Source organism: Copidosoma floridanum, unplaced genomic scaffold (assembly GCF_036245765.1).
Source record: "Copidosoma floridanum isolate Cflo_tuat_1 unplaced genomic scaffold, Cflo_Japanese_pri ptg000021l, whole genome shotgun sequence".
Classification (NCBI taxonomy): domain Eukaryota; kingdom Metazoa; phylum Arthropoda; class Insecta; order Hymenoptera; family Encyrtidae; genus Copidosoma; species Copidosoma floridanum.
This window is the reverse complement of record NW_028321898.1, coordinates 17,430,017-17,574,195: the sequence shown is the minus strand read 5'-3', so window position 1 is coordinate 17,574,195 and position 144,179 is coordinate 17,430,017. Positions and strand designations below refer to the sequence as shown.

General features: G+C 32.1%; 1 protein-coding gene across 1 annotated transcript; it reads left to right on the top strand.

The window, feature by feature from the left end:
* The first annotated feature begins 66,620 nt into the window (after positions 1-66,620).
* On the top strand, positions 66,621-67,918 carry LOC149374155 (uncharacterized). The gene is made up of 2 exons (XM_089594665.1): positions 66,621-67,267; positions 67,392-67,918. Exons 1-2 carry the CDS (start codon positions 66,632-66,634, stop codon positions 67,791-67,793), a joined length of 1,038 nt encoding a protein of 345 aa, XP_089450791.1. The 5' UTR covers positions 66,621-66,631; the 3' UTR covers positions 67,794-67,918.
* Positions 67,919-144,179: the final 76,261 nt, after the last annotated feature.

The window sequence follows — 144,179 nt, the reverse complement described above, 5'->3', positions numbered from 1 at the left end:
ATTTTAATATTTATCAAAACCGCAATAACTAAACAATTATGAACTATATATTATGGAACTATACAACGTGAAAAATATAAAAACTGGCCAATACAAGACTGTGCCCTTTCATTGAATCTTCCAAAACGACTTCCTATACTGCCTACGCTATACATATATATGTATAACGTCATACTCACATTCATCTCATATTTATAATATTCTTTAAAAACATACTAGTACAAGACAATGAATTTCCTTTCAGAACGTTCATCACACATAGGTTTTTTTGACAGATATTATTGAAACATCAAAAGTATACTCAAAATACTATAAGAAATACCCAAAAAAAAAATTGCAGATCATTTAACTGTACCCTCTTTTACATGTACAATTTTAAAAATTTGCAATTTAACATGTAACCTTATAAAAAAATCACGTAAAATTGTACTTTTAAGATCCGTGTAAACCCTCCCAATTCTTAATTTACGTAAAACTTCTTTTATAGATAAACCTGTTTCATTTTCAAGTAGGTCTAGAATTTTTTTTTTTTTTTAATAACACAGAAAAGAAGGAGTTAGATATGCGTAAAAACATAAATGTAAGTACATCCATATAAAAAAATCATTTCACCGTTGCTGCCTACGTTTGCGCTCCTCCTAACTCTCTAAATGCGGAAAAAGAAAACGCAATAAAAATCAATTGTTGTATTGATACAGTACCAAAATTTTTTTTTTCTACAAAAATCATGAAAAAATGTGAACAGCTGTACAAACAATTTATTATTTATTTAAAAAAAAAAACAAATTAATAATAACTGAATAAATGTTTATTAATACATATGAAAGCTGCTCTGCTAATACATTGTTACGTAAGAAAGATATTGGTAAGGAGGTGCTTCGCGAGAATAATCAACACTTATTACTTCAAGGACCTTTATTCAAATCGTAATGTATTTACAAAATTTTTTGAAAAAAACGTGTAACAAGAAAATATATTTCTTTAAATAAATTATTTAGTTAATGTATAATTAAATCAAAAGTAAGTAAAATTTTCGTAAAAAATAAGTCACGAAAATGTTACTCTGTTAAAACTGTTTTTTTCTTTTCTTTTTTTTTTTTTTTTATTTAGAATTGGTTAAAAGTAAATGTCAGTAAATGTCAAAATGTGTGTTGTAGTGTGAAAGGACTCCTTTCAAAGGAGGAGGTTGTGTGGTATGGTGGCATTGAATAATGTAGGAGGACCCAACACAATGACAGCAATGATTTATATGGGATGAAAAAGCACCGACTAATGATTAAATTGACTGCATATTTTACGCTTTTTGTATCGTCATAAGATGCTGAATTTATTTAGAAATTATAAGATATCTACGGACTACGTGGATTTAATATCAGAGGCTTTCTCCCAGGTTTTATTTAATCAACACAGTGGGTGCTGGTGCATATCATTTTATCTTCTTTATGTAAATGCTTGAAACTTGGAGTGAATAGGATACCTGAAAACTCTGCAATGAGTATTAGGATCCGAAAGGGTCACATGACTTCTGCAACGTATTATATAGCCAATCGGGAGAAAAAAATAAGACAGGCCCTACGGGGTAGATCATTAATTATTTTTTTACACTTTTAACAATTGTAATATAATATAAGCCTTTAAATAATATGATTTTAAGAAGACAATGATACCTTAGCTTTGTAAGCGCTAACGCACTATTAACCTTACCAAAATTTTGTTTGTTTACCTATATTTCGATAGTCACGTGACCATTTGGGATCTAAATTTTTGGTATACGTGGAATATAAATACTATACTACTAAACACAGACAAAAAGTTTACTATAATAGACAATGTAAAAATTGCAGTGTATTGTGAAAACAGTCTCTTTGTAATTCATTAATACATAAGTACGACACTAACAAAGGATATTATACATTGAATAAAAAATCCGAAATTTAAGGTACTAGAAAAAATACGTATGATAGTCTTAGATTTTTTATCAAGTTAGAGTTTTTTTTTGAAGAAACAAACATTTTTTTTTTTTTATTTAAAAGAAAAAAAAGGGGTGCATTTACGTTTTTTTAATTTCTTGAAAATACTACACCAGAATATTAAGACAATTTAACGTTGAGCCTGGTAACGTTCGCTTGATATTTCATTGACAAAATAGAGGCGTAAGCAACTTTGAAAAAAAAACAATAAAAACGTTTGATTTACAAAGTTGATATAATGTAAAACAATGAATTTTTAATGTTGAAATTTGTTTGTTTTTGCTTACATTCGTTAAGTATTAATTAATTACATTTTTTTACAGATTCAACAGCTATTTCAAGCCCTGCATCAAAGGGATGTTGAAATTAAAGAGTTGACAACATCGTTACGACAAGTATTAGCTTCTAAGGATATGTTGAACATAAAAGTCAAGTTTCTAAATTCATGCATTGAAAGTTATAATGAAAAGGTAAAATTAATTTTTTTAAACGGAAAAATTATTTTAAATTATTAATTATTACTGTTTATGAATGCTTAAGTTAGAAAATACGATAAGTTATCGAACAGGCTTAATTGTTAAGCTTACACAAACAAGGCAGAACGTTAAAAAATTGGAGAAATTAAAAAATCACAATACACAGATTTGGGTTACTTCAAAAATCGAATTGAAAATCTCAAAGGATAAATAAAAAATTATTATTTTTCTTTGGAATAATATTAGTTGCTCATTAACTACAGTAACGTAGAACAAAAATTAGGATAAAAAAAACAGTTTCAATTAAAAAAATTCCAGCCAAGCATTAAGGTAAAATTGGTGATGTATGGTGGAGAAAAATTACATGTGGCATCACTACCGCCCCACAAACTATGACCGGCTTTTTTGCTGACATACAAGTCTTCAGTAAGACTTTCGAATTCAGTATGATTAGATACGTCTTGATTGCTAACAAAATATTTACTCGGAACATTGCTTTTTTCAAATAGTAAACACTGTTTTTTAAAATAAGTGCGCAATTCTTCAATCTCTCAGGTGTGCTTTCCCTCTTATTCTGATTTTAATTTTTGTATCTGTTCATTTGCTTCCTTAATATTTTTTAGCAATGGCTAAAATATTTTTTTCAGTTTGTCAGTTTTTTGGGCTTAGACTGCACACAAAATTTTTAATGAGAATTTTTTGCTACTTCTCAGTTATTAATAAAAAAAATTTTTAAAGTATCACCTACCAAGTGACAAATTTATCATACTATTATCTTCTTTGGGCCATGGTAGTTCTACTTTCGAACTAGTTTAGAGTTGCTGAGAGTAACGAAGACCATTAAACAAAAGTTCATTAGAAATAATGTATGTTGCAAATTTAAAAAAAATTTACACTAACTTTTATCTTATTATAAAAATTTATTTGTTAGCACTGGTTTCAGCCACAATTTTGTTTAATATTACTTTCGTATTTTTTGTTTATCTTCAAAACTAGGTTATTGATTAACTTACAGTGCTTTTATTTTAAATATACTTTGAAAATTGTTATCTGTTTCTCTTTAGCTATTTTTTATTTTTCCTTTGAGATATTCAATACAAGCTTCGAGATTTATGTTACCACTGGGAGATTTGATGATTTTGAGCTCTTAGACGAACTCCTCTTAATTCATCCTACGAGTCAAGAAGATTTCATCCAACTGTACATATTATTATCGTTACAAACTAAATGCGCTTAAAACACACTTTTGGCTAATAAAATATACATTCATAAAAACAGGTAACCAATTTGGAAGATAAATTACTTGAGGCCAAATCGAAATTCGCCGAATCCGAAAAGAAACTAGAAATGTCCTCTGAAAAAATTGATGGACTGCGCCTGGTTATCCAGGATTTGATGGCAAATGCTCAAACCCAAGCTGAGAGAGAGCAGACCCTCAACCGTCACGTTCAGGAGTTGGAGGTGGTCGTTATCGCGCGGACGACAGAGAAAGAAGAGCTTATCAAAGCTAGTGAAAAAAATAATCACGCAATAAGTCACTTGCAAGCTCAGCTTGATAATAAAATTCAGGAAATTGAAGCACTGAATTTATACAGCTCAAGCACCAGCCAGCAAACCGAGGTTCCTCCACCCAAACAGATAAACATGACGCTTCTAAGCAATCATCAAAAAAAACCACTTGACAAACTCCTTGGGCTTGGAAAAAGTTTGTCAAAGTATTTTCAAGTTGAGGATAAGATGATTAAGAAGGTCAAAGATTTGGAGGAGAAAAAGAACGAACTGTTACTCCAGCAAGAATATCTCTTAGAGTCAACATCAAAGCAGCAATTGCAGATCGAAAGCTTGCGGACAAAACTGGAACAGAAGAGGTGGAACGAGCCAGATGCCTATAGACAAACTATTTTGAGACTGAGCTCTCAAATATCTGAACTCAGTAACAAAAGAGAATTTGATAAGCAGGTTTTATATTACCAGAACGTTGAGGTATGATACATTCAAAATTTATAGTTTTTGAGAAAATTGTAAAATTTAGGTTTGCATGATAAAAATAAGTAACAAATAAATATAATCAGAACAATAATATATGATTTTACTTAATTTTTTTCAGCTGAACGAAATAAAAGCTCGACTGGAGCGTGTAGGTTCTACTCTTGCTGGTAAAGAAACTAAGCTATTAAAAGTTTCCCAATCGAAAAATGAGGCGATGGGAAAATTAAGAGACGAAATATCAGTTTTGACTTCATTGCTTAGTGAAAAAGACAATGAAATTTTTTGCCAGCAAGAGCATCTCAAGGAAAAAGAAAATATAATACAAATAATGACAGATGACTCTTAAATTTTACATAGTTCGTTAGTAATGATACACGCAAAAATCAAGGAGTCAGGGAATGTTCTAGACCTCCGTGAAAAACTAAAGCACGAGTGTAGGAAAAACGCCAAGCTATCAGAGATGATCACGATGTTGAAGACTGATTTAAAGATGAACACTTTGAGGCCACGTAACATATAGGACGAATAGACCTTAAGATCAGCAGCTTAAAACTACTACTTTTTTACCACCGGTATTAAGTACATTGTGGGTGCACTCTATTTGCAACGTTTGCTCTTACATTGTTTTAATATTTAAAAACAATTAAGAAAAAAGTTCTGCAGATTTGTATGGTTATCACACAAAAAAATTAGATATTAATACAGCGTTACTATCTCAGGCCCAAAATGTATATGTTTACAATAGCAGACATCAAATAGTTGGCGTTGTTACGTTTTGTATTACGATATATAAGTATTTTATTTTAACAAAAATAGAAAAACTTATTTGATTCAAAAATAAATATTGTGGTGCTGGTCTGTTAACTGATATTTAGCAAATCCTTCTGTCTAGTTTTTCGATTTAGGTAAAAGTACATACGTATGTATAAGCATTTCTTTATGTATCGAAATCCACATCCAAGAAAAGAATTGTTTAAAATCATATAAAAAACACCCGTTACTGTTTATTCCTAGGCTAAAACTTCAGAAATACAATAGAACCCCTTAACCACTAGAAATTAAGCTAGATAATTTCTCTACATTAGACCTATAATATTGATTCATCTATATGTATCTGTCATCCTCGAAAAAGAAAAAATCTTATTCTATAGGCAAAATTGTATTCCTAAGAAATTTAGCACCTGAAAAAAAGTTTTTTTTTGCGCTACAGCAATTTTTAAGGTTTTTTACAGATATCTCGGTACTATGACTGCACAAATTAAAATATAGGTTACTAAAATCCTCTTAAATAAGGATGAATCATTTGAGCCCTCGAGCGTTACGCTATGTTAATATTTTATAATTTTTGTGTGCTAACCTCACAAGTCTGCATTAATGAGTCATTTAATTTTTTTATATTAAAAACATAGTATATTAGATACTTAATAAATTCTATGTTGTACTATAAAAGACTTCAGCAAAACAAACTAGTGCATTTGTTACGTCTGTAAATTTATTACTGTTAAGAATGCATGCTTTTTTTGTCTATTTTAAGTAAAGTAAGCTTTTTTCTGAATATGTACTGCCCTAGTTTTATCTAAACACCAAGCCACTAACTTAAGAATTTCTATATAAAGGATTGTGGTAACGCTGATAAGTAGAATAGCGTCCTTTGCTAAAAAGCGAACACAAATACTATTACTTGATTACCGTGTAATAATTGCTCAGCAATCACGTAAATGTAATGCGTTAGTTTCTATAGAATCTTGATAGATATCTCAGCTGTCTATTACGTGACTATAACGCAATTTTTTAAAATTATTTTAGTGTTAGAGATTCTACAGTTATGTATATAATAAACAAAATATTTTATGAAAAAAAATGTAATATGTATCTAAGAACATAAAACGTATAATGATTAAGAAATTATTGTAAAGTTATTAACAATATTTATCTAAAAATTGAAATAGTTAGAAAATGTATCATTGTAAATATTCAATACCTTTGATATCTTCTATGGTATGAATCAACGTTTGTATTATATATAATTCGAATTTATGTTGTAACTTACTACTAGTTATAAATTTTTGAGTAAATACAATACGTTGTACCTTAGATAAGAATTTTGCTTTTTTATTTTAATAATATCTTCTAAGCATAACAAATGCAAGAAAATATCAAAGCATGTGATATTTGAGTAAATTGTTGGTACATTCTTGATATTATAACGCTATGAAGCAGTATAAAAAAACCTACCGTAAATTGATATGAAACTACTGAAAGGCCTTTAAAAATTTCAATCTCGAGATTAAATAGAGAATTAAAATTTTCTAGCAATTGTTGATTTTGGCTTCAGAACTTGGTTCTTTTAATTCGAACTTATTCTCAAAACACAAAAAATTAAATGTTTTGAAAAGTATGAAACTTTTTTTATTCTTGTTAGTTTATTTTGTAAAATTCTTTGTAGAAGATTTACAGATACTCACTGACAATCGTTAACAACTATTAATCTTAAACAGATATTTCGTGTAACGTAGTTTTATATATATTTTAAAGAGCTAATAACAAATAATAAAAGTGCAGGAAACAACTGCTTCTATAAGTATTTTGGTAGTGCATACTGCATCATTACACGGTAATATCATAAAAACAAGATTTTGTTCTTGACTAGAGATTAAATAAAGAAAAAAAATTTCTAGCGGATTCCAATTTTGTTTTTATAATCAAGTTTTTTTATTTAACTGAAATCTACAAACACAAAACATAAAATGTTTTCAAAAGTATTCAACATATCTCATACTTGTTAATTAGTTTTGTCACATCGTGAAATTGTTTGTACAAAATTTATAGTTACATAGTGACGATAGTTGACAACCACTAATCTCAAACAGTTTTTGTGTAACACAGTTGTATAAAATTCTTTATAAAAAACTGATTATAAATATTACTAGTACAAAAAACAGTCACTCTTATAAGTATTGTAGTAGTATATACTATAACATTATACTGTAATATTATAAATACACGATTGCGGACATGACTGCAATATTAAAAGTAAAAAAAATATTTCTCATGCTTTTAATTTATTTGTCAAAACAGTTCTAATTTGGGTTTTAAAAAATTTACGTATCATCGCAAATAGCGATTTTCTAAAATTACTGGAGTTTTTTAAGCAGAAAGTAGTGTATTTATTTAGACATGTTTTGGAAATAATCATAGTATAAACCTAGAACGATAATACCCATTATTAACATCTATATGCGTCAAAATTTATCTATTCTTTTACACCCTTTGCTAGTTGGAAAGCTATTGTAATAGAACGCACTATAATTATTTAACTGTTTGTTCTGCTTTCTATTCTGCTGTGATCATATGAGGAAGAGAAAACTTTAGGTACGTACATGAATACTCATATATGCAACAACGTTACACAATAAAAAACATCTCCATCAATATTTTTAGATTTCTTAGGAATATGAATAGTTAAGTAAGTATGATACGTACAATTGATACTGTCATGTTAAGTAATAAACTTTTCTGAACTACTAATGATATTTTTTATGAACTTTAGTGTGAACAGTTGTAATCTTCAACTTGTTCCTTTCATTTGATACATTAATCCGATGTCAATGCGGGGTATTATTTTATACTGTTATGGTATAACTGATCAGTTTGACAACTATCATTTAGACTAAGTATTTGACCAAGTTTAAAAATAAAAATTAATGGTTTCTGGTACGTGACAACTTTTATTAATATACATTTACAAATTTTTATTTCATATTATAGCCATTGTTACGTAGGGAAGATATTGGTAAGGAGTGCTTTGCGAGAATGATCAACACTTATTACTTCAAGGACTTTTATCCAAGATACCGTAATCATAGGCAAGGTAGCACGTATGTTTCCCTCGAAGGCTAGTCGTGTACTCCCCTAATAGACTTTCTCCTTGCTCGCGCTTTCCTTCCCTTGGCCCTAGGACTCCTCGTTACGAGATTTGAGGAGAGAGAGCGTCGAGTCTCACCTATACTATCGTACGTTACACCATAATATAAAAAATAAAGAAAAACTAACCACTCTGACTAGCTTAAAACGTCTTACAAATATTAGAAAAACGTTGATTCTGAAACTTTCAGTACTGTTATATTATTTCAATATTCGTAAATGGCTTATTACTTACGATTGTTAATTAATAATGTTATTACGAATAATTTTAAACAAAATTTTTTTTCTAGAATAGTATTTCTTAAGTTTTCGAGGAAAAAGAATTTTTTTTTTTATTCCTTACATTTTTGTATTCAATAGTGCCACCCTTATGCCATGGCATGGTTGGTGTAGCCAGTACACCTCTGAGTGCTTCTTTACTCGAGCGAGAAGTTATACTTTTATAGCAGATAATGTATGAATAAAAATACACTTTTTATAAAAAGATATTTTTAATAAACTTGAACCACAAGTATCATACTTCCAAGGATAATTGCATCACATTTAATACGTTAAAGTATGGTTTGAATAAGTACTCTTAAGTTAAACAGTTAAAAAAATATATTATGTAGGTAAGAAAAGTATAATGTAAAACCATGATAAGACATTTTCCAGGCTGGCCAGTACGAGGCTACACGCTGCCATCCAATTGTTTATTTTTTCGAAACAACTTGATTTCCTACACTGACAAAATTTTAAACGTTACGATATCGTCGGTCACATACATTTACACATATTCATTCTCAGTCATCCATACATAAGAACTATAATGTATACTTAAAAAAAGTTTATCTTAAATAGGGCAGGGTATTATACGCCAGTGGTAGTAGTTTAACTCAAAAAATTATTTTGTTTACGAGTTTAAAAATTTTGGAAGTATAAAACGTGATCAAAATCATATTCACAGAACCATAAAGCTAAAAGTAGCCTTACTTTTGATTAGTATCATCAGAAATGAATCAGACCTCATGGCCCTCGAGGCTTAAAATGAAATTTTTTTTTGGTCTAATACAACTCAAAAACAATAGAAATAATTGCGATTCAATACCCAGAATATTTCTATACGTTTTTTGGACAAACAAAGGTCTTAATACTTGGATATTATTTCCTGACACAATTCCTAAGGGGTATTTAAGCCGTTAGTGGCCGCCAGACTTGAAAAATACAACCTTATATCGTCACATATATACGAGCGAACTATTAAATGAACCAAAAATTTTGTATACGGACTGAAAAATTTTGTAGTGCATGACTGTGTCTTATTCAAGTATAAGTGCTTTTGTTTCATCTTTTAGAACGTCGGGGCTTCTAGAATATTGCTTGGTGAGTATTCTTACATCATCATCAGGTCTGTGCAACAAACTCAATATAATTATTAGCTTGTAGGCGTTTTTTTGTTAAAAATCAATCGGTAAGTGGAATGATACTGTATATACAATCAGGCGTGTTGCGTATTGCTCTACGTTAACTGATTATTAAAGAAATAATTGTATCCTTCAATCTATGGTCCCTTTAATCAGTTAGCCATTGTATCGGTTTTTATACTTAAACTTGTTTATTTACATTCTTAAAAATTATTTTGATGGGGCGTACACTTACTTTTAGCTATATAAAACATTTTTACTATAAATTGACGGTCTATTTCAATAAAATTAAAAATGCATTTCGAGGTCATTAAAACTTTAGATTTTTTTGTTGCACTGAATGGGACAAGATAGCAACACGAGATTTATCAGAATAGATTAGGATCTTATCACTTCTAATCTACTTAACAAGAATATGTAACATAATTATTGATATCATACATTTTCAAATGTGTGCCAATTATATTATCGATACACTCATGAGGTTTGAGAATTGCCACGAGGAATTAATTGAGGCGAACGTATGCTCCTATAGTATCGTGTGTAAGGGTCTGCTGCAGTTACTGCAGGATTTTCCGCCTAAAAAAGATTACGTTTAAAAAACTTTAAAAAAATTTTTTTTGTTTATGTTCAGGGAAAGTTTTTTTCAAATTTTATCTTCAGACATAGCAAAGCTTGGTCAGAACTTTAAACGCAAGTTTAAAAAAAGTTTCTACAAACCTTATAAAAATTTTTTTTCTAAATTAAATGAATTTTTCCTTGCTTTTCGTCAATTAAAGTAAATTTATCTGAAATAAAACTTTTAAAAATTTTATATAAAGTTCAAATATAGTTTTATCAAAGCTCATACTAAAATGTAACTCGAAAAAAAGTTTAAAAAAACTTTATTGAAAGTTTAAACGGAATTTCAATGAACTAAATAAAAACTTCAAAATGATGCTAAAATGAGTATATCATAAAATAAAAGTAGTATTCTTTTATATCTCCTTATTCTATTCCATTTTCAGATCATTAAACTTTGTTATTAAGTACAATTTGTGTTCAATATTCAAACAAAAACATACATATCTGACATTTTTAATTTAAACAGCAATCATTTCGGGAGTTCTTTAAAAACTAAAAATATATAGAACACAATCATCTTGTTCGTAATAATAGAAAGCTTTTTTAACAACGCGTTTAATTTCTTACAACAGCATAACTTTAACATTCTTTTGTACAATTTTCGCAATTAGAAAAACGTAGGCATTCACAGGTAAGTATTAAATTATCTAGTAATTCGTAATTATAAGTATAATTAACAATAAATATAAAACAAGAAGAAAATGTTTTTTTGAAGCATATGCATCAGTTTTAAAATATATATTCTAGAACTCAATAATCTGTTAAACATATAACATTTATTGTTATCAAACTGGATATTTTTCCTACTTAGGGAATTAAATACGTCCTCGGAAACAGCTTTATTAACTTTACTTACCACGTACATCTCATGGCCAATTTTTTTAAATTTACGTTTATGTGTACCTCTCTTTTCAATACTTTTGTAATAATAATAAACATCAGTTTCGTCTTCCAACAGTTTATTTATCATTTCTGTAGAATTGAGATGTGTAATAATAGAAGAGCAACTTTGAAGTTCAGGACTGTTCGAATTATGAACGTACCTTTTTAAAATTCCAGTCAAATTCTTAAAAAGGAAAGAGTTCATGACCTAGAGAGGACCAAATTTTTCTACTTCATTAGCTAAGTGAAATAACAAATTCACATTTCACGCCATGCTCTTTGGTTCGTACAAGTTTCCAAATTATCTTACAAATTCTGATAACAAATTTTTTGTATCATTTATTATTTTTTGGCTTGTACTAGATGCATTTAACAGACTGATTTCGAAAACTAATAAAATGAAATGTTGAAATTTTTTTTCGACATTATCCTTTTTAACAGAGGTAGACTATACGCTAGTAAGAATAATTTTAATTCTAATGCTTTCCAGTATTTATAATCATTTGTTTGTTTAGGAGTTTTTCGAATTAACTAAGGCATTTAAATGGCTTTTATCCTTATATTAATCATGCCACTATAAACATATAGGGAAAAGGGATGCGTGCAACTTGTCTCATCGAACTAGTAAAACATTAGTTTATTCATGATCTCTTATAACACGCAATGCATCTCCTCGATTGCCGTTGATTCAACATATTTTTTGACGAGTAAGTCTAACGGAGAAGAGTCTTTTAGTATAGATACAACATTTCCCGATTCGTGAGCTAGTTTTGCAAGTATTTTTGTTTCCTCTGTAGTCCTACAATTAAAGTTTTCAACAAATGAGTACGTCTGCACATTTTCAGCATTTACAGTTTCAATTTTACAGTTTTTACAGTTTTTACAGTCATTTTTAACAATGTATTGAGTTCCAGCGTAAAAATAATTTTGCATACAAAAAACTTTTAAAAAAGTTTAGTTTGATAAAAGTTTTTACAAAGGTTTTTGACGCATCATTTCAGAACTTTTTTAAAACTATTCTTCTACTATAGAAAAACTTCTTGTAAACTTTAATGTAACTTTCATTTCACTTTAAAAAAATTCATATTATTTAACCGAAGTACAAAAAAAAATTCAAGTTTTATACTATTTTTGTACATGTTTATCTTACATTTTAAAAATCTTCTTTAAAAGTTATTAAAAAGCTCATTGAAATTTTAATAATATTTTTTAGAAATTTAATTTTCGTTTTTAAAACATTTTTAAAAGTTTTTATCAAGTTTCCGTATTTTTGTTTTTCAATGGCATAAATAATGTGTAAACTTTTGTGCATTATGTATCCTTTATTATTATTTACACTTTGGAATTAACAAAAAAATTGTATTTTTGAGGTAAAAAAAGTCAGTTCTTACAAACAAATATTATTAAACAGTAAGATAAGTATAGTAACTTCAAGAAAATAAGTAAATTATGAGATAAGTATATAATCTCACGCTCTCTCTCTTTCTCTCTCTCTCTCTCTCTCTCTCTCTCTCTATGAATGTTTCAATTTTTTGTTTTTTTTTGGCATTGCTTTCTTTAAACGTTCTCTTCTTTGTCTTGATGCTTGATTTGTCCTTTTTTTTATTAGCTATTGACTAGTCTCCTTTTTTAAATTCTTCTAAATATCTAAGTTTTAACTTAGTTCCACGTCTTCCTAATTCTTCCTCTTATGATTCAATCGTACTACAATTCAAATCTTCTATTTCTTCTACTACCGTTATCTCCTCATTATTTCGCTCTCTAATGTCTTTAACTGTTGATTTGCTTTTATTTCTTCTTTTATCATGATTTATTATGCCTTTTTTGGTTTGAGACAGTTTTTCATCTTTTTTATCTGCCGTTCTTAATTGTGCGCAATAAGCTGTTAAACATTCCCTATATTTAAATTTTGAAAAATGAAAAATCCTTTTTTTTTGTGTTCCTTACAACAAATTTTGCAAGAAATTATGAAATTTTTGTATTTAATTATTACTATTATTAATTTTATGTTCACTTAAAAATTATTTACCATAAACTTTATCGTAAACCTCAGTTGGTATTGGCGTCCAACTATTTTTTCCGGTAGGAGACATTTTTTTCAGCTCGTCCTCGCCTATAATTTCTTTCATTAATATTTTAACCATTTTACTTGGTTTTTTTTTATAAGAATTTTTTAAATCATCCAATTTTCACTGAGATAATTTGAAATAAGACTAATCAGTCAAAGGAATCTGAAAATAAGCTTTTATTTAATAAAATAAGAAAATAAAAAATTAAATAAATAAATAGAAGTTAATGTAACATTTGATACATAGTTTACTATTTACTAAAATTTTGTCTGGCTTTTGTTTATTTTCTGTATCATTGTAGTCATCTGTATCTTTTTTAATGTTTTTTTGCTGCAAACGTGTTTTATAAAATATTTATTAGTTTAAATATGTTTATTTTTTTTTAATAACAGTTAATTAATACAATTTTACTTTAATGTTTACGTTTCTTATTATATCTACTATTAAAAGCAATTTTTCGACGTCTTCATTAGTAACTGAAAAATCATTTATGTTAAAAAATGTAATGCAACTAATAACTTAAAAAGTACGTATTATTTACTCGTTAAAAGTTAGGTACACTTGTCTCTCTCTCTCTCGGTTAATAACTTTATTTAAGGTGCTTGAATGAAGTTGCTGTAGGTGTTCATTTGGTCGCATGCTTCGTATATAAACAAAAGATGAATTTCATTTTTATCAAATTAAAGTAATTAATAGTTGTACAAATAAAAAAATACCTTTGTATGCATGCCATTGCCTCGTTTCTTTCACGATGACTAGTTTTTCCTCTTTTCCCGTCGCAATCATTATCACTATTCGTATCATCATCATCACTTTCATTGGATTTATTGTTATCATCTTCACTTACACTACCATCGTTAGTATTTTCGTCGTTTTCACTGTCATTTTCTGAAGATTCATAAACCACTTTTTGTTCCATTAGTTTTTTATTTTCTGCATTCTCAACTTTATTTTGAGTAAGTTTTGCTTTTCTCTGTTCTTTTCTGTCGTCCTTTTTTCGTTCCAAAAGAAGAGTCGTATTAAACGAGACTTCGTGTTGGGAAAGCACTTCACCATCAACCGTGACCGCGTAGGAGTCCGGCAATTTTTTATCGGCTAAACAAGATTAATTTATAGATTAATTAAAAATAAAAATTACAGCGATTTCCTGAAATTCATGTTCAACTCGACTTTCATGCTTAATTACTCACGAGATTTACTGACCGTTTTATTAAAAATTGTTTTAATTTTTATTAAACATAAATAATTATTTTTAAATTATTACGTCTACAAATAAGAATTAAATTCATTAACCAAACATATTGTATGTGTATACTTACAACTTTCTTTTAATACACGACATGAATAATAAGAATCGCCCCACTTAGCCTTCCCTTCACGAACGTCTTTCGCAGAAATCGTACTAATCTCTTTCGTTTTTAATCACCGCACGAAAGCAAACATAGACATTTTTCAAAACTTGATGTTTTGAAAAGTATTTACGATCTCAAAACGAGGTTATATGATAGCAGAAATAAAAATTACAGATTCGTGTAGGAGTTGAATTCAATTGTTTTACAATTGAAGCTCTGTATCCAACTTCGTAAAACAAAACTCGTTTTGGGTTCGTTTTCTAATTGTCAATACGTTTTCTTTATCGTAATATACATATGTATAAAAATACACGTATGATTATGGGTTTCAATAATTAGTGGACGCTTATCAGATACCGATTCGATGTGGATCAACAGTTTATTATTACATTGACAGCTACTGATTTTTTTTTTTATTTTTTTTTACTTAAGATGAATTATAATGAGACTGTTGAATGATTTATTAAAGACTGAATCAGTGTGCTGAAGATTGTAAGTATTCAAAATTAAATAAAATTTAAACTGAAATATTTAATGGAAAATATTAAATAACATTTCTTTAATATTCAATACAATCAATGAATTCATATTTTCAAGTCTTCGAGTATGAAAAAGACTAATTCGTATACGAGACGAAAACGTTCCTTATCTGAATATTCACGGAGCAGGAGATATTGTTTTTTAAACCGATGATTAAACGAAATTGAGAATGTCGCAAGCAGTAGTTCTACAAAAAGTGACAGCAGTACTTCTCCGAGTGGTATTATTTTATAACTGTCAATACGAACTTTTATATATTTGTATATTTTATTATTTTTATGAGTAATTTCAGACGAACTTGATTAATGTGATAGTAGAAGTGATGATAATAATCAACATCGAATAGAAAAAAAAAGAGTTAGGGAGAGTAATGAGATGGAAACTCGGACTATTCACGAAAGAAGTTACATCGAATCATCTTTTCAAAATAATTGATTTTACTATAGTTATTTTTCTTTACTATTGTAACTTTATTTGATTTTTTTGTTTTTTGTTTCTTGATGCATAATATTAAATTGTATAGCTTGTGTGGAAGACTTTATCGATAAGGAAGTAAGGGTGGCTGAAAGAAATGTGTGTGACAGTAAAAGAAAGGGGAATTAATAGTCAAAAGAATCATAAGTAAATTAAGAAGGAAAAGGATCGAGCAATCCAACAAAAAGAAAGTTTATATACATTTTTTTCTCTTTAAATAAATACTTATACATCCAGATACTTAACAAACGATACAAAAATGAAAAATTAATTTTAAATAAACTCTTTTTTTGTGAGGGTGCTGATCCTTATAAATAAGAAAATATCCTTTGAAATTTCACCATTTTCTGTATTCAAAAAGTGAGAAATTTTTATATCAGGAACACCACTAAAACAAATTTTCTTTTACTCCAGGGATCTTAAGTAATAAAAAAAAGTCATAAACATGGATTTGCAGCACACTTTTTTTTTTCTTGACTCTTGGATATATTTATAATTATAAATTCGATACAGTAACATATTATGACATTCGATTTTACATTCTCCTACTTATTCAAATTATCAACGAGGGTAAACTATAGTAAGAGAATCGCGCTTTCTTAAAAAATGAAATTTCATCTCGAACTCTAACTCATGGCCAACCGTCCACAAGAGAACTAATTTTGTCCTCTTGTTCCGTTACTCCCCTCTTTTTCGAGCTAAAAATAAGTTTGGTGAAAGGAAAAAGGCGCCCCCGCCCGGCCCTTATTTGACTGGTCGTGACACGGCCTTCCACGGCTACTCTCTTCGTGTAAGAGTAGTCTTCGAGATTAAAATCTTTATTAAAAAATTAGTAGGTAAACGTATTACAATTATTAATTCGCAACAGAGACAAAATATGAGTAATTTTTAAAATTAACACACTTTACACAAAAAGATAAAATGTGTTTAGACTATTATCCACTTGATGGTAAAGAGATTTTTGAAAGCAAATATAAATAATTTTAAATTTTTTTTTGTTTATACTAATATGTAGAGTTAAAACATCAAAGGTATTTAAGTAATAAAGGAAAAATATTTGTTAAACTGTTACGTTAGCTAAGGATAAATTTGTTTCAGGGTATCGTGTTAGAAATTATTGATGTCTCAACTTATACAGATCATAAACCATTTTTCTTTTTTTTTCATCACTTTTTAATTCAAATAGGTTGGGAAAATATTACGTTTCATTAACTTTATTTTTTTGGTAGTTTAAAAAAAAATCATCGATAGCCTTCTGTTTATCTCTTTTCATACGTTTTCTTGATTCTGACTTTATTTCAAGATGGATTTGATATTGTTGTTTATTATTTACTTCATCCTCTTCCAACATATTTATAAAACTTTCGCATGTATCACATCTAAAAAACATTTGTTATTATTTTTTTTTCCATGTATATATGGGTCATTCTACTAAAAATGGTATATTTTATGTCCCAGTCGATTACAAAGTCGTTAAGGAGATATCGATCTGGAATTTTTTTTAATTAGTCAAAAGATGTTCACTGCTGAAGGTACAACAGAATTCAAACCATGAAAGAGTATTACTTTAGTTTGAGATGCAAAAAAGGGGCTAAATAAGCGTTAGGGGCTCATGTCTCATTTGAAAATTTGCAGTTTTGACATTTCCTGTAATCTAAACACAGAGTTTTTAATTTTTTCACGGTATAGGATCATAAAGTTACTAGCGCTAAAAAAATTTTGACGCATTTGAAACTGCCAAAAAAAATTTTATTCAAGAGTTGCATGCCGTTACAGTTGCGGGTTGCGGGACCGAAATCTTATAAATTAAAATTTTCAACTGAAAACACTCTCACAATCGCAGGCAATTGAAAATCGGAATTCCAATTAGGGCGCCTTATGTTCTACAAATGTCAAGGATGTTACAGAAATTTTTCTCGATTTTTCCATTTCAATAAGCCAGTTCTACGGGCTCGCGAATTTGAAGATTCTGTCTCTTCAAAATAATAATTAAAAGAGCCCGTAACGCTAAGGAATGATGTGTATCTTTTTGAAGCGTTCGATTATCGACTCGGAAGGTGGCGGGTTAAAATTAATCTGATTTTTATATTATGGAAGTGCAGTGGCAAAGCTCAATTAGTGTTTGGTGCGTTACAATCTCGATTTTTCGACGATTTTATAGAAGCCCGTAACGCTCCTTTGTTTGCTAAGAGCCCATAACGCTATCCCGTAATGATAAAAAACGCACCGTATTTTCACTGAATGTTAACTTAGCGGCTGAAATAGTGTAGTATATAATAGTATGGACACAGTACATTGTACAAGTGCAACAATAAAGTTAAATTTTCAGTCTGAGTGGTATACTCATGATGTGATTTTAAAATGAGTTTTCAAACTCGTAACGCTCCCTTTTTTGAACTAATCGCATCATACCTTTGTGCAGCGTTTTATTATCGACTTGGATAGTGTAGTATATAATAGAGAAGGGGCTCAGCACATCGTACAAGTGCAAGGATATGGTTAAAATAAATTGTTTACTGTGAGTGGTACAATCATGATCTTAAGACGTTTTTTCCAAGTCGTAATGCTCCTTTTTCTCATGGATAAACTAAGAAAATCGTCGTAATTAATTTTCTGGGGCAAATTTAGCAGGGCCTAAAAAATTTTAGCTTATTTTGGTCATGGACGATACAAAAAATTTTTTTAGAAAAATTAAAAGCCCGTTTTAAGTGTTTGTTCATTCCGGCCCTCGAAATATTCCATTTTCAGTAGAATGACATATATTTTGTAATCTTTATGAAAACCTACAATACTTCATATCATTGATTGACTATTTATAAGAGCGTATTACATGATATTTAACAAATGAACCTGATTTCGAAACGGTAATTATAATAAACATTAATTATTATAAGTGCTTAGAAAAACATTTTCGAAGTTTCTTAAAAACACTTAACATCAAAGCAAATTATATCTGCAAAAACAAAAGTATGATGCATAATCTCATTTCAAATATACAATCCTTGGCGATTGGAAACCCAACGATTTTTTAGTGTTATCGATGAATAAAATATTCTCTTAGGCAAGTAAGCATCGGCGATCAGAAACCGAACAGTTTTTTTTGTATTATTGATGAATAAAATGTTTTCTAAGGCAAGTAAGAATCGTCGATTCGAAACCCAACAGTTTTTTTTATTATTTATTAATAGAACGTGCCTTTAGGTAAGCAAGCCTTATCATGAACATAATGAAGCTTGAAGCAAATCAATTAACATAAAGTCATTAGAGTATAATTATAAACTATTCAGTCAGTTTGGAAAATTTTTTTCTTTATTCTTCAAATGAGTGCTTTGTGAACAAATGGTTTATATTTCACAGTGACTTAAAATTTTTGATTAACACCCAGTAAACTGTTAAGAAATTATATACTTGCCTCTTTCGATATGTAAATTTTAGTAGAAATAACTTCAAATTTAAAATAACACCTGTATACGTGATGATAAGCTAAAAATTAAATCTTTTGTCTCTCAAAAACTATTACCTGAAATTTTGCAAAATCTCATTTTTTTTAATTGGAATTGGAATTGTAGCTTTTTTTCATAACAATGATTTTTCGAGAAATTATTGCTGCTCTTTTGACTGCTGCAGGTTAGTGGCTCAATTTTTTTTTTTTTCATGATTAAATACGTACTTTTGTATTTCTTTCTGTAATGAAAATGATTTTACTGCCATAAACTGTATGGTTATGACATATTTTCCTTTTACAGCCCTCTTCTATAATGTGACTAATGCTGTATTGTATAAATTTACTAATACAACTTTCTATTTCTTAAGTCATCAGAGCTCAAGAGTTGGCTTCGTTTGGACAGTTTCCTTTTCACGTATTTGTCTACATACATAACGGCATCAACTTTGAATTTTCCTGTGACGGTGTTCTTGTTGCGGACTCTTATGCCATTGCAGCAGCTCATTGTTTATACTACCATGATGGACAGTCTAATTCTTACCAATCGAATAGTCTATGAATATTTGCTGGTAGTACTTCACTCGATCAGAAAAATGCCTGTGTGTTTCTTGTCAAAACTTACTTTTTCCATCCTAATTACAATGAACAGTAAGTAATTTATTTTCAGTCCAGGGCATGACTTTTTTTAACTTAAATCGTAACCTAAAATAATAATAAAAACTTTTTCAGTACTGATCAAAATGACATTGCTATTATACAATTAAAACAAAGAATTAAACCCACTGATTTTGTTAGTATTGTTAATCTTCCCGATTCTGACAAAATTTTTAATACCAGTTGGACTATGACGTTAGTTGGCCTCAGATACATTGCTTACGGTAATCGCGAGGGATTAGTATTTCGTCAAGTCACATTAATGGATGAGGAATGGTGTAATGCATACGGACATCTCTTTTGCCTCCCTTATGTGAGTGACTCAATGAATATTTCCCATTTTTATTTTGCAAAGTATAAGTTGGAAACTTACATAAAATGTCTTTCAGGATGTCCGGCCTTATCAATGGGATATTTTACTGCAAAGTGATGGTACTAAAACTGTGTTAGCTGGACTTATTAGCAAGGATAATCGTTTTGCCACCAATATATTTCCCTTTTCTAATTGGATAAAATGTACAATTGACAATTGCTCAACCATGAACAAATCAGGTAAAAGTAAGTATGATTTCTATAACAAGTATCTATAGTATTGTTATAATACATAATTAGTTGGTCTGTTATGGAAATTATAATAATTATTATCATAGTAAAATAATGATATTAAAAAATCGTTTTATTATATGTTATGATGAATACGTAGCTCATGAAAGTAGTAACCAAGAAGTATTCTTTAACAATCAATTTCCACACTTTGTACTTGTCAAAGTTTTTATTGCCAGTGGATCAAGATTTTGGTGTTCTGGAGCACTTGTTAAAGAAATATTTGTCGTGACAAAAGCTCACTGCTTATTTTGCTTCAATTCAACACTACAGAATATTATAGCTGGCGGAATCTCTCAAAATAACGAAGAAGATGTTCAAAAAATCTGTGTTTTATATACTTTTATCCACCCAAATTACGTGTTTGAGTAGGTCATTTGTGTTATAAAGAATGTGACTTTTACTATACGACAGTTTATTTCAAAGAAATAATGTTTTAGTCGCGACGAACAGGACATAGCCGTCTTGTTATTAGAAGATAAAGTAGTTATCAACGAATATGTACAGATAGTCAATCTGCCTAGATTCATTGAAACTGTCGACAGCAATGAAAATATAACTCTAATGGGCTTCCGACGTCAACCTTCTGGTGGTCCTAGAGTAAAAGCTTATGACATTCAAGTTACAGAAAATAGTGTTTGTGATAGGAAATATAACAAAACTTTTCAAAGTAGTAGTAGTTCATCACGTGGATCTATATTTTGTCTTGCTGAATTTGAAAACAAAACGGTAAGAATTACACGCATGAATCATAATGCCTTCATGAAAAAAATTAATAAGTATCTAGCATTGATTTTGAAAAAGGTCCTCCTTATTTTTGGTTGAATATGGTAATTTTAAAATTTTTAATCATTGTTACCACATAAAAAGTTCATTTAATATTCTTACACACACCATATTTTGTTAATTTGTGACTTTCTTCATTTTTGCTTCTTAAGGGAGTAGTATACTTCATATAAGTATTTTGCACGCTCTCAGAACTGTTCTATCTGTTGATAGAGGTATTAAAAAAAAAATAAGAAATATTTATTGTTGTACGGGTAGTTTATTATACGTTTAGTCTAAAACTTAATGAGCGACTTTGTTGGCTGAGAAGAAAATTGCATTTTCTAAAAGTATAGTACATTGTACTTGACATTGTTGCATTAATAAGTCTGTTAAAAATTTTTGAAAATCCAAATTTCAAATAGAAAAATATGATACAAAGAAAAGTTTAAAAGCAGTTCAACTACAGTTATGTTGTATCAATTCTGAATCTGAATTAAGCAAATAAATAAATAAAATTATTGCTACAAAGGGCGCAAAGTGCGACATGGCTTTCAAGACCAAAATGTTTTTCCGCCCTCGGGTGCAAAGTGATTAGCAGGCCTGAAATGTGCTTACGGGCACAAAGTACGACTCAGTGAAAACGGTACAAAAACTATCATACTTTATTCTGGCATCATGCCTATTACATAAGAATTATAAGATGGGATCTTTTTCAAACTTTAAATGTCGGTTAAATTTCTATTAAAACAATGAATGAAACACAAATCTTCTTTACTACATTTGCTCGAGATAATATATTCACAGTCTCCGTTGATTATTTTAAGGTTCAACATGGCGACATTTTTATTCAAAATAATAGTGGCCAGGTTACGCTGTTTGGACTTGCCACTAAGAACAAAATGTTTAACACACGGTTAACATCCCATGACGTCGATTGGTTTAAAAGTGTAATTAATAACAAAACAATTGTAGACTTCCGAATACAAGGTAGGTGCTTCTTAAGCGTTAGTTTTTGAAGGTTTTTCAAATACTAAAGTTAAGCCGTAAGTCATGATTGACAGTTAATATGTTTTATTAGAGAAAAACTTAGAAATTATTGAGTTGATTGATAGTTAAGACCTGCCATAACAAGATTTTTGTGGTTAGAGTTTGATAAGGGGCTTCTTTTTTTATCAATTCGGTAAATTATGATACATCTTATGGTAGTTAGTCATTCGGAGCAGGTGTGCGCACTTTCGTACAAAATAATTTTTCAGGGTCAGTAGATGAGGACTTAGAACGTCGCATTACGCCTAAGTTTTAGCATATCAACCCAGTTTCAGATAAAAATTTTTTAATCCAGCCTAAATAGGTGTATAAATTAATTATTTATATTTCAGTAGAAGCACCTCAAATGCGCACATTTGACCCTAATTGCGATTAAGTTTGCGCATTTATGCAGGTAAGTGTGCGCACTTTGCGTAAGTATGCGCAGTGCCTTTATTACATTGTTACATTGTTATTGTTTGTGAATTACTTTGAAATCACTTATAAATAACCTTACTTAGGTGAATACTGCATAAAAAAAATGAAATAATGATGCAAAACCTAATTTTAAAAGTAACTTAAAATCTGAGGTTAGATCATCGACTTATTACTAGAATCACATAAAATGAGTATAATTGGCATTTTATCTCGACCTGCCATTTTACAGCATACTCGTCAGGCAGACGTCGTAGATTTGTTATAGTCAATCAAAAAAATTTTCTATTTATATCCTAGCAGTGACTTACAAATTCTGCTTCTTGTTCTTCATCGAAAGTTGGGGTCCATCGACCCATTGATACTGCAGCTAAACCACATTTAGGCCTCTTCCGCGGTTAAGATTCACTGATACCTACTGCACTTTCAGTACCTCTTTTACTCCTTCTATGCATCATCAGTTGCTTAGCAATTTGTTGTTCAGTAATTACGTACACGATCAGGTTCTTTTTTTATGTAATTGCGTGACATTGTGAAGGAAAGCTGAAAAAATATAGACGCCATCAATTAACCACCGTCGATTGAGTTCTTTACCACATATTCATTAATTCTCAACAAATGGTATTTACGGTAACAAGTGTGCGTACGTCCACACTTACCCCCAGAGGTCTTCTTTTAAAGAAATACTTACAACTTTTCGAAAATATAATCTAACCTCAAAAATTTTGTATGAAAGAATTATATTTGCCTGGATAGCGCAGCTGAAAAAAAAGTGACACACTTTTCCGTGACTTAAACAATTATCGATGAAACCTCTGATTTTTTTCTTTCCATGAAAAAAGGCAACGACACCTAGACCGGGTTTTTCTTGCATAAACTAATGTTCCGTAATAGTAGGAGTAACTTGCATCCGAAAATGGCCTTACTCCTCTCCCCCCTATGAGATAAAGCGAGTGTGCACACTTACCCCGAATGACTCTATCACACATTATCTGTAACAAATGGATAGGTATTTATTAGATAAGGGGAAAAAATACAAATCCTAAAAAATAGGTAAACATTACCAAGAAATGAAAGTTAATTCTTTCATAATGCAAAAAACGGTTTACTATTACGATGACTTTGTCATAAAATATTGTTTGCTACGTTAACAAAATCTAATAGCTTTGTATACACGTTTTTATGGACGTTTATTCCGCACTCAGCTATAATAATAAAGTTCACACATAATATTCATTTAACTAGGGTAAGCACTAAAACTGTGTGGCCTGGTGCTTGTGACATACGTTGCCAATTGCCAAAAATACTCACAAAATTATAATGTGTTTATTTAGTTAGTTCGGCTCAACCAGGGTTCATTCTGATGAATAAGCGCTTTCCGTACTACGTAGTAATAAAAACTTTGCCAAGTAGTGGTCACTTGGAGGCTTGTCATGGTGCACTACTCAAAGACAATTTGGTCTTGGCAAATGCTCGATGTTTTCGTTAGGTAATAGTGTCTGCATCGTATCATAATAATAATGATGCCGGTTTTCGTTTGTACTTTAAGGGTGGCAAGCAAATAGTTGACGTCAAAAATGTGTATTTTCACAGCAGCACCAACTCACGGTAAATCCTTTATTTATAGTTAAATGTACCGCATAATTGTTGCGTAATAAAAAAAAAACCTCATATTACAATGACCGCTTGAATAGCATAGCTATTGTGAGATTAAATGAAAAAGTAAATATCCATGAATACATAGATCTTGATGACTCAGGTATTGTCAATGAAATGTCTAGTATTACAGTTATCAGCAATACGCTTGAGGACGGATACTACGTACAAAAATCTTGCAAAGCTCGAGTTATGGAACTTAATGAATGTTAGAGGCAGTCACTGATAATTTTTCCCGAGGCTGGTGCAGAGTATGACTCTTTTTTTTGTATAACCGTTGACAAAAAACTCTATTCTTCAGTAAGTGTTCAGTTTCACGTAATAACATTAGTTATGTCGGTCACATTGACATTAGATCATTTAAATTCTGTAGGTGACACAGGGGGGCATTTTTGTGCAAGAATATAGTAACAGGACTGTGCTGATTGGATTAATTTTTATTTCCTCCCTTACACATTCTATGATGTATACACAGTCACCAAAATTAATTACTATTTGGATTGGATTCATGCCACGATGGGCAGCAGTTTGATGTAAGTGGACTTTAATTCATAAAAGTAATTGAGAACTTAAAAAAATGTTTCAGCTTAATATATTCGTTCATTAAGAAAAAAATCAAATCTAAGGTCCTGACACTATCTTAATTAGAATTATTTAAACCGCAATACTAGAAATAAAGAAGTTTTCAACAGTTTTTAAAGGTAAAATTGAAAATAACCAATAGAACTGTGATTAATGAATTCCATTAAAATATTTTGTTACGTATTGCATCTTTTTTTAAATGCAAAGTTTCACTGAAGCCACCGTCAGGCTCTCCTATTGATCGTTACCATATTTGTTTTATCAAACTTTCTGCTTTCAAACACTTAATATTTTACTGTACATGTTGTTACTTTAAAAAAATGTACTTTATCACTACTCATCTTGCTTTTCATGCAATCAGGACCACAAAAGACTTATAAAGTATTCCAATGGAAAGAGCAATTTTTTTTCAATTGATACGTTGTTATTATCCCTACCGAAAATCAGTTGAAAAAAAAAATAATAATTTTAGCCTTCGTTAGATACCAAAATGAAGTTGTATTGGTAAATTTGTGCTTGGGTTTGAAACATAATTTTTTTGCTAATTGTGCAATGCCATGTGTCACAGGCACGAATAAAATTTCATACTTAAGGCACGTTAATATTCTAGTTATTTAGCAAATAAAATGATAAACGAAAGGCTTTTCTCGCTTTCCGTTTTTTTTTATGAAGAAACTGAAAACCTTATGTTATAAGTATTCGACCTTTGTATTTTGTAACGGTATGATTCGCCTAATTTCAGTTAGTTCATCTTATGAATTATGTTTTTAATATTACAATACTAAAATTCTATTTAACAAAATTAATGTATAAAAATTTTAGGAAAGATAATCTCGGAGTTACAAGAGTCTTAACTCAGTCTTTAACAAAAGGTTTACATACCCAGTAAAGGAGCGGTAAAGATAAATATGGAGGTAAAACAGAATCACCACTCTTCACACATATTCATAAAAAGTGTTTCTTATATCATCCACTCGGTCATGTAGTGACTCTTAGAAGCAATATGAGTAGCAATGAAATAGTGCAAGTCAGTTACGTTTCATTATAATTAAAAAGAGACACAATTTTCGTTTTCTTTCTTACCCTTTTGTTTGCATTACAATGTTTAATTTGGACATTAAAGAAATCTGAGTAATAATAGACAAATCTTGTTAAATATTTACGCTTGTGTCATATATACAAAGTTCCATGAAATCTTGACTTCTTTCTAATGAAGAATCGTTTTTTTTTTTTTTTTTTTTTTTGAACTGTGGTGGATCGAGAAGATATTACGTTCCATGCACTCTGTGTAGCCATATACAGCCACTTTCAAAAGTTTTTTTTTAATACATACATAATGAAAAAATTTCTGAAAGAATTAGATCTCACCAGAGGTTCTCTAAGAAATAGTATGATTTTTTTTTCTTCATTTGTTGGATCAGAATTTTTTTTTAAATTACAAAGAGTATTTATCCATGTATAAACTTGTTCTACTACAAAATATAAAATAAACCAACAATTTTATGATATCCTTACTACTTATGTCACACAGTCTTGTAAAGTTACGAAATGATTATAAAAGAATGAATCTTGTGTGGCGAATGACAAACCTGCATTAAAATACGTTCATGCCAGATCAAGTATCTTCAACTTTTTATCCCATTCTCCAATTCAACTATTTCTAAGATAAGTAAATAATCTGTACAGATGTAAAATTTGTTAAAATATAGTGATGAATTTTTATATACTTCAGTGTTTGTGTTTACTTATGAGGTTTGACAGTTAACCCGCATCATAACGACTTTGAAGTTGAAAACCTCACATCAAGAAAATGCTTAGAAAATATGCCTGATCAAATAATATAAAGGTAGTGATTCATAATTAGATGAAAATATACGTCAAGTGTAATGTATATTTGTTAGTTGTATTAATGTAGGAAAGAAATATATTATGTGCTGTTCCGAAGATAAAATTTAATCACACGCCGAATGATTTTTTTTGTCGTATACGTGACATTGTGGAACCATAACTTCAAAGCTTAAACCTAATTCTTAATAAATTTTAAGACAAATTCTTTGTTATTTCTATTAAATAAATTTTTTAAAGTTCAAAGAAAATCAATTAGAACATCGTCATTATGATATAATTATAAACTAATCAGTAAGATTGGAGATTTTTCTTTCTTTTTTCTTTAAGTGATTGCTTTAGGAACGAACTGTACATATTATTATTTAAGAGCTACTTCAAATTTTTGTTTGGCATTTAGTAAATTCTGTAGAAATATTTCGCTTTTCTTATTTTTTTTTTTTTGGTATATAACTGTTTCTGGCAGTATACATTGACATATATATTGTGTGAAACGCGGAAAGTTAATTGAAAAATAGATTTCCAACGTTGAGCACTATTTGGTAATGAATGTGGTACATCTAGCACTTGAAAACAGCAGTTATTTAATTTAAAGTTCTTCGTTACAAAAAATTTCGTATGTTTGTTATATATATATTATAGTGTAAGTCTACGTAGTATATGTACATATAGTCTTATCATTGACTAGTCTAAATATCCAAATATCTTTATTTTATCAAGTTATATATTAATTTATTCCTAGGAGTTGGTACTTTTTCCTTATGCCTACATAATTCTTATAATTTTGTAGCTGCTCTTTTTGATAACTGCAGGTAAGTGTATGATTTGTTTTGTTCCATAATGCGTAAATGCGTACAACAATTAACTGCCTTCGGTATTAACAAAATCGGTAATAATACTTCAATTATTTTAAACAGTTATCCTATTCATGAGAACTGATATTTAACCAGTTTACTAATAGTACTATATATTTAAGTTGCTAGAGCTCCAGAATCAGCTTCGTAAGGGCAGTTTCTTTTTCATGTTTGTGTCTATGTACCTACGAGCAGCATCTACAAATTTTCGTGTAAAGGTGCACTTGTTGCTGACTGATTCGTGATTGCAGCATCTCACTGTTTACACTTCTATGATGGGAACTCCAAGCCGTTTAGATCTATTGCAAAACGGATATTCGCTGGGAGCATTTCGTTTATTCAGCGTATAACCCAAATGATCTTTGATGGCTGGATTTTAATAAAAAATGAGTACAGTTTCCCAGCGCTAGTGGCAATAATATTGCTGTTTTACGATTAGAAAAACGAGTCAGTCTTACACAATTTGTTAGTTTTGTGAATCTTCCCAATTATGACCAAATATTTTATACTGGTTGGACTATGATATGAGTTAGTTTTAGGTACGTTGCTGACGGTGATCGCAAATAATGAATCTCTCGCTAAGTGAAAGTAATAGTGAGCGAATGGTGAGGGGTAAAGAAAACGCTTTTTGGAAATAAAACAGATTATCCGTCTTATTAATACTTTCATTCACTCAAAATATGTGTTCAAATAAGTCATTTTCTTTTCACAAGAAATGGGAGTTTTATCATACAAAAAATTTTAAAATAACAAAGACTTTTAATACTGAATCTTGTTATTTAAAGAGAAAGTAGATATTAATGAATATTTACAAATAGTAAATCTACCTGAATTTTTCAAAACTGTGGACAGCAATGGAAGTAATGGGCTACCGACGTCAATTGTCTGGTAGTCTTCGAGTAAAAGCTAATAACGTTTAAGTTACAGAAAATAGTGTTTGTGACCAAAAATAAAATAAAATTCATCTATCTGCTTATTTATTACTTAAATCCAGTTTTTGTCTTGCTAAGTTTGATATTTTGGTTCGCTGAAATGCTTATATCGCATGATATACGAAATATTCATTAATATTTCTGGCGTTATCTTTTATTTTTTTGTTAAAAACTCATTTAGCATTTTTATTATTATAAAACGTAGTTGCGCTTGAACAATTTTTTCGTATTTACAGCACACTATTGCGTTAATCGACGTTAGTCTGTCACGAAATTTTTTAGGATAATATTTTAAGAGTTCTACGTTATAAGAAATAAGTTCTAAAATTTGTTTAAGTGAAGTTAATTAGTATTATTGTTATGATTTTGACTGTAGTTTTTTTTTCTTTTTTCTAACTTAATTTGCATACATCGTATTAGCATATTGTCCGATCGACCATGTATCGTAGATTGAAGTCCGTATCTGTACTGTACATTTTATCTATTTTTTCTTTTTTTTTTAAAAGATTGAGGTAACTTTATTTAACTCTAACTCACGATAGTATTTTTTTATTTCAAAACACTGGTTTGTGCTTATGTATAAATAACAATCTATAAATATTTACGTATACGTTTTTAATTGATTTAAAGTACAGCGTGACATTTTTTTCAAAAAAAAATTTTGGCCAGATCACGCTATTTTGACTTTTTACTAAGAACAAAATCTTAAACACTCGGTTACTATCCTTTGAGGTGGATTGGATTAAAAGAGTTATCAATAACGAGACAGCCTTGGAAAAACGAAAACTAGGTTAGTATCTACCAAGTATGAATTTTGAAATAAATCTTAAAATCAAATATCAAATGACAAGCAATCTTTCGTAACAACTTTTCAATTAAAATCAGTGATTATCAAGAATGGATGTCAGCATTGATTAACGATACTGGATTTTCACGAAAAAAGTTTTTCCGTACCGATAATTTTTCAAACTGAGATCTTATGTTTATCTAGTTACTTAATTGAGCTCATTCAGAGTTTACTCTAGTAAGCGATAAGTTCTAGTTCTACGTACTTACCAAGTACAAGTGTTGACAGCTTGTACCCATATATGTCATGGTGTACTGTTCAAGGAAAAGTACGTTTTGACAGGTGCTTATTGTTTATATTGGTTGAAAACTTATGTATCTTAGTACAACATGAATGCTGGCTTTCGTTTGTCTGTAAGCGGTAGCGAGAAAATAATTTACATTGACAATGCTTTTACACCCGCAGCAACTTTGTCTCGGCGTGAAAACTTTATTTAGATTTGAATGCAAAGTGACATTGTGGCGTAAATTGAAGCCATTATATTTTTTAGTGATCACCTAAATAACATAGCTCTTGTAAGACTTAAAAAACAAGTAAATATCCATAAATACATAGATCTTGATTATTTGGCTATTATCAATGAAAATATGTATATTACAGTTGTCAGCAATGATCTTAAATACAGCTACTACATACAAACATTTTTCAAAGCTTAAGTTATGGAATATCACGAATGTAGAAAGAGATTAGTGATTTTCTGGCCCCTGGTACTAAGTATGACTTTATTTTGTCATTGTTGACAAAACCTACTCTACTTTGGTAGGTTTTCATTTTTTATAAATAATAGTACTTATGTTGGCAGCATTAATTCACAATCAATTAAATTTTGTAGATGACTGTGGGGACTATTATTGTTTGCGAAGATTGTAACAAGACTGTATTGATTAATTCTATAAATTTTCTTTCTTAAATACACTATAATGTATATGTAATATATAAAGCAGAAGCGCTAAAACCATTGTAATTGCTAACCGCGAAAACTACAAAACCGATTTTGTTGAAATTTCGCATACTGATTCATAATACTTTTTAAATGGTTTTAGTATGGTTTTTATCTTAAAAAAATTTAATAAGAATAGCAATAAATGAGCTCAAAAATTTGCAACAATATGCCAGCTTTTCACTTTAGTTCAGTAAAATCCGCTAGGTAACGTCGACATAAAATCGAAGCTACCTGCAACATAATTAAATAAGTGTGGTTATAAAACGCTGGAGCGTCTTCATAGTGTTGTAGTCGGGTTTCGGCAATTCAACAAGCTGTACAGAGAATGCCAATAATAGTCTTGCAGCTGGGTATCCCGGTTACGGACGACACTCTTCTCTAAAGGGGAAGGGATCTAGGTGTCCCTTCACCCTAAATCTCAACGAGTGCGATCAAAAAAAGAATTTATTCTAACCGATACCGTCTCTTCCACAATACCAGGAGACACATATGTAGCCAAAGCGCAATCTGGTTCAACTCATCAGAGTTGTGAGGAAGTCCCACCATCCCACCTGGTGTAGTTAGAGAATTTGTGGCTACAAATGTAAGCAAGGGAAAACAGCTCTAAAGAGCACGGGAAGCCTCAACGGCTAACTTTTTGGCTGTCGCGTTCCCAATGCGCTTACCCACATGTTTCCGTCTAACGATGAGCGGTTGGTTATCCGGGGAACGACCCGAGACGAGATATTCTTTGGTCAGCGGCGTACCTCCCTCCATCACAGTCTTCGTATATCGAGACTCCCAGGATAAGAATCAAGCAACCGTAGCCAGATCTTTATCATCAGGAATAAGAATAGCCTGGAAGTTTCACCACCGGCGCTTTTTAGGGCCATTATAAGTATTGACGTTTCCTACTCAACCATCAATTTCATCGGTTTTTTTTAGGATCCACCTAAGTGTAAACTACCTTGCCAACAAATACATTTTTATTACCATTTCCGGAAGCGATTCGTCGACTAAAAGACTATATTAACTAAAGACGGGCACTATTAAACCAAGTCAGCCATTCACTAGCAGACGTCACTTGCGGAGTTGTTCTTCGCAAAGCTGGAAAACCCAGTGACCGACGACCCTATACTACCCTCCTGACTTTAAGCATTCAACTAGGAATTATTGAACCCCCCCAAAGTCTGCGTTGGGCAAACCTATGAGAGCTATGTAGAAAAAAAAAACTTGAGCCAACGGGACAGCCTCCACTGGACAAGTATCACTAACCAATCTCCCCATCTAAGATCATCAAAACAACTGAATCTGCAAATAAAAAAGGTGCTTTAGACTTAGACAATAACGTCTTTGACGTTATACCGGGAGACGTTAAGAAAGAGCACTACAACTAGCCCCAAAACTTCGGACTTTGTAATTTTTCTCCTAATCAGTCTGGGTTTTCAACAGCAAGCCAGAAAAGATTACCCTAAGGTATCCAGGTCACAATTGCTGTTAACTGCAGTCAAAAAAAAATTAACTTAAAAAGCTCACCGGTCTTTTTTAGGGCCATTGGACGTCGAACTACGTTGCCAACAAATATATTAGAACTTAACAAAGTTGACAGAAAACACTCTTTAGGGGTCACAAAAATTTTAAGCATGCCAAAAGTCGCTAGAGGGTGAATCAGAAGAAAAACTTCAAGTGTATCTAATAAGTACAATTTTACTTAGGCGTCAAGAAACTGACGCAAAAAATTTATCGAGATTAAAACAGCAGCGTCAAAATTGACAACTAAAGAGTCCATTACGTGAGAGATCAGCTTTTCATTGTACCCTCACAGCAATCTCGGAAATCTTTAAAGATCCTACTTTAGATTTTTTAATAAGTAGAAAATTAATTTGTGTTTTTGAAGCAATAAAATTGTAGGGTTTAAGGTCCAGGACTTTGTTGTCCTGGTAAGAAAGTTGTGAGATATGAGAAAAAAAATTTTTTTTTAATATAAATTTTTGGGGGGTTTAAAATCATAACAGATTTAAAAAATAGCCGTTTTCGTGAATTACACGGGAGGAACTATAAATCAACGGCTTCTTATGGCCACCGATTATTTTATGGCATAAAGAACTCACGGGAATTTTCAGCATAATAATTTTTTTGAATTCTTACATCTCATTATTTAACCAAATAAACGATATGGATTCCCAAAAAATATGTTTTTAATAAGAAGATTTTTGTTCTGAGATGTATCAGAAATATGTGTGAAATTTCTAACTGAAAATGTTTGACATTACATGTCAACACACTGCGGTGTTTTATTTAGTAAGTCTCGGGCGAAGCCGAGACGGGGGGCTGCTAGTGTATATATAATAACCAAAGTATATTACAATTTGAATTGAATGAATTCTAAGATAAGAAGCAGTGTAAGGCACGATTCCGATTTCTGCGGCGCCGTGATCTGAGTGTGGTTTCTTATATGTGTTGATTCCAGGAATACAGAAAAAATAATTAAAAAATTCCTGCTTACCTCTTTTTCAAGGTATCGAACTCGAAAGTCATAAAAATCATATTTCGTATAAAATCTATTTCAGGGTTATTTCTTGCTAATTTGATAGTAAGAAATATGACAAAAATATTTTAAAAATTTCTACCGATGTACTATTTGACTTTGCCTTATTTAAAATATGTATATTTTATTTAAAATTATTCTTGTATTTTGTCCTACGAAGTACCGACAGTAGAGTAGCCAACCACGTATGAGTGGGATTATTAAATAAAAGTTTATAAATATAGTTAGTAATCAAATAAAAGTTTCACCCAAAAAAACTCATGAAATATTATTAAAGATGATAAAGGTTAGTTTTTTACAGGTGAAAATGCTATTCAGATCCAATCAAAAAGACTATTACACACTACAGCCTTATATGATACTCAACGAATAAGATACATTAAATCATAATAAAACAAGTTTAAGACCTCTATTATTTTTGCTTGGCTCTCCATGCTTTGTTGAATGTGGAGGCCTTGGACCGCGTACTAAAGGGACATCAGTTTTTGTAGTAGATTCTGTAACAAGGATATTTAGTAATTTTTATATTACCAACGTATTAGATTAAATTATCTTTATATCTTACTAGCTGAAACTCCAGAGGGAATAAAGTTTCAAAGAGGCTCTAATGCCAACATTGTTTGCACTATTAGACTAAGTAAATAACAATAATTAAAATATTATGTAAAAGAACTTCACAAGATTTAAAAATTTTCTGATAATTCTGTGTTGTTTATTTACATGGTAACTGTAACTTACATTTATTTTTCTTTTTAATACACGTACTAATTCCATTTATGAAAAAAGGTATGAAAAAAAAATTTACCTTCCTGGAAATTGCCGAATTATAAAAAATATAATCTTTTATACCAATAAACAAAAAGGACCAACAAAGTTATATAAACGTTATCGTAATCTGTTCATCAAAATGCACACGTTTTCAAGGCTTATGTGCATGGGTTCTGCACATCTGCAGGAAAAATCTGCTATAGCTATGGCCAACTTAAAATTGAATATGTTTGTAAAATTAATTCGTCAAATTTGATAAATCAGAAAAAATTAATTTAAACCAATTACTCATTCCTCCTATAACACGTTTTAAAGTCTTAAGCATTTTCAATGAATAAAAATCAAAAAGTACAAAAGTAGATATTTTTAAACTATTTTCATCGTATTTTTTACTAGTAAATCATCAAAAAATAACCCTAATATCGCATTTATACGGAATATGATTTTTTCGACTTTCGAGTTCAATATCTCGAAAAGGAGATGAGTGGAAGTTTTTTTATTATTTTTTCTGTGTCCCTGTCATCAACATTTACAAGAAACCAATAATGATATTATCGTTAAGCTTATTTTCCATAAATTATTTTCAACTGGGACTTTAAATTTTTTTAAATATCTGAAAACAATAGCTTTATGGTGTACGCTAAGGTAATGAATGCCTTAAAATTTAATTTAAACAAATGTACTTTCTGAAAAAGACATGATCTATTGCATACCAAGGCTGTTACTGGATTTTACTTTAAATGTTTGACGAAGAGTTACATTGTTTTAATAATTCTAAAAATAGATAAATTTTTATGTGATTACAAATTAATGTATGTAAAAGATTTAGAAAATCTAGTAAATAAAAATTAAAAGACTTCTTTTGGTTATCGGTAAAGGAGAATAAGGAAACAAGTACTAGTGAGTTCTGCTTGTTAGTGTAAGAATTTTTCAAAGCAATATAAATAATAATACATAATAATCAATAAAGAGCAGTATAAAAATCAACGAATAGTCTTGATATAAGCACTTATTGTTTAGTGATTTTTATTGGATAACAATTCTGCTAAAGTTTTTTCATGATTTAGAGGTAAAGCAAGATAAAAAATGTGATATTTTCGTCGAGAAATTTTATAAAGCGTATAATCGAATTCTTTGCCGTATACGTTTATGTATGTATACGCGTGATAGTAGTAGGGTATAATTAATGAGTTTTGATTAATATACACCGAATAGATTCTAAGAAAAAATTTTGTCATTTTTGTTGGAGCAACTTAATAAGTCAATTAAAATAAAGTTATTAACGTACAATTATAAACTAACTGGTAGTTTTACGAAATTTTTTTCCTTTGCTCTTCCTAGTCATTGATTTGGGAACGAACAGTATACATTTCATACAGCTACTTGAAACTTCTGTTTAACGTCTAGTAAACGGTTTAGGGATTATTCACTTGCTTTCTTGGTACATAAATTTTAAAAGTAATATATATTGGTATATATCTCAAATCCATTGTAAAAAAGTTGATATATCAATAAATTTCTTGCATTTTTAGTATAATATCTGTATACATGATAATTATCTAAATATCGAGTCTTTTATACTTTATTACGCATAATTTCAAAAACTCTTTATATTTTTTTTAAAAACAACTTAATTCAGTTTCAGTAAATAGTTAATATGTTTTTTGCAAAAGCTATTGCTGCTCTTTTGATGACTGAAGGTTAGTGTCTTACATATTTTTTCTATTATGCGTAAATACATACATTTACATTCCTTTTTATAGTAAAAATAACGTATTGTAATGCTGTATTATTTTGAACAGTTGTCTCCTGTAAAATAACTTAAGCTTAATACTATAAGTTTCCCAATAACACTTTCAATTTATCAAGTCATCAGAGCTCAAGAGTTGGCTTCGTTTGAACAGTTTCCTTTTTACGTATTTGTCTACGTACATAACGGCATCAACTTCGACTTTCCCTGTAACGGTGTACTTGTTGCGGACTCTTTTGCCATTGCAGTAGCTCATTGTTATACTACCATGATGGACAGTCTAATTCTCACCAATCGAATAGTCTAAGCATATTTGCTGGTAGTACTTCACTCGATCAGAAAAACGCCCAGATGTTTTTTGTCAAAACTTACTTTATTTATTCTAGTTATGATAAAAAGTAAAAAATTTATCGTCAGTCAGGAGCGTAATTATAGTTTATTTAAATCAAAATTTAAAATAATAAAATTTTTTCAGTACTGGTGAAAATGACATTGCCTTAATACAATTAAAACGAGGAGTTAGACGAACCGAGGTCGTTAATATAGTAAATCTTCCTGATACTGACCAAATTGATAATACCATTTGAACTATGACGTTAATTGGCCTCAGATACATCGCTAACGGTAATCGCGAAGGATTAGCATTTCGTCAAGTCAAATTAATGGATTACAGATGGTGTGAGGCACCTGAACATCTTTTTTGTCTTGCAGATCTGAGCGAATCAATGAATACTGTGGGTACCTTTATTTTGCAAATTTTAAGTTGAAAATTTACATGAAATATTCTTTCAGGATGCCCAGCCCTACAAATGGGATATTCTACTTCAAAGCGATGGTACCAAAACTGTGTTAGCTGGACTTATTAGTAAGGATGGTCGTTTTGCTACCAATATTTTCTATTTTCTTGATTGGATAAAAGATTCTTCAACTACTATGCAACTGGAATCAAATCAGAAAAAAGTAAGTTTTTAATTAGTCATGATCTTGTCAACCTTTAATTCTATGATAAGTATTTATTATCTTTTGTTGTTCGATTATAAAAATTAAATGATAAAAAACGTAATAACATTATAACAAAAAAATTATTAAACGTAATAATCAATAAATAGCTGATAAAAAAAAACCCCCAAAAAGTATTCTTTAAAAATCCATTTCCATACTTAGTACTTGTCGAAGTTTTTAATGCCAGTGGATCAAGATTTTGGTGTTCTGGAGCACTTGTTAAGGAAATGTTTGTCGTGACAAGTGCTTACTACTAATTTCGCTTCAATTCAACCCTACAGAATATTATAGTTGGCGGAATTTTTCAGGATGATGAAGGAGATGTCCAGAAAATCCATGTTTTATATACTTTTATTCACCCTAATTACGGGTTTGAGTAAGTCATTTTCTTTTTATAAGAAATGTTACTATCAAGATACACTATTTTATTGCAAAATAACAAAGTTTCAGTCCCAATAAACACGATATAGCCATCTTGCTATTGGGAGAGGAGGTAGTCATCAATAAATATGTACAGATAGTTAATCTGCCTAAATTCGACGAAACTGTTAACAGCAATGGGAATATAACTCTAATGGGCTTCTGACGTCAATTTTCTGGTAGTCCTAGAGTAAAAGCTTATGACGTTCTAGTAACAGAAAATAGTGTTTGGGATCAAAAATATAACAAAACTTTTTAAATTAGTAGTTCATTACGTGGATCTATATTTTGTCATGCTGAATTTGAAAACGAAACGGTAAAAATTAAATGCATGAATCGTAACGCCTTAAAGAGAAAAAATAATGTGTAGGTTTAAGTTTGAAATTGCTCCTCTTGATTTTTAAAGTGAAAAAGTAACCATCCCTTGTTTTTAATAGCTGCCACATTCAAATCCCGTTGGATTTTTTTTTAAGGTGGCCCAAGCAATTTGTGCATTTTATGCTGAATACGCTTGAGATCACAGTGTCCTTATTACACAGGGAGCCTAAGATAAGATTATTGGCACCAAATTATGGTGATTTGTGAATCTTTATATTTTACCTTCTTGAAAGAGTAGTAATCTTCATATTTGTATTTAGTGCACTCTCAGAGAATTTTCATAACTTTTGATAAAAAAGTATTTTTGAAAATTAAAAAACATTAATCATTATTTACGTAGTTTACTTGACATTTTGTTGAAAACTCAATAAGCGACTTCGTTAACTGAAAAAAAAATTGCATCCTTTATGAGAACATTCCTTTGTACTTGACATTGTTGCTGTAATCAACGTCTGGTTATCAAAATTTGTTCAGAATTTTTGTAAATTAAAGTCTTAGATCGAAACATTATTTATAGAAAATTCTTGTAGCAGTTTTACTCCAATCATCTAGTACTAAGGTAAATTCAGGTAATTTGGGACACGAAAAATGTTTAAGGTAACTCAGGACAGCGTCGAAAACAGTGTTAAACAAATTATTAAATTATTATTTTTAACGAAAAATTTCTCTTTATTCTACTAGACTCTTTATAAGAAAAACAACTAAAAATGTATGAGGTTAAGTAATAAATCAACAAAAATTAATTATTCTTATGTGGTGATCAAATCATAAGTGTCCCACTTTACCATAAAAGTTAAATCACTTTAGCTTTAACGAGACAGAATTGAGTACGTACTTTTTTTCGAATAATTTTATTAATATGAACTTTTTTTCGTACTTTCTAATGTTACTTGAGTTAGAAATATCACAAACATTAAAGTTTGGTAGAATTGTCAATCCAAGTTATGTATAATACGAAGAATTTAAATTATAACTTCAAATTTTTCGTGCGTGATTGTCGTCCATGCGGTGGCGAAGAAAATATGGATTTGTTACATAGAAACTAATTAAAAAAATTGAATCTCACATTTTTCGACTACCTATGTCTAAAATTTCGATTCAGAACGTGACAATACATAACGTTAATGAGGATGCACTCTTTCCATTTCAAACAACTTTTATCAGTTTGTAGGCTAAAATAAGCTCTAGTTCTTATTGTTTCGTCTATAAATAGTTAATTTATCTAGAAATAATTACTGCAATAGCAATATGGACTGGATTACATGTAATTATATTAGTAATTGGGCGTTTGTCTAGAATTAGCTCAATCGTTGTCCCGAATTACTTTGATACAACATAAGTGTGTCCCGTTACAGCTGAATTAGACATAAGTTTAAAAACTTTATTTTTTAACACCTACAAACGAACAAATTAATAATTTTTTTTTAATTGATAGAAAAAAATGTGCGCTAACGGTTGAAAACGATTTTACGTACTATTGTGATATAGTTTTTGAAAAACCATGAATGATAATTTCACACCATTAAAAGTGTCCCGATATACCCGATACACCTGATATTACCTTATTTCTAAATCTAAAATTAACAAGTAAATGAATAATAGTATATTACGTTACGAGGCCGTAAAGTGGCTGATGTACGGCCGCGTAGAGTGTGTCATATATTTTTTACTGAAGGCACAACAGAATTCAGATCATGAAAAACTTTGCCTTAGTTTAACATACAAAAAGGGGGCTACATTATCATTACGGGCTCTCGTCTTACTTACTCAAAAATTTACACTTTTGACGATGCCTAGAAGCAAAATACGGATTTTTAAATTTTTCTACGGCGAGAAATTATAAAGTTATTAATCAAGATATTTTTACTCTTATTAAAGAACATAAAGAAAAAAAAAAAGACAAATTGTATCTAAAACTTGCATGGGGCTTAAATTGCAGAACCGAAATCTGACAAATTTAGTATTTTAACGGAAAATGCTCTCACAAATGCCCGCAGTTCAATTTCAGGATTCCAATTAGGACGCTGTATATTCTACAAAGGTCGAGATTGTTGCAAGAATTTTTTCCGTTTTTTCCACTCCAATACGCTAGTTCTACAGGCTCGCGAATTCGTAAATTCAATCGTCCCAAAATAAAAAATAAGAGCCCGTGTAACTAAGAAATGCCTCATATCTTTTCGAAGTGTTCGATTATCAACTCAGAATATTGTACGTGATTTAGGGGTAAATGACCCAATTACTGTGCACTGAAATTTTTTACTGTGTTAAATTTCTCATTTTTCGATGTAAATGGAATTAATTTTACTGTATCTTTATCTGCAGCATCTTATGCGATTAAAACGGCGAAGGTTTTTCTGTCATATTACTTAAATAATTGTTTAAGTAGGTTGACTACCTTAAGCAAATGACAGTCAGTTTTCAACTAAAATTTGTGCAGAGCTTTAATAATGTACAAAAAATATTTATGCTAAGTTTCAACAACTCTGGATGCTTATGAAACAAAATTTTAATGAAACAAATTTTGTTAATTTTACATGCGTTCTTATGGGAGATCACCAAGAGCCACTCTTATAATCAAAAAATTTAATTCAATTAACAGTCAGATTTGGACAAAACCGTAGTCAACAGTAAATTAACATCTTTCTTTTCATTATGTAAAACAATCACGTCGTATCCTTGTAAAAATAGTTATTAATAAATAATCTGGAGTGTTTATACAACTCAATGTTAAATTAAGGGACATGCGCACGCATTTCTTACCTAGAAAGGACACAAAGTCGGACTCTTTTTCGAACCCCTCTACAAAGGTTATCAACTTCCTTAAGTGCTGATATCGCTTGCGTGTATTAATGTGCATGGCTATAAAACCAGCACCAGTCGCTGCGCCCCAAATACTGCGAGGGTGTTTTCCATAAGGTTTTCTTGCTGAAGCCCCAGACTCAATTGCTGTGCACCAACTACTACGCACGACTGCACTCGACGACGACGACGACGATGACGACGACGACAATAAATGGATAAGACACAAATGTAAAAATGGATATTATACTTTCTGCAACAATTATTAGAGCACTGTTGTAAATTGGCTTGTTGGCTTTATCGAAATCATCACTGCTACCATCGTCGTCTGACTTGTCACTACCGCTATCCGATGAATTATCTGCACAACTACTTTCTTCAGTAGATTCATCTTCAATATCTACTTCATCAGATTCGTCTTCGTGAGAGCTCTCTTCCGTACTACTGTCAGATTGACTAAGTTAATGAGTTACATCATCATTTAAATTAAAAATTGTATCATTCAACATCAGAGAGTCTTCATTGTTTATTCTATTTTGTGGTGCATCTGTAACTTTGGAATTTGTTGTTATTATAATTTTTTTTTATTTTTAGTAATGATTCAAATTTAATATGAGGAAATTTTTTTTAATTTTATGTCACTTAAAATTTTTTTAACCAGTAAGAGAAATTCTTAAGCTTATTAGGGGGAAAGGATAGAAAGAGAAATAGAGAAAAAGAGAGAGACATTTTTTTGCAGAAAATAATAATTAATTACTGAAAACAATACTTTTTAGCTAAAAAAAATACAACTTAAAAAAAAAAATTCTTAAACAACCTATGCTCAAAAGTATTTGTATAACTTTCAAATCATGACTTGACTAATAATAAATTTTACAAATTAAACGTGTGCTTTGCAACATTGCTTATTCAAAGTAAACTTGTCTATTTGTTGTAAGGTTTGAAGAAAAATAATGACCTTAGTCAAATGTTTAAGTATATATGCGTTATTTCAATATATATTTTGATACTTAAACATATTTACAACGGAAATTATAGAATGACATATATATTATTCACCATTTGAATGTTTGATTATAAAGGAGTTGAGTAAAATAATTTAGAAACTACTTTTTTAGTACAGTAAATTAAATAGAAGATAAAAACACGCATTACAATACTTAATGCGTAAAACATGGGTTTTAAATTGAACCTTCAATTTTATTTTCTACTTCTTGTTTGAGAAAATCCGTGCCCTACATGCAAGATGTCGTATTCTACGTACATGAAGCCGCTTCCATATCTATAATTATTTTTATATTTTGCATAAGAAAAAAGAATTACTTATGAATGACGCAATATGATTTCGATAAAGATATAATTTTGGAAGCAAGCTGATCTGTAACATTGTTACTTTATGATTACAAGGCTATGTAAGAATAGTAAAGTTGTACTGTACAGCTGACAAGCTATAAATCTTCCATAACTTATAATCAGGTCTAAAAAGTACTTTTTGTTTTTAGGAGACTGCACGAACTGCAGACTAGCTATAGTTTTAATTTTTTAATGTATGTATGGGAAAGTAATTCGTAATTTTTTTTAACTTTTAATAAAAATTTATAAAATGTCGAATACCTCCAATTTATAAAAATTAAATAGTATAGAACAAAAATACTTTGAAATGAAAAAAAGTTATTGTAATTTATGAATTTAAATTTTTTACAGGATAAAAACATTTTAATAAACATTTATTTACATACAGATGAATAATTCGTGGGGTTTTTAAAATTCGTAAAGCAGCAAGCATCTTCTTAGTACGCTACAGTCAATCATTTTAATTGGTAAGGGCTTGAGTAGATTTGTGTTTAAATTACGCGCGGACTTAAGTGGAATAACAAGCACTGGAAGTGGAGGACTCATCGACTTACCCAACTCCACTCACTCAAACCTATCCGGCAAGTCTGACCCGCGCTTTAGTCAGTCTAGTGTAGTTACGCCCGTCAAAGTTTTAACGTTGTTCTCAACCACTAAATAGAGAGTTTTGTAACAGTTTTACCATTAAACTAAAAAACTAAATTGTGTTAGCAAATTGTGTAGTAACGCCAGTTAACGTTATTTTTAACCACCGAAGAAGTTTTGCAGCAGTTTTACGATACGATAAAAAAAGTGAACAGAGTAGGTACACTGACTTAAAGGACAAAGTCAAAAAGTGCTAAAAAACCGTCAGTCTTCTTGCTGCAAGAAAATGGAGCAGGGAAATAAATGCTTTAACTGCAATAACGATACAATGGTGAGTACTAAACATTACGTACTGTGTGACAATAAAATAGTGAAGACAAATGTTTGGAAAATTATCTCCGTATACATTATTTTATACTTTCGAATATTTATACAGCCAGGATGACCCAAGAGTCTCTGACTAATATCGCCCCGTAATATCGATCCGTAAAACTAATACAGAATATGATTCGTTGTTGTTGTAAAGTATAAATTTTCAATAAATCGCGACAGTTCGCAGCTTACTTCCTTAAAAAGCTAGCTAGTTACCTCTTACTAGACCTCTGACTTGACCCCCTTGTGTAGTCTCCCAAAACTGCCAACATGTTTTGCTTTAATTACTAACAATACTCCTATATATTTTAAGTAATAATCAAACACTTCTTATGTTATAAACAGCATACACTAAGTTTCACGGTTAAAGCTGACTATCTGTTTGCACGAATATAAGGGAAAAAGAGAAAAGGGGGAGGGAAAAGTGATGAAAAAGCCTTACGGTAAAATGATGGAGTGTAAAATCGTTTGATCATTATGAAATAACGTAGTAAATTTTACAATAATAAAAAATCCTCCAAGTGGCAGCAGTAGAAAAATGCATTCATGTTTGACGCATGCAGTACTGTTTTTAAAAGTAAGCAAGGCCTGCATAAAAAATAGGATGTATTGTATCTCAAATAACACGTACAAAAATACAACTATATAATAACATTTAATGCAAATGTTCACCGAGTGTTCATAGTTTTTACAAAAAAGCTTGTAGCTGTACAGAAACTTCATAAAGATTCTACATTCAGTATATTTATTATTTTTTATACATCAAAAAATGTTGACGTGGTTTCCGCCTTTGTTAAGGAAATTTACGATGGCAAAAGAAACGCAAGTTGGAACTTTTTAATTATCGACATGATAAAAACACAAAAGTCATTATTTTCTCATCAAAATTCGTCATGCATGGCTAATTAACGAGGCGTTACATTTCAAAAGTCTCTACATGGATCAACTTAATGTATTACAGATAATACATATCGTTTCGAAAGTTTAAGTAATCTTTATTAAGTATGAATTCCTATATCAACTTGCTTTTAAGGACATTATTTTTAAGAAACTCCTGTAACAATAATTAGTTTTTTAGTTTAAACTTGCCATCTTTGTTTTTATAGTTAGTAAATGCATAATTTGGCTTAATTTGCATATAAAAAAATTAGTATGGATCGGTCAACAATAATCAGCCATGTATACATATATATACATACATATATATATACATATTTATATATATATTCATGTACGAGCGGGTGGTAGCTCAGTCGGCTAAGTCATGGATTGGCACGCAGGAGACCGTGGTCCAATTTTCGGTCAGTGCGACTTTTCGGGCAAGTATCTCTCTGATTTTTTTTCACGTGAGCTTTTTGACCATGCAATGCTCCTCAAGAAGAGTTTAAAGGCAGCCTCCTAGCAGCAAAATTGCCTAATTTTTCCCTACTCCCCTCCTTTAATGAGAGGCCTTCCATCCCTTTTCTTGTCTCTCTCCCAAGTGCTAAGTGCTCATAGTAGAGCCCTCATTAAAGGAGCTGGACGTAGAGTACTATAATATAAATATATATATATATATATATATATATATATATATATATATATATATATATATATCCCTATATTATATACTTATTTGTGACGGACATTCCACATATCCCCCCCACAGATCCCTCACAGGGACCTCCCACAAATAAGCTGAAATTCAACCGTTTTCATCGCTAATTTGACATTTTCTAACTTTTTTCTTAGACCCCTACAGCCCCTCCACAGCCTCCGCCCGTAGCCCCCCACACAATTTTGCCTGTCCTTCCATAGACCCCCCCCCAGGCCCCCACACCATTTTTCATACATCATGTCATATATACACTGAAAATGAAATAGTGTACCTGCTCAACTAGAGGTAGGGCAGATGTTACCTCGCTCACACTAAAGCAGAAGAGGCTCAAGACTAGTGCTGTTGCTGCGCGAGACTTGGGCAGCAGCTGCACAAGTCGTATGGTGTACGTGTTAAGCAAACTGCATGGTGCAGCAGCAACGCTAGTCATGGGGTATTTCAAGAAAGCTACATAACAATATAAGGTAAAGTACCCTCTATTCGGACACATAATTTTAGGTAATCCACTATTTATAACTTCACAAAGAAATTAGCTGTTTTTACGAAAAAGACGGTTGACATATAGATAATAAAGTAATTTTTCTGTCACTTGAAAATAAAAAGTTCTTTGTGACCGTGTGATCATTGTTTAAAATAGTTATAAAGATTCAGTCTCAAAACCCCTATATTTGGACAATGCATTTCTAAATAGTCCGAATATAGGTCCCGTTACGACGTAGGGACCATAATCCGGACAGTCGTGAACATTGAGAAAATGAGGTTATGTAATAATCGCTGCTGTCCGGATATAGGTCTGTACAAAACTTTTGTCCGAATATAGGGTACTTTACCTTACGCATTAAGAAAAATCGGTATAAATTCATAACACGCTTACGCATAAAAGTATAGTGCGTGGTGTAACGCACAATTTAACAGATAATTGATTGATCAGCCTAGATGAATAACAAGGTTCACGCTCTGATTGCACTGCTCACAAGAGACAAGAAGCATCTGATGCATAGAAGGCATGAGTAGCAGACACCTTAAGATGCGAGTGCCACTGACGTACAAATCTGGAATGTGAGCTCCCCTGACTTGTGCGACTGCTGCACAAGTGACTGAGATAAAAAGTATTAGGGTATTTTGTGTGATTTTTGCACGTGCTGTGGCGGATAATGCACAATTTCATTTTCAGTGTACTTGTTGAATGATGAAACATTTATAAGTGACTTTTAATTGATTACCATAAATATTACCGATTCATCTATAAAAATCATCAAGTAAAGTCAATAAATGATGCAAAATCTATTTCCAGAAAATGTTTTCTATTTGTGTATTTTTTTGCCTTTCTACTTGAATTAATATATTCTTTTTATCTTTGCATCTTGATAAAGCCACATATAATTGACCATGAGAATATAAGGGTTTTTTTAAATACAAACCTACATTGTCGAAACTTTGACCTTGGGATTTCTTTATTGTCATAGCAAATGCCACAATAATTGGAAATTGTTAACGATAAAAAGTCTAAAGTTATTCTTGGAATGAAGACGCTATTTTCAATTTTTTCTCAAGTTATTATTTCTCCTCCTATATTTTCCTGTTATAATATTGTGATTCGTAAACGTGTTTCATTACAGAGTCCATCTGATATACTTAAATTTCTAAGTAACATCACAATTGTACTAATTTTTAGATTTAATTTATAAGGAAGAAATCCTTAACGAATATTGTTCAACATTTCCAGCGGAAAATGTAAATAAATACTATCTTCTGATTTATTAACCCCTTTATAAATTGCGTTATTTATACAAGAGTGTGTTTAAATTCCTCCAGTTAATTTTTTAAGAATTTAATTATTCAAATAAGAGGTGTACTCGTTATGCGATGTAAGTATAACACTATTCATCGAACAACTGTAGATATTAGGAAATATTTGAGAACATACATCATTTGAGATCTAATTTTTAGGAATGTTAGAAGTTTTTATTTACCCTTCCCCAATTTTTAATAATAATTTTAAAAATTTTTAATCGTTAGAACAAATATTGATTTATAATTTTAAAATTTGAAGTGAGTTCCATAAAAATGAAGATTTAATAGTTTATTTCAGTATGATTTTTCTATTACCATTTTTTATTACTGAAAGAATCTGATGAAAATCACCTCCTAAGATAAATAATTTATTTCCAAAATATTTTTCAGTATTCCATGAATCTCTTAACGTTCTTTCTACTATTTCCAATGCTCTTTTTGGAATTATTAAAGCCTCATCCCAAATAATTAAATCAACTTCTCTTACTTTTTTTTTATCTGACTCAAATTCTAAAAGTGCACTATCTATATTATTAAGATCTAAAAGAGGTCTAAAAGTTCTATGACTGGTCATCCCCTTTAAAAGCAAAATTAATGCTATGCCAGTCCATGCCATTGACATGATTTTTTTATTTTGACAAATAAAAAAATTAATAAACAATTTATATAAATAAGTTTTTCCTGACCCTCCGGGACCATCTATAAAGAAAATATTATTTTTTTGATCGCAAATAATATGAAATATATTTTTCTGGTCATTATTCAAACTGTTATACATCGAGTTAAACATTTCTTTACTGAAACGTATTTCATTATCTATATCTTCTTTTTTACCCTCCATTTTTTTGGTGTAGCTAAATTAAAGCATCCACATAATTTATCTTCTGATTCTAAAATTTGGTTAATATGTAAAAGAGCTTAATTATCTTTATTATTAGGCAAACCCTTCGTAAAAAATTCTTTGTATTTATTCCATATTCTGTTACCGTGAACATTTTGTGAAATTAAAAACCAAGAAAAAAATTGATGTAATTAATATGGAAACATAACAGCAATTGCTTCTTTAAAAATATCGATTGTTTTATCATTGCCTATTAAACCCATTGCAATTGCAGTATCTTTAAAAGTTTCATAAGTTATTCCTTTATACAAGCTCGAAAAAAAATATATTTCATGATCTTTTAAAAATACAATGTTTAATCGACCAATTGCAATATTTTTTATGATATTTTCCTTTAAGATTAATTTTAAGTTTAAAATTACTATTTAAATTTCCATATGTTTGAATATCGTTGTTCGTGAAATGAACTATAACGTGAACATGTAATAAATCTGAGAAGCTGTTAATTTCAATACTTGTACCATAATTCCCATTGTTTGTTGGCTTTGCACTAGCATTCAAATATTCTCTACTTATTGTTGGCTGAGGATAGCATGATAATAGTTCTCAAACTGGCAAGACTAAATACTTTTTAACTGTCGGTAGAGAAAAAGCAGAATTGTAATAAAGCGAGTTGTTGATTAGTCCTTAAATACGGGAACGGATAAACAAATTATTAATTAAGTTCAACTTTTAGTTATTTATCCACAAGTGTAGCAGTCCAAGACCAACAATTCTCAAGTGTTGATAAAGACAAATAGTAGAAAATTATTCAAAGAAAGAAAAATAAACCTCAGGCATAAAGTAGAAGTAGTGGATAAAACGTGAAAACTTTTGACAATACTTATGTGGCAGGAAATTTCTGAAGCTATACTAAATTTTACAACAGATAAATAATCGTTTTAACACTTTTTTTTCTTAAAATATTAAGAAATTAGAAAAAAAATTTTCAAACTGTATAAAAACAATAATTGATTTTTATTACGTTTTACTCTTCCACGATTCTTCCGTCGTTATTGAGGTGACTTTTTAACTTAAGGACGTTTATCGGATAGTTAACGGGAAAAAATTTTGAAGAGGGCAGGGGAGTGCAAATACACTTATGCAGCAACGCTGGAAATTATTTTTCTTACGTAAATTTACTTACATTTTTATGCACACTTCAACCATTTTTTCTTGTATAATGAAAAGAATAAACAGCTTGTAGATCAATTTAAAAATTTATCAGTTTTACGTAAAAGCAATCTCTTAAACAATTTGCATTTAAAATTCCTATACAGTTTTCAAAGTTCTCTACAGATCATACTAATCCAATTACCCGTGATTTTTCCCTAAGGTTGCATGTAGAATTGCGATTTACAAAAAAATGAAAATAAAAAATAAAATAATTTCAGGTATTAAATATAGCCTAGAAAAAAATGTGGATTAGGAGTTAAGCTTAAGTGACAGATGAGAGCGTGACGTCAGAGGTGTAGGCTACCCTACATATTGTTTATATTGTATTGTGACGTAATGTATTGTTATTAATTGTTCATTTATTGAACATTGAAATGTTTATTAAAACTATACCCAATTAACATATGGGTATACTCATTCCAACGATAATCACACTACCTTTGTACACAATATTATTTTACAGAAGGTATAGTTGTTATGATAATTGTATTGTCAGCCATATAATATTATAAAAGTATAACTTTATATTTCAATACTTGAGTAAAGAATTCTTGAGCGTATCAGGGGAAAAAAGATAGAAAGAAAAATAGAGAAAAAGAGAGAGACATTATTTTTCAGAAGGTAATTATTAAATACTAAATACAATACTTTTTAGCTACAAAAAATACGACTTAAGAAAAAAAATTTTTAAACAACTTGGCTCAAAAGTATTTGTATAACTTTCAAATTATGACTTGAGTAATTAAAAATTTTACAAATTAAACGTGTGCTTTGCAACATTGCCTATTTAAAGTAAACTTGTCTATTTGTTGTAAGATTTAAAGAAAAATAATGACCTTAGTCAAATGTTTAAGTATAGATGCGTTATTTCAATATATATTTTAATACTTAAACATATTTACAACGGAAATTATAAAATGACATATATGTTATTCACCATTTAAATGTTTGATTATAAAAGAGATGAGTAAAACAATTTAGATACTACTTTTTTAGTACAGTAAATTAAATAGAAAATAAAAACACGCATAACAATACTTAAAGCGTAAAACATGGGTTTTAAATTGAACCTTCAATTTTATTTTTTACTTCTTGTTTGGGAAAATCTGTGCCCTACATGCAAGATGTCGTATTCTACGTACATAAAGCCGCTTCTTTATCTATAATTATTTTTATATTTTGCATAATAAAAAAGAATTACTTATGAATGACGCAATATGATTTCGATAAAGATATAATTTTGGAAGCAAGCTGATCTGTAACATTGTTACTTCATGATTACAAGGCCATGTAAGAATAGTAAGGTTGTACTGTACAGCTGACTGGCTATAAATCTTCCATAACTTGTAATCAGGTCTGAAAGGTACTTTTTGTTTTTAGGAGACTGCACATACTGCAGACTAGCTATAGTTTTAATTTTTTAATGTATGTATGGAAAAGTAATTCGTAATTTTTTTTTAACTTTTAATAAGAATTTATAAAATGTCGAATACCTCCAATTTATAAAAATTGAATAGTATAGAACAAAAATACTTCGAAACGAAAAAAAGTTATTGTAATTTATGAATTTAAATTTTTCACAGAATAAAAACATTTTAATAAACATTTATTTACATGCAGATGAGTAGTCCGTGGGGTTTTTTAAATTCGTGAAGCAGCAAGTATCTTCTTAGTACGCTACAGTCAATCATTTTAACTGGTAAAGGCTTGAGTAGATTTGTGTTTAAATTACGCGCGGACTTAAGTGGAATAACAAGCACTGGTAGTGGGGGACTCATCGAATCACCCAACTCCACTCACTCGAACCTATCCGGCAATTCTGACCCGCGCTTTAGTCAGTCTAGTGTAGTTACGCCCGTCAAAGTTTTAACTTTGTTCTCAACAACTAAATAGAAAGTTTTGTAACAGTTTAACCATTAAACTAAAAAACTAAATTGTGTTAGCGAATTGTGTAGTAACGCCAGTTAACGTTATTTTTAACCACCGAAAAAGTTTTGAAACAGTTTTACTATACGATAAAAAAAGTGAACAGAGTAGGTACTCTGACTTAAAGGACAAAGTTAAAAAGTGCTAAAAATTTGTCAGTCTTATTGCTGCAAGAAAATAAAGCAGGGAAATAAATGCTTTAAATGCAATAACGATACAATGGTGAGTACTAAACATAACGTACTGTATGACAATAGAATAGTGAAGACAAATGTTTGGAAAATTATCTCTGTAAACGTTATTTTATACTTTCAAATACTTATACAGCCAGGATGACCCAAGAGTCTCTGACTAATATCGCCCCGTTATATCGATCCGTAAAACTAATACAGAATATGATTCGTTGTTGCAGTAAAGTATAAAATTCAAATAAATTGCAACAGTTTGCAGCTTACTTTCTTAAAAAGCTAACTAGTTACCTCTTACTAGTCCTCTGACTTGACCCCCTTGTGTAGTCTTCCAAAACTGCCAACATTTTTTGCTTTAATTACTAACAATACTCCCATATATTTCAACTAATAATCAAACACTTTTTATGTTATAAACAGCATACACTAAGTCTGACGGATAAAGCTGACTATCTGTTTGCACGAATATAAGGAAAAAAGAGAAAAGGGGGAGGAAAAAGTAATGAAAAAGCATAACGGTAAAATGATGGAGTGTAAAATCGTTTGATTATTTTGAAATAACGTAGTTAATTCTACAATAATAAAAATTACTTCAAGTGGCTGCAGTAGGAGAATGCATTTATGTATGACGCATGCAGATCTGTTTTTAAAAGTAAGTAAAGCCTGCATAAAAAATAGGATGTATTGCATCTAAAATTACACGTCCAAAAATACAACTATATAATAACATTTAATGAAAATGTTCACCGAGTGTTATAATTTTTACAAAAAAGCTTGTAGCTGCACAGAAATTTCATAAATATCCTACATTCAGTATAATAATTATTTTTTATACATACAAAAAATGTTGACGTGGTTACCGCCTTTGTTAAGAAAATTCACGATCGCAAAAGGAACGCAAGTTGGAATTTTTCGATTATCGACATGATAAAAACACAATAGTCATTATTTTCTCATCCAAATTCGTCATGCATGGCTAATTAGCGAGGCGTTACATTTTAAAAGTCTCTACATAGATAAACCTAATGTATTATTGATAATACATATCGTTTCGAAAGTTTAAGCTACCTTCGTTACGCCTACGTTTCTATATGTACTTGCTTTTAAGTATATTATTTTCAAAAAAATCGTGAAATAACGATTTTTTGGTTGAAGCTTTCCATCTTTGTTTTTATAGTCAATAACTGTATAATTCGGCTGTGTTTGCATGTAAGAAAATTTGTATTAATCGGTAAACTATTACCACCTGACGTATATATTTATTTACATTAGATTCATAGAGTTATACATTTAGCTCTATCCTGGAGACATTAATTAGGGTACTGAGCACTTGGAAATGGAATAGAGAAAAAGTTGGAGTAATAGGAGTTGACTAACACTCACAACTTAACGGTGTATTGTCTGAGTACTGACACAATTTATATAATTATGAACACTAGAACTAACTCCTGCACACCCTCTAATGACATTGACGAAGCGTAAGAAAAATATTTTATTGACCCTTAAAAATCCATGGCTGAGGCAAAACGACGAGACGCGAACTATCACGCATCTAAATTCTTACTTGAAAATCAGAAATTTATCAGAAAAAAAAGTTATTTTAAAAACTTATGTAATTTGATCTCTTGATTACAATGAAAATAATTTAAAAAATTTTCGAAATGTAAGTCAATGTTTAAATCGCGTTTTGAGTTTTATTTTGCCCGATTCTTAGTAGCGGTAAAAACTACAGTAAGAAAAAAAAATTCTAGTGAACTCGCATGGAATTTTGTCAGTTTTAACTATTTGAACAAGCACAATGAAAAAAAAAATTTGCACGAACGATTTTACACTTAACTGTAAAGGTAAGTGAGACAAAGACAAGGTCCAAGTCAACCACGTAAGTGCAAGAGTACCCCCTAGTTTTCCTACTATTTCACCGTGAGTAGAAGCAAAGAAGTAAGAACCATATTATTTAGAACTATGTAAGTGTTTGTATCTAAGTGTGGCTGATACACAGTTGGATACGCAAACGACTTTTACGTGGTGGTCATGCACTCACTTACTTAATCCACTGAAATATTATATATTGGTCAATTATTTCATAAGTCTATAGTAGCTCTTATTAATTACTAATAAACTTATAAAAATATACATTGTATGTAGGTAAACTATTATTTAAGATCCTTGTGCATTATATATGTATTTTTTTTTTTTTTCTATATTAAAGTGCCTTACGTCCTGCCCCTCTTATAAGGGCACTACTATAGGCACTTAGCACTTTAGAGGAGGAAGGGAAGAGGGTTGGGAGGCCTCCCATTGCTGGGAGGGGGGTAGGTGAAAATTAAGCAATTATGCTGCGAGGAGGTCGCCTAAACCCTCCTCAAGGAGCATTGCGTGGTGAAAAAGCACATGTGAAAGACACAGAGGTACTTGCCCGAAAGTCGCACTGGCCGGGAATCGAACCATGGTCACCCGCGTGTCAATCCACGACCTAGCCGACTGAGCCACCGCGCGCTTATTATATATGTATATATGGCAAAGATAACAATAACTTTTTGCTCAATACAACCGACTCTGCAAAAAAGGTTGCTTTACTTTTGTCATCTAAAACTCGTTTATCACTGGAACTAAACTACTTGACAATGTCGTAAATAAAAGTGTTGTCAATCTTTTTCGCTGGTAAATTAGCATTTGTACTAAAACTTACGGAAACAATGTGTTCGTGGACAACAATTATTATTCTCTTTTAAATGTGTTGTTTGTACAAAGTTTAAAGTTTTGCAGAAGATTGAGTCGATTTTTCCCAACCCGCAATTCTGCGCAAAGTGTCAAAATCAACTTATTTCTTTTGCCGCTGACGTCGATGCATGTCGCATTGAGTATATTGTTTAAGAAGCCCTGTCAAAATTTCATATTATTCAATGCGTTACTTTTAAAAAAATTTACATTTTAGATTAGGCAGACTAAAAACTGTTTAAGGATTAGATGTAATTTTTTTCTTAATTCACAACGGGTTGTATTAGATTTTGGCCTAATTTGTCTCTCATGTACTATAGTACTGAGCAATTCAATTCTTAGAATCAAAGAAAATTTCTTTATCCTCATTCTGTTAAATATTTTCTTTTAATTGAAACATATTTAGTCGATAAAAAAAAAAAACATTTCATACAATTTAATGAGAAATTCGTCATTAAAAAAAGGAAATTTAAGATTAATAAAATATTATTTTTAATTTACTTATACTTTTTTACTCATAAGAAAATACTTAATAAAATAAGGGTAAAGTAATTTTCCTTGACTCTAAGAATTGGGTTGCTCAGTGATAGGTAAAGGGCTACTCTAATTTTAGATTCTAACAGCTTGATAATTTGTTAGTTAAATAATTTCTTAATACTTGTATCCTTAAAGCTTTACACAAGTGTAAGCATGAATCTGTACTCATATATGCTGTGTTATCATACTCGCAATCTATGTTATTATTTTTCCCATTCTTGTAGTATGCATGACAACACCAAACAAAATTTATTACTCTACACTATTATGATATACGCTCAAATCACTGGTTTATTCGGTCAATTCACTTTTAATAACCTTTTTTTTAATTTATTGAAAAATTTTTTTATAAGGCTTTACGCATTTTGGCGATCTTAGCATGGGAAAATTTTTCTGACTCGACGGCGCCACCTGACATAGGCGCATAGCGAATATATCGCGGAAAAGATCTCATTCTAGCTGAAACGCGATTTTTCTTAATACTTGTACTATTGTATTCATTGATTTTTAACTTTCAATTAGGACTTTAGATGATATACAGACAAATTTAAAACAAAGATGAGGTCAGTCACATAAGGAGCCACGGAGTATAAAGCCATTTGACTGAAGTCTTTGTGCTACAGATGTTTGTGTTTAACTTTGTAAGACCTTCAAAAATCCAAAGCTCATAAATATCGTCTCCTTCAGCCATTCTCATTAATTCTCTATATTGACTTTTTGTTTTCAATGTTTTACTTCACTTTCTAATCTTATCTTTATCAGATTTTCTGATTCTTAACTTATTAATTATGCATTGCATGCATTATTTGCAGTAATTAAACAGCCCTATCAGCTTATTAAACATAAGCTTGTTAATAAACATCAGCTTATTAATAAATATTTAAGTTTTCAAAACTTTTTTACTATTATCATCCATTCTTTTTTGTGTATAATATTGTGTGGATTTACTTAAAATACATTTACATCCGTATCTGACAGCACTATTTATTAGTTATTTATTATCAACTAGATGAAAATTGCTAATGAATGCTCAAAATAGCGACAGTCACTAACTATGTATTACTTGTATACATGTATATTTATAGTTAACCAATTAGGATCCTCGAATGCATGTTATATATGGCTGCCATATAATAGCTCATGCCAGCCAGTTATCAATTTCTAAATGAAATAAAAATCATGGAGGTTACAGTGGCTGAGGGGGCTCCAGCGAGCACTGGTACTAATCCAAAAATCATTGTGTAAGTTGGTATCACTGCTGCAGGTATATGTGCGATTACTATCATGTATGAATATATAGAGATCAAGAGGTCGTCTATAAGACAGAAAAAGGTGTTTCGTCCTGAGAGCACACCAGGATTCATCAGTAAGGCTGATGACGTGCTGCCTGCCTTAGACACAGAAGAGGTGTGGGTTTAGTCTAACTCGTTCGTGCTTATATATGAATCGTGCGGGAATTTCACCGCTTGACGGAAGCGAACTATTAGGGGCTTGGCAACTTGGCGAGTAAAGCCTGAAGCGCGAGAGATGTGAGACGCCACAAATATGTATGTTATATACAACCGAAAAAACTGTAAGCTAAAACAATTGGAACACAACAAACTGAAAAATACTTTACGGAATATCTCGGATTTTTCAGGGTTACCTATATCTTATAAGGTACTGCTTAAAAGCTGATATTTTTTTTTACAAAACAGTTACTACCGTAATGTGTATCTCCTACATTATGGTTAGAAAATTAAGATATATTTATATTGATCCATAAGAGGTTACTATTAAAATAGTTTATAAAAACACTGCTGGATTCAGTGATTTTTATACATCAGTTTAACTACCTACGACCTCTTTACTCCTTTGCTGGGACTTCTTTAAGAGGTAGAATGCTTACCTTTCGTCTGGAATTGTCAAGTTCAAGACCCTGCTCCATCATTTTTCCGTGGGTACCTCTAAGATTTTTCCGTATGCTCCAAACGCTGTGGAGCTCCTTGTCAATATAGTACTACCGTACTATCTAACAGTAAATGAAACGGTGCCTGGCTCTGCGGTGTAAAGCGTAATATGCTGTCAGAGCAGTAAGAATCAACGGTGTCTCGTTACATTAATTTCTAAATATACAGATTCAATACGGCATACCGATGTCAAAGTAAATGAGCCAAGGCTAACCACAGAGACGATGACAAAAAAAATATAAACGGCTAAGTTAAATAAAGTACAAGAAAGTTTATGCTATTCTGAGTAGATTAGAAAAATTCATCATGACCATAAATTTTCATATGAGGCAAAATTATGCTAATACGTATAGAAAAACTACAAAGAGCTTTGATTCCTAAGTAGTTACAGCACCGTAGATAGAGGAACTCGTGAAATTGTGCTTTCGAATCCTACCGGAAGTTATCGAGATTTTTTCTCACGTTTTTTGATGTAATAAATACCCCGGATGCACGAATCTGAACTTTTGATTAATTGCCCAGAGCATTCAGTCATGACTCAAAACTTTTATGATACTATTTATATAACTGCAAAAGAGCTAACAAACGTAAAAAAAAATCATTAAAAACATCATTTCCTTAATGTTGAACTGGAAAGACTAGACCAACTTTATTTTTGTATTTAAATTTTTTTTCTTCTCGAAAATGTTCTAGTCGAGCGCTCAAAACTTCAGACTTGTCAAAATTCCGGAAAACTACTTATGCAAATTTAAAGAACGAATAATAGGTTTTTCAGTCTAGAATGTCTAGACCTCTGAGGGTCATCTTCTTAATTAAAAGCCAAACACACGCACAGGCAGCTTGTCAGGTGTAAGCACTAACGGTATTCTACAGAGTAGTAAGTACAGCGAGTTAAATAGTTTACTTGAAAGAACCCTTCTATTCAACTTGATAATTTCTGAACTACAATAACTGCACCCTGTAAATAGTACCCAATAGGATGAATGACCGATTAGTTTGAGGGAAACTTAACAAGAGATTTGCATGAAAAATTCGCATTTTTATGGAAAGGAGGGTAGTTGGGAAAAAATGGACAAGAGAGGTAGTGATTGATGGATAACCACTCCTATAGAATGACATCTAGCGCTCTCACCCGTGGCAAAAGTTGGAGACTCAGGGGGAAGTCGATGGCATCAATCCAAGTAGTTCATAGATATCTTTGAATACATTTAAAGTTAAATATTTTATAGTAAGACGTTAAGCGTAAAAGTTTACAGAAATATTTGATTGTAAGTTCCCTAGCATATCCTATTCTATGTAATCCTAGTAAATTCTAGTAAATAATCCTAAGTATCCTATGAAAATGAAGACATGCGTCTTTATATCATAGTCGTTAAAGGTATGAAAAGCATATAATATGCATAAACTAGTGAGGCTAAGCCTTCTGCGCGCTCCACGTGACAATCTCTTATTAATAAATTATGATTACTCTCATAGGTTTTGAGGTAGGAGGCTAAAGGTTTCAAATTACGAAAACAAAATTTTCATAATCTAAAAACACTTATTGGTAAGTTTATCTTAAGAATAACATAAAAAGATATTATAATCAATCAGCTATAGTTGGTCTGTGATTGACAATCAAGTACGATTTATAATAAATGTAAAGGAAAAACGATTATTCAACGTAATAAAAACCAGTAAACAGTGGAAGCTTAGGTACTCAAGTAAAAAGTTACACTTCTATACAATTATATGGCTGATAATATAATTATAAATATGAATATACCGCCTATGAAACGATATTGTGTACGAAAGTAGTGCAATTATCGTGGGAATAAGTGCACCTACGATAGTGGGGTGTGGTTTTAATGAATATTTTAATATTTATCAAAACCGCAATAACTAAACAATTATGAACTATATATTATGGAACTATTCAACATGAAAAATATAAAAACTGGCCAATACAAGACTGTGCCCTTTCATTGAATCTTCCGAAACGACTTCCTATACTGCCTACGCTATACATATATATGTATAACGTCATACTCACATTCATCTCATATTTATAATATTTTTTAAAAGCATACTAGTACAAGACAATGAATTTCCCTTCAGAACATTCATCACACATAGGTTTTTTTGACAGATATTATTGAAACATCAAAAGTATACTTAAAATACTATAAGAAATACCCAAAAAAAAAATTGCAGATCATTTAACTGTACCCTCTTTTAGATGTACAATTTTAAAAATTTGCAATTTAACATGTAACCTTATGAAAAAATCACGTAAAATTGTACTTTTAAGATCCGTGTAAACTCCCCCAATTTTAAATTTACGTAAGACTTCTTTTATAGATAAACCTGTTTCATTTTCAAGTAGGTCTAGAATTTTTTTTTTTTTTTGAATAACACAGAAAAGAAGGAGTTAAGTATGCGTAAAAACATAAATGTAAGTACATCCATATAAAAAAATCATTTCACCGTTGCTGCCTACGTTTGCGCTCCTCCTAACTCTCTAAATGCGGAAAAAGGAAACGCAATAAAAATCAATTGTTGTATTGATACAGTACCAAAATTTTTTTTTTCTACCAAAATCATGAAAAAATGTGAACAGCTGTACAAACAATTAATTATTTATTTAAAAAAAAAAACAAATTAATAATAAGTTAATAAATGTTTATTAATACATATGGAAGCTGCTCTGCTAATACATTGTTACGTAAGAAAGATATTGGTAAGGAGGTGCTTCGCGAGAATAATCAACACTTATTACTTCAAGGACCTTTATTCAAATCGTAATGTATTTACAAAATTTTTTCAAAAAAACGTGTAACAAGAAAATATATTTCTTTAAATAAATTATTTTGTTAATGTATAATTAAATTAAAAGTAAGTAAAATTTTCGTAAAAAATAAGTCACGAAAATGTTACTCTGTTAAAACTGTTTTTTTCTTTTCTTTTTTTTTTTTTTTATTTAGAATTGGTTAAAAGTAAATGTCAAAATGTGTGTTGTAGTGTGAAAGGACTTCTTTCAAAGGAGGAGGTTGTGTGGTATGGTGGCATTGAATAATGTAGGAGGACCCAACACAATGACAGCAATGATTTATATGGGATGAAAAAGCACCGACTAATGATTAAATTGACTGCATATTTTACGCTTTTTGTATCGTCATAAGATGCTGAATTTATTTAGAAATTATAAGATATCTACGGACTACGTGGATTTAATATCAGAGGCTTTCTCCCAGGTTTTATTTAATCAACACAGTGGGTGCTGGTGCATATCATTTTATCTTCTTTATGTAAATGCTTGAAACTTGGAGTGAATAGGATACCTGAAAACTCTGCAATGAGTATTAGGATCCGAAAGGGTCACATGACTTCTGCAACGTATTATATAGCCAATCGGGAGAAAAAAATAAGACAGGCCCTACGGGGTAGATCATTAATTATTTTTTTACACTTTTAACAATTGTAATATAATATAAGCCTTTAAATAATATGATTTTAAGAAGACAATGATACCTTAGCTTTGTAAGCGCTAACGCACTATTAACCTTACCAAAATTTTGTTTGTTTACCTATATATTGTCGAAAATGGAAAAGGTTTGTACAGGTTAAATGTGCGTTTCATACGTTTAATGATAAGTCTTAAGCATCAAAAGATCGATTGAAATCAGAAAAAAATAGCTAAGACATCGTTATTATATTGATAATGTATATATATATATATATATATATATATATATATATATACATATTATTAAAGGATTTGATCTTCTCAGAATTGTAAAAATTGGGATAAAAGGAATAAGTACAGAGTTTTCCCGTAAGGAGCCTAGGACAATGAGCCGAATCGGTAGATGAGCCGAATCGGACGTTCAGCCGAAAACTCGGACATTGAGCCGAACAACCAAAAGCATACGCAATGCAGCCAACTGAAGCGGGCCAAACTCAAATCGTATTAAAAATAGGTAATGTCAGCCTGCGCGCACAAACTGCAGATGGCGCGGCTGCATCTAAAAAGCTTGCCCGACAAAGTTAGCGTTTTTTTCACATCGGGGCTATCGAGTGCGTTGTCTAGGTATGTGGACTCGCCGCAGACGGTGTCTAGGTGGTGCTCCCCAGGAAGTAAAGCTTTTTTCACGTCTGAGCTATCGAGTGGGACGTCTAGGTATGTGGACCCTTCGCAGACGTTGTCTAGGAGGTGCTCCTCAGGAAGTGAAGCTTTTTTCACGTCTGGGCTATCGAGTGGGACGTCTAGGTATGTGGACTCTCCGCAGACGGTGTCTAGGCGGTGCTCCCCAGGAAGTGAAGCTTTTTTCACGTCTGGGCTATCGAGTGGGACGTCTGGGTATGTGGACCCGCCGCAGACGTTGTCTAGGAGCAGCTCCCCAGGAAGTGAAGCTTTTTTCACGTCTGGGCTATCTAGTGCGACGTCTAGGTATGTGGACTCGCCGTAGACGGTGTCTAGGTAGTGCTCTCCAGGAAGTGAAGCTTTTTTCACGTCTGGGCTATCGAGTGGGACGTCTAGGTATGTGGACTCGCTGCAGACGGTGTCTAGGTGGTGCTCCCCAGGAAGTGAAGCTTTTTTCACGTCTGGGCTATCTAGTGCGACGTCTAGGTATGTGGACTCACCGCAGACGGTGTCTAGGTGGTGCTCCCCAGGAAGTGAAGCTTTTTTCACGTCTGGGCTATCGAGTGGGACGTCTAGGTATGTGGACCCGCCGCAGACGTTGTCTAGGAGGTGCTCCCCAGGAAGTAAAGCTTTTTTCACGTCTGGGCTATCGAGTAGGACGTCTAGGTATGTGGAACCGCCGCAGACGTTGTCTAGGCAGTGCTCCCCAGGAAGTGAAGCTTTTTCACGTCTGGGCTATCGAATGGGAAGTCTAGGTATGTGGATAGTTAAGTTGTAGATCGTTAAAAAATATACACTTAGATGTATTTTAATACATGTCTGATACTCTGAAAATTGATGAAAATATTATGACGTGTCTAAAAATTATTTTGTCTAATACAATTTGTGTTTTATATGTACATATGGTGAAAAAATATTGAAGATCATGTGGTTTTACGTTTGAGAATACACAATTATATCTAAAATGTAACTATTACAGTATAAATAAAGATAATTTACAAAAACATCTAAAAGCTAATGTTATAGTGGTAATAATAAGGATTCAAAAAAATTTTTTACTCAAGAATATGATTATACTTTTTCCTCAGGCAAAATAAATGACAATTATACTTTAGATAATAATTTTTTTTTCTCCATAAATTGAGCCACTTCTTAAAAAAAATCTTTCAATTTATACTTTGACATGAAAAACAACTAATACTACTACTGGAAAAATACATATGTTTAAGCGTAAAATATTGCATTTACGTATTTTATTATTCAGATTCAAACAATGACAACAATGGTAACAGAAACGTCGCATATGTTACGTCGGCGCAACGTATTATTTGAGCCTAAGCTTTCGCTCAATAGCTCGGGATTCACACTGGGCGCGTAGGTGGGACGCGGGGTTAAAAGGGTAATTCAACTTAAAGACGCGTTACTCAAAAAAGGGTACGATTGCCTTCACGCGACTAAGATTGACTGCTGTGCAATATTCCGATGCACTTGCTCGCGGTTTTCTTTTGTCAAGAGCGGTGTATACCTCGTTCACGATCTAAAAACAGTTAACACCGTCACGAGTAAGGATATCGTATATAATTTGACCTTGACCCACTAATATCACGGTAAGCATTTGCCTTAACTCAATTGTTCGTTGTTATTCTAATAGTATTATTACCACGGAGGGCAACGGATTATCCTTGGCTAATTTGATATTACCGATGACCGAAGGATGCCAATACTGTGGCGAGTAATGGCGTTCGCGAAGAACACTTTATACTGAAGACTACTTTGTTATTACCGGTGACCGAATGGTGCCAATACTGTAGCGAGTAATGGCGTTCGCGAAGAACACTTTATACTGAAGATTGATTTGTTATTACCGGTGACCGAAGGATGCCAATACTGTGGCGAGTAATGGCGTTCGCGAAAACGAAAATACTTTACACTTCCCGGTGATCCGCGGGTGCCAATATTAAGGCGAGTAATGGTATTCGCGCAAAAGGAAACACTTGGTCAAAAGAAAGAATATGATATGTTGTCACTTACTTTTATTTGAACACGAAAGTTGTTATACAAACGTTGAACCAGCGTGAATATAAGTCGCTCTCGAGGAAGATCGAGTGGCAGTAGAGACGGACTCTGGCAACCAGTTGATCTTACGAGGGTGGTAGCGAAATTCGACAGTGTCCTCGCTTCGCAGAAGACTGGGTTGTAGCAGAGTCGGGCTCTCACTACTCAGTCTACTTCGAAGGGTATCGTCGGATTTCGCGTGCCGAATTGAAGTGGATGCTCTCTGGGCCTACGGGCCTTTTTATTGCGAGAAGCGGACCTCGGTCACGCGCTGGCTCGAAAAACGCAGGAAAACTTGCCGGGGGAAAATTTTGGAGAAAAGACAATAGCCGAAAATCTAATTGGCTAGAACTGCTCTAGTTTAGCCACTCAGAAATTGGCACATCCCACATCCGGCTTGTTCTCCTCTGTGCGTCAAGAGAAGGGAAGGTGATTCACTTACTCATGCCCTTCCTTTTTGTTTTACATCAAAAGTTTACAGAGTTTTATCATAACTTAATATTAATGTTAAGGTGTAATATTAACAAGTTTTAGCTAATAGTAGCCATTGTTCGCCCATTCAATCGAACCCAATGCAAAAAGAGCGGTGAAAATCGCTTAATATTCAGGTTTGATTGAATAAGTGTTCGGTACTTTAAAATATTAATAATAGTTTTAGTAGTAGTAAATAATTGTAATAATTGCTTGTTTTTCCGCTGTACACGTGAGCATGATCGGACTGGTAAATTATCATGAATAATTATTTAACAGTAGCGGTTTCTTTGGTTAAAACACGGACAGTAGTAGGAGTTCGTTGCGACTTATTATATTGTTAATTTACTTGAATTTACCAGTAATTTCCATTCATTGTTAGTTGAGAATGTATTTCAACATGTTAGTAACATTCCGTCAACTATGGGTTTTTCTGTTTGTCGTAAGAGAGGAAGTCGGCTCAGGGTGCCCTGGGGAATCGGGAATTCCGTTACCCGTGTTGGGGCAAGAGTGCGGACTCCCTCGCGACATCTCTGCGTCAGGAAAAGGGGGAAGTGCCATGACTTTCCCGTTGTCCTTTACATTTGAAACGGTGACAGTTTTCAACAAGATTACAATTCAGGCTATTGCAGTATATTTATAAAATTGTTGACGTGATACAAAAGGGTTGTACAGTGGACCATGAGCCTGCGAACATGAATGGTAAAAATAGGATAATTCTTTGAAGGTTACTAAAGTTGTGTACCAAATTTGTTATAGTTAATATGTAATGTAGTTGTTTGCTAGTAATGTAGTACGTACTGGTTGTTTGTAATGATTCTGGCTTGTAATAATATTTTCGCTTATTTCTATGCATTAATTCTAAGCTATCCTAATGTTCAACCTTATGTTTATCTAACATTATATCTGAATTTAATATTTCAGTTCAACTGTTCCCAGTTAAACTTTTGTATCGATGGTTGTAGAAAAGTATTTTATTTTGCATTTCCGGTCAGCGTGGGCCAGCGTGCATGTAAGTGAATCATGCATGGTCGTAGTACCTTAGCTACGAGCATTAGGTGATTCACCTCTTTGCAGATACACATTGGCCCCTGCGTTTTGTATTTTAAAATCGGCACGGAAAGATTTGAAGCAAGAGGAAAAAAAATTAATGTGGATACACCGATGTTACACATAACTTGATCAAGTAGAGAGCGAAAACGAATTACAGGAGGAACAAATCATACCAAAAGGTTTGAATACACTAATTATAATATATTAATACTATAGATGTGGTAATAGATATAAACTAGAGTTCCCTAACAGATATGTGTTTAAACTATTATATATTTAAAAAAAAAATTTTTTTTTTAACAGCAAATAAGAAATGGGAGCATTGGAAAGTGAGCACAGAAGTTCAAGACAAGGACAAAATAAGCTTGAAAACAAAAATAATCCGACTAAAATAAAGAGAATTCACTAAGTTTGCCCGCTAGGATATACTTGTTTATATAGAATGTGTAAATACTGGTTGTATATCGTTTTATTTAAGTAAAAAATTTATAATAATATAAATTATGAAAATCTCTGGCATCCATAACTATGATATTTCAAACAAATATTACAAAAGAGAAGAGTTTAGAGTGCCTTATAGTTTTGCTAAAAAAATAAGTGTATATGTTTTTGTATTGGTAAGACCTCCTAGATACCAACTTCGGTCAGTATATGTGTACCCAGGCATCACACTCGATAGCCAAGACGAAAAAAAAGCTTCACTTCCTGGGGAGCACCTCCTAGACAACGTCTGCGGCGGGTCCACATACCTAGACGTCCCACTCGATAGCCAAGACGAAAAAAAAGCTTTACTTCCTGGGGAGCACCACCTAGACACCGTCTGCGGTGGGTCCACATACCTAGACGTCCCACTCGATAGCTCAGACGTGAAAAAAGCTTCACTTCCTAGAGAGTACCTCCTAGACACCGTCTGCGGTGGGTCCACATACCTAGACGTCCCACTCGATAGCCCAGACGTAAAAAAAGCTTCACTTCCTGGGAAGCACCACCTAGACACCGTCTACGGCGAGTCCACATACCTAGACGTCGCACTAGATAGCCCAGACTTAAAAAAAGCTTTACTTCCTGGGGAGTACCTCCTAGACAACGTCTGCGGCAGGTCCACATACCTAGACGTCCTACTCGATAGCCCAGACGTAAGAAAAGCTTCACTTCCTGGGGAGCACCACCTAGACACCGTCTGCAGCGAGTCCACATACCTAGACGTCGCACTAGATAGCCCAGACTTGAAAAAAGCTTTAATTCCTGGGGAGCACCACCTAGACACCGTCTGTGGCGAGTCCACATACCTAGACGTCGCAATAGATAGCCCAGACTTGAAAAAAGCTTTAATTCCTGGGGAGTAACTCCTAGACAACGTCTGCGGCGGGTCCACATACCTAGACGTCTCACTCGATAGCCCAGACGTGAAAAAAGCTTCACTTCCTGGGGAGCACCGCATAGATACCGTCTGCGGAGAGTCCACATACCTAGACGTCGAACTAGATAGCCCAGACGTGAAAAAAGCTCCACTTCCTGGGGAGCACCTCCTAGACAACGTCTGCGGCAGGTCCACATACCTAGACGTCCCACTCGATAGCCCCGATGTGAAAAAAACGCTAACTTTGTCGGGCAAGCTTTTTAGATGCAGCCGCGCCATCTGCAGTTTGTGCGCGCAGGCTGACATTACCTATTCTTAATACAATTTGAGTTTGGCCCGCTTCAGTTGGCTGCATTGCGTATGCTTTTGGTTGTTCGGCTCAATGTCCGAGTTTTCGGCTGAACGTATAATTCGGCTCATCGTCCGATTCGGCTCATTGTCCTAGGCTCCCCGTAAGTCCTCCCTTATTTTTTCCTAAATAAGCTATATATATTTCGATAGTCACGTGACCATTTGGGATCTAAATTTTTGGTATACGTAAAATATAAATACTATACTACTAAACACAGACAAAAAGTTTACTATAATAGACAATGTAAAGATTGCAGTGTATTGTGAAAACAGTCTCTTTGTAATTCATAAATACACAAGTACGACACTAACAAAGGATATTATACATTGAATAAAAAATTCGAAATTTAACGTACTATAAAAAATACATATGATAGTCTTAGATTTTTGATCAAGTTAGAGTTTTTTTGGAAGAAACAAACATTCTTTTATTTTTAGTTAAAAGAAAAAAAAGGGGTGCATTTACGTATTTTTAATTTCTTAAAAATACTACACCAGAATATTAAGACAATTTAACGTTGAGCCTGGTAACGTCCGCTTGATATTTAATTGACAAAATAGAGGCGTAAGCAACTTTAAAAAAAAAAACAATAAAAACATTTGATTTACAAGGTTGATATAATGTATAACAATGAATTTTTAATGTTAAAATTTGTTTGTTTTTGCTCACATTTGTTTAGTATTAATAAATTACATTTTTTTACAGATTCAACAGTTATTTCAAGCCCTACATCAAAGGGATGTTGAGATTGAAGAGTTAACAACATCGTTACGACAAGTATTAGCTTCTAAGGATATGTTTAACATAAAAGTCAAGTTTCTAAATTCATGCATTGAAAGTTATAATGAAAAGGTAAAATGAATTTTTTTAAATGGAAAAATTATTTTAAATTATTAATTATTACTGTTTATAAATGCTTAAGTTAGAAAATACGATAAGTTATCGAACAGGCTTGATTGTTAAGCTTACACAAACAAGGCAGAACGTTAAAAAATTGGAGAAATTAAAAAAACACAATACACAAATTTGGGTTACTTCAAAAATCGAATTGAAAATCTCAAAGGATAAATAAAAAATTATTATTTTTCTTTGGAATAATATTAGTTGCTCAATAACTACAGTAACGTAGAACAAAAATTAGGATAAAAAAAACAGTTTAAAGTAAAAAAATTCCAGCCAAGCATTAAGTTAAAATTGGTGATGTATGGTGGAGAAAAATTACATGTGGCATCACTACCGCCCCACAAACTATGACCGGCTTTTTTGCTGACATACAAGTCTTCAGTGAGACTTTCGATTTCAGTATGATTAGATACGTCTTGATTGCTAACCAAATATTTACTCGGAACATTGCTTTTTTCAAATAGTAAACACTGTTTTTTAAAATAAGTGCGCAATTCTTCAATCTCTCAGGTGTGCTTTCCCTCTTATTCTGATTTTAATTTTTGTATCTGTTCATTTGCTTCCTTAATATTTTTTAGCAATGGCTAAAATATTTTTTTCAGTTTGTCAGATTCTTGGGCTTAGACTGCACACAAAATTTTTAATGAGAATTCTTTGCAACTTCTCAGTGATTAATAAAAAAAATTCTAAAAGTATCACCTACCAAGTAACAAATTTATCATACTATTATCTTTTTTGGGCCAGGGTAGTTCTACTTTCAAACTAGTTTAGAGTTGCTGAGAGTAACGAAGACCATTAAACAAAAGTTCATTAGAAATAATGTATGTTGCAAATTTAAAAAAAATTTACACTAACTTTTATCTTATTATGAAAATTTATTTGTTAGCACTGGTTTCAGCCACAATTTTGTTTAATATTACTTTCGTATTTTTTGTTTATCTTCAAAACTAGGTTTTTGATTAACTTACAGTGCTTTTATTTTAAATATACTTTAAAAATTGTTATCTGTTTCTCTTTAGCTATTTTTTATTTTTCCTTTGAGATATTCAATACAAGCTTCGAGATTTATGTTACCACTGGGAGATTTGATGATCTTGAGCTCTTAGACGAACTCCTCTTAATTCATCCTACGAGTCAAGAAGATTTCATCCAACTGTACATATTATTATCGTTACAAACTAAACGCGCTTAAAACACACTTTTGGCTAATAAAATATACATTCATAAAAACAGGTAACCAATTTGGAAGATAAATTACTTGAGGCCAAATCGAAATTCGCCGAATCCGAAAAGAAACTAGAAATGTCCTCTGAAAAAATTGATGGACTGCGCCTGGTAATCCAGGATTTGATGGCACATGCTCCAACCCAAGCTGAAAGAGAGCAGACCCTCAACCGTCACGTTCAGGAGTTGGAGGTGGTCGTTATCGCGCGGACGACAGAACAAGAAGAGCTTATCAGAGCTAGTGAAAAAAATAATCACGCAATAAGTCACTTGCAAGCTCAGCTTGATAATAAAATTCAGGAAATTGAAGCACTGAATTTATACAGCTCAAGCACCAGCCAGCAAACCGAGGTTCCTCCACCCAAACAGATAAACATGACGCTTCTAAGCAATCAACAAAAAAAACCACTTGACAAACTCCTTGGGCTTGAAGAAAGTTTGTCAAAGTATTTTCAAGTTGAGGATAAGATGATTAAGAAGGTTAAAGATTTGGAGGAGAAAAAGAACGAACTGTTACTCCAGCAAGAATATCTCTTAGAGTCAACATCAAAGCAGCAATTGCAGATCGAAAGCTTGCGGACAAAACTGGAACAAAAGAGGTGGAACGAGCCAGATGCCTATAGACAAACTATTTTGATACTGAGCTCTCAAATATCTGAACTCAGTAACAAAAGAGAATTTGATAAGCAGGTTTTATATTACCAGAACGTTGAGGTATGATACATTCAAAATTTATAGTTTTTGAGAAAATTGTAAAATTTAGGTTTGCATAATAAAAATAAGTAACAAATAAATATAATCAGAACAAAAATATATGATTTTACTTAATTTTTTTCAGCTGAACGAAATAAAAGCTCGACTGGAGCGTGTAGGTTCTACTCTTGCTGGTAAAGAAACTGAGCTATTAAAAGTTTCCCAATCGAAAAATGAGGCGATGGGAAAATTAAGAGACGAAATATCAGTTTTGACTTCATTGCTCAGTGAAAAAGACAATGAAATTTTTTGCCAGCAAGAGCATCTCAAGGAAAAAGAAAATATAATACAAATAATGACAGATGACTCTAAAATTTTACATAGTTCGTTAGTAATGATACACGCAAAAATCAAGGAGTCAGGGAATGTTCTAGACCTCCGTGAAAAACTAAAGCACGAGCGTAGGAAAAACGCCAAGCTATCAAAGATGATCACGATGTTGAAGACTGATTTAAAGATGAACACTTTGAGGCCACGTAACATATAGGACGAATAGACCTTAAGATCAGCAGCTTAAAACTACTACTTTTTTACCACCGGTATTAAGTACATTGTGGGTGCACTCTATTTGCAACGTTTGCTCTTACTTTGTTTTAATATTTAAAAACAATTAAGAAAAAAGTTCTGCAGATTTGTATGGTTATCACACAAAAAAATTAAATCTTAATACAGCGTTACTATCTCAGGCCCAAAATGTATATGTTTACAATAGCAGACATCAAATAGTTGGCGTTGTTACGTTTTGTATTACGATATATAAGTATTTTATTTTAACAAAAATAGAAAAACTTATTTGATCCAAGAATAAATATTGTGGTGCTGGTCTGTTAACTGATATTTAGCAAAGCCTACTGTCCATTTTTTTGATTTAGGTAAAAGTACATACGTATGTATAAGCATTTCTTTATGTATCGAAATCCACATCCAAGAAAAGAATTGTTTAAAATCATATAAAAAACACATGTTACTGTTTATTCCTAGGCTAAAACTTCAGAAATACAATAGAACCCCTTAACCACTAGAAATTAGGCTAGATAATTTCTCTACATTAGAGCTATAATATTGATTCATCTATATGTATCTGTCATCCTCGAAAAAGAAAAAATCTTATTCTATAGGCAAAATTGTATTCCTAAGAAATTTAGCACCTGAAAAAAAGTTTTTTTTTGCGCTACAGCAATTTTTAAGGTTTTTTACAGATATCTCGGTACTATGACTGCACAAATTTAAATATAGGTTACTAAAATCCTCTCAAATAAGGATGAATCATTTGAGCCCTCGAGCGTTACGCTATGTTAATATTTTATAATTTTTGTGTGCTAACCTCACAAGTCTGCATTAATGAGTCATTTAATTTTTTTACATTAAAAACATAGTATATTAGATACTTAATAAATTTTATGTTGTACTATAAAAGACTTCAGCAAAACAAACTAGCGCATTTGTTACGTCTGTAAATTTATTACTGTTAAGAATGCATGCTTTTTTTGTCTATTTTAAGTAAAGTAAGCTTTTTTCTAAATATGTACTGCCCTAGTTTTATCTAAACACCAAGCCACTAACTTGAGAATTTCTATATAAAGGATTGTGGTAACGCTGATAAGTAGAATAGCGTCCTTTGCTAAAAAGCGAACACAAATACTATTACTTGATTACCGTGTAATAATTGCTCAGCAATCACGTAAATGTAATGCGTTAGTTTCTATAGAATCTTGATAGATATCTCAGCTGTCTATTATGTGACTATAACGCAATTTTTTAAAATTATTTTAGTGTTAGAGATTCTACAGTTATGTATATAATAAACAAAATATTTTATGAAAAAAAATTTAATATGTATCTAAGAACATAAAATGTATAATGATTAAGAAATTATTATAAAGTTATTAACAATATTTATCTAAAAATTGAAATAGTTAGAAAAGGTATCATTGTAAATATTCAATACCTTTGATATCTTCTATGGTATAAATCAACGTTTGTATTATATATAATTCGAATTTATGTTGTAACTTACTACTAGTTATAAATTTTTGAGTAAATATAATACGTTGTACCTTAGATAAGAATTTTGCTTTTTTATTTTAATAATATCTTCTAAGCATAACAAATGCAAGAAAATATCAAAGCATGTAATATTTGAGTAAATTGTTGGTACATTCTTGATATTATAACGCTATGAAGCAGTATAAAAAAACCTACCGTAAATTGATATGAAACTACTGAAAGGCCTTTAAAAATTTCAATCTCGAGATTAAATAGAGAATTAAAATTTTCTAGCAATTGTTGATTTTGGCTTCAGAACTTGGTTCTTTTAATTCGAATTTATTCTCAAAACACAAAAAATTAAATGTTTTGAAAAGTATGAAACTTTTTTTATTCTTGTTAGTTTATTTTGTAAAATTCTTTGTAGAAGATTTACAGTTACTCACTGACAATCGTTAACAACTATTAATCTTAAACAGATATTTCGTGTAACGTAGTTTTATATATATTTTAAAGAGCTAATAACAAATAATAAAAGTGCAGGAAACAACTGCTTCTATAAGTATTTTGGTAGTGCATACTGCATCATTACACTGTAATATCATAAAAACAAGATTTTGTTCTTAACTAGAGATTAAATAAAGAAAAAAAATTTCTAGCGGATTCTAATTTTGTTTTTATAATCAAGTTTTTTCATTTAACTGAAATCTACAAACACAAAACATAAAATGTTTTCAAAAGTATTCAACATATCTCATACTTGTTAATTAGTTTTGTCACATCGTGATATTGTTTGTACAAAATTTATAGTTACATAGTGACGATAGTTGACAACCACTAATCTCAAACAGTTTTTGTGTAACACAGTTGTATAAAATTCTTTATAAAAAACTGATTATAAATATTACTAGTACAAAAAACAGTCACTCTTATAAGTATTGTAGTAGTATATACTATAACATTATACTGTAATATTATAAATACACGATTGCGGACATGACTGCAATATTGAAAGTAAAAAAAATATTTCTCATGCTTTTAATTTATTTGTCAAAACAGTTCTAATTTGGGTTTTAAAAAATTTACGTATCATCGCAAATAGCGATTTTCTAAAATTACTGGAGTTTTTTAAGCAGAAAGTAGTGTATTTATTCAGACATGTTTTGGAAATAATCATAGTATAAACCTAGAACGATAATACCCATTATTAACATCAATATGCGTCAAAATTTGTCTATTCTTTAACACCCTTTGCTAGTTGGAAAGCTATTGTAATAGAACGCACTATAATTATTTAATTATTTGTTCTGCTTTCTATTCTGCTGTGATCATATAAGAAAGAGAAAACTTTAGGTACGTACATGAATACTTATATATGCAACAACGTTACACAATAAAAAATATCTCCATCAATATTTTTAGATTTCTTAGGAATATGAATAAATAAGTAAGTATGATACGTACAATTGATACTGTCATGTTAAGTAATAAACTTTTCTGAACTACAAATGATATTTTTTATGAACTTTAATGTGAACAGTTGTAATCTTCAAATTGTTCCTTTCATTTGATACATTAATCCAATGTCAATGCGGGGTATTATTTTATACTGTTATGGTATAACTGATTAGTTTGACAACTATCTTTCAGTCCAAGTGTTTTACCAAGTTTAAAAATAAAAGTAGTTGGTTTTTGGTACGTGACAACTTTTATCAATATACATTTACAAATTTTTATTTCATATTATAGCCATTGTTACTTTGGGAAGATATTGGTAAGGGGTGCTTTGCGAGAATGATCAACACTTATTACTTCAACGACTTTTATTCAAGATACCGTAATCATAGTCAGGGTAGCACGTATGTTTCCCTCGAAGGCTAGTCGTGTACTCCCCTAATAGACTTTCTCCTTGCTCGCGCTTTCCTTCCCTTGGCCCTAGGACCCCTCGATACGAGATTTGAAGAGAGAGCTTCGAGTCTCACCTATACTATCGTACGTTACACCATAATATAAAAAATAAAGAAAAACTAACCACTCTGACTAGCTTAAAACGTCTTACAAATATTAGAAAAACGTTGATTCTGAAACTTTCAGTACTGTTATATTATTTCAATATTCGTCAATGGCTTATGACTTACGATTGTTAATTCATAATGTTATTACGAATAATTTTAAACAAAATTTTTTAACTAGAATAGTATTTCTTAAGTTTTCGAGGAAAAAGAATTTTTTTTTTTATTCCTTACATTTTTGTATTCAATAGTGCCACCCTTATGCCATGGCATGGTTGGTGTAGCCAGTACACCTCTGAGTGCTTCTTTACTCGAGCGAGAAGTTATACTTTTATAGCAGATAATGTATGAATAAAAATACACTTTTTATAAAAAGATATTTTTAATAAACTTGAACCACAAGTATCATACTTCCAAGGATAATTGCATCACATTTAATACGTTAAAGTATGGTTTGAATAAGTACTCTTAAGTTAAACAGTTAAAAAAATATATTATGTAGGTAAGAAAAGTATAATGTAAAACCATGATAAGACATTTTCCAGGCTGGCCAGTACGAGGCTACACGCTGCCATCCAATTGTTTATTTTTTCGAAACATCTTGATTTCCTACACTGACAAAATTTTAAACGTTACGATATCGTCGGTCACATACATTTACACATATTCATTCTTAGTCATCCATACATAAGAACTATAATGTATACTTTAAAAAAGTTTATCTTAAATAGGGCAGGGTATTATATGCCAGTCGTAGTAGTTTAACTCAAAAAATTATTTTGTTTACGAGTTTAAAAATTTTGGAAGTATAAAACGTGATCAAAATCATATTTACAGAACCATAAAGCTAAAAGTAGCCTCACTTTTAATTAGTATCATCAGAAATGAATCAGACCTCATGGCCCTCGAGGCTTGAAATGAAATTTTTTTTTGGTCTAATACAACTCAAAAACAATAGAAATAATTGCGATTCAATACCCAGAATATTTCTATACGTTTTTTGGACAAACAAAGGTCTTAATACTTGGATATTATTTCCTGACACAATTCTTAAGGGGTATTTAAGCCGTTAGTGGCCGCCAGACTTGGAAAATACAACGTTCCATCGTCACATATATACGAGCGAACTATTTAATGAACCAAAAATTTTGTATACGGACTGAAAAATTTTGTAGTGCATGACTGTGTCTTATTCAAGTATAAGTGCTTTTGTTTCATCTTTTAGAACGTCGGGGCTTCTAGAATATTGCTTGGTGAGTATTCTTACATCATCATCAGGTCTGTGCAACAAACTCAATATAATTATTAGCCTGTAGGCGTTTTTTTGTTAAAAATCAATCGGTAAGTGGAATGATACTGTATATACAATCAGGCGTGTTGCGTATTGCTCTACGTTAACTAATTATTAAAGAAATAATTGTATCCTTCAATCTATGGTCCCTTTAATCAGTTAGCCATTGTATCGGTTTTTATACTTAAACTTGTTTATTTACATTCTTAAAAATTATTTTGATGGGGCGTACACTTACTTTTAGCTATATAAAACATTTTTACTATAAATTGACGGTCTATTTCAATAAAATTAAAAATGCATTTTGAGGTCATTAAAACTTTAGATTTTTTTGTTGCACTGAATGGGACAAGATAGCAACACGAGATTTATCAGAATAGATTAAGATCTTATTACTTCTAATCTACTTAACAAGAATATGTAACATAATTATTGATATCATACATATTCAAATGTGTGCCAATTATATTATCGATACACTCATGAGGTTTGAGAATTGCCACGAGGACTTAATTGAGGCGAATGTATGCTCCCATAGTATCGTGTGTATGGGTCTGCTGCAGTTACTGCAGGATTTTCCGCCTAAAAAAGATTACGTTTAAGAAACTTTAAAAAATTTTTTTTGTTTATGTTCAGGGAAAGTTTTTTTCAAATTTTATCTTCAGACAGAGCAAAGCTTGGTCAGAACTTTAAACGCAAGTTTAAAAAAAGTTTCTACAAACCTTATAAAAAATTTTTTCCTAAATTAAATGAATTTTTCCTTGCTTTTCGTCAATTAAAGTAAATTTATCTGAAATAAAACTTTTAAAAAATTTTATGTAAAGTTCAAATATAGTTTTATCAAAGCTCATACTAAAATGTAACTCGAAAAAAAGTTTAAAAAAACTTTATTGAAAGTTTAAACGGAATTTCAATAAACTAAATAAAAACTTTAAAATGATGCTAAAATGAGTATATCATTAAATAAAAGTAGTATTCTTTTATATCTCCTTATTTTATTCCATTTTCAGATCATTAAACTTTGTTATTAAGTACAATTTGTGTTTAATATTCAAACAAAAACATACATATCTGACATTTTTAATTCAAACAGCAATCATTTCGGGAGTTCTTTAAAAATTGAAAATATATGGAACACAATCATCTAGTTCGTAATAATAGAAAGCTTTTTTAACAACGCGCTTAATTTCTTACAACAGCATAACTTTAACATTCTTCTGTACAATTTTCGCAATTAGAAAAACGTAGGCATTCACAGGTAAGTATTAAATTATCTAGTAATTCGTAATTATTAGTATAATTAATAATAAATATAAAACAAGAAGAAAATGTTTTTTTGAAGCATATGCATCAGTTTTAGAATATATTCTAGAACTCAATAATCTGTTAAACTTATAACATTTATTGTTATCAAACTGGATATTTTTCCTACTTAGGGAATTAAATACGTCCTCGGAAACAGCTTTATTAACTTTACTTACCACGTACATGTCATGGCCAATTTTTTTAAATTTACGTTTATGTGTACCTCTTTTTTCAATACTTTTGCAATAATAATAAACATCAGTTCCATCTCCCAACAGTTTATTTTTCATTTATGTAGAATTTCGATGTGTAATAATAGAAGAGCAAATTTGAAGTTCAGAACTGTTCGAATTATGAACGTACCTTTTTAAAATTCCATTCAAATTCTTAAAAAGTAAAGAGTTTATGACCTAGAGAGGACCAAATTTTTCTACCTTATTAGCTAAGTGAAATAACAAATTCACATTTCACGCCATGCTCTTTGGTTCGTACAAGTTTCCAAATTATCTTACAAATTCTGATAACAAATTTTTTGTATCATTTATTATTTTTTGGCTTGTACTAGATGCATTTAACAGACTGACTTCGAAAACTAATAAAAAGAAATGTTAAGAATTTTTTTTCGACATTACCCTTTTCAACAGAGGTAGACTATACGCTAGTGAGAATAATTTTAATTCTAATGCTTTCCAATATTTATAATCATTCGCTTGTTTAGGAGTTCTTCGAATTAACTAAGGCATTTTAATGGCTTTTATCCTTATATTAATCATGTCACTATAAACCTATAGGGAAAAGGGATGCGTGCAACTTGTCTCATCAAACAAGTAAAACATTAGTTTATGCATGATCTCTTATAACACGCAATGCATCTCCTCAATTACCGTTGATTCAACATAATTTTTGAGGAGTAAGTCTAACGGAGTAGAGTCTTTTAGTATAGATACAACATTTCCCGATTCGTGAGCTAGTTTTACAAGTATTTCTATCTCCTCTGTAGTCCTACAATTAAAGTTTTCAACAAATAAGTACGTCTGCACATTTTCAGCCCTTACAGTTTCAATTTTACAGTTTTTACAGTCATTTTTAACACTGTATTGAGTTCCAGCGTAAAAATAATTTTGTATTAAAAAACTTTTAAAAAAGTTTAGTTTGATAAAAGTTTTTACAAAGGTTTTTGACGCATCATTTCAGAACTTTTTTAAAACTATTCTTCTAGTATAGAAAAACTTCTTGTAAACTTTAATGTAACTTTTATTTCACTTTAAAAAAATTCATATTATTGAACCGAAGTACAAAAAGAAATTTAAGTTTTATACTATTTTTGTACATGTTTATCTTACATTTTAAAAATCTTGTTTAAAAGTTATTAAAAAGCTCATTGAAATCTTAATAATATTTTTTAGAAATTTAATTTTCGTTTTTTAAAACATTTTTAAAAGTTTTTATAAAGTTCCCGTATTTTTGTTTTTCAATGGCATAAATAAAGTGTAAACTTTTGTGCATTATGTATCCTTTATTATTATTTACACTTTGGAATTAACAAAAAAATTGTATTTATGAGGTAAAGAAAGTCAGTTATTACGAACAAATATTATTAAACAGTAAGATAAGTATAGTAACTTTAAGAAAATAAGTAAATGATAAGATAAGTATATAATCTCACGCTCTCTCTCTTTCTCTCTCTCTCTCTCTCTCTCTCTCTCTCTCTATGAATGTTTCAATTTTTTGTTTTTTTTTGGCATTGCTTTCTTTAAACGTTCTCTTCTTTGTATTGATGCTTGATTTGTCCTTTTTTTTATTAGCTATTGACTAGTCTTCTTTTTTAAATTCTTCTAAATATCTAAGTTTTAACTTAGTTCCACGTCTTCCTAATTCTTCCTCTTATGATTCAATCGTACTACAATTCAAATCTTCTATTTCTTCTACCACCGTTATCTCCTCATTATTTTGCTCTCTAATGTCTTTAACTGTTGATTTGCTTTTATTTCTTCTTTCATCATGATTTATTTTGCCTTTTTTGGTTTGAGGCATTTTTTCATCTTTTTTATCTGCCGTTCTTAATTGTGCGCAATAAGCTTTTAAACATTCCCTATATTTAAATTTTGCAAAATGAAAAATCCTTTTTTTTTGTGTTCCTTACAACAAATTTTGCAAGAAATTATGAAATTTTTGTATTTTATTATTACTATTATTAATTTAATGTTCACTTAAAAATTATTTACCATAAACTTTATCGTAAACCTCAGTTGGTATTGGCGTCCAACTATTTTTTCCGGTAGGAGACAGTTTTTTCAGCTCGTCCTCGCCTATGATTTCTTTCATTAATATTTTACCCATTTTACTTGGTTTTATTTTATAAGAATTTTTTAAATCATTCAATTTCCACTGAGATAATTTAAAATAAGACTAATTAGTCAAAGGAATCTGAAAATGAACTTTTATTTAATAAAATAAAAAAAAATAAAATAAAATAAAAAAATAGAAGTTAATGTAACATTTGATACATAGTTTACTATTTACGAAAATTTTGTCTGGCTTTTGTTTATTTTCTGTATCATTGTAGTCATCTGTATCTTTTTGAATGTTTTTTTGCTGCAAACGTGTTTTATAAAATATTTATTAGTTTAAATATGTTTATTTTTTTTTAATAACAGTTAATTAATACAATTTTACTTCAATGTTTACGTTTCTTATTATATCTACTATTAAAAGCAATTTTTCGACGTCTTCATTAGTAACTGAAAAATCATTTATGTTAAAAAATGTAATGCAACTAATAACTTAAAAAGTACGTATTATTTACTCGTTAAAAGTTAGGTACACTTGTCTCTCTCTCTCGGTTAATAACTTTATTTAAGGTGCTTGAATGAAGTTGCTGTAGGTGTTCATTTGGTCGCATGCTTCGTATATAAACAAAAGATGAATTTTATTTTTATCAAATTAAAGTAATTAATAGTTGTACAAATAAAAAAATACCTTTGCATGCATGCCATTACCTCGTTTCTTTCACGATGACTAGTTTTTCCTCTTTTTTCATCGCAATCATTATCACTATTCGTATCATCATCATCACTTTCATTGAATTTATTGTTATCATCTTCACTTACACTACCATCGTTAGTATTTTCGTCGTTTTCACTGTCATTGTCTGAAGATTTATAAACCACTTTTTGTTCCATTAGTTTTTTATTTTCTGCATTCTCAACTTTATTTTGAGTAAGTTTTGCTTTTCTCTGTTCTTTTCTGTCGTCCTTTTTTCGTTCCAAAAGAAGAGTCGTATTAAACGAGACTTCGTGTTGGGAAAGCACTTCACCATCAACCGTGACCGCGTAGAAGTCCAGCAATTTTTTATCGGCTAAACAAGATTAATTTATAGATTAATTAAAAATAAAAATTACAGCGATTTTCTGAAATTCATGTTCAACTCGACTTTTATGCTAAATTACTCACGAGATTTACCGACCGTTTTATTAAAAATTGTTTTAATTTTCATTAAACATAAATAATTATTTCAAAATTTTCACGTCTACAAATAAGAATTAAATTCATTAACCAAAAATATTGTATGTGTATACTTACAACTTTCTTTTAATACACGACATGAATAATAAGAATCGCCCTACTTAGCCTTTCCGTCACGAACGTCTTTCGCAGAAAATGTACTTATCTCTTTCGTTTTTAATCAACGCACGAAAGCAAACATAGACATTTTTCAAAACTTGATGTTTTGAAAATTATTTACGATCTCAAAACGAGGTTATATGATAGCAGAAAAAAAAATTACAGATTCGTGTAGGAGTTGAATTCAATTGTTTTACAATTGAAGCTCTGTATCCAACTTCGTAAAACAAAACTCGTTTTGGGTTCGTTTTCTAATTGTCAATACGTTTTCTTTATCGTAATATACATATGTATAAAAATACACGTATGATTATGGGTTTCAATAATTAGTGGACGCTTATCAGATACCGATTCGATGTGGATCAACAGTTTATTATTACATAGACAGCTACTGATTTTTTTTTGAATTTTTTTTTTTACTCAAGATGAATTATAATGAGACTGTTGAATGATTTATTAAGGACTCAATCAGTGTGCTGAAGATTGTAAGTATTCAAAATTGAATAAAATTTAAACTGAAATATTTAATGGAAAATATTAAATAACATTTCTTTAACATTTAATACAATCAATGAATTCATATTTTCAAGTCTTCGAGTATGAAAAGGACTAATTCGTATACGAGACGAAAACGTTCCTTATCTGAATATTCACGGAGCAGGAGATATCGTTTTTTAAACCGATGATTAAACAAAATTGAGAATGTCGCAAGCAGTAGTTCTACAAAAAGTGACAGCAGTACTTCTCCGAGTGGTATTATTTTATAACTGTCAATACGAACTTTTATATATTTGTATATTTTATTATTTTTATGAGTTATTTCAGACGAACTTGATTAATGTGATAGTAGCAGTGATGATAATAATCAACATCGAATAGAAAAAAAAGAGTTAGGGAGAGTAATGAGATGGAAACTCGGACTATTCACGAAAGAAGTTACATCGAATCATCTTTTTAAAATAATTGATTTTACTATAGTTACTTTTCTTTACTATTGTAACTTTATTTGATTTTTTGTTTTTTGTTTCTTGATGCATAATATTAAATTGTATAGCTTGTGTGGAAGACTTTATCGATAAGGAAGTAAGGGTGGCTGAAAGAAATGTGTGTGACAGTAAAAGAAAGGGGAATTAATAGTCAAAAGAATCATAAGTAAATTAAGAAGGAAAAGGATCGAGCAATCCAACAAAAAGAAAGTTTATTTACATTTTTTTCTCTTTAAATAAATACTTATACATCCAGATACTTAACAAACGATACAAAAATGAAAAATTAATTTTAAATAAACTCTTTTTTTGTGAGGGTGCTGATCCTTATAAATGAGAAAATATCCTTTGAAATTTCACCATTTTCTGTATTCAAAAAGTGAGAAATTTTTATTTCAGGTACACCACTAAAACAAATTTTTTTTTACTCCAGGGATCTTAAGTAATAAAAAAAAGTCATGAACATAGGTTTGCAGCACACTTTTTTTATTCTCGACTCTTGGATATATTTATAATTATAAATTCGATACAGTAACATATTATTACATTCGATTTTACATTCTCCTACTTATTCAAATTATCAACGAGGGTAAACTATAGTAAGAGAATTGCGCTTTCTTAAAAAATGAAATTTCATCTCGAACTCTAACTCATGGCCAACCGTCCACAAGAGAACCAATTTTGTCCTCTTGTTCCGTTACTCCCCTCTTTTTCGAGCTAAAAATAAGTTTGGTGAAAGGAAAAAGGCGCCCCCGCCCGGCCCTTATTTGACTGGTCGTGACACGGCCTTCCACGGCTACTCTCTTCGTGTAAGAGTAGTCTTCGAGATTAAAATCTTTATTAAAAAATTAGTAGGTGAACGTATTACAATTATTAATTCGCAACAGAGACAAAATATTAGTAATTTTTAGAATTAACACACTTTACACAAAAAGATAAAATGTGTTTAGACTATTATCCACTTGATGGTGCAGAGATTTTTGAAAGCAAATATAAATAATTTAAAATTTTTTTTTGTTTATACTAATATGTAGAGTTAAAACATTAAAGGTATTTAAGTAATAAAGGAAAAATATTTGTTAAACTGTTACGTTAGCTAAGGATAAATTTGTTTCAGGGTATCGTGTTAGAAATTATTGATGTCTCAACTTATACAGATCATAAACCATTTTTCTTTTTTTTCATAACTTTTTAATTCAAATAGGTTGGGAAAATATTACGTTTCATTAACTTTATTTTTTTGGTAGTTTAAAAAATTTTTTTTCTTTAATGTTTAAGTGTGTCGTATGGGAGCACAGCCGATCCAACATGGATTGCCTGGTCCAAATTAAGAAGGGATTAGGGCAGAATGAACAAAAAGGGGGGGGGAGCTCACGTATTAAGAAATCAATCAAAAAAATAGATAAAATAAAAACAGAAATAAAATTAAAAAACGGGGGGGGGGATAAATATAGATAAAGGGAAATAAAATAAAATAAATAATAAAATTATAAGTTGAGAATTTAAATATTGATAATAGGGGGTTATGATACGTTGATTACCTGAAATTGAACAGAGGTAAATAAATAAAGAAAACCAATTTGATAGGAAAAAGCCAGCGGCATAAAAAACTCAGATTTGTTAAAAAACGAAAATAAATACAAATTGATGAAATTGACAACTAATGAGATCTGAAAATACGGAATTTTTAATGCGGACTGATCTTGTGTGCGTAAATGTGGATGTGTATAATTTTACGGAAGGACCTACTGGTAACGACTTCCGGTGTGTGAGTATGCGAGGAATTAATGAAGGCAGGAATAGGATTCCCTTGTGAACCGGCGGGCCCTGCTTGGTCGCACGAGTCAGCGCAAGGCTGGTGAAAGCGGACCGACGTCCGAAAATGCGGAATTGCCCCTTGCGACAATTCAGACGCAGCTGGCGCTGCGATCGATGGATCGGGCGAGGAGTTAACTATTCCGTCTCGAGAGGCGTACAGGACTAATGATGCGGAGAAGCTTATACGAGAGGAGAGAGCGATAGCACATTGATTGGGTTGGCGAGGATGTAGAAAATGCCCTGGTGATAGTAGCAAAAATGGTGGACTACAGAAAAGTAGAGAGAGAGAGAGAGAGAGAGAGAGGAAATGTGCAGCCACTGGTAAAGGGTTGAATGAAAATGTGGAGCGTGTACGAGCGAGAAAGAATGGAAAAATGAATGAAATGAAACTAAGTATGTAAAATGTAAAGAAATGGGGGGATAGCAACAACTAGAAAATAGCTTGAGAACAAAGGTGAAAATAGTATAAAGTGGAGAGAGATATAGATACATATTGAATAGAAAAGGGTTAGAGAGAGAATGTCAGACGTATAGAAGCAATAGATCAGCAGAGAAAAAAAAAGAGAGAAGTAGAGGAAGGCGTGGAAAGGGGTTGAGTATGCGGAGATATGTAGAATGTTAGGAGAGAATGTGGGAAAGATACAGAGGGAGATTAAATGTTTAAAGGTATAAGAGCTAGTATAATAAAAGGATGAGGTGACTTGGCGTTGGCGTGATCCTCTGGTGGTAAGCGTCTGGTACAGCCGTCGACTCCTGGTGTACGATGACCTGGAAGCAAGAAGGCAGCAAAATGCAGGCGTTGGTAGCAATGGAGATGCGTGTGGTTAGGCGTGCAAAAAGCAACAGATCGAGAGAGCGCCGACAAGCATACGCGTAAGTCTCGACGCCCCATCCACTACCGCTCGTACATTGGCCAGCCGTGAGCCAACCAGTAATGAGCTTAAGCGGGCGCAGAGAAGACATGAGAGGAAAAGTGTATTTGAGTTGAACCGTATGCGAACGCTTTCTTTGATTTCCGTCTCTCAACAGAACAAGTGATTGCTTGAGAAACGAACTATACGCGTCTTTCATACAGCTACATAAAACTAAATGCGTTCCCTTTTTGTTTTGCATTGTTATTTCGTAATTGTTGTATTTAATTCAAGTGTCAAATATTTTTTCTACTTGTTTTTGTTGTTTGTAGTTATTTATTAAAACAGATTTTTTGATTCCATGAATAAGTAGTCCCTCAAACAAGTATTTAATTGTGTTGATCACCTTTTATCTCGTATCCCCTTCAATAATTAAATCACTTCATTTCTTCCACGTGGGAAGTAATCGAGACATGTCGCCGCCGACCATTCAAACATTTTTTTTACGTTTCTTTCTGTATTGAAAATTATTTTATTGTATTAAACTGCATTGTAACGCTGTATTTTTTTTTTAATGTTGTCTACTTTTTAAATGCTTCACAGGATAGATTAAATAATAATACTATCTATTTAGTAAGTTGTTAAAGCTCAAGAGTTGGCCTCATTTGGACAGTTTCCGTTTCACATGTTTCCTTCTAACCAAATTTTCAATACTTATCTTGTCTTACTGATGTGAGTGACTTAATGAATATTGTTAGTCTTTCTATTTGGTGAAGTATAAGTTGAAAATTTACGTAAAAGATCGTTTTAGGATGCTTAGCCTTAGCAATGGGATGTTTTACTTCCAAATGATGGTACCAGTACTGTGCGAGCTGGACTCATTAGTAAGGTTGACCCTTTTTCTACAAATATTTTTCACTTTCTTGTTTGGATATGATATACCATTGAGTACTGTTCAACCATGAACAAAATTGGTTTTTAAACTCATTACCATGTATTTATGTACTTCTGAAACGAAAACATAAAGTTCAGCAACTTCATTTTTTCTATAATCAGTACGTTTGTAAGAGATCGAACCACGCGAGTAATTTTTTCCTTTAAAAAATTGTATTATTACCGATTTTAAGTATGTATTTTTTATCCTATTGTTGCCTAGATCGCTAACTACTAATTGTATGTAACTATCCAATCTACTGTAATGTGCTGCCTAAACATAAGTAAGACCACCTGGGCTAGCTGCCGTTCTATGTAATGGTCATAAACAAGACAAAAAAAAAATCAACTGTAAATAGTGCGGTTGACGAGCAGAAGCGTTGCAGTGACCATGAAGTGCGTTGGGATATGCTAGTGCAATACTTCACTGTTGTGATTGGGTCCGTCGGGGTGATCGAGGTACGAGAAATCGTGGCCTTTTGGCCAAAAATTGTCATTATGGACCTTGAAGGGCGCAATGTCCCGTTGTTATGATGGTCACAGCGTGCACAGATAAAATGACCTGGGGCCGTTCAGGCTACAATCATCTCGATGGTGTGGGTTTTGTTTGAATTTTTCCAGTTTGCGAGATAAGTAACTTGCTTGGCGAACCGACGCTCCACTCGTCTTTCTGACTATCCAAAGTCGACAGGTCGTAAGGCTGCTCGAAGTGCGTTATGCTTCATGCTTAGGCGCATGTGTGTGCGAGACGGTGAGGGAAAGAGGCAGAGGCAGAGAAAAGGAGAGGGAGCGAGAGGCGAACTGCAACGGGGAGAGTGGAGAGTTAGCGGCAGCGAGCGGAGCGAGTCAGTTAACCCATAGCGTTAAGCGAGTAAGGTGTGTATAACTATAATAATTTGTTTCTTAATAAACTAACCTAAAATTCTATGAATCAATTTTGTCTGGTTTCTTTTATGTCTCATGTTCTCCCTTTCACACTCCGATGTCTACAATGTTATCATTCAAACATAATTTTCATCGACCCTAAAATTTGTTAATGTAACTTTGTAACTTTGTAACAAAATTATTTTTAATTTTTCAACTTTAATGAAATAACATAAGAAAGTATAAATTCAAATCTTAAGTAAAAAAACAATAAATTCTTGCTCATCCTTGCGCCTTTGAAACAATAGTCTTTAAGTTCCATGGTTATTATTTTGTTTTTATGAATATTCCTTTGAAAAATATAATCATTATAAACAAGTAACTTAGTGAGATTAAAGCAATAAGTTTCAAAAGTGTTACGTTTAATAATTAGTTAATGACAAAATTAACCAAGAAATATTCCTAAAATATCGATTTCCATATTCCGTACTCGTCAAGGTTTTTACTGCCAGTGGATCGAAATTTTTGTGTTCTTGAGCACTTATTATAGAAATGTTTGTCGTAATAAGTGCTCGTTGCTTATTTAGCTTCGGTTTGATGTTAAACAGTGTTGTTGTTGGCACGATTTCGCACGACAACAAAAGTGTACAGAAAATCTGTATTATTAATACTTTTATTCACAAAAACTAAAAGTCTGAGTAAAACATGTTCTTCTCATGAAATGCGTAACTTTTATTGTACTAAAATTTCTTTTAAAGTAATTTCATAGTAATGACGAGCACGACATAGTCTCTTGCTGTTGGAAGAGAAAGTTGTTATCAAAAATATGTACACAAAGGCTTCACAAGACCAAGACAAGTCCAAGATTAGCATCACTCTTGTATTGATATTGAAAACTCTCGAAAATGGGCAATATTATCTTGGTCTTGGTGAATGTACTCTTGTCTTGTATTGGTCTTGTCTTGGTTGTTGGCCAAAGTACTATTGAAAAAATTACATACTGCACACATACATTATACGAAGACAAATTAAAACTTCTGCCTATCTTTGATCCTAGATCCAAGTCATAAAGTAAGTAGGAGGATTTGATGCGATTGATTGGGAAAAAAATCTAAAACAAACAAGTGTAGGAAAATTTGAAGCTTTATTCAAATCTCAGTATTGTGAATAAAATTTTGTGAACTTTTCGAGTAAACAAAGCGATTTCGTTGACATTGAAGAGGAGTTCTTAAATTTTAGCAATACTTTTTTAAATACTCAAACAAGTGGCTGATCCTGGCAAAATGAACTCCAAAGCTATTACGAAGCACTAAGAGCCACAGCCGAAATCAATGTAGTAGGTTCGTGGTGGAACTACGAAAATTTTTATCCATCTTTAGCAAGAATGACACGTGATATTTTAAGTATACTCTCGTCATCAGTTCCAGATAAATGCGGGTTTTTGGAATCTTCGCTAATAATCACTAACAGGACAACCTCGTTTAGGTGGTTCTTTTATAACTCCCGAGTCAAAGGTGTGACTGTCGAGTTGATATTTAATACTGCTGTATAATTTAAAAAACGTTATTTGTTAATATTGTTTATTGGGGCAAATTAAGTACTGGTTAAAAATTTTAGATTAAATTATACGATATAAGAGTTCGTAAGAATGATTACTCAAATTCGCCGTTAACCTCAAAATACCAGCAGTGGATGTTTGCCTATGCTTTTAACAAAGGAAACGAAAATGTATGCCTGTATTTTTTTAAATATCTTTTAATCAAGTCGGTGAACACATATATTTCGAGATAGCAGTAGGTTTGGAATTGCATAAGCTCTATTGTGTCGGTTTTTTACTCAATTACGTTCAACAAATAAATAGCTAGGCTACAACCTTCAGTAAAAAATCCTTAGTAAGATTTCATATTATTCTGTTTATAGTCATTTCATAAAAGAACCACCTTAAGGTGTCAAACCTTTTGCAGTTTGCTGTGCTTGAACTCGTAGATTAAAAGTGCCTTAGCGAAAGATATTTGTGGAATTGATTTAAATATTTTACTATGAATATTATTTTGTTTATGTGTATTGAATTCATGTTCATTAAATTTTAATAATTTCATGTAGTTTTTTTTTTTATTTGGCTTGCATTAAAATAAATTAAATAACAAAAATTGAATATACTATACTATAGTTGTAAGATTGAGTACGGTCACCAAGAATCTTGTTAAGACAAGATTCTTGGTCTCCTGACTCTTGGTCTTGTCTCAAAATTTTTTTTTCGACTCTTGTCTTGACCCTTTCCTCGAAAACCAAGACAAGGCTAAGACTAACTTGTGGTCTTGCGTAAAGCCCTATAACACTGTTACACTGTTACACATAGTTAATCTGCTCAAGTTTAATGAAATCGTTAACAGAAATAGAAAAATAATTCTAATGAGCTACCGATGCCACCCATTTGGTTTAAGCTAAAAGCTTATGACGTTTAAGACACAGAAAATAGTGTATGTGTTTGAAAATATGACAAATCTTATTGAATTAGAAAAGTATCAAGCGGATTTAGATTTGATCATGCTGAGTCTAAAAACAGTACGCTAAAAAATTTAACGCATTAATGTTAATGTCTTAGTGGAAAACGTAATACGTTTTTAGCGTTAGGTTGAAAAAGTTTTCTTTAACTTTTGTTGAAAAAAAACATTTTCACATTTTTATTCATAATTGGCACATGAAAAGTCCGTTCGGCATTTTTCTTTAGGTAGCTTATGTATTACGTGCGTTTTATGCTCAAAAACGTGGGATCATACTGTCATTAGTACAAAGGAAGCCTCAGATCACATTATTGATAATATATGATCAAAGTATAATTTTTTTTATTGACTGCTTTATTTTCTTTATCTGATGAATTAGTGTATGAATTAGAAAATAAGTTGAGATCCTACGGTATCTTCTTTCATAATACGCCTTGAACTCAGTATTGAGGTAGCTTGGGTGATTTTTATCGGCTTGATCAAAATCTCTGAAATTCTGGAACTATGTAAATAAAGTATGCCAAATTCATTTGCAATAAAAAAATACTGGGATCAACGACTTAACTTTTTCGCAAATCGCTTCTAAAAAATCACCAATTTAACATGCTGTTTTATGGGAATTGTCACTAAAACGGCTGTAACTCTAGAACGACGCCTCTTACGAAAAACAACGGAGCTCATGGACTTTACGAACAGGAACTGAATTCAAGGTTTCTTACGAAAAGTATTGGATCTAGAAGACTCTTACCAAGACAAACGGAACTCACGGGTTTCTTACGAAGACCAACGGAACTGGCAGGTTTCATACAAAGACTACCAGAGCTCACTTCATTTTAACAAAAAACTAGTTAATAAGACCACTAATAATAAAATAGCTACCTTCTATACATATAACATAATAAAGTGCGCTTTAAGCATTTCGTTTTTTTATAAATAATAACGTCAAGTCAACGATGTTACCAGTGCCTTTAACAACGTAACAGTAAGTCAAGGCGCTGGAAAAATTTTATTTAATCCAAACTAACTTATTTAGAAACAACCCAGTGCCATTATTTATATAATGCAATGCCTCACATACTTTTTTTTTTATGGACAAAAATATTGATATTACTAATAAATTATCTCTAGCCAATTAACTTCATGGACTGCAAACCGTTGGTCTTAATAAAAAGCTATAATATATTAAAATGATGGTATAGACTGTATGGCTAGCACTGTTTACTGAGTTGTTTATTACATTATGCAATACAAAACAATTCCGACTATCCTTTTTTTATGTGAGAATGTAAAGATTGTCTAGGGGGAATTGCCACTAAAAAATTTAAGAAAGACAAAATTCCTGAAAGTAAGCGCTTTCTAGTAAGTAATTTTCAGTTAGTGCAATTTTTGACCGAGGCGTCTAAATCTGTAAGCATTTAGCTAGGTTATAAAATTTTAGCTAAAAGAATAGTTAAAGATTTGGAGAAAAACTTCTTCTGCGTCACGTGTGCTACGTCATTTAAAGTTCTACCTGAGTAATTTTTATTGATTTCAGTTTAAAATTGATGTGTTTGAAGTTTCAAACGTTGGAGCCCAACGAAAATCCAAAAAAAAAAATTTTTGTTTTTGTCGTAAATAACCCAATAAACCAACGGCAAGAGGTGTAATATACCGTAAGAAAAAAAAAAAATCAACATCTAACCATTTTAAACATAATTATTAACAATCAGAATAACATACGCATAAAACGAACATTAAGCACTACACCTCTCAGTAATACATGGTGAAAAAAATTCAAAATAAATATTTCTACATACCTCTAGTTGTAAATAATAAATAAGGTACTTTATAGGCATCAGAAACATAACCTCGAAGGGTAATAAACTCCTGAAATTAAAAAAAAGGCGGATATCAGACGTTTTTACGCTACCTACGTCCATTAGGGGCTGCGATAATTGTAAAACGTATAAATATCATTACAAGGTACTACACCTAGTTGCCATGATTTTTTTCAGAATTAGGAAACCTAAGCTTACCGTGCAAAATGTCAAGAAATTGAAGAAAATAGCCTTTTTTCTGCCATTTTCGGTCATAGTCAGCCATTAGGGGCCCGTAAAGGGTCTTAATGATTTTTATTACTGTCCTTGTATCACGTTTGGTACTTATAGTCATTTTTAGCGCTCGGAAACATAACTTTGTTTAGTTATGTGATCTCAATGTTAGAAAAAATTCGAAAAAAAGACGTTTTTACGCTACCTACGTCCATTAGGGGCTGCGATAATTGTAAAACGTATAAATATCATTACAAGGTACTACAACTAGTTGCCCTGATTTTTTTCAGAATTAGGAAACCTAACCTCACCGTGCAAAATGTCAAGAAATTCAAGAAAATAGCCTTTTTTCTGCCATTTTCGGTCATAGTCAGCCATTAGGGCCCGTAAAGGGTCTTAATGATTTTTATTACTGTTCTTGTATCACATTTGGTACTTATAGTCATTTTTAGCGCTCGGAAACAAAACCTCGTTTAGTTATGTGATCTCAATGTTAGAAAAAATTCAAAAAAAAGACGTTTTTACGCTACCTACGTCCATTAGGGGCTGCGATAATCGTAAGACGTATGAATATTATTACAAGGTACTACAACTAGTTGCCCTGATTTTTTTCAGAATTAGGAAACCTAACCTCACCGTGCAAAATGTCAAGAAATTCAAGAAAATAGCCTTTTTTCTGCCATTTTCGGTCATAATCAGCCATTAGAGGCCCGTAAAGGGTCTTAATGAATTTTATTACTGTCCTTGTATTACATTTGGTACTTATAGTCATTTTAAGCGCTCGGAAACATAACCTCGTTTAGTTATGTGATCTCAATGTTAGAAAAAATTCAAAAAAAAGACGTTTTTACGCTACCTACGTCCATTAGGGGCTGCGATAATCGTAAAACGTATAAATATCATTACAAAGTACTACAACTAGTTGCCCTGATTTTTTTAAGAATTAGAAAACCTAACTTCACCGTGCAAAATGTCAAGAAATTCAAGAAAATAGCCTTTTTTCTGCCATTTTCGGTCATAGTCAGCCATTAGGGGCCCGTAAAGGGTCTTAATGATTCTTATTACTGTCCTTGTATCACATTTGGTACTAATAGTCATTTTTAGCGCTCGGAAACATAACCTCGTTTAGTTATGTGATCTCAATGTTAGAAAAAATTCGAAAAACAGACGTTTTTACGCTACCTACGTCCATTAGGGGCTGCGATAATTGTAAAACGTATAAATATCATTACAAGGTACTACAGCTAGTTGCCCTGATTTTTTTCAGAATTAGGAAACCTAACCTTACCGTGCAAAATGTCAAGAAATTCAAGAAAATAGCCTTTTTTTTGCCATTTTCGGTCATAGTCAGCCATTTGGGGCCTGTAAAGGGTCTTAATGCTTTTTATTACTGTCTTTGTATCACATCTGGTACTTATAGTCATTTTTAGCGCTCGGAAACTTATTTTCGTTTAGTTATGTGATCTCAATGTTAAAAAAATTCGAAAAAAAGACGTTTTTACGCTACCTACGTCCATTAAGGGCTGCGATGATTGTAAAACGTATAAATATCATAAGAAGGTACTAAAACTAGTTGCCCTGATTTTTTTCTGATTTAGGAAACCTAACCTTAGTGTGCATAATTTCAAGAAAGTCAAGAAAATAATTAGACGAAATTTTTAGAAAAATATATATTTATTGTTGAATTTTTTTCTTCACATGTAAGTAATGTGCGGTTGCGTCACCGGCCGGTACGGCTGCATACCAGCATGCACCGCCGGTGGCTGGTAGGTCGGCACTACCATGATATTTGGCGTCGGAGGGGCTGCCTGCCCAGTGGAGTTTAAGCGCTGAGACAGCTGCTGCACTTCCTCAAATACAAAATTTTTTAAAATTTATATTCCATCATATTATTAAGATAAAAGCTAACAACATACATTAATTAAATTTACTTACCGCACGCACGCTTTCCAGTGCCAGGGACACACTTGATCCCTGGGGATATCTTGCATTTCCTCCATGACCCCCACGAAACCTTGGGGGATGTGGTCTAAAGTGCCCACGGTTTGACCTCCCCCTCCTGCCTCCTCAATGACTAGACTCCAGCGACTGGACTTTGTTCTCCAGTACTCTAATCATATCCATCTTTGATGTTAGCTGAGTAACATACTCTCTGGATGCTGAATTCAGTTGGTTGTTTTCAGCAACCAATTGCTCGTTGAGATCTAGAAAAATTAAAAAAAAAAATTTTTAAAATGTGATATTTCATGATGTATTATTGTTTAAGATTCTATAGCTTCTTTTATGATATTTAAATAATTAAATATTTCGAAATTCTAAACTTACTCTGTAGGACAATCTTGTCATCTCTCAACTGCCTCACCGTTTCATCAGCTGTTGAAACTTGGCCCTGCAGTCGTTCGATTATTTGTAGAGCCTCTTCTACTGTTGTTGGAACTGAAAAACGATTGTAAAAAACCAATTAATTAACATAGACAGCGAAACCTAGAATATACTTAGATTGAGCACATGTTCAATCACCTTCTCGAAGAAGGCACTTTAAGAAAATGGTTTTATAGATAACACTAACTTTTTTTCAATTGAGGGACTGAATGTTGAAAATCCCCTCTTCGACAAGCCAAACCCAGTATATACTGAGATTGGGCACATATTCAATTAGCTTGTCAAATAAGGCATTTTTGGAATATGGTTTTATAGATAACACTACCTCTTTTTCAATTGAGGGACTGGATGTTGAAAATCCCCTCTTCGACAAGCCAAACCTAGTATATACTCAGATTGGGCACATGTTCAATCAGCTTGTCGAAGAAGGCATTTTTGGCATCTGGTTAGGTAGATAAACTTACTGTTTTTTAATTGAGGGACTGGATGTTGAAAATCTCCTCTTCGACAAGCCAAACCCAGTATATACTTAGATTGGGCACATGTTCAATCAGCTTGTCGAAGAAAGCATTTTTGGCATCTGGTTAGGTAGATTACACTAACTGTTTTTCAATTGAGAAACTGGATGTTGAAAATCTCCTCTTCGACAAGCCAAACCCAGTATATACTGAGATTGGGCACATATTCAATCAGCTTGTCGAAGAAGGCATTTTTGGCATCTGATTAGGTATATAACACTAACTGTTTTTCAATTGAGGGAGTGGATGTTGAGAATGTCCTCTTCGACATCCAGTCCCTTAATTGAAAAACAGTTAGTGTTATATACCTAATCAGATGCCAAAAATGCCTTCTTCGACAAGCTGATTGAATATGTGCCCAATCTCAGTATATACTGGGTTTGGCTTGTCGAAGAGGAGATTTTCAACATCCAGTCCCTCAATTGAAAAACAGTGAGTTTATCTACCTAACCAGATGCCAAAAATGCCTTCTTCGACAAGCTGATTGAATATGTGCCCAATCTCAGTATATACTGGGTTTGGCTTGTCGAAGAGGAGATTTTCAACATCCAGTCCCTCAATTGAAAAACAGTGAGTTTATCTACCTAACCAGATGCCAAAAATGCCTTCTTCGACAAGCTGATTGAATATGTGCCCAATCTCAGTATATACTGGGTTTGGCTTGTCGAAGAGGAGATTTTCAACATCCAGTCCCTCAATTGAAAAACAGTGAGTTTATCTACCTAACCAGATGCCAAAAATGCCTTCTTCGACAAGCTGATTGAATATGTGCCCAATCTCAGTATATACTGGGTTTGGCTTGTCGAAGAGGAGATTTTCAACATCCAGTCCCTCAATTGAAAAACAGTTAGTGTAATCTACCTAACCAGATGCCAAAAATGCCTTCTTCGACAAGCTGATTGAATATGTGCCCAATCTCAGTATATACTGGGTTTGGCTTGTCGAAGAGGAGATTTTCAACATCCAGTCCCTCAATTGAAAAACAGTTAGTGTAATCTACCTAACCAGATGCCAAAAATGCCTTCTTCAACAAGCTGATTGAATATGTGCCCAATCTCAGTATTTACTGGGTTTGGCTTGTCGAAGAGGGAATTTACAGCATTTGATACACAGTGAACAATTGAAATACAAACAGAATAATTGAATAACTAACACCAATACATATATAATCTGATGGCTACAGGAAGATTAACTCCACGTGTTTATTGCATGCCTCGTGTTATTTTCGTGCACGCGTGTACTAAACAAAAAAAAGACTTTTTTCATTTACCTGCTGCCATATTAGTAGTGATCCGAGGAATACTTGAACGTGGTCGTATCAGCAGCAAACAACAGCAATGACAGCAGTAACGGCAGCAGGAGTAATAGTAGCAGAAACGGACCGGAGAACAGCGTCGTCGAGTACTTTTACAGCAGCAGATCCAGCAGTGTCGGTGACTTGCAATGCGTGCACTGCTTTTTTCTTGGTCTGTTATCTAGGTAGTCCTGCGTGACATGGAGGGGGAGGAGTTGCTAGTACTTTTCTACGCTGCCATTGGCTAGTTTCCAATTACCATTCCAGCCCTCTGATTCGTCAGTTTATAAATGACTGACTATAAGGCCGCAGTCACATGGAGCACACAATCCGCAATACGGAATTACTTCAGCTCATTAGAGTGAGAGAAAGTCTATGCCATACACCTTTCTCTCACTGTCATGGGCTTAAGTAATTCCGTATTGCGCGGATTACGTGCTCTATATGTGACCGCGGCCTTATACCTCATATGTGTATATACATAAATATGTATTCGCAGCTAGTCACCAGGTCACCACTCATGAGCCTTGACGTAGCGGAATGCAGCATGAACTCCGGCCATACTTACGCAACCTCCCTCCGTAAAAATGGCAGGCGCCTCACCTTACATGAATACTACGTAATTTACATTCGTCGAAAATTCTTTGTATCTGCATACGTGTTAAAATAACTGACGTATTTAATTGGACTGTAGCTTGGCGAATAAGCTACAGGTTATAGATTGAAGTCAGCCAAGAATATTATGCTGTTTTCGCTGTATCTCGTTATTCGAGTTTTGACGTCGACCTTGACCTCTCGTCAATAATCATACGTAGTTGAAGCTCGTAGAGTTTTATTGTTATAAATTTTTTAATAATTATTATTTTGTTTTCGCTTAAGTATATATCTAAGTGTCCCACCGTCTGACAGTAATCAGCTTTTGTTGCACTCATTTTTTTTATACTGAAATTGTCGACACTGCGGTAAAGCAATGGTTCAACACGTGGCAAGTGGCTTTATGGAAAAGAGTGCATTTATAATTGCTAACAACATGACCTCGGTTCAGGACGAGGAGTGGGCATTGAAGAAAGCAAACATTTTAATCATCGTAAGTGCTTATTTTTGTTTATTGTACAAATAATCAAGTGTGTTTCATTACGATAGTGTATGGATGAGCAAATATCAAAATTTTATATTTTACGCAGTAAACGTGGGACTGCTGTCGCTAGAATTTTGATATATATGTATATGCGTATACACGCCCACAAATGATTGAGTATGTACGTGTGTGTGTGTGTGTGTGTGTTTCACGGGGCGTTTCACATCAATTAGCTGGAAACGATAAAAATCAACATACATACCCGTACACAAACACACGCATAGATATTTCATAAGTAGAGCGGGACTGCGGGAGGAGTCTCGTTGTTCGCCTTCAGATTCTGCCACATGTAGATAGTCAGCATATAATGTTATGTATATGCATATTACCGTGCCGAAGTGTGTGACTGTTTGCACATGTTTATACGAGTATGTATGTGTGCGTATTTTATTCGTAGAACATTGAAACTATTACAGTGTGCTTGTGTGTGTGCGTGCATTCTACTTGTACCGTGCAAGTGTATCCTTGGGCACGCATGTGTTTATAATATTCTATTTGATTTTACGAAAATAAAATAAAATTAAATCAAGTGTAGTGTTTAATGATTTTTTACCATACAATACGATAAGAATATCAAAATAATATTTGTGGGTAGGTTTTGCACTTTCTCTAAGGGTAGAAAAATTTTATGCCATTATATTTTAAACATTTTCTTTGAGATAGCTTTTTTCATGTACTTTGTATATGGGCGGAGTGTCCGTATGGGTGTGAAAGGGCGCTGAAGGGCGCTGAAGGTAAAAAATTTGATTTTTTGATAATTTTTCGTTCTAGTAAATAAGTAGATAAATTTTGATCCAAGATCAAGGTGTTTCGTTAACTTTTAAGGTCACTGATTATTCATCTGAAGTCAGAGTATCGTAATTACAAATAGATGCAACATGGTATATTTTTTTTTTTTAAATTAAAAAAGTTTTTTCTTTAAAAAATACCGTCGTATTATACTCAAGATTTTAATACAAAAAATGTATATCATCAACTTTTTTTTTTTCATCTCTCGTGTGAACAAAAAAATCAAACCAGAAGTGCTTGACCGATATTCTCAAATCAGTAATCAAAGTCAGCTGTCACGTGACAACATGGCAGTAATGAGAGTACACTTTGACTTTCGGTTAAATAGAAGCGACGAGAAATATTTAAAATATATTGATAATGATATGTGGAGTACATGAGTACATGATATGTACAAGAATATGTTAACAAACATCATTGCCAACAATAATTTGTTTACCAAAAAAAAATCTCGTATTCGTCACATCATTATATAAATAAATATTACAAGCACTGCCATTGACAACGTAACTGTTGTTTAGTATGGGTAATTAACAAACTATTCCTCGTACAAGCAAACATTGTAGATTACAAACTCGGCTGCTTATTGGTACTTATTACCAGAAAGCTCCTCCTTCTCTGTGAATTAGTTCCACCCCTCTCTCTCGATGTAAGATGTAGCTCTTTCAAACATCTACAAAATAAATAAAAAATTGATTGCAATATGTCATTTCGTTCATCGGCAAAGTTAAAAAAACCACTTAAAGTAGGATATTTTTCGGTTGTTAATAAAAAATAACCCCTTTAATACAATTCTTGAAAAATAAATGAAAGTTGTGTCTTGATGGCATTAACCAACGCTAAAAATTTCAAATCGGTATAATTATAAGTTACTGTGAAAAGTCATTTGTTTATAACAAAGATGCTGTCGGAAAACCGTTATCATTTTTTATTTTTAGATGTTACACTTATGATAAAAATGGTGTTATTTGTATGAAAGATTACTTTTAGATAAACCTGTTTCATTTTCAAATAGATAATTTTTTTTTTTTTTTTTTTATACATCACACGAAAGAAAGGATCAAGTATGTGTGAAAGCGTGTATGTAAGCTGATCACTGATAGAAATATAATTCACAGCGTTGCTGCATATATTTGCGCTCCTTCCACCTCTCGAAATTTTGTGAAAGAAGAAAACGCAATAAAAATAAACTATCGTAACTTTACAGTACCGAAAAATTTTTGTTTAATATGAAAATTATGAACAAATGTGAAAAATTGAATAAAAAATCATTTACTTAGTTTAAAAGAAACAAAGTAATGATAAATAAAAGCTGCTCTTCTAATATATTCTCATTTCGTACAAGTGATAGGATCTACAAAATCTGACAAAAAACTTAATTTATTAATTTGCGGAGATACAAGTAATGGACACTGGGTTATTCTCAATGAACTGAAAGTCAGTACCCCTCGAGTGAATAGACCAGTTAGACAAACGCAAGAAGTTGAGGAAACCAAAGTAAGACGAAAATGTGTTAAATCCAAACAGATATCAAAATATTTGAAGGATGAAAAAAATGCAGTGAGGAAAGTGGTGAACTCTGATGAAAGTCTCGATAGGTCCATTTGTAGTCCTCCGAAAGACACCAATTTTTCATTGACTGCTGAAGAAGTTTTGATACCCTTAAATGATGGTTCCAGCGTAAATCAGGTTGATGCTGAGCGGATGCTAGATATTGGAATTGCTACAGGGACTGAACCGTTGAATGAAGTACATTCTGACGACTATGAAATGTCCGAAATATTCACATGTAATGAAACGAACGTTGGTACCCACATATCAGACGAAAGTTGGCCAAATCATTTATTGCCGAAAAGCGGTAGGGCAGTCATACCTAGAAAAAATTTCAATTCCTCTACAGACTCATACATTTTCAGTAGCAGCGATTTGTCTGAACAGGGAAGTGAATCGAAAAATAAATATGCAACAGAGGAACAGCAAATACTCCCTCTTAATAATTATAACAGCGATCATGAAAAACGTAACGATTATCGATATAATTGTAGTTTCGAAAGAAAAACTGTAGTGGGGGAACATCTAGGCGTTTGTCAAGATGGTGAAACAGAGGATAAAGATGTTTCCGATGATGATGTTGAGAATGATAATGTCCGTGAGGGTATTGAAATCTACAGTTTTAATGACAGTGATGATGACATAAACGGTAACAGTAAAGGAAATCAAGAAACGTATCCTGCTAATGATTTATTCACCAAGAGTGGCAGAAGAATTAAACCAGTTGATAGTAACAACTTTTTCACAAGTGCCGACTTAGACAGTGATTGTACAACTGATGACAGCGAATCATCTGAATTTAAAATACCCGTTAAACAGAATATGGAATTGAAAAAAATGTGTGACGAAATTAAAAAAGAAATAGCAGAATCTAAGAAAAAAAAAGGCAAAAAGGAGAAAAAATACACTGTTGATTTAGGAGAAGCAGTATTTCCATCCTATACCTTACGCCCAAAAGACGAACATACAACAGAGGAATATGAAACCAGAAATACAATCCGAAAAATTATGTCCAAAGAAGTCAAAGTTGCTTGTACGTTACTTTTTGTTGGATCAGTTAGATATAATAAAAGGGGTGATGTAGTTTTATATGCACGCTGCGCTCACGAATCGCATGACGCAGAATTTAAATTCAAGATAATAGATAAATGTGAGCCAAGAGCAAGATTAATTATATCAAGTACACAATACAGAAAAGTTGTTCATGAAACTATAAAATGTCAGCCTTTACGAGGCTTCGAACGTGATGTCACTAAACAAGCGGTTCGATATCGCAGCGTTAAAAGTTATCACGAGGAAAAAATTTTACAAGCCAATCCAGAGCGGCTGGGAGACGGCCATAATGAAGATCTTCACTCCATTGACGTAATTTACAAATCAAAATCAGAAGACAACACTTCAGAACGCTTGGAATTGGAATCATCCGATTCATCAGATCTTTTTCAATCATGTATAGAAGATCAAAAGAAAAAAGACCCCTTCTTACGTTCTGTCAGCTTTCCATTAACTGCTGTAATGCATACTGAAGCTGATTTGAAATTAGCTCTAACAAAAAAACAAGTCATCATCCATATTGATGCAACGGGGTCCATAGTTCGTAAGCCTAAAGGTGTTAGCTGTAAAAGAATTCTCCTCTACCTTGCCGTGGTATCACAGGATGGACAAATATTGCCACTAACTCACATGATAACGTCTGAACATGGAGTCGACTCAATCAAAAAATGGTTTGTTGATTATAAATATTTTTGTTTGGACACCACAAGTAGGTGGCCATTTTTTCACGCAGTGGTAATCGATTGGGCATGGGTATTTATTCACGCCGTAGCTCAAGTGTGGAATACAGTGACGCTAAAAGAGTACTTAGATACGTTGTACAACTACTGCGCAAATAACGTTAAGCCACCAAAGCGTTTTGTGTTACTCAAAATCTGCTGCGCCCATTTTATGAGACTCGTAAAAAAAGCAATAGAAGATCATTACACGGATTACGTTCCATATGCAGATAAATGCAAAAAGTCTAAGGAAGAAGTCGTACGATTTCTATCAGATTGCGTCCGTCTTATGTTACTGTGCAGAGAACTAACAGATCTTGACGTTATTTTCAAGAATACGTGTAATGTTTTGCTCAATAAATCACAGGCAAAAGCAAATGAGTGTTTAAAAGTTTTAGGGTTCAACATCATCAAGAAAAAATCTCTAATAAATGCCATTGTAGAAGAAACAGACATAGTGGAAAATGAGGAGTCTGAAAATGACGATGATGTTGAAGAAGATTACGAATTTGAGATTGAAGCATCTGATGTGAAAGGTTCGTTTTTCAGAAGTTCTCGTTTCTATCAAAGATACAATCATATTCATAGTCTTGTTGAAATGGAATTAGAAGATGCTAATGAAGAGTTTGATGATGAAGATGTTGACAGAAATCCACTATACGCCCCCGCATTTGTCGAACGTCTTCTTTGTTCATGGATGCCTTATGTAGTTCTATGGAGCTCTCTTGACTTGGACCTTGTAGATCCCAATATTTCCCGTGTGAGTAATGCCTATGTAGAGGCAGAAAATAAAATCATCAAAGAAGAAATATTTAAAAACACAACAAGACATGCTGCTGGTGATGCCGTGAGAAAATTGAGTGAGCACAGATTAAAAGTAAATGGTATATTGCAAATGAAAACTGAAGTTAAAGGATTGATGAAATCCAAGAAGAAGCCTATGTATCCGCCAACAACCTCGAACCCGCACATTAAAGAAGAATGAAATAAAAAATCAGTTTCTAAAAAAAGAGGACATCAATTTGACGTACCGACATTGAAAAAAAAGTTAAAAGAAATCAACGCAAGCAAAGAAGTGGACTGTGGCAAAAGTGCTAAGTCACAAGACATTAAACCCCCGAAAGAATTGAAGAAAAAAGTAGAAAGAATTCAAGCTGTCAAAGTTACAGTCAGTGAGACACATGAAGAACAAGATTTTGATAACAAATATTCTCCAGCAAATTATAATAATGAGACAAATGAAAAAAGTGATGTTAAAGACTGCGAATATTCAAATTCTAGTAAGGGTATTAAAATGAATCCGTCCATCCCATTGCCTGTTAAGTACCGGAAAAAATTCTATAATGGTTTGATGAAAGATCCCAGGTATTATTTTAAATCATCGTCAGGAAGCGTTGCCATTTCCATGTATCACTCTGAAAATTGCGTAACAGGTAAAACTTGTGAATTATCCGCTAAACAGTTCACAACTTTAAAAGGAACTTCGTGGCTTTCTGGAGTAGTTCTGGACGCATATGCAGCAGTTCATGTTGACGAATGGCAGAATGTAGCATATATATCAACAGATAGTACATCGTATATATTAGGAGAACACGCTTATGGAAGACACTGTAATATTCGGCACGTTAATAAATTCCAATTTCCTTTGAAGAAACGGATATTCATGCCATATCTAATTCATAACCACTGGCAGCTTGTTATACTGAACACTGAAGATGGAACGATGATGCATTTTGATCCTTATGGAAATGGCGCTGACAAGGACAGAGTACGTGAATGTCTTGATAGATTTATAAAATTTACCAATTCCTCTTTCAAAACATTACAGGGAAAGGACTTAACATTTGTAGAACCACCCGCCAGGCCCACTCAACAAGATGGAGATGTGTATAACTGCGGAGTTTTTGTTCTTTTATACATGTATCATATGGGATTCGATGCATCTTTTCCACGCAACTTTAATGTAAATAGTTACCGATTAGAAAATGCGCGTACATTACTGTTGAAATCGATAAATATGGAAAAGAGATGCTTGGTATGCTTTTCTGAGACGGTATCGAACAAAGTGCAATGTGAAATCTGTGATAGATATTGTCATAAGTCCTGCTTAAAGAAAATCGATGTAGCAACCGATGATGAAGAAAATGTAGTCACAAGCAGTATTAGAAATCGCAAACATGTAATTAAAAAAAAATTAGTATTATCAAATGATACAAAAAACGTTGAACAAAATGCCAAGAAATTTATTTGTAGACTTTGCCAACGTAATGAACTTGCTGATAAATAGACATATCAATGAAAAAATTGTCATGACACAATTACACGTATATTGGCAAATGTCCAAAAAAAAATGCTTCTGTGTTCAGTGCCATATTAAAATAATCGTAATAAAAATACAGAAATCTCCAAAAATATTAGAAAAGTCGTAATTGGCGAATAAGACAATGTATATGCATGCATATTTAATGAAAAAAAGGAATGAGCATTAAACAAATTTCCAATGATGTATGACATATGCTTGGTGTATAAATGCAGAAGTAAAGTATGATGTGAACCACTTTGATATACGTAATAATTTTAAGCAAGTTAGATTAAACAGTAGCTAGCATCAACTAGCGTAAGAAAGGATAGTAAAAGTACTTAATATCGATTTTGCATGCAGAAAAAAAATTGTAAATTTCAAAGAATGCTTAATACAGACTGATATAAAAAAACATGATTGTTAGTGTACGGATAATGACTAGCAAATTACCACGAATTGTAGAAATAGGAGACTGAAAGTAATTAAATGCTCCAAAATAAAATAGACTAACTTACATGTAGTATTCAAATAAATGCACTAACTCTTACATATAAATTAAGCCATAAAAAAACATATTAACATGCATGAACACATTTGTACGACGACAACCTGATAAGCCACATTCTGCTGTCCCACAAAAAAAATTGCACTTACGTTTTTTCTCTGGGTACACATAATCATTCGAATATTAAGGGTAAAAAAATAATTGTTTATTTTATTTGCATGAGGTAAAAGTGTATAATGAACTTTTTTTTTATATTTGTTCCTCATAGACATGTATTATATGCATCTTCGTAAGAGCATCAATGTGTGAAAAAATGCAACATATGTTGAATATGCATGCCACAAAAAAATGTGAAAAATATAGTACCAATAAATAAAAGAAACGTACTCAAAAACAAATATACAACTGACTAAAAATAATGCACGTGATATGAATGCTCTCAAAATTATTAATAAAGTAACAATCTAAAATGAAAATAAATATTGAAAAAACAATGGATGAAATTATCATGTTTTTTCTAAATATGCAAACTATGTAAAAATGCATGTAATACAAACAAAAAATGAAGATAAACACGTATCAGCCTTCTAAGAATTTAATAAAATAGTAGAAAAAGCTTCGAATATCTGTAGCTCCATATAAATATAAGAGAAACCGCATGACGTATAACAACTGTAAGCTTTATTAATATAATCAATATTGATTTAAAAACAAATGCAAAAAAAGTTTAAAAAAAAAAATAGAAATAGCGCATGTTCAACATTGATCGTAAATAAAAATATAAATACTATAACAAATTTTTAATGCGGCCGTATTGGTGATACGACGGTCTCAAGCCCGTAAAACGCAGAGAGGAAATTTAAGCACTATAAAAAGATGTCTCATGTAATTTAACTTATAATACGACGACGTAATAATGTATTTAAAATTAATAATCACCATGAGAATTCAAACATGTATAAGTATTATTTCTTTAGGTTTAGTGCATGAGCACACGTTCAGTAAGAGCTAGAGCTTAAAAACGTCTTTTTTTCGAATTTTCTCTAACATTGAGATCACATAACCAAACGAGGTTATGTTTCCAAGCGCTTAAAATGACTATAAGTACCAAATGTGATACAATAACAGTAATAAAAATCATTAAGACCCTTTACGGGCCCCTAATGGCTGACTATGACCGAAAATGGCAGAAAAAAGGCTATTTTCTTTAATTTCTTGACATTTTGCAGGGTAAGGTTAGGTTTCCTAATTCTGAAAAAAATCAGGGCAACTAGTTGTAGTACCTCGTAATGATATTTATACGTTTTACAATTATCGCAGCCCCTAATGGACGTAGGTAGCGTAAAAACGTCTTTGATTCGAATTTTTTCTAACATTGAGATCACACTACTAAACGAGGTTATGTTTCCGAGCGCTAAAAATGACTATAAGTACCAAATGTGATACAAGGACAGTAAAAAGAATCATTAAGACCCTTTACGGGCCCCTAATGGCTGACTATGACCGAAAATGGCAGAAAAAAGGCTATTTTCTTGAATTTCTTGACATTTTACACGGTGAGGTTAGGTTTCCTAATTCTAAAAAAAATCAGGGCAACTAGTTGTAGTACCTCGTAATGATATTTATACGTTTTACGATTATCGCAGCCCCTAATGGACGTAGGTAGCGTAAAAACGTCTTTTTTTCGAATTTTTTCTAACATTGAGATCACATAACTAAACGAGGTTATGTTTCCGAGCGCTAAAAATGACTGTAAGTACCAAATGTGATACAAGGACAGTAATAAAAATCATGAAGACCCTTTACGGGCCCCTACTGGCTGACTATGACCGAAAATGGCAGAAAAAAGGCTATTTTCTTGAATTTCTTGACATTTTGCACGGTGAGGTTAGGTTTCCTAATTTTAAAAATAATCAGGGCAACTAGTTGTAGTACCTTGTAATGATATTTATACGTTTTACAATTATCGCAGCCCCTAATAGACGTAGGTAGCGTAAAAACGTCTTTTTTTCGAATTTTTTCTAACATTGAGATCACATAACTAAACGAGGTTATGTTTCCGAGCGCTAAAAATGACTGTAAGTACCAAATGTGATACAAGGACAGTAATAAAAATCATTAAGACCCTTTACGGGCCCCTAATGGCTGACTATAACCGAAAATGGCAGAAAAAAGGCTATTTTCTTGAATTTCTTGACATTTTGCACGGTGAGGTTAGGTTTCCTAATTCTGAAAAAAATCAGAGCAACTAGTTGTAGTACCTTGTAATGATATTTATACGTTTTACAATTATCGCAGCCCCTAATGGACGTAGGTAGCGTAAAAACGTCTTTTTTTCGAATTTTTTCTAACATTGAGATCACATAACTAAACGAGGTTATGTTTCCGAGAGCTAAAAATGACTATAAGTACCAAATGTAATACAAGAACAGTAATAAAAATCATTAAGACCCTTTACGGGCCCCTAATGGCTGACTATGACCGAAAATAGCAGAAAAAAGGCTATTTTCTTGAATTTCTTGACATTTTGCACGGTGAGGTTAGGTTTCCTAATTCTGAAAAAAATTAGGGCAACTAGTTGTAGTACCTCGTCATGATATTTATACGTTTTACGATTATCGCAGCCCCTAATGGACGTAGGTAGCGTAAAAACGTCTTTTTTTCGAATTTTTTCTAACATTGAGATAACATAACTAAACGAGGTTATGTTTCCGAGCGCTAAAAATGACTATAAGTACCAAATGTAATACAAGGACAGTAATATAAATCATTAAGACCCTTTACGGGCCCCTAACGGCTGACTATGACCGAAAATGGCAGAAAAAAGGCTATTTTCTTGAATTTCTTGACATTTTGCACGGTGAGGTTAGGTTTCCTAATTCTGAAAAAAATCAGGGCAACTAGTTGTAGTACCTTGTAATGATATTTATACGTTTTACAATTATCGCAGCCCCTAATGGACGTAGGTAGCGTAAAAACGTCATTTTTCGAATTTTTTCTAACATTGAGATCACATAACTAAACGAGGTTATGTTTCCGAGCGCTAAAAATGACTATTAGTACCAAATGTAATACAAGGACAGTAATAAAAATCATTAAGACCCTTTACGGGCCCCTAATGGCTCACTATGACCGAAAATGGCAGAAAAAAGGCTATTTTCTTGAATTTCTTGACATTTTGCACGGTGAGGTTAGGTTTCCTAATTCTAAAAATAATCAGGGCAACTAGTTGTAGTACCTTGTAATGATATTTATACGTTTTACAATTATCGCAGCCCCTAATAGACGTAGGTAGCGTAAAAACATCTTTTTCTCGAATTTTTTCTAACATTGAGATCACATAACTAAACGAGGTTATGTTTTCGAGCGCTAAAAATGACTATAAGTACCAAATGTAATACAAGGACAGTAGTAAAAATCATTAAGACCCTTTACGGGCCCCTAATGGCTCACTATGACCGAAAATGGCAGAAAAAAGGCTATTTTCTTGAATTTCTTGACATTTTGCACGGTGAGGTTAGGTTTCCTAATTCTGAAAATAATTAGGGCAACTAGTTGTAGTACCTTGTAATGATATTTATACGTTTTACAATTATCGCAGCCCCTAATAGACGTAGGTAGCGTAAAAACGTCTTTTTTTCGAATTTTTTCTAACATTGAGATCACATAACTAAATGAGGTTATGTTTCCGAGCGCTAAAAATGACTGTAAGTACCAAATGTGATACAAGGACAGTAATAAAAATCATTAAGACCCTTTACGGGCCCCTAATGGCTGACTATAACCGAAAATGGCAGAAAAAAGGCTATTTTCTTGAATTTCTTGACATTTTGCACGGTGAGGTTAGGTTTCCTAATTCTGAAAAAAATCAGAGCAACTAGTTGTAGTACCTTGTAATGATATTTATACGTTTTACAATTATCGCAGCCCCTAATGGACGTAGGTAGCGTAAAAACGTCTTTTTTTCGAATTTTTTCTAACATTGAGATCACATAACTAAACGAGGTTATGTTTCCGAGAGCTAAAAATGACTATAAGTACTAAATGTAATACAAGAACAGTAATAAAAATCATTAAGACCCTTTACGGGCCCCTAATGGCTGACTATGACCGAAAATAGCAGAAAAAAGGCTATTTTCTTGAATTTCTTGACATTTTGCACGGTGAGGTTAGGTTTCCTAATTCTGAAAAAAATTAGGGCAACTAGTTGTAGTACCTCGTCATGATATTTATACGTTTTACGATTATCGCAGCCCCTAATGGACGTAGGTAGCGTAAAAACGTCTTTTTTTCGAATTTTTTCTAACATTGAGATAACATAACTAAACGAGGTTATGTTTCCGAGCGCTAAAAATGACTATAAGTACCAAATGTAATACAAGGACAGTAATATAAATCATTAAGACCCTTTACGGGCCCCTAACGGCTGACTATGACCGAAAATGGCAGAAAAAAGGCTATTTTCTTGAATTTCTTGACATTTTGCACGGTGAGGTTAGGTTTCCTAATTCTAAAAAAAATCAGGGCAACTAGTTGTAGTACCTTGTAATGATATTTATACGTTTTACAATTATCGCAGCCCCTAATGGACGTAGGTAGCGTAAAAACGTCTTTTTTCGAATTTTTTCTAACATTGAGATCACAGAACTAAACGAGGTTATGTTTCCGAGCGCTAAAAATGACAATTAGTACCAAATGTAATACAAGGACAGTAATAAAAATCATTAAGACCCTTTACGGGCCCCTAATGGCTCACTATGACCGAAAATGGCAGAAAAAAGGCTATTTTCTTGAATTCCTTGACATTTTGCACGGTGAGGTTAGGTTTCCTAATTCTAAAAATAATCAGGGCAACTAGTTGTAGTACCTTGTAATGATATTTATACGTTTTACAATTATGGCAGCCCCTAATAGACGTAGGTAGCGTAAAAACATCTTTTTCTCGAATTTTTTCTAACATTGAGATCACATAACTAAACGAGGTTATGTTTTCGAGCGCTAAAAATGACTATAAGTACCAAATGTAATACAAGGACAGTAATATAAATCATTAAGACCCTTTACGGGCCCCTAACGGCTGACTATGACCGAAAATGGCAGAAAAAAGGCTATTTTCTTGAATTTCTTGACATTTTGCACGGTGAGGTTAGGTTTCCTAATTCTGAAAAAAATCAGGGCAACTAGTTGTAGTACCTTGTGAAGATATTTATACGTTTTACAATTATCGCAGCCCCTAATAGACGTAGGTAGCGTAAAAACGTCTTCTTTTCGAATTTTTTCTAACATTAAGATCACATAACTAAACGAGGTTATGTTTTCGAGCGCTAAAAATGACTGTAAGTACCAAACGTGATACAAAGACAGTAATAAAAATCATTAAGACCCTTTACGGGCCCCTAATGGCTGACTATGACCGAAAATGTCAGAAAAAAGGCTATTTTCTTGAATTTCTTGACATTTTTCACGGTGAGGTTAGGTTTCCTAATTCTGAAAAAAATCAGGGCAACTAGTTGTAGTACCTTGTGATGATATTTATACGTTTTACGATTATCGCAGCCCCTAATGGACGTAGGTAGCGTAAAAACGTCTTTTTTTCGAATTTTTTCTAACATTGAGATCACATAACTAAACGAGGTTATGTTTCCGAGCGCTAAAAATGACTATTAGTACCCAATGTAATACAAGGACAGTAATAAAAATCATTAAGACCCTTTACGGGCCCCTAATGGCTCACTATGACCGAAAATGGCAGAAAAAAGGCTATTTTCTTAAATTTCTTGACATTTTGCACGGTGAGGTTAGGTTTTCTTATTCTGAAAAAAATCAGGGCAACTAGTTGTAGTACCTTGTTATGATGATTTTACGTTTTACAATTATCGCAGCCCCTAATGGACGTAGGTAGCGTAAAAACGTCTTTTTTTTAAATTTTTTCTAACATTGAGATCACATAACTAAACGAGGTTATGTTTCCGAGCGCTAAAAATGACTATAAGTACCAAATGTAATACAAGGACAGTAATAAAAATCATTAAGACCCTTTACGGGCCCCTAATGGCTCACTATGACCGAAAATGGCAGAAAAAAGGCTATTTTCTTAAATTTCTTGACATTTTGCACGGTGAGGTTAGGTTTCCTAATTCTGAAAATAATCAGGGCAACTAGTTGTAGTACCTTGTAATGATATTTATACGTTTTACAATTATCGCAGCCCCTAATAGACGTAGGTAGCGTAAAAACGTCTTTTTCTCGAATTTTTTCTAACATTGAAATCACATAACTAAACGAGGTTATGTTTCCGAGCGCTAAAAATGACTGTAAGTCCAAAATGTGATACAAGGACAGTAATAAAAATCATTAAGACCCTTTACGGGCTCCTAATGGCTGACTATAACCGAAAATGGCAGAAAAAAGGCTATTTTCTTGAATTTCTTGACATTTTGCACGGTGAGGTTAGGTTTTCTAATTCTGAAAAAAATCGGGGCAAGTAAATGTAGTACCTTGTAATGATATTTATACGTTCTACAATTATCGCAGCCCCTAATAGACGTAGGTAGCGTAAAAACGTCTTCTTTTCAAATTTTTTCTAACATTGAGATCACATAACTAAACGAGGTTATGTTTCCGAGCGCTTAAAATGACAATAAGTACCAAATGTGATACAAGGACAGTAATAAATATCATTAAAACCCTTCACGGGCCCCTAATGGCTGACTATGACCGAAAATGGCAGAAAAAAGGCTATTTTCTTGATTTTCTTGACATTTTGCACGGTGAGGTTAGGTTTCCTAATTCTGAAAAAAATTAGAGCAACTAGTTGGAGTACCTTGTAATGATATTTATACGTTTTACAATTATCGCAGCCCCTAATAGACGTAGGTAGCGTAAAAACGTCTTTTTTTCGAATTTTTTCTAACATTGAGATCACATAACTAAACGAGGTTATGTTTCCGAGCGCTTAAAATGACTATAAGTACCAAATGTGATACAAGGACGGTGATAAAAATCATTAAGACCCTTTACGGGCCCCTAATGGCTGACTATGACCGAAAATGTCAGAAAAAAGGCTATTTTCTTTAATTTCTTGACATTTTGCAGGGTAAGGTTAGGTTTCCTAATTCTAGAAAAAATCAGGGCAACTAGTTGTAGTACCTTGTAATGATATTTATACGTTTAACGATTATCGCAGCCCCTAATGGACGTAGGTAGCGTAAAAACGTCTTTTTTTCGAATTTTTTCTAACATTGAGATCACATAACTAAACGAGGTTATGTTTTCGAGCGCTAAAAATAACTATAAGTACCAAATGTGATACAAGGACAGTAATAGAAATCATTAAGACCCTTTACGGGCCCTTAATGGCTGACTATGACCGAAAAAGGCAGAAAAAAGGCTATTCACTTGAATTTCTTGACATTTTGCACAGTGGGTTAGGTTTCCTAATTCTGAAAAAAATTAGGGCAACTTGTTGTAGTACCTTGTAATGATATTTATACGTTTTACAATTATCGCAGCCCCTAATGGACGTAGGTAGCGTAAAAACGTCTTTTTTTCGAATTTTTTTTAACATTGAGATCACATAACTAAACGAGGTTATGTTTCCGAGCGCTTAAAATGACTATAAGTACTGAATGTGATACGAGGACAGTAATAGTAATCATTAAGACCCTTTACGGGCCCCTAATGGCTGACTATGACCGAAAATGGCAGAAAAAAGGCTATTTTCTTGAATTTCTTGACATTTTGCACGGTGAGGTTAGGTTTCCTGATTCTAAAAAAAATCAGGGCGACTAGTTGTAGTACCTTGTAATGATATTTATACGTTTTACAATTATCGCAGCCCCTAATGGACGTAGGTAGCGTAAAAACGTCTTTTTTTCGAATTTTTTCTAACATTGAGATCACATAACCAAACGAGGTTATGTTTCCCAGCGCTAAAAATGACTATAAGTACCAAATGTGATACAAGGACAGTAATAAAAATCATAAAGACCCTTTACGGGCCCCTAATGGCTGACTATGACCAAAAATGGCAGAAAAAGGCTATTTTCTTGAATTTCTTGACATTTTGCACGGTGAGGTTAGGTTTCCTAATTCTGAAAAACATCAGGGCAACTAGTTGTAGTACCTTATAATAATATTTATACGTTTTACAATTATCGCAGCCCCTTATAGACGTAGGTAGCGTAAAAACGCCTTTTTTTTGAATTTTTTCTAACATTAAGATCACATAAGTAAACGGGGTTATGTTTCCGAGCGCTAAAAATGACTATAAGTACCAAATGTGATACAAGGACAGTAATAAAAATCATTAGGACCCTTTACGGGCCCCTAATGGCTGACTATAACCGAAAATGGCAGAAAAAAGGCTATTTTCTTGAATTTCTTGACATTTTGCACGGTGAGGTTAGGTTTCCTAATCCTGAAAAAAATCAGGGCAACTAGTTGTAGTACATTGTAATGGTATTTATACGTTTTACAATTATCGCAGCCCCTAATAGACGTAGGTAGCGTAAAAACGTCTTTTTTTCGAATTTTTTCTAACATTGAGATCACATAACTAAACGAGGTTATGTATCCGAGCGCTTAAAATGACTACAAGTACCAAATGTGATACAAAGACAGTAATAAAAATCATTAAGACCCTTTACGGGCCCCTAATGGCTGACTATGACCGAAAATGGCAGAAAAAAGGCTATTTACTTGAATTTCTTGACATTTTGCACAGTGAGGTTAGGTTTTGTAATTCTGAAAAAAATTAGGGCAACTAGTTGTAGTACCTTGTAATGATATTTATACGTTTTACAATTATCGCAGCCCCTAATGGACGTAGGTAGCGTAAAAACGTCTTTTTTTCGAATTTTTTCTAACATTGAGATCACATAACTAAACGAGGTTATGTTTCCAAGCGCTAAAAATAACTATAAGTACCAAATGTAATACAAGGACAGTAATAAAAATCATTAATACTCTTTACGGGCCCCTAATGGCTGACTATGACCGAAAATGGCAGAAAAAAGGCTATTTTCTTGAATTTCTTGACATTTTGCACGGTGAGGTTAGGTTTCCTAATTCTGAAAAAAATCAGGGCAACTAGTTGTAGTACTTTGTAATGATATTTTTACGTTTTACGATTATCGCAGCCCCTAATGGACGTAGGTAGCGTAAAAACGTCTTTTTTTCGAATTTTTTCTAACATTGAGATCACATAACTAAACGAGGTTATGTTTCCGAGCGCTTAAAATGACAATAAGTACCAAATGTCATAGAAGGACAGTATTAGAAATCATTAAAACCCTTTACGGGCCCCTAATGGCTGACTATGACCAAAAATGGCAGAAAAAAGGCTATTTTCTTGATTTTCTTGACATTTTGCACGGTGAGGTTAGGTTTCCTAATTCTTAAAATAATCAGGGCAACTATTTGGAGTACCTTGTAATGATATTTATACGTTTTACAATTATCGCAGCCCCTAATAGACGTAGGTAGCGTAAAAACGTCTTTTTTTCGAATTTTTTCTAACATTGAGATCACATAACTAAACGAGGTTATGTTTCCGAGCGCTAAAAATGACTATAAGTACCAAATGTGATACAAGGACAGTAATAAAAATCATTAAGACCCTTTACGGGCCCGTAATGGCTGACTATGACTGAAAATGGCAGAAAAAAGGCTATTTTCTTGAATTTCTTGACATTTTGCACGGTGAGGTTAGGTTTCCTAATTCTGAAAAAAATCAGGGCAACTAGTTGTAGTACCTTGTAATGATATTTAGACGTTTTACAATTATCGCAGCCCCTAATGGACGTAGGTATCGTAAAAACGTCTTTTTTTCGAATTTTTTCTAACATTGAGATCACATAACTAAACGAGGTTATGTTTCCGAGCGCTAAAAATGACTATAAGTACCAAATGTAATACAAGGACAGTAATAAGAATCATTAAGACCCTTTACGGGCCCCTAATGGCTGACTATGATTGAAAATGGCAGAAAAAAGGCTATTTTCTTGAATTTCTTGACATTTTGCACGGTGAGGTTAGGTTTTCTAATTCTAAAAAAAATAAGGGCAACTAGTTATAGTACCTTGTGATGATATTTCTACGTTTAACAATTATCGCAGCCCCTAATGGACGTAGGTAGCGTAAAAACGTCTTTTTTTCGAATTTTTTTTTAACATTGAGATCACATAACTAAACGAGGTTATGTTTCCGAGCTCTTAAAATGACTATAAGTACCAAATGTGATACAAGGACAGTAATAAAAATCATTAAGACCCTTTACGGGCCCCTAATGGCTGACTATAACCGAAAATGGCAGAAAAAAGGCTATTTTCTTGAATTTCTTGACATTTTGCACGGTGAGGTTAGGTTTTCTAATTCTGAAAAAAATCATGGCAACTAGTTGTAGTACGTTGTAATGATATTCATACGTTTTACGATTATCGCAGCCCCTAATAGACGTAGGTAGCGTAAAAACGTCTTTTTTTCGAATTTTTTCTAACATTGAGATCTTATAACTAAACGAGGTTATGTTTCCGAGCGCTTAAAATGACTACAAGTACCAAATGTGATACAAGGACAGTAATAAAAATCATTAAGACCCTTTACGGGCCCCTAATGACTGACTATGACCGAAAATGGCAGAAAAAAGGCTATTTTCTTGAATTTCTTGACATTTTGCACGGTGAGGTTAGGTTTCCTAATTCTGAAAAAAATCAGGGCAACTAGTTGTAGTACTTTGTAATGATATTTATACGTTTTACAATTATCGCAGCCCCTAATGGACGTAGGTAGCGTAAAAACGTCTTTTTTTCGAATTTTTTCTAACATTGCGATCACATAACTAAACGAGGTTATGTTTCCGAGCGCTTAAAATGACTATAAGTACTAAATGTGATACAAGGACATTAATAAAAATCATTAAGACCCTTTACGGGCCCCTAATGGCTGACTATGACCGAAAATGGCAGAAAAAAGGCTATTTTCTTCAATTTCTTGACATTTTGCACGGTAAGGTTAGGTTTCCTAATTCTGAAAAAAATCAGGGCAAATAGTTGTAGTACCTTGTAATGATATTTATACGTTTTACAATTATCGCAGCCCCTAATGGACGTAGGTAGCGTAAAAACGTCTGATATCCGACTTTTTCTCAATTTCAGGAGTGTATTACCCTTCGAGGTTATGTTTCTGATGCCTATAAAGTACCTTATTTATTATTTACAACTAGAGGTATGTAGAAATATTTATTTTGAATTTTTTTCACCATGTATTACTGAGAGGTGTAGTGCTTAATGTTCGTTTTATACGTATGTTACTCTGATTGTTAATAATTATGTTTAAAATGGTTAGATGTTGATTTTTTTTTTTTCTTACGGTATTATACACCTCTTGCCGTTGGTTTATTGGGTTGTTTACGACAAAACTAAAAATTTTTTTTTTTGGATTTTTGTTGGGCTCCAACGTTTGAAACTTCAAACACATTGAAATTGTTGTGAAAGAAAAAAAGTTGCACGTCCGGCATAAATAGATTAAAGAATTTTTAAATATTTTCACTGAAATATTCTTTATTAAAATTATTATCTTACCAATGAATTATATCAACACTCAGTTCATTAGATGCTTTGACGTACATGGTAAACATGTTTTTGTTTCGGTTTTGTCCTCCACAATTGTCGGTGTAGAAAATAACTTCCTAAACTCCATTTTCTGCTTTTAAACGTAAAAAATTGAAGACGAATGAGCCTATCTCATTGGCTGGTGTCGAGTTGGCTCCCGAATGCCAGATAACGCCATATCTATGGTTGAATTGGCTCCCTGATCATTAGAAACTAAGGTCGAATTGGCTCCCGGGTCTTTAGAAAGTACGGTCGAAATGGCTCCCGTACAAATAACAATTTCCAACTATTTAAAAAAAATTTAAATCTTGAAATTTGCCAAATTCGATATTGTAGTAAGTATGTTTACGTAGTACTGTGCGGAATTCTATTGAGTCAATGAGCCTTAAAATCAAAACATGGGACTGTTTTCATTGGGATAGATGAACTTTAAAATGAAAACATTAAATTATACGAATGTGTGTTATACGAAGGAAGCTCAGTGGTAGGGCAGAATTGAGCAGAAACTAAACTTTGTGTCAGTTGTGCTCTCGCTGTCTTCATGAAAGTGTGTCCATCGGATTGTGTGTATTGTCTGTAAATTTTGTTGTTGTTTATTATTCTATGTCGATGGAATGTTTTACCAGCGAGAAAGAAAAAACTCTTACTTGTTTAGATCGGTATACTTTTAGTTTCCATAAAGTGCTGAGCAAAGATGTCCAGCGCTGGAAGTGCACAAAAAGAGGTTGCAAAAGTTTTATTAAACTCGACTCAAGCAACACACGAATCTAGAAATATGACGATCATTCACACGATTACAGTGACGAAGGTACTTTTTTAGCAAATAATTTAAAAAATCTTTCAAGAACATCAGTATTCAAATAACTATCAAGATAATATTATTATTTTTTTAAACACACAAGTACTTAAGTAACTTGAACTGCCAGTCCGAAGCCTTGATCATGTGTGACGGGAAAAATAATAATATTTGTTAAAAATGTTAATCTGGGAAGTTGTAATAGCATGGGAGCCAACTCGACCCACCTAGGAGCCAACTCGACCCTGGTTTCTAATTACCCGGGAGCCAACTCGACACTTTTCTGAGTCATGGGAGCGAATTCGACACCTCCGATCTTATTAGAACCTCGATTCCCAATAGTTTAATCCCATATATTACAGTAACCTGTCGAAGATCCCATGTCGTAAACATTAAAGTTCCACACAGATAATTTCGACAAGTAGTACATACTCGATACTTGTGTCCGAGGTGTGGTTAATATTTTCTGGAAATCAAAATTTGCGCAGCAGATTTGGGGATCATCGATAGCCTTCTGTTTATCTATTTTCATACGTTTTCTTGATTCTGACTTTATTTCAAGATGGATTTGATATTGTTGTTTATTATTTACTTCATCCTCTTCCAACATATTTATAAAACTTTCGCATGTATCACATCTAAAAAACATTTGTTATTATTTTTTTTTTTCATGTATATATGGGTCATTCTTTTAAAAATGGTATATTTTATGTCCCAGTCGATTACAAAGTCGTTAAGGAGATATCGATCTGGAATTTTTTTTAATTAGTCAAAAGATGTTCACTGCTGAAGGTACAACAGAATTTAAACCATAAAAGAGTATTACTTTAGTTTGAGATGCAAAAAAGGGGCTAAATAAGCGTTAGGGGCTCATGTCTCATTTGAAAATTTGCAGTTTTAACAACTCCTGTAATCTAAACACAGAGTTTTTAATTTTTTCACGGTATGGGATCATAAAGTTACTAGCGCTAAAAATATTTTTACGCATTTGAAACAGCCAAAAAAAATTTTATTTAAGAGTTGCATGCCGTTACAGTTGCGGGTTGCGGGACCGAGATCTTATAAATTAAAAATTTCAACTGAAAATACTCTCACAATCGCAGGCAATCGAAAATCGGAATTCCAATTAGGGCGTCTTATGTTCTACAAATGTCAAGGATGTTATAGAAATTTTTCTCGATTTTTCCATTTCAATAAGCCAGTTCTACGGGCTCGCGAATTTGAAGATTCTGTCCCTCCAAAATAATAATTAAAAGAGCCCGTAACGCTAAGGAATGATGTGTATCTTTTTGAAGCGTTAGGTTATCGACTCGGAAGGTAGCGGGTTAAAATTGATCTGTTTTTTATATTATGGAAGTGCAGTGGCAAAGCTCAATTAGTGTTTGGTGCGTTACAATCTCGATTTTTCGACGATTTTATAGGAGCCCGTAACGCTCCTTTGTTTGCTAAGAGCCCATAACGCTATCCCGTAATGATAAAAAACGCACCGTATTTTCACTGAATGTTAACTTAGCGGCTGAAATAGTATAGTATATAAAAGTATGGACACAGTACATTGTACAAGTGCAACAATAAAGTTAAATTTTCAGTCTGAGTGGTATACTCATGATGTGATTTTAAAATGAGTTCTCGAACTCGTAACGCTCCCTTTTTTGAACTAATCGCATCATACCTTTGTGCAGCGTTTTATTATCGACTTGGATAGTGTAGTATATAATAGAGAAGGGGCTCAGTACATCGTACAAGTGCAAGGATATGGTTAAAATAAATTGTTTACTGTGAGTGGTACAATCATGATCTTAAGACGTTTTTTCCAAGTCGTAATGCTCCTTTTTCTCATGGATAAACTAAGAAAATCGTAGTAATTAATTTTCTGGGGCAGATTTAGCAGGGCCTAAAAAATTTTAGCTTATTTTGGTCATGGACGATACAAAAAATTTTTTTAGAAAAATTAAAAGCCCGTTTTAAGTGTTTGTTCATTATGGCCCTCGAAATATTCCATTTTCAGTAGAATGACATATATTTTGTAATCTTAATGAAAACCTACAATACTTCATATCATTGATTGACTATTTATCAGAGCGTATTACATGATATTTAACAAATGAACCTGATTTCGAAACGGTAATTATAATAAACATTAATTATTATAAGTGCTTAGAAAAACATTTTCGAAGTTTCTTAAAAACACTTAACATCAAAGCAAATTATATCTGCAAAAACAAAAGTATGATGCATAATCTCATTTCAAATATACAAGCCTTGGCGATTGGAAACCCAACGATTTTTTAGTGTTATCGATGAATAAAATATTCTCTTAGGCAAGTAAGCATCGGCGATCAGAAACCGAACAGTTTTTTTTGTATTATTGATGAATAAAATGTTTTCTAAGGCAAGTAAGAATCGTCGATTCGAAACCCAACAGTTTTTTTTATTATTTATCAATAGAACGTGCCTTTAGGTAAGCAAGCCTTATCATGAACATAATGAAGCTTGAAGCAAATCAATTAACATAAAGTCATTAGAGTATAATTATAAACTATTCAGTCAGTTTGGAAAATTTTTTTCTTTATTCTTCAAATGAGTGCTTTGTGAACAAATGGTTTATATTTCACAGTGACTTAAAATTTTTGATTAACACCCAGTAAACTGTTAAGAAATTATATACTTGCCTCTTTCGATATGTAAATTTTAGTAGAAATAACTTCAAATTTAAAATAACGCCTGTATACGTAATGATAAGCTAAAAATTAAATCTTTTGTCTCTCAAAAACTATTACCTGAAATTTTGCAAAATCTCATTTTTTTCAATTGGAATTGGAATTGCAGCTTTTTTTCATAACTATGATTTTTCGAGAAATTATTGCTGCTCTTTTGACTGCTGCAGGTTAGTGGCTCAATTTTTTTTTTTTTCATGATTAAATACGTACTTTTGTATTTCTTTCTGTAATGAAAATGATTTTACTGCAATAAACTGTATGGTAATGACATATTTTTCTTTTACAGCCCTCTTCTATAATGTGACTAATGCTGTATTGTATAAATTTACTAATACAACTTTCTATTTCTTAAGTCATCAGAGCTCAAGAGTTGGCTTCGTTTGGACAGTTTCCTTTTCACGTATTTGTCTACATACATAACGGCATCAACTTTTAATTTTCCTGTGACGGTGTTCTTGTTGCGGACTCTTATGCCATTGCAGCAGCTCATTGTTTATACTACCATGATGGACAGTCTAATTCTTACCAATCGAATAGTCTATGAATATTTGCTGGTAGTACTTCACTCGATCAGAAAAATGCCTGTGTGTTTCTTGTCAAAACTTACTTTTTCCATCCTAATTACAATGAACAGTAAGTAATTTATTTTCAGTCCAGGGCATGACTTTTTTTAACTTAAATCGTAACCTAAAATAATAATAAAAACTTTTTCAGTACTGATCAAAATGACATTGCTATTATAAAATTAAAACAAAGAATTAAACCCACTGATTTTGTTAGTATTGTTAATCTTCCCGATTCTGACAAAATTTTTAATACCAGTTGGACTATGACGTTAGTTGGCCTCAGATACATTGCTTACGGTAATCGCGAGGGATTAGTATTTCGTCAAGTCACATTAATGGATGAGGAATGGTGTAATGCATACGGACATCTCTTTTGCCTCCCTTATGTGAGTGACTCAATGAATATTTTCAGTCTTTATTTTGCAAAGTATAAGTTGGAAACTTACATAAAATGTCTTTCAGGATGTCCGGCCTTATCAATGGGATATTTTACTGCAAAGTGATGGTACTAAAACTGTGTTAGCTGGACTTATTAGCAAGGATAATCGTTTTGCCACCAATATATTTCCCTTTTCTAATTGGATAAAATGTACAATTGACAATTGCTCAATCATGAACAAATCAGGTAAAAGTAAGTATGATTTCTATAACAAGTATCTATAGTATTGTTATAATACATAATTCGTTGGTCTGTTACGGAAATTATAATAATTATTATCATAGTAAAATAATGATATTAAAAAATCGTTTTATTATATGTTATGATGAATACGTAGCTCATGAAAGTAGTAACCAAGAAGTATTCTTTAACAATCGATTTCCACACTTTGTTCTTGTCAAAGTTTTTATTGCCAGTGGATCAAGATTTTGGTGTTCTGGAGCACTTGTTAAAGAAATATTTGTCGTGACAAAAGCTCACTGCTTATTTTGCTTCAATTCAACACTACAGAATATTATAGCTGGCGGAATCTCTCAAAATAACGAAGAAGATGTTCAAAAAATCTGTGTTTTATATACTTTTATCCACCCAAATTACGTGTTTGAGTAGGTCATTTGTGTTATAAAGAATGTGACTTTTACTATACGACAGTTTATTTCAAAGAAATAATGTTTTAGTCACGACGAACAGGACATAGCCGTCTTGTTATTAGAAGAGGAAGTAGTTATCAACGAATATGTACAGATAGTCAATCTGCCTAAATTCATTGAAACTGTCGACAGCAATGAAAATATAACTCTAATGGGCTTCCGACGTCAACCTTCTGGTGGTCCTAGAGTAAAAGCTTATGACATTCAAGTTACAGAAAATAGTGTTTGTGATAGGAAATATAACAAAACTTTTCAAAGTAGTAGTAGTTCATCACGTGGATCTATATTTTGTCTTGCTGAATTTGAAAACAAAACGGTAAGAATTACACGCATGAATCATAATGCCTTCATGAAAAAAATTAATAAGTATCTAGCATTGATTTTGAAAAAGGTCCTCCTTATTTTTGGTTGAATATGGTAATTTTAAAATTTTTAATCATTGTTACCACATAAAAAGTTCATTTAATATTCTTACACACACCATATTTTGTTAATTTGTGACTTTCTTCATTTTTGCTTCTTAAGGGAGTAGTATACTTCATATAAGTATTTTGCACGCTCTCAGAACTGTTCTATCTCTTGATAGAGGTATTAAAAAAAAAATAAGAAATATTTATTGTTGTAGGGGTAGTTTATTATACGTTTAGTCTAAAACTTAATGAGCGACTTTGTTGGCTGAGAAGAAAATAGCATTTTCTAAAAGTATAGTACATTGTACTTGACATTGTTGCATTAATAAGTCTGTTAAAAATTTTTGAAAATCCAAATTTCAAATAGAAAAACATGATACAAAGAAAAGTTTAAAAGCAGTTCAACTACAGTTATGTTGTATTAATTCTGTATCTGAAATAAGCAAATAAATAAATAAAATTATTGCTACAAAGGGCGCAAAGTGCGACATGGCTTTCAAGACCAAAATATTTTTCCGCCCTAAGGTGCAAAGTGATTAGCAGGCCTTAAATGTGCTTACGGGCACAAAGTACGACTCAGTGAAAACGGTACAAAAACTATCATACTTTATTCTGATATCATGCCTATTACATAAGAATTATAAGATGGGATCTTTTTCAAACTTTAAATGTCGGTTAAATTTCTATTAAAACAATGAATGAAACACAAATCTTCTTTACTACATTTGCTCGAGATAATATATTCACACTCTCCGTTGATTATTTTAAGGTTCAACATGGCGACATTTTTATTCAAAATAATAGTGGCCAAGTTACGCTGTTTGGACTTGCCACTAAGAACAAAATGTTTAACACACGGTTAACATCCCATGACGTCGATTGGTTTAAAAGTGTAATTATTAACAAAACAATTGTAGACTTCCGAATACAAGGTAGGTGCTCCTTAGGCGTTAGTTTTTTAAGGTTTTTAAAATACTAAAGTTAAGCCGTAAGTCATGATTGACAGTTAATATGTTTTATTAGAGAAAAACTTAGAAATTATTGAGTTGATTGATAGTTAAGACCTGCCATAACAAGATTTTTGTGGTTAGAGTTTTATAAGGGGCTTCTTTTTTTATCAATTCGGTAAATTATGATACATCTTATGGTAGTTAGTCATTCGGAGCAGGTGTGCGCACTTTCGTACAAAATAATTTTTCAGGGTCAGTAGATGAGGACTTAGAACGTCGCATTACGCCTAAGTTTTAGCATATCAACCCAGTTTCAGATAAAATTTTTTTAATCCAGCCTAAATAGGTGTATAAATTAATTATTTATATTTGAGAAGAAGCGCCTCAAATGCGCACATTTGACCCTACTTGCGATTAAGTTTGCGCATTTATGCAGGTAAGTGTGCGCACTTTAGGTAAGTATGCGCAGTGCCTTTATTACATTGTTACATTGTTATTGTTTGTGAATTACTTTGAAAACACATATAAATAACCTTACTTAGGTGAATACTGCATAAAAAAAATGAAATAATGATGCAAAACCTAATTTTAAAAGTCACTCAAAATCTGAGGTTAGATTATCGACTTATTACTAGAATCACATAAAATGAGTATAATTGGCATTTTATCTCGACCTGCCATTTTACAGCATACTCGTCAGGCAGACGTCGTAGATTTGTTATAGTCAATCAAAAAAATTTTTTATTAATATCCTTGCAGTGATTTACAAATTCTGCTTCTTGTTCTTTATCGAAAGTTGGGGTCCATCGACCCATTGATACTGCAGCTTAACCACATTTAGGCCTCTTCCGCGGGCAAGATTCACTGATACCTACTGCACTTTCAGTACCTCTTTTACTCCTTCTATGCATCATCAGTTGCTTAGCAATTTGTTGTTCAGTAATTACGTACACGATCAGGTTCTTTTTTTATGTTATTGCGTGACATTGTGAAGGAAAGCTGAAAAAATATAGACGCCATCAATTAACCGCCGTCGATTGAGTTCTTTACCACAAATTCATTAATTCTCAACAAATGGTTTTTACGGTAACAAGTGTGCGTACGTCCACACTTACCCCCAGAGGTCTTCTTTTAAAGAAATACTTACAATTTTTCGAAAATATAATCTAACCTCAAAAATTTTGTATGAAAAAATTTTATTTACCTGGATGGTGCAGCTGAAAAAAAAGTGATACACTTTTCCGTGACTTAAACAATTATCGATAAAACCTCTGATTTTTTTCTTTCCATAAAAAAAGGCAACGACACCTAGACCGGGTTTTTCTTGCATAAACTAATGTTCCGTAATAGTAGGAGTAACTTGCATCCGAAAATGGCCTTACTTCTCTCCCCCCTATGAGATAAAGCGAGTGTGCACACTTACCCCGAATGACTCTATCACACATTACCTGTAACAAATGGATAGGTATTCATTAGATAAGGGGAAAAAATACAAATCGTAAAAAATAGGTAAACATTACCAAGAAATGAAAGTTAATTCTTTCATAATGCAAAAAACGGTTTACTATAACGATGACTTTGTCATAAAATATTGTTTGCTACGTTAACAAAATCTAATAGCTTTGTATACACGTTTTTATGGACGTTTATTCCGCACTCAGCTATAATAATAAAGTTCACAAATAATACACATTTAACTGGGGTAAGCACTAAAACTGTGTGGCCTGGTGCTTGTGACATACGTTGCCGATTGCCAAAAATACTCACAAAATTATAATGTGTTTATTTAGTTAGTTCGGCTCAACCAGGGTTCATTCTGATGAATAAGCGCTTTCCGTACTACGTAGTAATAAAAACTTTGCCAAGTAGTGGTCACTTGGAGGCTTGTCATGGTGCACTACTCAAAGACAATTTGGTGTTGGCAAATGCTCGATGTTTTCGTTAGGTAATAGTGTCTGCATCGTATCATAATAATAATGATGCCGGTTTTCGTTTGTACTTTAAGGGTGGCAAGCAAATAGTTGACGTCAAAAATGTGTATTTTTACAGTAGCACCAACTCACGGTAAATACTTTATTTATAGTTAAATGTACCGCATAATTGATGCGTAATAAAAAAAAAACCTCATACTACAATGACCGCTTGAATAGCATAGCTATTGTGAGATTAAATGAAAAAGTAAATATCCATGAATACATAGATCTTGATGACTCAGGTATTGTCAATGAAATGTCTAGTATTACAGTTATCAGCAATACGCTTGAGGACGGATACTACGTACAAAAATCTTGCAAAGCTCGAGTTATGGAACTTAATGAATGTTAGAGGCAGTCACTGATAATTTTTCCCGAGGCTGGTGCAGAGTATGACTCTTTTTTTTGTATTACCGTTGACAAAAAACTCTATTCTTCAGTAAGTGTTCAGTTTCACGTAATAACATTAGTTATGTCGGTCACATTGACATTAGATCATTTAAATTCTGTAGGTGACACAGGGGGGCATTTTTGTGCAAGAATATAGTAACAGGACTGTGCTTATTGGATTAATTTTTATTTCCTCCCTTACACATTCTATGATGTATACACAGTCACCAAAATTAATTACTATTTGGATTGGATTCATGCCACGATGGGCAGCAGTTTGATGTAAGTGGACTTTAATTCATAAAAGTAATTGAGAACTTAAAAAAATGTTTCAGCTTAATATATTCGTTCATTAAGAAAAAAATCAAATCTAAGGTCCTGACACTATCTTAATTAGAATTATTTAAACCGCAATACTAGAAATAAAGAAGTTTTCAACAGTTTTTAAAGGTAAAATTGAAAATAACCAATAGAACTGTGATTAATGAATTCCATTAAAATATTATGTTACGTATTGCATCTTTTTTTAAATGCAAAGTTTCACTGAAGCCACCGTTAGGCTCTTCTATTGATCGTTACCATATTTGTTTTATCGAATTTTCTGCTTTCAAATACCTAATTTTTTACTGTACATGTTGTTACTTTAAAAAAATGTACTTTATCACTACTCATCTTGCTTTTCATGCAATCAGGACCACAAAAGACTTATAAAGTATTCCAATGGAAAGAGCAATTTTTTTTCAATTGATACGTTGTTATTATCCCCACCGAAAATCAGTTGAAAAAAAAGATAATAATTTTAGCCTTCGTTAGATACCAAAATGAAGTTGTATTGGTAAATTTGTGCTTGGGTATGAAACATATTTTTTTTTTGCTAATTTTGCAATGCCATGTGTCACAGGCACGAATAAAATTTCATACTTAAGGCACGTTAATATTCTAGTTATTTAGCAAATAAAATGATAAACGAAAGGCTTTTCTCGCTTTCCGTTTTTTTTTATAAAGAAACTTAAAACCTTATGTTATAAGTATTCGACCTTTGTATTTTGTAACGGTATGATTCGCCTAATTTCAGTTAGTTCATCTTATGAATTATGTTTTTAATATAACAATACGAAAATTCTACTTAACAAAATTAATGTATAAAAATTTTAGGAAAGATGATATCGGAGTTACAAGAGTCTTAACTCAGTCTTTAACAAAAGGTTTACATACACAGTAAAGGAGCGGTAAAGATAAATATGGAGGTAAAACAGAATCACCACTCTTCACACATATTCATAAAAAGTGTTTCTTATATCATCCACTCGGTCATGTAGTGACTCTTAGAAGCAATATGAGTAGCAATGAAATAGTGCAATTAAGTCAGTTACGTTTCATTATAATTAAAAAGAGACACAATTTTCGTTTTCTCTCTTACCCTTTTGTTTGCATTACAATGTTTAATTTGGACATTAAAGAAATCTGAGTAATAATAGACAAATCTTGTTAAATATTTACGCTTGTGTCATATATACAAAGTTCCATGAAATCTTGACTTCTTTCTAATGAAAAATCGTTTTTTTTTTTTTTTTTTTTGAACTGTGGTGGATCGAGAAGATATTACGTTCCATGCACTCTGTGTAGCCATATACAGCCACTTTCAAAAGTTTTTTTTTAATACATACATAATAAAAAAAATTTCTGAAAAAATTAGATCTCACCAGAGGTTCTCTAAGAAATAGTATGATTTTTTTTTCTTCATTTGTTGGATCAGAATTTTTTTTTTAATTACAAAGAGTATTTATCCATGTATAAACTTGTTCTACTACAAAATATAAAATGAACCAACAATTTTATGATATCCTTACTACTTATGTCACACAGTCTTGTAAAGTTACGAAATGATTATAAAAGAATGAATCTTGTGTGGCGAATGACAAACCTGCATTAAAATACGTTCATGCCAGATCAAGTATCTTCAACTTTTTATCCCATTCTCCAATTCAACTATTTCTAAGATAAGTAAATAATCTGTACAGATGTTAAATTTGTTAGAATATAGTGATGAAATTTTATATACTTCAGTGTTTGTGTTTACTTATGAGGTTTGACAGTTAACCCGCATCATAACGACTTTGAAGTTGAAAACCTCACATCAAGAAAATGCTTAGAAAATATGCCTGATCAAGTAATATAAAGGTAGTGATTCATAATTAGATGAAAATATACGTCAAATGTAATGTATATTTGTTAGTTGTATTAATGTAGGAAAGGAATATATTATGTGCTGTTCCGAAGATAAAATTAAATCACACGCCGAATGATTTTTTTTGTCGTATACGTGACATTGTGGAACCATAACTTCAAAGCTTAAACCTAATTCTTAATAAATTTTAAGACAAATTCTTTGTTTTTTCTATTAAATAAATTTATTAAAGTTCAAAGGAAATCAATTAGAACATCGTCATTATGATATAATTGTAAACTAATCAGTAAGATTGGAGATTTTTCTTTTTTTTTTCTTTAAGTGATTGCTTTAGGAACGAACTGTACATATTATTATTTAAGAGCTACTTCAAACTTTTGTTTGGCATTTAGTAAATTCTGTAGAAATATTTCGCTTTTCTTATTTTTTTTTTTTTGGTATATAACTGTTTCTGGCAGTATACATTGACATATATACTGTGTGAAACGCGGAAAGTTAATTGAAAAATAGATTTCTAACGTTGAGCACTATTTGGTAATGAATGTGGTACATCTAGCACTTGAAAACAGCAGTTATTTAATTTAAAGTTCTTTGTTACAAAAAATTTCGTATGTTTGTTATATATATATTATAGTGTAAGTCTACGTAGTATATGTACATATAGTCTTATCATTAACTAGTCTAAATATCCAAATATCTTTATTTTATCAAGTTATATATAAATTTATTCCTAGGAGTTGGTACTTTTTTTTTATGCCTACATAATTCTTATAATTTTGTAGCTGCTCTTTTTGATAACTGCAGGTAAGTGTATGATTTGTTTTGTTCCATAATGCGTAAATGCGTACAACAATTAACTGCCTTCGGTATTAACAAAATCGGTAATAATACTTCAATTATTTTAAACAGTTATCCTATTCATAAGAACTGATATTTAACCAGTTTACTAATAGTACTATATATTTAAGTTGCTAGAGCTCCAGAATCAACTTCGTAAGGGCAGTTTCTTTTCCATGTTTGTGTCTATGTACCTACGAGCAGCATCTACAAATTTTCGTGTGAAGGTGCACTTGTTGCTGACTGATTCGTGATTGCAGCATCTCACTGTTTACACTTCTATGATGGGAACTCCAAGCCGTTTAAATCTATTGCAAAACGGATATTCGCTGGGAGCATTTCATTTATTCAGCGTATAACCCAAATAATCTTTGACGGCTGGATTTTAATAAAAAATGAGTACAGTTTCCCAGCGCTAGTGGCAATAATATTGCTGTTTTACGATTAGAAAAACGAGTCAGTCTCACACAATTTGTTAGTTTTGTGAATCTTCCCAATTATGACCAAATATTTTATACTGGTTGGACTATGATATGAGTTAGTTTTAGGTACGTTGCTGACGGTGATCGCAAATAATGAATCTCTCGCTAAGTAAAAGTAATAGTTAGCGAATGGTGAGGGGTAAAGAAAACTCTTTTTAAAAATAAAACAGATTATCCGTCTTATTAATACTTTTATTCACTCAAATTATGTATTCAAATAAGTCATTTTCTTTCCACAAGAAATGGGAGTTTTATCATACAAAAAATTTTAAAATAACAAATACTTTCAATACTGAATCTTGTTGTTGGAAGAGAAAGTAGATATTAATGAATATTTACAAATAGTAAATCTACCTGAATTTTTCGGGACTGTGGACAGCAATGGAAGTAATGGGCTACCGACGTCAATTGTCTGGTAGTCTTTGAGTAAAAGCTAATAACGTTTAAGTTACATAAAAAAGTGTTTGTGACCAAAAATAAAATAAAATTCATCTATCTGCTTATTTATAACTTAAATCCAGTTTTTGTCTTGCTAAGTTTGATATTTTGGTTCGCTGAAATGCTTATATCGCATGATATACAAAATATTCATTAATATTTCTGGCGTTATCTTTTATTTTTTTGTTAAAAACTCATTTAGCATTTTTATTATTATAAAACGTAGTTGCGCTTCAACGATTTTTTCTTATTTACAGCACACTATTGCGTTAATCGACGTTAGTCTGTCACGAAATTTTTTAAGATAATATTTTCAGAGTTCTACGTTATAAGAAATAAGTTCTAAAATCTGTTTAAGTGAAGTTAATTAGTATTATTGTTATGATTTTGACTGTAGTTTTTTTTTCTTTTTTCTTACTTAATTTGCATACATCGTATTAGCATATTGTCCGATCGACCATGTATCGTAGATTGAAGTCCGTATCTGTACTGTACATTTTATCTATTTTTTCTTTTTTTTTGAAAAGATTGAGGTAACTTTATTTAACTCTAACTCACGATAGTATTTTTTTCTATCAAAACACTGGTTTGTGCTAATGTATAAATAACAATCTATAAATATTTACGTATACGTTTTTAATTGATTTAAAGTACAGCGTGACATTTTTTTCAAAAAAAAATTTTGGCCAGATGACGCTATTTTGACTTTTCACTAAGAGTAAAATCTTAAACATTCGGTTACTATCCTTTGAGGTGGATTGGATTAAAAGAGTTATCAATAACGAGACAGCCTTGGAAAAACGAGAACTAGGTTAGTATCTACCAAGTATGAATTTTAAAATAAATCGTAAAATCAAATATCAAATGACAAGCAATCATTCGTAAACAACTTTTTAATTAAAATCAGTGATTATCGAGAATGGATGTCAGCATTGATTAACGATATTGCATTTTCACGAAAAAAGTTTTTCCGTACCGATAATTTTTCAAACTGAGATCTTATGTTTATGTAGTTACTTAATTGAGCTCATTCAGAGTTTACTCTAGTAAGCGATAAGTTCTAGTTCTACGTACTTACCAAGTACAAGTGTTGACAGCTTGTACCCATATATGTCATGGTGTACTGTTCAAGGAAAAGTACGTTTTGACAGGTGCTTATTGTTTATATTGGTTGAAAACTTATGTATCTTAGTACAACATGAATGCTGGCTTTCGTTTGTCTGTGAGCGGTAGCGAGAAAATAATTTACATTGACAATGCTTTTACACCCGCTGCAACTTCGTCTCGGCGTGAAAACTTTATTTAGATTTGAATGCAAAGCGACATTGTGGCGTAAATTGAAGCCATTTTATTTTTTAGTGATCAACTAAATAACATAGCTCTTGTCAGACTTAAAAAACAAGTAAATATCCATAAATACATAGATCTTGATTATTTGGCTATTATCAATAAAAATATGTATATTACAGTTGTCAGCAATGATCTTGAATACAGCTACTACATACAAACATTTTTCAAAGCTCAAGTTATGGAATATCACGAATGTAGGAAGAGATTAGTGATTTTCTGGCCCCTGGTACTGAGTATGACTTTATTTTGTCATTGTTGACAAAACCTACTCTACTTTGGTAGGTTTTCATTTTTTATAAATAATAGTACTTATGTTGGCAGCATTAATTCACAATCAATTAAATTTTGTAGATGACTGTGGGGACTATTATTGTTTGCGAAGATTGTAACAAGACTGTAATGATTAATTCTATAAATTTTCTTTCTTAAATACACTATAATGTATATGTAATATATAAAGCAGAAGCGCTAAAACCATTGTAATTGCTAACCGCGAAAACTACAAAACCGATTTTGTTGAAATTTCGCATACTGATTCATAATACTTCCTAAATGGTTTTAGTATAGTTTTTATCTTAAAAAAATTTAATAAGAATAGCAATAAATGAGCTCAAAAATTTGCAACAATATGCCAGCTTTTTACTTTAGTTCAGTAAAATCCGCTAGGTAACGTCGACATAAAATCGAAGCTACCTGCAACATAATTCAATAAGTGTGGTTATAAAACGCTGGAGCGTCTTCATAGTGTTGTAGTCGGGTTTCGGCAATTCAACGAGCTGTACAGAGAATGCCAATAATAGTCTTGCAGCTGGGTATCCCGGTTACGGACGACACTCTTCTCTAAAGGGGAAGGGATCTAGGTGTCCCTTCACCCTAAATCTCAACGAGTGCGATCAAATAAAGAATTTATTCTAACCGATACCGTCTCTTCCACAATACCAGAAGACACATATGTAGCCAGAGCGCAATCTGGTTCAACTCATCAGAGTTGTGAGGGAGTCCCACCATCCTACCTGGTGTAGTTAGAGAATTTGTGGCTACAAATGTAAGCAAGGGGAAACAGCTCTAAAGAGCACGGGAATCCTCAACGGCTACCTTTTTGGCTGTCGCGTTCCCAATGCGCTTACCCACATGTTCCCGTCTAACGATGAGCAGTTGGTTATCCGGGGAACGACCCGAGACGAGATATTCTTTGGTCAGCGGCGTACCTTCCTCCATCACAGTCTCCGTATATCGAAACTCCCAGGGTAAGAATCAAGCAACCGTAGCCAGATCTTCATCATCAGGAATAAGAATAGCCTGGAAGTTTCACCACTGGCACTTTTTAGGGCCATTATAAGTATTTACGTTTTCTACTTAACCATCAATTTCATCGGTTTTTTTTAGGATCCACCTAAGTGTAAACTACCTTGCCAACAAATACATTTTTATTACCATTTCCGGAAGCGATTCGTCGACTAAAAGACTATATTAACTAAAGACGGGCACTATTAAACCAAGTCAGCCATTCACTAGCAGACGTCACTTGCGGAGTTGTTCTTCGCAAAGCTGGAAAACCCAGTGACCGACGACCCTATACTACCCTCCTGACTCTAAGCATTTAACCAGGAATTATTGATCCCCTCCAAAGTCTGCGTTGGGCAAACCTATAAGAGCTATGTAGAAAAAAAAAAAATTGAGCCAACGGGACAGCCTCCACTGGACAAGTATCACTAACCGATCTCCCCATCTAAGATCATTAAAACAACTGAATCTGCAAATAAAAAAGGTGCTTTAGACTTAGACAATAACGTCTTTGACGTTATACCGGGAGACGTTGAGAAAGAGCACTACAACTAGCCCCAAAACTCCGGACTTTGTAATTTTTCTCCTAATCAGTCTGGGTTTTCAACAGCCAGCCAGAAAAGATTACCCTGAGGTATCCAGGTCACAATTGCTGTTAACTGCAGTCAAAAAAAAATTAACTTAAAAAGCTCACCGGTCTTTTTTAGGGCCATTGGACGTCGAACTACGTTGTCAACAAATATATTAGAACTTAACAAAGTTGACAGAAAACACTCTTTAGGGGTCACAAAAATTTTAAGCATGCCAAAAGTCGCTAGAGGGTGAATCGAAAGAAAAACTTCAAGTGTATCTAATAAATACAATTTCACTTAGGCGTCAAGAAACTGACGCAAAAAATTTATCGAGATTGAAACAGCAGCGTCAAAATTGACAACTAAAGAGTCCATTACGTGAGAGATCAGCTTTTCATTGTACTCTCACAGCAATCTCTGAAATCTTTAAAGATCCTACTTTAGATTTTTTAATGAGTAGAAAATTAATTTGTGTTTTTGAAGCAATAAAAATGTAGGGATTAAGGTCCAGGACTTTGTTGCCCTGGTAAGAAAGTTGTGAGATATGAGAAAAAAAATTTTTTTTTAATATGTATTTTTTGAGGGTTTAAAATCATAACAGATTTAAAAAATAGCCGTTTTCGTGAATTACACGGGAGAAACTGTAAATCAACGGCTTCTTATGGCCACCGATTATTTTATGGCATAAAGAACTCACGGGAATTTTCAGCATAATAATTTTTTTATTCTTACATCTCATTATTTAACCAAATAAACGATATGGATTCCCAAAAAATATGTTTTTAATAAGAAGATTTTTGTTCTGAGATGTATCAGAAATATGTGTAAAATTTCTAACTGAAAATGTTTCACATTACATGTCAACACACTGCGGTGTTTTATTTAGTAAGTCTCGGGCGAAGCCGAGACGGGGGGCTGCTAGTGTATATATAATAACCAAAGTATATTACAATTTGAATTGAACGAATTCTAAGATAAGAAGCAGTGTAAAGCACGATTACGATTTCTGCGGCGCCGTGATTTGAGTGTGGTTTCTTATATGTGTTGATTCCAGGAATACAGAAAAAATAATTAAAAAATTCCTACTTACCTCTTTTTCGAGGTATCAAACTCGAAAGTCATAAAAATCATATTTCGTATAAAATCTAATTCAGGGTTATTTCTTGCTAATTTGATAGTAAGAAATATGACGAAAATATTTTAAAAATTCCTACCGATGTACTATTTGACTTTGCTTCATTTAAAATATGTAGATTTTATTTAAAATTATTCTTGTATTTTGTCCTACGAAGTACCGACAGTAGAGTAGCCAACCACGTATGAGTGGGATTATTAAATAAAAGTTTATAAATATAGTTAGTAATCAAATAAAAGTTTCACCCAAAAAAACACATGAAATATTATTAAAGATAATAAAGGTTAGTTTTTTACAGGTGAAAATGCTATTCAGATCCAATCAAAAAGACTATTACACACTACAGCCTTATATGATACTCAACGAATAAGATACATTAAATCATAATAAAACAAGTTTAAGACCTCTATTATTTTTGCTTGGCTCTCCATGCTTTGTTGAATGTGGAGGCCTTGGACCGCGTACTAAAGGGACATCAGTTTTTGTATTAGATTCTGTAACAAGGATATTTAGTAATTTTTATATTACCAACGTATTAGATTAAATTATCTTTATATCTTACTAGCTAAAACTCCAGAGGGAATAAAGTTTCAAAGAGGCTCTAATGCCAACATTGTTTGCACTATTAGACTAAGTAAATAACAATGATTAAAATATTATGTAAAAGAACTTCACAAGATTTAAAAATTTTCTGATAATTCTGTGTTGTTTATTTACATGGTAACTGTAACTTACATTTTTTTTTCTTTTTAATACACGTACTAATTCCATTTATGAAAAAAGGTATGAAAAAAAAATTTACCTTTCTGGAAATTGCCGAATTATAAAAAATATAATCTTTTATACCAATAAACAAAAAGGACCAACAAAGTTATATAAACGTTATCGTAATCTGTTCATCAAAATGCACACGTTTTCAAGGCTTATGTGCATGGGTTCTGCACATCTGCAGGAAAAATCTGCTATAGCTATTGCCAACTTAAAATTGAATATGTTTGTAAAATTAATTTGTCAAATTTGATGAATCAGAAAAAATTAATTTAAACCAATTACTTATTCCTCCTAAAACACGTTTTAAAGTCTTAAACATTTTCAATGAATAAAAATTAAAAAGTACAAAAGTAGATATTTTAAAACTATTTTCATCGTATTTTTTACTAGTAAATCATCAAAAAATAACCCTAATATCGCATTTTTACGGAATATGATTTTTTCGACTTTCGCGTTTAATATCTCGAAAAGGAGATGAGTGGAAGTTTTTTTATTATTTTTTCTGTGTCCCTGTCATCAACATTTACAAGAAACCAATAATAATATGATTGTTAAGCTTATTTTCCATAAATTATTTTCAACTGGGACTTTAAATTTTTTTAAATTTCTGAAAACAATAGCTTTATGGTGTACGCTAAGGTAATGAATGCCTTAAAATTTAATTTAAACAAATGTACTTTCTGAAAAACACATGCTCTATTGCATACTAAGGCTGTTACTTAATTTTACTTTAAATGTTTGACAAAGAGTGACAATGTTTTAATAATTCTAAAAATAGATAAATTTTTATGTGATTACAAATTAATGTATGTAAAAGGTTTAGAAAATCTAGTAAATAAAAATTAAAAGACTTCTTTTGCTTATCGGTAAAGGAGAATAAGGAAACAAGTACTAGTGAGTTCTGCTCGTTAGTGTAAGAATTTTTTAAAGCAATGTAAACAATAATACATAACAATCAATAAAAAGCAGTATAAAAATCAATGAATATTCTTGATATAAGCACTTATTGATTAGTGATTTTTATTGGATAACAATTCTGGTAAAGTTTTTTCATGATTTAGAGGTAAAACAAGATAAAAAATGTGATATTTCCGTCGAGAAATTTTATAAAGCGTATAATCGAATTCTTTGCCGTATACGTTTATGTATGTATACGCGTGATAGTAGTTAGGGTATAATTAATAAGTTTTGATTAATATACACCGAATAGATTCTAAGAAAAAATTACGTCATTTTTGTTGGATCAACTTAATAAATCTATTGAAAATTAGTTATTTATGTACAATTATAAACTAACTGGTAGTTTTACGAAATTTTTTTTCTTTGCTCTTCCTAGTCATTGGTTTGGGAACGAACAGTATACATTCCATACAGCTACTTGAAACTTCTGTTTAACGTCTAGTAAACGGTTTAGGGATTATTCACTTGCTTTTTTGGTACATAAATTTTAAAAGTAATATATATTGGTATATATCTTAAATCCATTGTAAAAAAGTTGATATACCAATAAATTTCTGGCATTTTCAGTATAATATCTGTATACATGATAATTATCTTAATACCGAGTCTTTTATCCTTTATTACGCATAATTTCAAAAAATCTTTATATTTTTTTTAAAAACAACTTAATTCAGTTTCAGGAAATAGTTAATATGTTTTTTGCAAAAGCTATTGCTGCTCTTTTAATGACTGAAGGTTAGTGTCTTACATATTTTTTCTGTTATGCATAAAAACATACAATTACATTTCTTTTTATAGTAAAAATAACGTATTGTAATGCTGTATTATTTTGAACAGTTGTCTCCTGTAAAATAACTTAAGCTTAATACTATAAGTTTCCTAATAACACTTTCAATTTATCAAGTCATCAGAGCTCAAGAGTTGGCTTCGTTTGAACAGTTTCCTTTTCACGTATTTGTCTACGTACATAACGGCATCAACTTTGACTTTTCCTGTGACGGTGTACTTGTTGCGGACTCTTTTGCCATTGCAGCAGATCATTGTTTATACTACCATGATAGACAGTCTAATTCTCATCAATCTAATAGTCTAAGCATATTTGCTGGTAGTACTTCACTCGATCAGAAAAACGCCCAGATGTTTTTTGTCAAAACTTACTTTATTCATCCTAGTTATGATAAAAAGTAAAAAATTTATTGTCAGTCAGGAGCGTAATTATAGTTTATTTAAATTAAAATTTAAAATAATAAAACTTTTTTAGTACTGGTGAAAATGACATTGCCTTAATACAATTAAAACGAGGAGTTAGACGTGTCGAATTCGTAAATATAGTAAATCTTGCTGATACTGACCAAATTGATAATACCATTTAAACTATGACGTTAATTGGCCTCAGATACATCGCTAACGGTAATCGCGAAGGATTAGCATTTCGTCAAGTCAAATTAATGGATTACAGATGGTCTGAGGCACCTGAACATATTTTTTGTCTTGCAGATCTGAGCGAATCAATGAATACTGTGGGTACCTATATTTTGCAAATTTTAAGTTAAAAATTTACATGAAATATTCTTTCAGGATGCCCAGCCCTACAAATGGGATATTCTACTTCAAAGCGATGGTACCAAAACTGTGTTAGCTGGACTTATTAGTAAGGATGGACGTTTTGCTACCAATATTTTCTATTTTCTTGATTGGATAAAAGATTCTTTAACTACAATGCAACTGGAATCAAATAAAAAAAAAGTAAGTTTTTAATTAATCATGATCTTGTCAACCATTAATTCTATGATAAGTATTTATTATCTTTTAATGTTCGATTATAAAAATTAAATGATAAAAACCGTAATAACATTATAACAAAAAATGTATTAAACGTAATAATCATTAATAGCTGATGAAAAAAAACCCCCAAAAAGTATTCTTTAAAAATCCATTTCCATACTTAGTACTTGTCGAAGTTTTTAATGCCAGTGGATCAAGATTTTGGTGTTCTGGAGCACTTGTTAAGGAAATGTTTGTCGTGACAAGTGCTTACTACTAATTTCGCTTCAATTCAACTCTACAGAATATTATAGTTGGCGGAATTTTTCAGGATGATGAAGGAGATGTCCAGAAAATCTATGTTTTATATACTTTTATTCACCCTAATTACGGGTTTGAGTAAGTCATTTTCTTTTTATAAGAAATGTTACTATTAAGATACACTATTTTATTGCAAAATAACAAAGTTTCAGTCCCAATAAACACGATATAGCCATCTTGCTATTGTGAGAGGAGGTAGTCATCAATGAATATGTACAGATAGTTAATCTGCCTAAATTCGACGAAACTGTTAACAGCAATGGGAATATAACTCTAATGGGCTTCCGACGTCAATTTTCTGGTAGTCCTAGAGTAAAAGCTTATGACGTTCTAGTAACAGAAAATAGTGTTTGGGATCAAAAATATAACAAAACTTTTCAAATTAGTAGTTCATTACGTGGATCTATATTTTGTCATGCTGAATTTGAAAACGAAACGGTAAAAATTAAATGCATGAATCGTAATGCCTTAATAAGAAAGAATAATGTGTAGGTTTAAGTTTGAAAATGCTCCTCTTGATTTTTGAAGTGAAAAAGTAACCATCCCTTGTTTTTAATAGCTGCCACATTAAAATCCCGTTGGATTTTTTTTTAAGGTGGCCCAAGCTATTTGTGCATTTTATGCTAAATACGCTTGAGATCACAGTGTCCTTATTACACAGGGAGCCTAAGATAAGATTATTGGCACCAAATTATGGTGATTTGTAAATCTTTATATTTTACCTTCTTGAAGGAGTAGTAATCTTCATATTTGTATTTAGTGCACTCTCAGAGAATTTTCATAACTTTTGATAAAAAAGTATTTTTGAAAATTAAAAAACATTAATCATTATTTACGTAGTTTACTTGATATTTTGTTGAAAACTCAATAAGCGACTTCGTTATCTGAAAAAAAAATTGCATCCTTTATGAGAACATTCCTTTGTACTTGACAATGTTGCTGTAATCAACGTCTGGTTATCAAAATTTGTTCAGAATTTTTGAAAATTAAAGTCTTAGATCGAAACATTATTTATAGAAAATTCTTGTAGCAGTTTTACTCCAATCATCTAGTACTAAGATAAATTCAGGTAATTTGGGACACGAAAAATGTTTAAGGTAACTCAGGACAGCGTCGAAAACAGTGTTAAACAAATTATTAAATTATTATTTTTAACGAAAAATTTCTCTTTATTCTACTAGACTCTTTATAAGAAAAACAACAAAAAAATGTATGAGGTGAAGTAATAAATCAACAAAAATTAATTATTCTTATGTGGTGATCAAATCATAAGTGTCCCACTTTACCATAAAAGTTAAATCACTTTAGCTTTAACGAGACAGAATTAAGTACGTACTTTTTTTCAAATAATTTTATTAATATGAACTTTTTTTCGTACTTTCTAATGTTACTTGAGTTAGAGATATCACAAACATTAAAGTTTGGTAGAATTGTCAATCCAAGTTATGTATAATACGAAGAATTTAAATTATAACTTCAAATTTTTCGTGCGTGATTGTCGTCCATGCGGTGGCAAAGAAAATATGGATTTGTAACATAGAAACTAATTAAAAAAATTGAATCTCACATTTTTCGACTACCTATGTCTAAAATTTCGATTCAGAACGTGACAATACATAACGTTAATGAGGATGCACTCTTACCATTTCAAACATCTTTTATCAGTTTGTAGGCTAAAATAAGCTCTAGTTCTTATTGTTTTGTCTATAAATAGTTAATTTATCTAGGAATAATCACTGCAATAGCAATATGGACTGAATGACATGTAATTATATTGGTAATTGGGCGTTTGTCCAGAATTAGCTCAATCGTTGTCTCGAATTACTTTGATACAACATAAGTGTGTCCCGTTACAGCTGAATTAGACATAAGTTTAAAAACTTTATTTTTTAACACCTACAAAAGAACAAATTAATAATTTTTTTTTAATTGATAGAAAAAAATGTGCGCTAACGGTTGAAAACGATTTTACGTACTATTGTGATATAGTTTTTGAAAAACCATGAATGATAATTTCACACCATTAAAAGTGTCCCGATATACCTGATACACCTGATATTACCTTATTTCTTAATCTAAAATTAACAAGTAAATGAATAATAGTATATTACGTTACGAGGCCGTAAAGTGGCTGATGTACGGCCGCGTAGAGTGTGTCATATATTTTTTACTGAAGGCACAACAGAATTCAGATCATGAAAAACTTTGCCTTAGTTTAACATACAAAAAGGGGGCTACATTATCATTACGGGCTCTCGTCTTACTTACTCAAAAATTTACACTTTTGACGATGCCTAGAAGCGAAATACGGATTTTTAAATTTTTCTACGGCGAGAAATTATAAAGTTATTAATCAAACTATTTTTACTCTTATTAAAGAACATAAATAAAAAAAAAAAAAAAAACAAATTGTATCTAAAACTTGCATGAGGCTTAAATTGCAGAACTGAAATCTGACAAATTTAATATTTTAACGAAAAATGCTCTCACAAATGCCCGCAGTTCAATTTCAGGGTTCCAATTAGGACGCTGTATATTCTACAAAAGTCGAGATTGTTGCAAGAATTTTTTCCGTTTTTTCCACTCCAATAAGCTAGTTCTACAGGCTCGCAAATTCGTAAATTCAATCGTCCCAAAATAAAAAATACGAGCCCGTGTAACTAAGAAATGCCACATATCTTTTCGAAGTGTTCGATTATCAACTCAGAATATTGTACGTGATATAGGGGTAAATGTCCCAATTACTGTGCACTGAAATTTTTTACTGTGTTAAATTTCTCATTTTTCGATGTAAATGGAATTAGTTTTACTTTATCTTTATCTGCAGCATCTTATGCGATTAAAACGGCGAAGGTTTTTATGTCATATTACTTAAATAATTGTTTAAGTAGGTTGACTACCTTAAGCAAATGACAGTCAGTTTTTAACTAAAATTTGTGCAGAGCTTCAATAATGTACAAAAAATATTTATGCTAAGTTTCAACAACTCTGGATGCTTATAAAACAAAAATTTAATGAAACAAATTTTGTTAATTTTACATGCGTTCTTATGGGAGATCACCAAAAGCCACTCTTATAATCAAAAAATTTAATTCAATTAACAGTCAGATTTGGACAAAACCGTAGTCAACAGTAAATTAACATCTTTCTTTTTATTATGTAAAACAATCACGTCGTATCCTTGTAAAAATAGTTATTAATGAATAATCTGGAGTGTTTATACAACTCAATGTTAAATTACGGGACATTCGCACGCATTTCTAACCTAGAAAAGACAAAAAGTCGGACTCTTTTTCGAACCCCTCTACAAAGGTAATCAACCTCCTTGAGTGCTGATATCGCTTGCGTTTATAACTGTGCATGGCTATGAAACTAGCAACAGTCGCTGCGCCCCAATTACTGCGAGGGTGTTTCTCATAAGGTTTTCTTGCTGGAGCCCCAGACTCAATTGCTGTGCACCAACTACTACGCACGACTGCACTCGATGACGACGACGACGGCGACGACGACAATAAATCGATAATACACAAATGTAAAAATGGATATTATACTTACTGCAACAATTATTAGAGCACTGTTGTAAATTGGCTTGTTGGCTTCATTGAAATCATCACTGTTACCATCGTCGTCTGACTAGTCACTACCGCTATCCAATGAATTATTTGCACAACTACTTTCTTCAGAAGATTAATCTTCGTTATCTACTTCATCAGATTCGTCTTTGTGAGAATTATCTTCCGTACTACTGTCAGATTGACTAAGTTGATAAGTTACATCATCATTTAAATAAAAAATTGTATCATTCAACATCAGAGAGTCTTCATTGTTTATTCTAATTTGTGGTGCATCTGTAACTTTGGAATTTGTTGTTATCATAATTTTTTTTTTTATTTTTAGTAATGATTTAAATTAAATAAGAGGAAATTTTTTTAAATTTTATGTCACTTAAAAATTTTTATACCAGTGAAAGAAATTCTTGAGCGTATGAAGGGGAAAAGATAGAAAGAGAAATAGAGAAAAAGAGAGAGACATTTTTTGCAGAAGATAATAATTAATTACTAGATACAAAACTTTTTAGCTACAAAAAACACAACTTAAAAAAAAAAAATTTTTAAACAACTTGGCTCAAAAGTATTTGTATAACTTTCAAATCATGACTTGAGTAATAATAAATTTTACAAATTAAACGTGTGCTTTGCAACATTGCTTATTTAAAGTAAACTTGTCTATTTGTTGTAAGGTTTGAAAAAAAATAATGACCTTAGTCAAATGTTTAAGTATATATGCGTTATTTTAATATATATTTTGATACTTAAACATATTTACAACGGAAATCATAGAATGACATATATATTATTCACCATTTGAATGTTTGATTATAAAAAAGTTAAGTAAAACAATTTAGAAACTACTTTTTTATTACAGTAAATTAAATAGATAATAAAAATACGCATAACAATACTTAAAGCGTAAAACATGGGTTTTAAATTGAACCTTCAATTTTATTTTCTAATTCTTGTTTTGGAAAATCCGTGCCCTACGTGCAAGATGTCGTATTTTACGTACATGAAGCCGCTTCCATATCTATAATTATTTTTATATTTTGCATAATAAAAAAGAATTACTTATGAGTGACGCAATATGATTTCGATAAAGATATAATTTTGGAAGCAAGCTGATCTGTGACATTGTTACTTTATAATTACAAGGCTATGTAAGAATAATAAAGTTGTACTGTACAGCTGACAAGCTATAAATCTTCCATAACTTATAATTAGGTCTAAAAAGTACTTTTTGTTTTTAGGAGAGTGCACGAACTGCAGACTAGCTATAGTTTTAATTTTTTAATGTAGGTATGGGAAAGTAATTCGTAATTTTTTTTTAACTTTTAATAAGAATTTATAAAATGTCGAATACCTCCAATTTATAAAAATTAAATAGTATAGAACAAAAATACTTTGGAATAAAAAAAAGTTATTGTAATTAATAAATTTAAATTTTTTACAGGATAAAAACATTTTAATAAACATTTATTTACATACAGATAAATAATTTGTGGGGTTTTTAAAATTCGTGGAGCAGCAAGCATCTTCTTAGTACGCTACAGTCAATCATTTTAATTGGTAAGGGCTCTAGTAGGTTTGTGTTTAAATTACGCGCGGACTTAAGTGGAATAACAAGCACTGGAAGTGGGGGACTCATCGACTTACCCAACTCCACTCACTCAAACCTATCCGGCAAGTCTGACCCGCACTTTAGTCAGTCTAGTGTAGTTACGCCCGTCAAAGTTTTAACGTTGTTCTCAACCACTAAATAAAAAGTTTTGTAACAGTTTTACCATTAAACTAAACAACTAAATTGTGTTAGCAAATTGTGTAGTAACGCCAGTTAACGTTATTTTAAACCGCCGAAGAAGTTTTGAAGCAGTTTTACGATACGATAAAAAAAGTGAACAGAGTAGGTACACTGACTTAAAGGACAAAGTGAAAAAGTGCTAAAAAACCGTCAGTCTTATTGCTGCAAGAAAATGGAGCAGGGAAATAAATGCTTTAACTGCAATAACGATACAATGGTGAGTACTAAACATTACGTACTGTATGACATTAAAATAGTGAAGACAAATGTTTGGAAAATTTCCTCTGTATACATTATTTTATACTTTCGATTATTTATACAGCCAGGATAACCCAAGAGTCTCTGACTAATATCGCCCTGTAATATCAATCCGTAAAACTAATACAGAATATAATTCGTTGTTGTTGTAAAGTATAAATTTCCAATAAATCGCGACAGTCCGCAGCTTACTTCCTTAAAAAGCTAGCTAGTTACCTCTTACTAGACCTCTGACTTGACCCCCTTGTGTAGTCTCCGAAAACTGCCAACATGTTTTGCTTTAATTACTAACAATACTCCTATATATTTTAAGTAATAATCAAACACTTCTTATGTTATGAACAGCATACACTAAGTCTGACGGTTAAAGCTGACTATCTGTTTGCACGAATATAAGGGAAAAAGAGAAAAGGGGGAGGGAAAAGTGATGAAAAAGCATTACGGTAAAATAATGGAGTGTAAAATAGTTTGATTATTATGAAATAACGTAGTTAATTTAATACAATAATATAAAATCCTCCAAGTGGCAGCAGCAGAAAAATGCATTTATGTATGACGCATGTAGTACTGTTTTTAAAAGTAAGCAAAGCCTGCATAAAAAATAGGATGTATTGTATCTAAAATAACACGTCCAAAAATACAACTATATAGAAACATTTAATGCAAATGTTCACCGAGTGTTCATAATTTTTACAAAAAAGCTTGTAGCTGTACAGAATTTTCATAAAGATTCTACATTCAGTATATTTATTATTTTTTATACATCAAAAAATGTTGTCGTGGTTTCCGCCTTTGTTAAGGAAATTTACGATGGCCAAAAGAAACGCAAGTTGGAATTTTTCAATTATCGACATGATTAAAACACAATAGTCATTATTTTCTCATCAAAATTCGTTATGCATGGCTAATTAACGAGGCGTTACATTTCAAAAGTCTCTACATGGATCAACATAATGTATTACAGATAATACATATCGTTTCGAAAGTTTAAGTAATCTTTATTAAGTATGAATTCCTATATCAACTTGCTTTTAAGGACACTAATTTTAAGAAACTCCTGTAACAATAATTAGTTTTTTAGTTTAAACTTGCCATCTTTGTTTTTATAGTTAGTAAATGTATAATTTGGCTAAATTTGCATATAAAAAAATTAGTATGGATCGGTAAACAATAATCAGCCATGTATACATATATATACATACATATATATATATTTATATATATATTTATGTATGAGCGGGTGGAAGCTCAGTCGGCTAAGTCATGGATTGGCACGCGGGAGACCGTTGTCCAATTTCCGGTCAGTGCGACTTTTCGGGCAAGTATCTCTCTGATTTTTTTTCACGTAAGCTTTTTGATCATGCAATGCTTCTCAAGAAGAGTTTAAAGGCAGCCTCCTTGCAGCAAAATTGCCTAATTTTCCCCTACTCCCCTCCTTTAATGAGAGGCCTTCCATCCCTTTTCTTGTCTCTCTCCCAAGTGCTAAGTGCTCATAGTAGAGCCCTCATTAAAGGAGCTGGACGTAGAGTACCATAATGTAATTATATATATACATATATATATATATATATATTTATATATATATATAAACAATTCTTTCTTTATTTCTTATGTCTTCTGCGATAAATGTCGAGGATTTGATAGAATATTTTTCCAAAACAAAGAAACAAAACAAAATAGTAGTATAATTTTTTTTTTTTTTTTTTGTTAGTATTACACACATAAAGAATAAAAAAAAAAAATTTTAAATAAAAAAGGTTCAAACAATAAAAAAAAAAAAAAAGAGAAGAAAAAAACCGCTTGTAAGGTATTATACAACTAAAAAAATGGTCAATGGAAACGATGATGCCGATATCACAGTAGCCGAAGCGCTGATGGAGTCTCTCAATGCCAACTTCTCATTTCAGCATGCGATTAAATCCATCCCTATATTCGATGGGAAAAATATTCCACTGAAGGATTATATACAAGATGTTAGAAATGGAGAAAGCTGGGTCAGAGATGATCAAAAAGATTTATATAAAAGAGCAGTATTGCAAAATCTACGAGGTGCCGCACGCATAAGCGTAAGTGGCCAAGATTTCGAAAATCTTGAAGCATTTATAACCCATTTAAAAAAAAGATATGCAACAGGAAAAACCGTTGCTTACTATCAAACTCAGCTACAGAAAGGGCGCCAACGACAAGGCCAATCGGTTGGTGAATATTATGATTATGTAAACCTACTGCTAAGCGGTGCTGAAAAAGCCTTGATGGAAGATAAAGGCAATACATACAACGCACATATGATGACCCCTATAAAAGACATGGCGTTAGACATGTTCATAAAAGGACTAGCACCTATGATAAGCCAGCAGGTAGATGCGAAAGAACCTGCTTCTCTAGCCGACGCCTTCGATTACGCGTTGAGATTGGAGAGCCGAATGAGAGCGGGTATAATTCCGGATACGCGATATCAAGGACTACCTCGTAGTGACTTTAGAAATAATTTAACCAACTCATATCAACAGCAGAATAGGTATCCCGATCAGCCATTCTCATCACATCAAGTGGCACAAGTTAATGAACAACAAATCGACAATGAGAATAATCACGCTGATAGGCAGTATAATAATTATCAAAATTATAATAGACAATATCAACAACAAAATAATGGACAGAATTACTGTAAAAATTATCAGAATCAGGGAAGAAATTGGAATTTTCAAAATCAATCGAGAAATTCTAATTATTATCAGAATAATTTCGGACGATATAATAACGAAAATCCTAATAATTATTACACTCAAAGGAATGCTAATCTTAATCCTGGTAATAATCAAGGATACCGAGGCAGAGGTCAGAATTACAATAGGTATTCCCGAAATAATAATTATAATAGTTATAATCAACAAAGTTTTAATCCTAACTATCAGAATCAGAACTTTCAAAATCAATACCAACCAGGAGGCGATCGTTTGCCGCATCATTTAAACTCTCAGGCGGCTCACCCCAATCGTCGTTCGGAGGTGAGCCCCCAAAGACAGAATTCAACCCCTACACCGAATGTTTCAGCGCAGGTAATGAAAATAGCAACAGAATTGAAACCGTCCACATTGGTACCTGCCAGGGACTTGGCGTAGATGACGAGCCTACAAGTATAAGGTTATCAATCCCAGAAGGGAAAAATCACTTTATAACACTCATGCTCGATAATGGCGCTGCCACAAATCTGATTAAATTAGATCAGTTACACCCATATTCACGAGTAGAGACTAGTGAAATTATTAACCTTACTGGAATCACACCTCACCCAGTTTTAACTAAAGGAACAACGTATATGACCATACAAGGAAAACCTACAATTTTTCATGTGATCCCTAACGATTTTCCGATCAAAGATGGCGGTTTATTGGGTCGAAACTTTTGTAAGGAACGACGAGCCACATTATCATATTATCATGATGCTATAGTACTAGATGATGACGTAATGAACCCCATCCCTTTTTTAAAAACTCTTGAGGAAATAGAGCAATTGGAAAGAGATGAAAAAGAACAAAAAACCATAAAACTCAAAAAACAAGCACAGGAAAATCAAATTTTAGCTACAACCCTTGATACTAACAAAGAGATGGAATGCCTTAAGGATAAAATTAACCAACAGAAATTTTATGACGAATACATTGTAGGCCCACCCGAAAGGTCAAATATACCTAAGTACGAAAAATTTGGAGACATAAAAGCTGATTTTCATTTTCGAGATGAGTTTGATAAATTGATCTTATCAGAAAGAGGTGAAAATCTTATGAAGGCCACTGATAATAAAACTGATAAAAGTGGGATATACAGTGAAAATAATGAATTAGTCGACCAACCCCATGCCATTGATCAGAATAAAAATACTCCTAGTGAAGAACATTGCCCTAATGAGGAACAAAAAAATACCAGTAAAGCAACTAAATATACGATTAAGGCTCGAACACGTCAAATAGTAAGAATTAATTTAATTAATACTAATTTAACTGAAGGATACTTACCGCGAATAGATGTAGGGTGTGATAACATATATTTAGGAGAAGGAATAGTAAAAAATGAGAACGGTCAATGTAATATTATGGCAATAAATACTAATAAGGATGATATTACGATTGAAATAGACCCAAGAGAAATCCTACCTTTCGAATACATTGCACCTGAATTTGATCCCGATACTAGCAGCGAACATGAAAGACCAATTGTTAAAAATAAACGAGATAGAATAAACGACCTAAAAGGACTCGTGCGCACCGGTCATTTAAACTTGGAAGAACGAGACCAAATATATCAATTGATTTCTGAATTCTCAGAAATCTTCTTGTTACCAGGAGACATTTTACCGTGTACTAACCTCGTCGCACACGAAATCCCGACGGAAAATAACATCCCTATCAACACTAAACAATATCGTCACCCACCAGTACATAGAAAAGTTTTAGAGGAACACGTAGCAAAGAAACTTAACGATGGAATAATTGAACCTTCGTCATCACCGTATAATTCACCTCTTTGGATTGTCCCTAAAAAACCTGATAGCCAGGGAAACCCAAGATGGAGGGTAGTAATTGATTTCCGAGAACTTAATAAAAAGACCATTGGTGATGCATATCCATTGCCTAATATCGCAGATATTATGGACCAGTTGGGAGGAGCCGTATATTTTTCAGTTTTCGATTTGGCAAGTGGATTCCAACAAATCCCCATGGATGAACATGATAAGTATAAAACAGCATTTACGACACCCCATGGACATTACCAATATAGACGAATGCCCGAAGGCCTGAAAAACGCACCTGCCACGTTCCAACGACTAATGGATCTCATATTGAGAGGCTTATTGAATGTTGAAATGCTAGTGTATTTAGATGATATTATTATTTACGCAAAAGATCTAGTAGATCACGAGCGTAAAGTTAGGTTACTTTTCGATCGGTTAAGATCAGCGAACATGGTACTCCAACCAGATAAAGTTGAATTTTTGCGAAAAGAAGTAATATTTCTTGGGCATATAGTGAGTCAACGAGGGATTGAACCAGACCCTAAAAAGATACAAGCCGTTAGAGAATTTCCTCAACCAAAAACTATGAAAAATATTAGACAATTTTTAGGACTAGCAGGATACTATAGACGCTTTATTAAAGATTTTTCAAAAATAGCTAAACCATTATCAGATTTATTAAAAAAGGGAGAAAAATTTGAATGGACTGAAGTGCAGGAAAAGAGTTTTCAAATACTAAAGGATCACCTATGCCAAGAGCCTATTTTACAATTCCCCGACTTTAGTAAATCATTCAAGTTAACAACAGATGCATCTGACTATGCAATTGGAGCGGTATTGAGTCAGGAAAAAGATGGGTTTGACCATCCTGTCGCTTACCTTTCAAGAACTTTAAATAAAGCCGAAATAAATTATTCCACGACTGAAAAGGAATGTCTAGCCGCACTATATGCAATGCATCACTTTCGTTCGTATTTATTAGGTAATAAATTCGTTCTCGTAGCCGATCATGAGCCATTGAATTGGATGCATACAAGAAAAGACCCAGGTCAGCGTTTGATGCGCTGGATGTTTAAATTCACTGACTATGAATACACTTTTAAATACAAACCAGGAAGACTCAATACCAACGCTGATGCATTATCTAGAAACCCAGTAGGACCATTTCTTTATGCAGAAAATAATATAAACAATGGATTACCATTACTAAGAGTTATGATGATGGGTCGAAAGAAAATAGAGGAAAAGAAGAAAACAGAATTACAAAGTCAGAAGAAAGGAACAGTAAGAGCACCCAAATTAACGACGATCAAACCTAAAGCATTGCCAACAACCTCGAAGGAAATAATAGGAGTAAAAAAACCAAGAAGCATGACCAAATCAGAACCAGATGAACCTAAGTTGATCAAGGGTCCTGGACGACCCCTTGGTTCAAAAACAAACAAAGAACGGCCGAAATTAGATCATAGTGTGATTGCTCAAAGAACCCGAACAAAAACATTTCCACAGCCACAGAAATCATCTACATCTCAACCGAATATATTAAGAAATGTCACTAAAAATACATCAAAAGACTCTAGCTCATTAAAAGTGAATTTTTCAGAATCAGTAGCCTCAACATCACACGCTAGCGATACGAATTTAGAAACTACAGAAATAAAACATAATAGTTCCAAAAATGAGG

Coding starts and splice junctions, on each gene's coding strand:
- LOC149374155 (XM_089594665.1), top strand. CDS start 66,632: ATGTCCTCTGAAAAAATTGATGGACTGCGCCTGGTAATCCAGGATTTG. Junction 67,268..67,391: donor TATATTACCAGAACGTTGAG/GTATGATACATT, acceptor AATTTTTTTCAG/CTGAACGAAATAAAAGCTCG.